Source organism: Fringilla coelebs (genome assembly GCF_963513975.1).
Source record: "Fringilla coelebs genome assembly, chromosome: 8".
Classification (NCBI taxonomy): Eukaryota; Metazoa; Chordata; class Aves; order Passeriformes; family Fringillidae; genus Fringilla; species Fringilla coelebs.
The window spans coordinates 30,578,038-30,722,216 of record NC_140066.1 but is presented as its reverse complement, the minus strand read 5'-3'; the positions used below and the strand labels follow the sequence as shown (position 1 = coordinate 30,722,216).

The 144,179-nt window shown below is 40.8% G+C and overlaps 3 protein-coding genes across 3 annotated transcripts; 1 reads left to right on the top strand and 2 right to left on the bottom strand.

Moving 5' to 3' along the window:
• The first annotated feature begins 28,898 nt into the window (after positions 1-28,898).
• Positions 28,899-81,232, top strand: PDZD8 (PDZ domain containing 8). The gene is made up of 5 exons (XM_084210000.1): positions 28,899-29,907; positions 45,962-46,084; positions 50,090-50,192; positions 75,451-75,613; positions 76,660-81,232. The coding sequence occupies exons 1-5, from the start codon at positions 29,012-29,014 to the stop codon at positions 78,852-78,854; spliced, it is 3,480 nt and encodes a 1,159-aa protein (XP_084066126.1). The 5' UTR covers positions 28,899-29,011; the 3' UTR covers positions 78,855-81,232.
• A 2,466-nt stretch (positions 81,233-83,698) lies between these two features.
• On the bottom strand, positions 83,699-109,845 carry SLC18A2 (solute carrier family 18 member A2; the record flags this gene model as incomplete). The annotated part of the gene is made up of 15 exons (XM_084209925.1): positions 83,699-83,836; positions 85,670-85,803; positions 86,357-86,476; positions 87,538-87,601; positions 88,010-88,061; positions 88,311-88,389; positions 91,151-91,246; positions 94,820-94,880; positions 94,955-94,998; positions 95,103-95,192; positions 95,602-95,694; positions 98,149-98,232; positions 100,330-100,388; positions 107,642-107,993; positions 109,725-109,845. The coding sequence occupies 15 exons, from the start codon at positions 109,843-109,845 to the stop codon at positions 83,726-83,728; spliced, it is 1,560 nt and encodes a 519-aa protein (XP_084066051.1). The 3' UTR covers positions 83,699-83,725.
• Positions 109,846-136,910: 27,065 nt separating this feature from the next.
• On the bottom strand, positions 136,911-141,233 carry KCNK18 (potassium two pore domain channel subfamily K member 18; the record flags this gene model as incomplete). Its single annotated transcript, XM_084210173.1, has 3 exons — positions 136,911-137,716; positions 139,950-140,105; positions 141,137-141,233. 3 exons carry the CDS (start codon positions 141,231-141,233, stop codon positions 136,911-136,913), a joined length of 1,059 nt encoding a protein of 352 aa, XP_084066299.1.
• Between the last annotated feature and the right edge of the window lie 2,946 nt (positions 141,234-144,179).

Below are 144,179 nucleotides of genomic sequence, written 5' to 3'. Positions count from 1 at the left end.
CTCTCCTGGCTCTAGGTACATGCAAGAAGCAGTTCCAGCCTGGGACTATCCAGAGTTCAGAGCTCATGCTGGGAAAGGACAGTGTCCTTGTTTTTCAGGATGCCTGCAAGGCTGAGTTTGTGAGCAGGGATGACGGCAATAATGCCTTTGGGAGAATCTTGGCACATTGGGACTGGCTGTTTTTCTGATGGAGAGCTGAGATAGCAGGAGAAACCTTTATCCTCTGGCTGAGCAAGAACATCTTGAATCTGTTTATATGTGTATGAAAAAAATTAATCAAACCTCCACAGGCGAGATTCCTCAAGGATGATAAACACTCGGCTAGCTTAGGAATCTGCACAAGCAGTATGGGTTAACCTGGAGAGCTTTTTAACTCCAGAGAACACTTGAGGAGCAAGGCTATGGGGCACATGTAGAGAAATATCACCAGGAGAGGTCCAGCATTTTCTGTGCACAAGCAGGTACTGGGCCACTCCACCCACTTGGGTGTCTTTCTGTTATTAACAAAGCCAACAAATATTAATCCCCTCCTTGCTTTTATTTGGTGTCCCAGAGGTCAGAACCTGATCTCTGCCAGGATGAGTAAGGATCCTGGCTCAGTGGCAGATAATCTCTGAGTTTCAGTTTAAGGAAGATTAAAAAGAAATCAAACACAGCAATCAAATACTGGTTTCTCTGGGAGATGGTGGGGGTGAGAGTGAGCCCAGCCTCTGCATGATTGAGAAAGTTGATGGTTGAATGTAAAAGTGGTTTGGTTTAGCCTGCGAGGTAAAACCGAGGTCCCTGCTCGGTTTTGTTCCCCATCCCACCTTCCCTGCAGCCCAAGATCTGAGGAAAGCCTCAAGTGAGACAAGTAGCTGGTCAGATCTCAGGTTGCTTGAATCATTCACTCATCATTCCTACACAGCAAGATGCAGATGATAGTTACCTCCGGGGGGGTGGATTCAAATCCACTTCTCCTGAGAGATTTGAACCTGCCATCTCCCACACCCTGGCTGAGTGCCTTAAATATTTGGTAGAGTATCTGGATATCCTCTACAGAGCTGTAAACCTAGGCCAAAAATAGTTTCCAGCTGCAACTCTATGGCAGATTTGACCTAAGACTATTTGGGAAGGGGTGGGGGATGGTGTCAAGTATTTTATTCACAGAAGAAAAATAATTGCCCTCCCCTATTAAGAAGACTGAAAGAAAGAAGCTCTATTGCTACAGGAAATGAGCAATGAGATCTTTCAGACAAGGTTGGGAGGCTACACTAATAAACACCACCTTTCCCCAAGCTGCAGTTTGAAAAAATTTAGAGCTCTTCTCCCTTTCTCCTATTCTGTATAGCCAAACACCTCTGTTTGGGGTTTCAGGATGTCCTAGAGTCACAGCATATTCTCATCATTTGCACTAATAATGACACACATTTTATGGCTGTGACCCCTGGGAGTGCAAGTGGATGTCTCAGATACACAATGTCTTTCCAGAAAAAAATAAACACCAAGCACTCCACATTCAAATTATAGAACCATAGAATTATTCAGGTCAGAGAAGACCTCTAAGATCATTGAATCTGGTCCTAGGATTTAAAAGGCATTTGAAGTCAGGCTTCTAGAATCATATTTAGTCTTATAAATAAATAATCATATTTTCACATGTGCCACATTCAGCTTTTCTTTGATTACATGGGTACAGCTGGAATGCCAACATTTTGGAAAACCAGCAAAATTAGGGGCTTGAATGCAGACAGATTTGCAAAGGCAGTAAGGAACACAATTTCTATGGAGAAAAGGTTTAGTAGTTCCACAAGCACAACTTTTAGGTATCCATTAGGAAAATCTCAGCTTTGCTGGAAACACCTCTGGATTCCTGAGATTTCATCCATTTGGCAGCCAGGCACCAAGTTCTGTCGTCTGACCCGAAAAGAAGTCTACTGAGTTCTGTATAACTTATGTAGCCTTTCTTTGGAAAATAAATAAATCACTCAACTGGAAATACTCAAAAAAAGCTGGGCATATGTCCAGATACAGTATGCCTAGCTTAGTGGCAAAAAAAGTTACGGCACACATCCTGCATTGTCAAGAACACTGAATGTTTTGGCTGCCCTAATAGAAAAACAATAATTCAATCATGTATTATAAAGGAATTTCCTGCAGAAGTTTGGCCCCACTCAATCATCCTATTAGATTTATCCTTAATGTGGAAGAACAGCACATTAGATTCATTACATACATTAGGCCAGCTACGTTCATTTCCAGATGGGTTTCCGTAGAGTGGTCAAAATGCCTAAAAAAAAAAGGCATTTTGAAGATGCCTTTGTATGTAATTCCTAAAGCATGATAATAACTCAGCAGTCTTACACCACTGTATGCCCAGTAATTCCTCCTTGCAATGGAAGGACACATTTAAGACAACTAGCTGTGAGTGTTTTATAAATCAATAATGACAGGCCCACAGGGCTGGGATCATTGTTTTATTTTGCTGGCAGGGGCCCACAAGACTGGGATATTATGCAAAGAAGAGAGGAGGATGTGTGAGGAGATAGTTATGCTAATATCCAGCACTTCCCCCCTCCCTCTCTCCTCCCTGGAGTAAGTGTCTTAACATTACACGGGGTGATTTGTCCTTGGCAGTTCCAAATTACCTACACCTGTTGGCTCTGGCACACTAAATAAATACCCCATTAAAGATTCCTCTATTCACCAAGAATGAGGAAAATGCAGTTCAAAGTGCCCTGCTGAAGCCCTACAAGCCTCACTGAAGTGTTTTAGCTACCTTTCAGATGAGAGGAGCAAGATCAGTATCAACACTTTTGAAAATAGGGCTGAAGAGTGATTTTTGTGCAATTTTAGAGGTTCAGCTTTCCCAGAGCCTTGCAGCCTTGGTCCTGGCTGGGGTCTGGGATGGTGCTGCTGGAAAACAGCCCTGTGCTCCCATCAGAGCCTGTAAGGGACTGTGTCTATGATGGAACAAAGACAAAAAGTAAGGGAGGTGTGTCACTTCTGGAGACAATGATCTCTTCTCATGCAACACTGGCTAGAATCCTTTTCTTTAAAGCTTCTCAAGGACCAGAACCTCTTGTAGCTGTTCAACTGGTCCTACTTTGTGTGACTTTTTCCCAGCTGCCAAAACACAGCTCTCAGCACACTCTTGGTGTTGACAGGATACCTTTGACTTTCTCAGGGCACTTTAGATGCTTCTCCCTCACATTCTCCTTCATCTCACAAATGTGCCATGTGTGAGATCTCTTCTTCTCCCTGGATCAGAGACCTGGATGCTGCTGGTCAGCCAAAGGACGAGTGATCCCTTCCCATTGGGGTCAGAGGAAGAGCAGAACTTTGAGGGGCAGATCTTGTGAGTGTCTCTCCATGAGAAAAGCAGAACTGCCTCTTCATGAGTTTATTGTGGGAGGTGGGTGTTGCTGTTCTGGTGTACAACTCCTTCTCTGCTGAGCACACTGCACACACTGCAGCTGTGCAGCCATGGGCTGAGGTACTATTTCAGTAAAAAAATCACCCCTGAACTGAAATTGTATAAAACTGCTCCAAAAACACTCATTACTTTAGTAATAAAGGGTGCTTATCTAAAAGACTTCATTCTTTGCTCTATGCTTTTGCACATGCAGGGTGCCCAGCCCATCCCAGGACACAGTTGTGGTTATGAAGCATCACAGGGCAGCTGGCCCCTCACCTGCCCTGGGCTGGGTGCTGTCTGGGGCCACTGCTCTGCCAGGGTTACCAGAGACCTGGAAGTTCCACAGCAGGAGTTTTGACTGAGGCAGAGATGGAGAGCTGTTAATTACACACAGCAAATGACTGCAAACCATCACTCTGCCTGTACTTGATGCTGGGAAAGGTTTTACTATTCTTGGATCTGCCACAAAAACATTTCAGGTTGTTACAATGCCTCTCCCTGCAAAGGAGCAGAAGGCTCCAGTATTTCAGCTGTGCCAGTGCAAACAGTTTCCTCACCACCTTCCCTCAAGTGTCTCCTAATGATACCCCTGGACCTTGTGCTACACTCCATTACACATATGTAAAATACATCTCCCTTCTATGCATGTGTAAATACACAGGCTCTGCATTCATGCATGTAATACAGGTATCAGCTTTCCTAAGTCCACAAGATCTGGAGCTTGACTGGTGCACAAGCATGTCCTCTGCCTACTTAGAAATTGTATCAACAAGATGTGTGTGCCAAGACTTTTCAGGAAGGAATCTGAGCTGGGTGACCAGCCAGAAATTTCAGTAAGTGCCCATAAAGCACTGGGACCTGCACTGGAGCTGCATCCTGGGGCAGGCAGGATGCTCTGTGGTGGCACACCCAGAGTTTTTAAGGAATACCTCCTGCACCCTGCTGGGACAATTTGCCAATAATATAATTTTACATATGTTTGAACTGCTTTTGTGGTCTTAAAAAATGTTAAAAGCACACGTATTTGTAAAAACTCTGGGTTGCCTGATGTGCTGGAAGCTTGCTAGGTGCCTATAATGTTTCAAACTGAATCCTTTCCCTGTTCATCTCTTGCCAGGTTTTCTGTGGTCCCGAGGGGTAAAATTCTCATCTGTCAGTTCCAAATTACTGAAACCATAAAGTTGAGAATATTACAATTCTCAAAATCTCAAAAATGATAAATGGAGGGTCTATTTAGAATATTTTTCTATGTGATTCCCTGCTGTGATGAATCCAGTCCCCACTCTTCAAGCCCTGAGTCCTTTGTTCTGCGCTGATGGAAATAGTTTCATACAATTTCCCACGTCCCACAGGAACAGTTCACTGTGGCCATTACAATAATTAATCTTTTCTCTGAACTTGCAATGTCCCTAATACTAGATCTATGTTTGTTGTCAAATTCCATTTGTAAATTTGTAACTTTGCCATTTTCTTCACCTTTCCTGACAGTCAACACCTTTCTTCCTCAGTGTTTGTGATATTCAGAGCAAAAAAGGGGAAATTGAGATACAGGTCAACTAGACAGTGTTTCTGTATATCAGTTCACTTTTATTGTTTATTAAAAATGGAGAAAACCAGATTAAAAAAGTGAAATTGAAATCATTATTAAGCACACTGTTAAAATAAAGTAGTAATTTGTTGCTCTTGCTACAGGGAAGCTTGGCATATTTTTCTTTCTAGTGCATTTTCCAGCCTTATTTTTCTCCATCACTTAACATCCATTTCAGGAGAGCAAAGCCTCTCCCTGAGCAAAGCTCTGCAGACAAACTGGGATCACAGGCTGCATTCTGATTTCCTGTATGTTAGAGAAAATACAGAATGATGCCAATTTGTTCAGGGGGGATGACTTTGGATTTATACCACTGTATCTGAGATCATAATTCTTCTCCTTGTGAGTAATTGGGGTCACGTGTCTTCCCTTTTAACCTCACCACTGCAATGCCTGCGCCTCATGCTGCAGGGTGAGTAGCCTGAACCATCCCAGATGACTGAGTCATGAACATTTTTTCTAGATGAATACATGAGAGTTTATATGAGAGCAAGTAATTGCTCTTCATATGTGCCTGGGATATTATTTCATTAACCAAACTACTCCCTGTTCATGCAGAAGCCCTAAAGATCAAGCAGCTGCTAGTGCCAAATTAAGTTTTCCTTGGGGTTAGAGCACAAAGCCAAAACTTTTGGGTCCTTTTTCATTACCTTCCTCAATTTGTGACTTTAGACAAACTCCCTGGGATCTCTGTACATCAGTTACCCATCTATAAAGTTGAATGAAAGCTTAATTTACAAGGGAAAAGAGATGTGAAAGTTAAGCATGAGGGGCCAAATTCTGTCCTCTTACTCATACTGGAACAGTCCCAGGCTCTGTGTTCCTTGACTGTTTGGCTCCATGACATCACCAAGGAAAGCTGCACTTGGTGTCATTCACGTGTTTGCCCCAGCTCTCCAGGCAGGTAAAACACTCAGGTAAAACACAATTTCACAGGCTGAAATGCTCCAGTGAAAGCTGCCCTATAAATTCAAAGTGTTCTTGTGACTCAGGTTCACTCTTTGTTTGGGTACAGATTCAACATCTCACTTATGAGACAGGTTGTTATTACAACACTCTTTCCTACCTCCTAACACCTACTTAGAGAGAAATCACCTCTTACTGGTCTCATGTTCAGGGCACAGAAATCTCTTTAAACTTTCCTTGACATGAAGGAAACCATTAAAATCAACCTCAACCCCTCTTCCCCTGAGGGATTGCTGTCTTGTTACACCAAACCACTCCAGGTAAAGCCTTCAGCATGCCTTTAACTCTGCTTTTCTTAGGAAGGACCTCAGCTTCTGAGACTGAAGAGACTTCTCTGAAGCCATGAGCAAACAGCATGGGAAAGCAAGGGCAATGGGCAAAAGAGAAGTTCTGTTCCCAAAGGAGGGGTTTTAATGTGGCTGAAGAAGGGAATTAAGATTTCAGATCGAGGCTTTAGCACCATGTTAGGTAAGTGGCACCTTTTAGCATAAAATCACTGTATGGGGAGTAAGCAGAATATTATCAGCTATGTTTATATAATCATATTATATGTTCTTATATTCATTCCATGCATGCATGAGTGGCTATATAACCTATAGGGCACTAGAGGTCTGTTTTGCCATGTTTTCTCCCCATGGTAGTAACTTTTCTTCCCTATATGTAATGTTTATGCTATAGTCATCCAGGTCAGTGATAAAAACCTGTTATTTTCAAAATCCCACAGCTGTAATGGTGGCAGGTTGCTTTAGTACCAGGATGGGGTCAAACAGAATGACCCTGAGCCCAGCAGACACCCAGCCAACACCCCCTCACACACACACTGGACACTCCTTACCTTGCTTTTCACAAGCCCAAGAGTCCAAACCCATCTGTGCTCCAGAGATCTATTAGTGCACACACTAAAGAGCATATTTATGATACCACAAATATTTAAGCATGGTCTCTGCAAGTGGGAGGAGAAACTGCTCTCTCCAAGAGCTTTTGGCCATAGGATTTCCCTTTCTTGCCAGCCTCCATGTGTCCCCCTGAAGCGATGGGAGGCCTCAGATAATCATCTGACATCTTCCACAGCGCTCATAAAAAGAGCTAGTAAGCACTCCTTACATATTATCATATGCATTTGAGTTTCCACAGGACAAAGCAGCACTTCCAGGAAAGGAGGGAGAAGCCTGCAGCGGGTGCTAAGGCATTCAGGGAGCCTGGAGCAGGGAAGGAAGGATCCTGCCAACGTGTCTCACAGAGCTCTGGCCAGCTCCTTCCCTCTTTGCTTTCTTGTTGGGAAAATTCAAGTTTTCTAGCCTAATATATAGTGAGACCGTGAAATGGAGCTGATGAAAATGGGTCAGTGTCAGAGGATTGTGTCTGAGCCCTCCTGAAAGCCTACTATGCCAAACAGACTCGTTTCTTACAGAAGCCCGCTGCCTTCCTAGAGTCCAGATTAAAGATGTGAAGAGAAAGCTTTCTGCCCTGGCATGAGTGTTGGATTTCTGTCCATTACTGATTTTTCAGGTAGGAGGTGACAAATTTGTGACAAGAATTTCAAGCGCAATCAAGAGAGGCTTCAGGGGCTTGGGACAAGAAGTTGAGGGATCAGGAGCACAGGCAGCGCCCTCCTCCATCTTCCCAGTTGCAGAGAATGATGAGGGAAGCAACAGGAAGAGCCAGCAGATCAATAGCTGGCTCCAAGCCTGATGTTATCGGCAGAATTTTGGGGTTTTTGATCATGGGTCAGTTTACACGACACCGAGCTGGATGGCAACAGATGGGGTACACCTGTGTCAAAATGGGAAAGGATCCTGGCTCAGGAATCAGCAGGGCTCATTGAGACAGCTTAAAACTAGAAAAAAGACAGCTTAAAACATTTGAAGGGGGAAGGGATAAACCCAGGCTTGCTAGAGAGAAGCCTGGGGGCAAAATTTGAAGGGCAGGGTGCTGGTGAGGTCCTTTGGTCTGCTCCTCAGTGAAAAAGGGGTGGAGATCTGTGCAGCAGCAGAGACATGAGGGTTATTGAAATGTTAGAAACCATGGAAGTATCTGAGAACTGTCAGGCAGGAATTAGGACTTCATCCTGGAAAAGGTGGCAGGAGTGTGCAGGGGAGAACTTCCTGACACAGCTGGAGAGGGGGCCAGCCAGGAAAGGCACCCTCTGAACCTCTGTTTGTGAACAGAGAAGGACTGGGGGGGATGTGATGGTTGGAGGCTGCCTGGGGCACAGGGATCATGGATTGATAGAAATGTTCATTCAGAGAAGAGAGGAGAAGGATCCACAGAACTGCTGTGTTGGTCATCTGGAGAGAAAACTTTGGTCCTCTTTAGGAGACTGATTTGTGGGGTCCCTTGGAAGAAGAGCAGAAGGGCAAAGGAGTTCAGGAAGGCTGGGCATTCTTCAGGAAGGAAACCTTCAAGGCTGAGGAGCATCTTGTTCCCATGTGCTCAGAGATGAGCTGGTGAGGAACCACTGGCACAGGCTGCCCAGGAGAGCGGTGGAGTCACCAACCTTGGAGATATTTCAAAGTCCAGTAGATGTGGTGCTTAGGGACAGGGTTTTGTGGTGGCTTTGGCAGTGATGGGTTAATGGTTTGACACAGGGATCTTAAAGGTGCTTCCAACCTAAGACATTCTATAATTCCATGATTCTAAAAGATTAATTAAAGTTGATATTCAAACCAGTATCCTGGTTTGGACTATACTGCTTTACAGAATGGTCGAATAGAGAGCCAAACTGAGCCTCTGCAAAATGGAAATGATCCTTGTCCCAAGGTTTATATTTCCAGCTGAAAGGAAGGGATCAGGTTTTCTCCCTCAGGCTGAGCAGATTCTTACTCTGCAAGTAATTGTACTGAAACCAGTGGTAGTGCAATAGAGTTGAAAGATGTCCTGGCATGGTGTGGAGGCCCCTAGCTTTGATTCCAAACATCCATTCACCTTGTTTGCTTACGTATTAAAAAGTTTTAAATGCCCTAAAGGCATTGCAGTACATTGGGACTGAGATGCCATGGCTGAGCTTTGCTGCCTGCTTGGCTCTCCACAAAGAAGGGTCAGAAAGGATGGAGTAAATTTGTACAAAAAGCCATTCTGATTGTGGTTTTTTTTGCTATTCCTCCTCCTTCCAGCCAAATTCCCAGTCACACTGGTAGGGTGAGCATACTTCACTGGATACCCTGACTTAAATAAAGTAGCTTTTCCACTAGCAGATGAAAAGGGTGGATCCCATGGGCATGGTCCTGCTTCTTCTTTTCCTGAACAAAGCCAATCAATTAGGTGAAGTACCTGCTCTGTGCCCCCTCTGTGCTGTTACATGTATTTCTTTCATTTCCAATGACATTAATACAATTCTGCCCACGGTGCTATTTCCCCACAGCATTAATATGGATCTTCACATAAGGAAACAGGAGGAAAAAGAGGGAGCTCCTGAAGACCTCCTTGGCTTATCCTTTAGCTCTCACTACAGGAGGCTGGAAAATCTCAGAGAGGAATTTTTTTACTCTGGCAAAATGCCAGACTGATTAAATCAAAATGAGCCTCCCAGCATAAATCTGAGGAGTTCCTCAGGTTTCCACTGAGGTCAGTGGGCTGGTGATGGGGAGAGCCCTGGAGCCACAGCTCCATGAGATAACTGGGTGTTGGTCACCACTATCTTTATCTGCTTATGTCACTGCAGGCACTCAGCAAGCTGATGTAATTCACACTGGACCAAGCTCGTGGCTTGGATGCTGAGGCTGTAAGGCCATGGTCTGCTCTCAAGAGCTTGTGATGGGCTCAGAAACCCTGCAGCTCCAAAATCTGTGCCTTTGCAATTACCTGAATCACCCCAAACAACACCCAAACATCACAAACTCGGTCACAAGGGGAAGGTACTCCCAAAAGCATTGAGAACACTTCCAGGTGGTAAGGAGGAGCTCAAAGGCAATAATTTTGGGTTGCCTATACCAACTTAATTTACCCTCCATCCCTTTAGCTGCCTGGTCCTGTTCTCCTTTCTCCTCCCAGGCTGTCACCCAGTTTTTAAGTGGTTTGGGGATCCTTGAGTGCCTAAAGGGGATAAATCCTGGAAGAGTCCAATTATTAATCTCTGGAAGTCTCTACTGAGTATATAATTTCTCTTTCAATTTTCTTTCTTAGAAATAGATTAATAGTTTAATTCCCTTGTGTTTCAGCTCGAGGCAGAAAAATCTAACAGGAGTTTTCAGCTTGAATGATGAAAAATTTTGTGAGGCTATACTGAATGGCAAATGAGACCTTTTCCTGGGAAGTTCTGAGCAACCTTGGCATGAGATGGGACTCAGGCAGTGCAGGGTGGACTCACAAAATGTTCAGAAGAGCACTCCAGTGGTTGTGACACACCCCCCAGAGCACCCCACTGCACTGCACATAGAGTATGTGATCTGCCCAGAGGTCTCAGGGAGGCAAGGCTGATTCCTTGTTTCATTGTCTTTGATGTGATTGTTCCAGAATCTCCTTAACTTGCCTTTCATTGCCATGAAAACCTTTCTTCTCATCCAAATCTTGATGTCATCTTCTCTCTTCCCTCCCCAGAGCCCCATTTCATCTGTTCCTCTCAGATTGCCTCTCCTCTGGTCTGTGGGCATGCCAGAAGAGCAGAGCAAAGATATCACAGCACAGAATATTGTTGTCCTCTGATCTCTGCTCTCTCCTTTATTGCAGGGCTTCAGAGGCAGACCCACCCCTCACTTGATGTCCATGCAGGTGTCCAACACACTGGGGTGGCTCTGTATAGAACTCATCTTTAATGATCTGGCAGGTGCTTTGTCACTCACTACTGTTTATTAAAATTTATAATATTGGGATCAGTCTTTTATCTCCAGGAAAATAAACAGATCTGTCCTGCTCCCACAGAGGAGGCAGGGAATGAGGCTGGTGCTGAGTTGGCATTTAGCACCAGCTCCAGGAAAGTGTGGGGCAGGGTCCCAGCAACCTCCCCTGCCAGGCATCCCCCAGCTCATGAGCTGAATGGAGCTGCTTCTGCTCCAAGCAGCCCTGACATGGCACCATCACTCCAAATCTGCAGTGTTTTCCCCTGGATCCCAAGATTTCCTCCCTTACTAGAAGTTGTCTGTCAATGCAAGGAAAGAGTCTGTGCCTGTGCTTCTTCACAGTTACAAAGAAAGAGGCATGCTATGCTGACTTAGGAAAATGGTCTGTCAAGTTCTTATAAACAATAATAAGAAGTAAAATAATGTTTCATTTTCTCCAAATTAGGAGGGTATTTGTTTTGCACTCATAAAAATCTGCTGGTCCTCTGAAATGGATCAGTAGTGACATCCAGTGGCCACAAACTGAGACAGACAGCAATTTTGGGATGTAACAGCTTGAGTAGGATTTCCCCTGTTTAAATGTCTCCTAAAAGTGTTGAGTATCCAAAAAAAAAAAGTTTGTAGACTATATAAGTGCCACTATGAAGAATATATTTTATATACATATATATATAAATATTATATATATATATATACATATATATATATAAATATTATATATATATATATATACACACACACACACACACACATACATACATACCTACATATACATATATATACACATACACACATATCCACCCAGGTCTTGTACTAGGAGCCACTCTTCTGCTCTGACCCACACAACATTCCCTCCATGGATATTGGCCTTCAGAATAATTAATTCACTCACTAAGGTATTTTGGAGTTAAAAGTAAAGTATGGATGAACTTGGGGTGTCTATGCAGGTTGTCAGCTTGTTAAATCAGTTTTTTTCCAAGGGCTTTTTGGCTCTCAGATGGTTTCTACTCTTCTCCTTGGCTTCTTAGGCATTTTCTGGCAATGCTGTCTAAACAAAGGGGCTTTCTGCACTTGGCTGAGTCATACAGACATCGTGGTTTCTGTATGATGAGTGAAGGATCTGCTATCAATACTTTTTAAAAAAGAAATGTGTATGAAATACAGCGCAGGTCCCTATTAAAACCTTCACAGCCCCATTTCCCGAGGTTTAGAGGGCCACTAGATCCAGGTAGTCCAAGCCCAACTTGGCAATCCTACATCATGAGTGATTTGTTTCTACATCATGATTGCTTTTTTTATCCTTACCATGTTATCATATTCCAACCCACAATGTGTTAAATACACAAAGGGAATATTTCAAGCATCCAAATGGCTCCCTGGCCTTGAAGAAGCAGACACAGGGACTGTCCAGGATTGTAGCCACTCTGCTTCACTCCTTGCTGAGCCAGGGCTGCAGACTCCTCATGGGGGACATGGACCAGGCCACCAAGGAGTGCATCAGATGGCTTGGATGTGTTGGGGAACTTGGGAACACCTTGATTCTCTTTCTTGGTGTGTCAGAAAAATACTGACCAGCCCAGTGTGAGCCAGACACAGACTGTTTTTTACCAACTGTGCGCTAGGAAATGCTCAACTCTCCCTCAGAGACAATAGGCTTTTCTTTAGTGAAGTGCTGATGCTGTGACTCCAGAAAGGAAATCCTCAGTAAAACACTGTTCCTTACTTGACCAGACTTGCAATTTAAGATCTTAAATTTACACCTTCTCTGGCAGCCCAGTGCCTCTTACTCAGTTCTGATCTGAAGCCACTGCTGTGGTTCAGTTCAGGGTTGGGGGAGATAATCAAGTTACTGCTGGCTGGAGAGTTACTGTGTGTTCCTTGAGGCTGGGGGTTCCACCACATGCATTCTTCTAGACTCTCACAAACACTCAGCAAAAATGTATTATCTTAAATCTTCTTCTGCTGACATTTAAATGAACACATTTTTCCTCAAATATGAGACAGGCCAAGAACATCTGGCTCCACTGAAGCTCAGTCAGTAACTCATTACACTGCAAGAGCTCACTCATTTTTGAGCCCTGGGCTTTGGTAACACTCTTGCCTGGTTTATGGCTCTGGTGTACTTGATTTGTGCTTGAGCCAGGGTTTTATATTTAGGCACTTGAGCAACAAGTTTTGCATAGAGATCCAAACCTTTAATTCACAGTTGTGGAGAGGGCTGCAGTAAAACCCTGCTCACTCTTCATTGCTTACATTTAGAATACTGATGCTGCAAGGAATGAGAGTTGAGTCTAAAAACACATGTACTGAAACTAAAAAGCAGAGGCACATAAGCCATTTCAGATCCTGCTGGGGTTTTATCTGAGATAGCAGCCTGATAAAACATCCTGCTTGTCTGTTCAGGGTGGTTGTTTAAGGACGTCATGATGATGACTGACATTTCTGCCGTGTCACTTTTTGTTTCACTCTTGTCAGGATGACTCTTATTTCTCTCCTGCTTCCATTTCTTGTAATGTTTGTTTACCAAAGCTTAAAAGATGCTAAGGCTCCAAATAGGACCCAGATGGCAGCAAGCTCCTATCATTCACATGCAACTATTTATACTCATCTTGTACTTACAATCATTCATAGTAACTTTAAATTCTGATCCTTCAAGAAAATTTTGGGATGACTTTCCAAAATATTACTTCAGCAGTATAATTAGCACAAAAAGAACAATTCCATCATTATTGAGATTTGATTCCTGCTAAGGAAACAGATGGGGAAAGTAAGCAGTGCCTGAATCCATAGAGATCTGAGCTACTCCCTGAGTAACCCCCCTGTCATGGGGTGTGAAACATCCTCTAAGCTGGGAGAGAGTGAGCAGATTACCAGATATCAGAATCACATCCAAGAAAAATATCAGGCTGCAAGGCAGGAGTTAAAAATGGAAAGCTTTATGTCATTGGTGCCAGGTGGGTGACAGAGCAGAGTGGTTGAAAAAAAGAAAGAAGTGAGTAGGTGACAGTATTGGTCTCCAGCAGAGTCTTTATGAGGCAGTGTAAGTCTAGCAGGAGTTAACAGAGTGTAATAGGATTAAACTTGGCTGAATTCAGAGCAAACAGCAAGATTTGCTTTCTCAGAAGTTTGAGATGTGGCGGTTTGGCACTTCAGTAAGACATGAAACCTTCAAAGGGGTGGTTGGAGTATATTTTGTCACTATTATTATTAATATTTCCAAAAATCCCTGGCAGCCATAAGGTCCTCAGGCGACCCACGTGCAGAAGAGGGAATATGTGTGGAGGGTGGCTGCAGGCTGAAAGGAAAACCAGCTGTGGACTGGCCATGTGGTGCTGCCCTGTCTTGGAGTGTGGTGTGGGTCTGCTGGGGTGCCCTGGTCTCTCTCCAAGACTTGAGATCACCAGCACTACCACAGGGAGGGGTTCATGACAGCTACCTGCTGCTGGGGATAGTGAGCTTAAGGATTTAATCCTTACTAGGTGTGGAAGAGGGAGCAGCTCCATTTGCACATTTGCTGTGTCTCCATGTTGTTTTATTTTTAATTCTTGTAGCAAGAAATAAAGGTGGAATTCCTTGGGCTTCCTGGAAAATAAGTTTTGTTAGAGGAAAACAGAGTTTTATTTCCTAACTATGTCCCTCACCCCATCCCACACTCTCCTGCCTCCCCAAAATGAAGAATGTTATGGCATTGTCCAAGTCCATTAACAAGGCCTGTTCTGCTTTTTTTTTTTTTCTACAGGATTTCTTCATCCCTGAGCTGGAATGGTCTCTCACTTTACACTGTGGAAATGCAAACAATGTATGAGGACACACCTCATGGAGCAGATACTGCACTGACCCTAAGGCTGTCCTGCATCCCATGGAGAGGGACCAGCCCAGCTCCCAGTGAAGACATAAGAGAAATACAGAGAAAGATACCAAAATCTTTATTAAATTATGCTCAAAAATTATTGTGCATCTGTCCAGAGAACTCTCAGCATTGAGACAGCCAGGAAATCAGTCACTTCTGTGGTGGTGGTGGCACCACCAAAAAAGTGGATCCCCCAAGGGGAGTGGATTCAATGAGTGGATTCAAGGCTGGTTTTAAGGGGACCTCTCTCAGGATCTGGATGCACATGATTGTGATGTTTGCTGTCTTTTATTTTCTCTCAGCTGTTTTCTTTGGACCTCTCTACCAGGTTGTGGATTGTCTATAGCTGAGGTACCACAACTGCATGGTGAGAAATGTACTCATGGTCTTCAAAATTTGTTAAGAAATGAGGGTTGTGCTCCCTGGTGAAGGCAGCAGTTTTATCATTAGCCAGAGACAAAAACAAAATGAGCCATCAATGCTGCATATTTTTATGAGTGAGTTCAGGCCTCTTTGTGCTGATTCTACCACAATGGGGGCTCAGTCTGGGGGCAAAAAGGGAAGAAACTGAAAATCTTCTTCATTGCAATGATTGCTTGAATATGTCTACACAACTGCAAAGCTCCTCTCTTAACATCAATAAGTAGAACTGACAAGATATAATGGCATATTATTGCCTGCAGAGGAAGGCTCTGCACTTAGCTTTTCCAGGATTCCTCTGCTGCTGGATTTAGTATCACATTACAGGAAGCCTGACTAGACAAACCTTGGCAAGATCTAATGGCCTCATACTCTTTGCTGTTGTTTTACATACTGCTCTGCAGATGCTGATCTGTTTTGGAGAAAGCATAGGCTGGTTCTGCATCTTTTGCTATTCAAAAAGAACAAAGTTTCAGAGCTCCATGTCCCAGAAGACCTATGAGGATGAAGCTTTGGACCATATTTTATCTCTTCAAGCCAAGAGTATCTTCAGGAGGAAGTGTTCAAAGGATAATATATTTTTATTGTGCTGGTCAGGCTTTTAATGCCACAGGAAATCTGAGGGGTGCAGCTATGAGTCTCCATGTGTTTAACTCCTGAGGCATTTAATGAATTGAAATATTATATTTCACACTTAGTGAAAAAAAAACTTCAACCAAATTAAAAAAAAAATTTAAAAAGAAAATCGCAAACCTCTAGTATCTGTAATATAAGACAGAGGATCCCCCTCCTTTCTTTCCCACATGAAAATCTACTTAATTTAATTATAACCATTCTCTATTTGCTTTTCCTTCCACACAGCTGTGCTAGTCTACAGCACCTATTTAGCAATAGCCTGTTTGAGTCTATATGTTCAGCAAAATCTTGCAAGTTACTCCTTGGCATCTTAATTGCATTTCCAAATAACTTGTTTTTCAAGTTCTCCACCTGCTAGTTCATCACAGCACACAGGAACACACACACTATTTGCCAGACCCATGCAGGACCTGGTTTCCTTGGATGAGCTAAATCAGAATGAACCAAGGCAAACACAGAAAAGGCACTGGAAGTTTTCTTCCCAGATGAAAATAAGGAAAAAGAAATGCATGTGATTTATTGAGCATGAAATTTTCAGATGAAGGGGATCAGACACTGCAAATTCTCATCATCTATCATGAATTCTGGACTAGAGAAGCACTGAGTACACCGGGGTATTGCTCAAACTCTGAGCAGCTGGCTCTTGTGTAAGCAACGGGCTGTGGAAAAGAGGTGTGTTTGCACCAAGACATGCACTCCTCAGAAAAGCTGTGAACCAGAACTCTTCACAGCTACCAAGAATCATTTTTATACTGTTTACCTAAACCCAGCTCTCCTAAATACTTCTGTGTTAGAAAAGGACACTTTGTATTGTTGGTAAATGGCAAAATGAGGAAGTGTGAAAGATGAATCACCAAACCGCAGAGAGAGAAAATGTAGTGAGAGCAACCACAGCACCCTCAGTGCCCCCTGTTCCTCCCACAGCACCTAAAGCAGTTCCCTGCAGCCCTGGCCTCCAACAGGAGCTAAATTAGCTCACTAGTGCAGATAATGGTGAGGGATATTTATTCCAGCTGCCCCAGATGTGTCTACATGTCCAACTCATCTAACCAGCCTGTAATTTTAGTGAGCACATTTATCCTGATCTTGCACATGTGACTTCAGGGCTTGAAGACCTAAGCTTCAGGTGACTAAATACCTTCTGAAGATAATGAAGCAACTTGGCTGATGTCTGTGGTGAGAAGGAAGGAATCCTGGCATTGTTCTCTCAAGGTCTGGTATCCAAATCATTAAAATATCCTCCTTAAATGTTGGGATGGGGCAGATTCAGAGCAAAATCACTTGACAGCTGGGCATATTGAGCCCAGGCACAGAATAACACAGAAAGAAAATGTTGAGCCGGAATTGTGAGCAAGGAGGGAAGACAGGACTGTGCTGGTGAATTGTAATTAAAACCTAGTTCTGTAGGTAACACTTGTGCCAAAAAAAAACCAAAACAACAACAAAATGAAATACAAAATGTAAAAAAATTACAGATTGTTACTGCTAACTCTACTAAATGTAAAAAGTGTAGAAAACAAAAGGGGGAAATCAATGAGAAGGACAGCAGTAACTTGCTATTAAATCTTCATTGCATCTGTGTGACTTCCTCTTCACCTAAATTTGAACCTGTGCTTGCTCCTAATGTCACCTATCTTGTGTCAAGTGAAAAATGTCCCCCAGTAAATGCACATGAAGAGAAGACATGAAAAAGAAAGTTACTGTGGGAAGAGTCATGCTGATGAGGGTAACTGTAGAAATCAAATAACAACTTGGCCTTGTGGAAAAGCAATTTGATTTTTATTGTTCTGAGAGAGTTTCACAAATTACTTGGCATACACTTTGAAAATGTCCTTGATGGTGCCCTTCTGAGAGCAAGAAAGCAGTGAGCTCACATTACAGCATCAGATATGCTGAGCAACTGGTGTGGAGGAAGCACTGATGGCCACAAATCTCCTGTGTAAAATCAAACACAGACAATTACCTCGCTTATGAACCATGGTGGTGTAACAGCTTCAGCCAGCAGCCTGTCCAGCTGCTCCCTGGCACAGGTCCTGAACAGACCTTGCAGTTGGTCCTGAATCTTCAGCTACTTCCCAGCCAGGAGCTGTACTGACTGCATTAAGCATTCACAGAGCTGCTGATGGCTGCCCTTTTCCTAGAGATATGGGCAGCTCAGCCAAATTGCCATCAACAAAGCCTCTCCCAGGCTTTCCCAGCAAAACAGCATGAGTGGAGGGAGAATATAGTTCTGAAGAAGGACAACTTCCCAGATAATTGCCATTAGGAATAGAGCTGAATTAGCTGAAGAAATCTGTGCTCCTGTCCTAATAGAAGAGAGAGGAACACTCAAATAAACCAGCTCTGCCCAGCCCAGGCAATTCTGTTGCACACATGCATATCTGTGAATCCCTGTGAAATATTTCTGGTGTCTCTTGAAAAGATTTAGAATGGGACAGAATTCAATCCTTTTACCTACCCTTCTGCACACCCTGTTCTTGACAGGCCTGTTGTTAAACCCCCACTCATTTTTTTTCCTGCCATCCTTCTCAACACAAAATTTTTACATGTTTACCTGCGATTCCCTTCCCCTGCCTTTCACATCCTTTGTGCCCAAGCTGCTCCAGAGATGGACCAGAGCCCTGTGTACATAATATAGTGGATAATGGATGACTACACTCCCATGCTCCCTGGTTTGTGCTCCCTCCAAAACAGATCATTTCTGCATGGTACAAGCAGTATTGCCAGACTGTGTTTTAAGCATTTAAGCTGATGAAGCAAAGATTAGCCTCTCAAAAGTCTATTAACAAACTTAGGAGGGTTGTTGTTTTACCCAGTATGCGTATTTGTATATAATTAATGAAGTCTGAGGCTTGCAGTACATGCCTCTATCACTCCTGTATCACTGCTGTGTACAGCAGTGTATAAATTATTGCTATTATTGGTCCTTGCTTGTTGTCTCTTAAGAAGCTACAGTGGGAAGGAAGATCTTTCTGGTTTTTTTCAGAAATTAAGCCCCAGTACCACTCAGCACAGGGCTAAGCTCAGCCCTTTTCTACCTGTTTTACCTGCCTGAAATCTACATTCCCATCTCGAACTGTAGGGTTGAGGAAGTCTGGGAAAACAGTAGGATTACTCTGAGATAACAAAGAAAAATGCAGGGTACAAGGAGGGCTGGGAATCCATGCTTGCCTTAACTCAGTCTTTATGGTGGAATCAGAAGGGGGTGAAGCTCTGGGGACACTGGTCCAAAGGAGCAAGAAAATGCAAGAAAAACTCACACACTGCTTCATTTCTCAGAAAAATAGTAGCATTCTTCCTGCTCCTCCTCCAGAAACAGCCATTTGGGATCCCTGAGATAAACCCAACTGTTTCTGTTGTTCTTCCTCTCTTAATCAAGCTCTGTTCCCACAGCAGCTCCCCCACTGCAGCACCTGACACAGCTCACAGGGCTTTGAGGAGCTTTCCAGCTTCTTCCTCCTCTTCCTCCTCTTCCTCCTCCTCCTCCTCCTCCTCACCACCCTTCCTCCTAACTCTGCTTCCCTCAGCCCCACTCCCTGGCATGATGAGCCTCCCCAAATTCTTGTTTTCTACCATTCTGGTGGACTGTCTGCCATAACCTGCTCAAATTTTCCTTTTTAAATTCTTTCTATTCCCACAGCTCTTCTGACTCCTCTCAGAGGAGAGAAAGCTCTGACAGGTTGATTTGTCAGACCAGCTGCCTGTTGATAAATAATGATGCAGTATTTAGTGGAAATTAACTGATTGCAGGGGAAAGCAAGCCTGTGGTGATCTGCAGAAAAACAAGGCAGGGATCATCCTTTCAAGCCTCAGCAAAGGAGTTTTGCTGGATGATTAGCTCACAGCAACATCTGCAATGGAAGCAGTTAATAGCTGTATTTAAAAAAACCCATGAATATAAGACTAAGAGCATTTAAAAATACCTGTTCTTGATGTTGCTACGGAGACCTTTATTGTAGTCACTGTATGTGATGTGCATTGATTATATTCCTCAAAGGTAACATTGCTCTCTCAGACTACTAGAAACTGACAATACTCCCACTTGTAGGAGGTGGTGGGAGTACACAGGCTGTGGAACTAAACAGCACTTGAGAGGAGCTTTACTCAGTTTTTCAACCCTTAAAAATCTGTAGATGCGCAGTTTCAGCACTCCATTAACAGTTTCTTGCCTTTGCAGATATCTCTTGTTTAATACATTTTGCCTTTTTTAAAGCAGAAGGGCTTAGGATCATTGTAATTGGGGTGATAAATGCAGCAATCCTATTATAAAAATAAGGGTTATCATTCACAGGGCTGGCAGTGCATGAATTTGGAGCACCCTCCATAAAATCTGAGTAGTTTCAACACATAGCATTCAAATAACAACTGCATTGACTGCATTAAAGTTTTTATTTGTCTTTAAGCTGAGCTGATCAGGTCAGTACCAATGGCAGTAAATGCATTGCTGGTACTCATGTAGTTACCTGGGCTGCTCTTTCCAAAAGATTTGAGAAAATGTTGCTGATCAAAAGCAGTCAAGTCAAAATCTTGGCCAAAAAACCTCCAAGTTTTTATTACCATATTCTAAGCTTTACCCATTCCAATAAAAATAACATTATTTGGAAATACAGCCCTCACAGAACTTCAGTTTCACTTTTTAGATGACAGTTTTCATCTTCCTAGTTGGTTTTTTTTTTTTTAATTTTAATGTTGATTTGGATTAAATAACCTTGCGGGGATGACAAATTTTAGCAGAAATTATTCAGGAACCCAAGCTTCTTTAAGGCTTATTTTAGAGAAGTTTTAAATTTCATCTTGAAAATATTTGCTTCAGTTTTTCCATTTGTTAGATGTAGAGCTCAATAAGTAAATTCAAATTGAAGTGTATAGACTGCATTTCAGGCAGCTGTGGTTTTGGAGACATGCTTCTTAAATTAGTGAAATAACTGAAAAGTTGTAGGCTGGTAGTGGGAGGAAATGCCAATTTGCTGTGATGCTGAGGAAAACAAACAGGTTCCTCACTTGTTTGAGCCTGCAGACTGGAATTTCACCTCCTCACTCAGTTCAGCATCCTCAGCATCACTGAGTGCCCAGGAAAAGAGAGTGGAAATCGAACAGATCCAAAACTGTACACACACTTATGAGCTTTGTCTTCTGGCCTAATGATGCTAAAGGAGTACAGTTTGTCCAAAAAAAAAGGAGAAATTGTTCTTCAGTTAAGAGGGATTTTTGCCTTGTCAGAAGTTTGGAAGTGAACATGAAGATCCTTGTTTGAAATTGCATTTTTGTCTGAGATTTCCATCTATTTTTACTGATAATCCAAATTTTAGATCAACCTCCCCAGTCTGATTTTCCTTACTCTTTTTCTTACTTATTGTTGCTACTTCCTTTGTGTAGGCAGATCACTTAGCCCATTCCTCTGCAATGTCTTATGCACAAAAAAAAAAAAGTGTTAAAAAAAGTGTTAAAAATGTATGGCCTAGAATCTGTGTCAAAGGATAAGGCCAGATTTCACTGTTACTACAGAGATAATACAGTTTTCCAACTTCCAAAATGTTTATGACCTTACAAATTGCTTCAGTTCTCTCAAATGTATCACTTCCTGAGTGTGAAATGTGAGGTTGTGTTTCTGGGTGAATTTAAATTTGGCCAATGTTTGTCTTGCTCTGAACAGTAGCAGCACAGACAGAGTATTATGAAACCAGACTATTAAATAAAGTCTAAAGGGAGAATGGCAGGAATTGTAATGTTATACTTTCTCAGCTGAAATGTGTTATTAATGGTATTTACAAAGATTTCAAAAATATAGCTATTTGTCTTACATAGTTAAACAAAGTAACTCATGTTATTACAAATATGTAGCCCAAATTGATATGTATATGTATTAAAATACAAACATATGTACATATATTAGAATTATAGTTCAGATATGGTTGCAATGGTCATAATTTGTTATTAAACATGGCCTTTGGGACAGCTTCTGGGAAAATCTACTTGAGTTTGTGCAGAAATATGCTGTGAAGGGAATGAAACTATGTGTATATAGATTAGCCTTGAGAGCCCACAGGAATATTTTCATTCTCTGAATACAAAAGCATCAAAACAGGCAGGGGAAGACTGTAGTAAAAACTTGTTAGTAGGATGAAACAAAAGCAAGAATATGTAAATAAATATTTCCATTTACCTTTCCTGAGCTTCTCACTGGTACAAAAGGTATTTCCCCCCCCCAGATTTATTTGCATCAAAATGCCTCGTCTACTTTTGAGTACTTGGGGCAGGTTATATTCATTTTAGTTTATACTGCTGGGTTGATGGGAGGAAGGGCTGACGAAACAGGAGGGCAGATGGAAGGATCTCTTCAGGCATTAGTGCCTGGTTCAGCTCCACAAACATGCTTACAGATGCTGAGATGGATAGCTTTATGTGCAGCCCTGTGAAGGTACTCAGGAGTCCCAGGAATGCCAGGGGAACAGGATACAGTCATGCCTGCCCACTGCACTTACACCAAACACACCCTCCTCATGAAATACATGAGCTGATCATAATTTCCTTTTCTTGTTTTGTTTTGTTTAATGGCTCAAGACCTCATATGAAACTCAGCAGCAATCAGAGACGCTAAGGTGAAGAATGGAGAAATCCCAGAATTTTCCTTTTCTGGGAAAACTTCAATACAAGCTAAAATTTCTGAGATACTCCCTCCAGCTTGAAGAGCTGGAGCAGGTTCCCCAAATCTCCTGTTCCCCTACCTCGTTTCTCTTTCCAGCTGAGCCAGTATCAGGATCCATGGGGCTGTGAGCAGCTACAGGAATCCAAGACCTGCCAGAGCTTGTCACCGATCCCAGGGCTGGAGCTGTTGGAATTGGATTAATGAGCCTTTGCACAATTAATCTCTCTCCCCAGGACATGAACTTGGGCTGGGATTGTGGCAGGGCCAGATGGTTCTTTCCCACTGCCCCTGCTGCAGCCCTTTGCCCTCCCTGCTGCAGGACATAGAGGGTCTGATAAAGGGTCTGACATAGAGGCTGACGAAGGAATAAAGGGTCGGATACAGAGGCTGATGAAGGGTTGGACACAGAGGCTGATGAAAGAATAAAGGGTCAGATACAGAGGATGATGAAGGGTTGAACATACAGGCTGATGAAGGGTCAGACATCCAGGCTGATGAAGAGTCCCTCTCTGTGCCACAGGACTGCAGTCCAGCCACGTGTGCAGCTCTGACCTTTCTGCAGGGGTGATCACCTCCAGCAGCAGGGAGGGAAGGAGGGAGGGAAGAAGCTCCTTGCCATGGCCTGATTTGGCTGAGCTTATCTGGAGGCTAACAAGACACAGCAGATGCTCTGTGACTGGCGGCTGCCAGACACGACCAGCTACCTGTGGACTGATGCAGAGAATTACACTTTTAATGAAGGGCAAGTGAGGCACAAAGCCTCCCAGGGACCCTCATCTCAAACCCCACATTCATCCCTGAAGTGTGTATTAACCCTTTAGCCAGTGAATCCCTGTGCAAACCAAAATTGCTTTTTAATGCAGTTTCCTGAAGCCTCTCCATCAGCCAGAGGCTGCTTTGGACTAATCCAGGAAATGAGCCAAGCATTAAAAAAAACTAATGTGAGGTTATGGAACATCAAAAACATATTGACCATAGTGTAATTATACTTGAAATGGATTAGGGGAAGTAGCTAAAACAATCTCCACTCTGAAAAAGATAATTTGGGAGTTTGCAAGGGGGCCTTGGGGAGGGTGCCTGCAATTCTGAGTAGGGATGTGAATGTGCTTCAGATCATGAAAGGAAAAGGTACCCGAGTGAACACTAAATGACAAACGTGATAATCACTGTCCCAAACATATCACTTTGCAGAGCTTAAGCAAGCTGGTATTTACATGAATACCACAAGTCAGCAAAGTAAATGCAGGAAAAGTGAAATACATGTGACAAGTCTCACCCGCATCTGTGAATTAAGAAACAGTTTCTGGACTTGTAACAGCAGACAGGGAATAAAGGAAATCTTAAGTTTGCCTTGCATACTGGTAATACTAAAAACCTGAATTTGTTATATATTTACAATTAAAATAGCTGGTTTAATTTTTTTTTTTTTAATCTTGGAAAAGTTATCTGAGAGCTACAGTTCCTAAGTGGAGTATCTTCCTTCATGATATAATAAAAACCAGAGTCTGTGTAAGATAGTAACAGAATTCCTAATTAAATACCATCATACTTTAAGCTTGAGTATGATGAGCCTCTTGAAGTAAGTATCCAAAGCATCTTTACATCCAAAATGTTAAGCTCTTGATTAAACAAGCAGAACATACTTTAAAAGATAATTAAAGATGAGCTTCAGTGAAAATACTGGGTTTGTATTTGGGCCAAACTAAATCTTGGATGCAAAACCCTCACTAGGTTTTTTTTTTGTTGTTTTAACATGTTCTGATCCAAAGTGGTTGGGCTCTAAGCCACTGTTACCAAACAACACAAGTGTCATACTTGTTTCAGGTAAGATTGATAAATGACAGCATCCTTGTTGTGAGACAGATTATACCAGACTTGAAAATTTGGACACAGAATTAAAAACCTCTTCTTTTTCAGAAGTGTCAGTTTGGGATATCCTCATTTTTACTCAGGCAATGGAGCTGTTTTGGTTTTTCCTCCTGCTGCACACAAAATTCATAATTTCAAAGTAAATTCTGTAGTTTCTCATTATCTCTGAACACTGAAGGTTGGGTATCTCAGGTAGGATCCACCAAAAAGCAATATCTAATATGCATCTCCATCTTGAAAAAAGAAAAGTCTTCCAGTGAGACATTTCAAGGATAGGAATAAAACCTTCCAAAATTCTCAGTTGCCATCCTTAAAATAACTGGAAGTTGGGGGATGCATGTGTCATATTTTTCAGTAGGATAAATGGATGCATTAACTCAAGAGAGCCAATGATATTTTCCGGCTGACAAAATCTTGGTGGTTCTCTGCAGCATTAACACAGCCTAAATGTGATTGAGTCACCCAAACTGGATTTTTTTCCCACAAAATTCTGAGGGGAGGAATTTAGGTTATAATAGTGAAATGTACTTGAGAGATTTGGAAATTAATAGGGAGCCCCAAGCAATGCATTCTCCTCTGGACAAGGAACGGGCTCACAGGGGACAAATTTGAACAAATCTCCTCAGGGACCAGCCAGAAACAGGGTGAGCTCTTTCAGCCAGCTCTGGGAGCAGACTCACAGTGCAACCTGCCCCTTCAAAGGCAGAATTAAAACAAAAGTAGGAATTTAGATGGCATCAAAGGAAATCTCACCTGAAGTCCCAGTGTTTTTAAAGAGGTTTGTACCTAGAAAATGCAGAATTGCCTGATATTAAGGTAACACTGTTCTTGGCAGAGTTCAGAACCAGAACTGGAAGCAATACTGATGACTGTGTTTCCTTTTTTTTGGGTTTTAACATATCTTCAGCATTGGAGCAGACCAGCTGCTCTCTGTGCAGCATATCCTGTCTGAATTTGTAGATGCCCGAGGACAGTCAAAAGGCAAAGACACCCGCCAGCTGTCTGTCACAGTGTAACTTCCAGCAATCTTTGTGTTTAATAGCCTTCAATGGATTGTTTTTCCTCATGAATTTACCTAATCACTTTCTAAATCCTGTTTCATGCACCACCACGAGAATGATAATCTAATTTTGGTCTCTAAGAGATGTAATACAAAAACAATAGGAGGCCTAGGAAAGAATGAAATCATTTTGCCAACAGATATTACAAAAGAAGGCAACAATTCCAGTCCAGTGATGAAGAAAATTAATAAAACCACTCATTACAAAACATCCTGCTTTGAAAAACAATCTATTTAGACTACTTCACAGTTCTGAAAAGAATAAAACCCACCCATCTGTAATTGCCTTTCCAAGATGTGATGTGGATGTTTCTATGCTTGGTTCCACAACATGAACTTTAAAGTGCACAGCTTTGCCTGCTCCTGCTGCCTGGGGTTACAGAAAATGCTCCTAAAAGCCCAGTGATCCTTGGATCAGGCAGGAGTGAGATGAATTGAGACAAATGTTCCCAAGGCACCACTACTCCTTGCTTAGAACAGGACAGTTGCCTCAAACACATCCCTTCTGTGAATTTATGCTACTTGTTCTGTATTATCAATTATGGAACTCTACATATTTTGCAATCTTTGTGCGCTATCATTGTTGAAATCTACCACAAAGTGTTGAAATTTATTTTGAAGCTCTACACATAGTGATTTGCTGCCATCAGGTACTAAATTGATTTACAAATGAAAAGAGTATTTTTTTTTAATTTTACCTGTTTTCTTTATCTTACCTGTTTAAATACAGGTAAAATACCCCTTTTAATAAACTATTTCCTAGTACTTCTAAAAAATATCAGTATAAATATAGGCCTTTTTATTTTGCATGTCTTGAGCCCCATTTAATAATTTCCAGCTATTCAAAGAGTTAGCAATTGAGTACATTCTACACAGTTTTACAAAGCTCTGTGTAACCTGGGTGAAATTGGTGAGACTACATAAACCTCTCTATTTATCTAGACTTTTAGAAAATGCAAATAAGACCTTCCAAATGGAAGCCAAAGTAAAATATGTTCTTAAAATATGTCCCCTTTTTAGATAGTATTAAAATGAATCTTCATTTTCTCCTCTACCTGACAAATTTAAATATCTTTTTCTTTTATTCCAATCCAATGTTATATAACATTTTTGCACAATCGTTTTGTATTCACGTTAACACATTTGCTATTTCCCTCCATTCTCCCATTCTCATTGAAAACGCTAAAACACGCCCGACTCTTGCTTCAGAACGTGGCTTTTAAGATAACACAGCTCCTGTTGAAAATGTTCCCGGGGAAGGAGAAAAGCCATTACTGAGCTGAACATTTCAGAGGCTCTTAAGCTGCCATCAGGTGCACAGAATGTGCCAAATTCCCTATTCTGCTTGTCTAACAGAAGAAAATACTCAATTGAGACATCTGCAACATGACTTTTTTTTTTTTATCCTCCTGCTGTTCCTCCTGACCCAAAAGCAAGGCTGCTATTGCCTTTTTGAATAGATTAGTCCTTATCTGAAAAGCCATTTAGTTGCAAATCCCAAACCTTTCCATTATTACCACGTTTGGCTGTGTTAGCCACTGGTGAAGGCCGGTAACAGAGCAGCTCAAATGTTGGACTAATGACCTCTCTGGCATTTCTAAAGAAGTGCTCTGTTAAACACCCAGGCATTTCAACTTTCAGTCACAAGATCTATAAAAAATTCATACTCTGAATCTCTAGTTTCAAACCACAGCACTACATCATTAAGAGCTTTTCAATCCTCCCACCCCACACACTTTACGAAGGGGGATGGGGAAGAGAGCTTTTATCTTCTTGGTAATAAAATTTCACATTTTCTTCTCCTCTTGTTTGCATTTTTAAGCAGTTCTGGAGGTTGGGGAAAAGAACAACCAACAACGTGAGCATGAGTTTTCTTTTATTCTATTTAAGTATAACATAATCAAAGGACTTTTAGCTAGGTATTTAGTGTAAAAAACAAGCTAAATCATTAAAGTAACTTTTGTCTCAATTGTTGCTGCCTTTCAGAAATCATAAAACTTCCATTCCAAGACTGAAAGAAAGGACTACCCCTGACAAGGGGAAACACCTGTAAAAACAGTGTACAGCTGTACATTCTCTAGTAATATAGACAGCTGTGATCTGGCTTTTAAATGAGTTTGCTGGACTAGAACACCAGGAGTTTCTTTTGGATATATGTTTATGTTTTTCTAGTAAAAATATGGGTAGTTCCTATGACAATTCTGTAAGCCAGATTTGAATGGCTCTCCGAGTTAACCTCTCACAATGCCCAAAATTACCCTTTCTGAAGAGTCACATGCTTTCCCTGCATGCTGTAGCCCTGCCTCATATCACATTTCTTCTTTCTCTCCTCGCTCACTGATTTTAAAGCAGTGCTTTAATGTCCATCCTCCCTGTAATGTCCAGTGTCCCCAGTTTGCTGGGCTGTCACTGGCTGTGCCTCCTGCACAGCCCACATCTGTCACCTCCCTGCAAGGGTTCCGAGCAGCCTGGGCAGTGAGGTCCCTCTTCTCCTCTCCTCTGTGATCTCATCGAAGCCAGTTCGTCCTAAAAGAAACCTCTGTCCTTGGTTGTCCTACCCACAGGACAACAGCAGTGAACTCGCACACATCAGAGGCTGAAATATCGTGCAAACCTCTCAGCTTTCTTTTCTTCATGCTCCCTTTCTCCACAGGTTTGGTAGGGTTTTTTTGCCTCATCTACTCAATGACGACTTTTAAGCACAAGTAGATAGCTGGAGGGGACGGAAACAGATTTATATCTCATCACCAATAATAGCAGAGCTGGATAAAATGTCATCTAGGCAGGATTTTTTTGGCTTTTTTTTTTTTTTTTTTAATGCGCTAAAAGCATCTCCCATCAGCAGGAAACAAGGAGGTTTCTAGGAAGTCACGCAACGCCCACGAAAACAGACTTTATGTCATCGCCCCTCTCCGGAGCAATCTCACCGAAACAATCCCCACCCACCCGCCGATTTTTGAAGATGATCAATGTCCTTTTTCCGTCACCGCCCCTCGGTGCTCCTCAGGCGACCAAGTGCCACCGACACCGGTCACCTTCTCACGGGCAGCGCGTCCGCCGGCCGTGCCCTGCCCGCCTCCCCTGCCCGCACCGCCACAGCGGGCACGGCTTTACGGGGCACGGCCACAGCGGGACACGGCCACACGGGACGCGGCCACAGCGGGCACGGTCGCCGGGACTCGGCAGCCTCGGGAGCGCGCCCGGAGCGGGTGTTGGGACTGTGCCCGCGGAGCAAATCAGGGGAGCGCGCACCGGGGGGGTCTCGAGACCGCGCTCTGGTACAGGGTCTCGGGACGGTGCGCCGGGAGCGGGTACGAGGAGCGCGCCCCGGGAGAGGATTCCCCGGGAGCGCGCCCTGAGAACGGGTCTCGAGAGCGAGCTTGGGGAGCGTGCCCTGTGACGGGTCTCGGGAGCGAGCTTGGGGAGCGCGCCCTGAGAACGGGTCTCGGGAGCGCGCGCCGCCCCTCACGGCCGCGGGTGACCCCCTCCGCGCGCGCCCCCTCCCCGCCCACGCAGCTCCCCCCGCGCGCACGCGCCCGCCGCGCCGTGACGCCACGGCGGCGCCCGGCGCCATGACGTAACCCACGGGGCTCGCCAATCGGAGCGCGAGGAGGGCGAGGCCCGCGCCGCTGGTTGGCTGCTGCCGCCGCGCCGCCCCGCCCCGCGGCCGGCGGTGGGGGGGACCCGGATGAGGCGGCCCCTGGCGGCCGCGGCCGTTAAACGCCGGTGGGGCGCGGGCGCGACCCCCGCGATGGCGGCGGCGCGGTGAGGGCGGCGCGCCCGGGGCAGCGCGGAGGCCCGAGGATGCCGCTGCTGTACGTGATCCTGCTCTCGGCGCTGGCCGGCTGCTGCCTCACGCTCCTGCTCCAGCTCGTGCTCGTCTACAGGAGGAAGCCCGAGCCCCCCAGGGCGGACGGAGCCTACGGCGGCATCGTCTACTCCCGCGTGGCGCCCGAGCACGGCCTCAGGGAATACCTGCAGAGCGCGGAGCCGGCCAGCGGCCCGGCGTCCCCGGAGCTAGCCCCCAGCCCGGCCCCGGCCTCCGCGCCCGCCGCCGCCCCGAGCCCCGATCCCGGCTCCAAGCAGCAGCAGCCGCCGCAGCAGCCGCAGCCGGAGCCCCCTCCAGCCCCCTCCTCCCGCGAGGAGACGTGCCACTTCCTCAATGCCATCTTCCTCTTCCTCTTCAGGGAGCTCAGGGACACTGCCCTGGTCAGGGACTGGGTCATCAAGAAGATCAAGGTGGAGTTCGAGGAGCTGCTCCAGGCCAAGATGACAGGGAAGGTGCTGGAGGGGCTCAGCCTCAGGGAGGTCTCTCTCGGCGATGTCCTGCCTGTCTTCAAGTCCGTGAAGCTCATCCGGCCGGTGGCCTGCAATGAGGAGGGTTGTCCCGAGGAGCTGGGCTTTGAGGTAGACCTGGAATACAATGGTGGCTTCCACCTGGCCATCGATGCCGACCTGGTGTTCGGCAAGTCGGCCTACCTGTTCGTGAAGATCTCCCGAGTGATGGGGAGGCTGAAGCTGGTCTTCACGCGCCTGCCCTTCACTCACTGGTCCTTCTCTTTTATGGACGACCCCGTGATACTCTTTGAGGTGAAGTCTCAGTTTGAAGGGAGGCCCATGCCTCAGCTCACTTCCATCATAGTGAACCAGTTCAAGAAAGTAATTAAGCGCAAGCACACCTTACCCAATTATAAAATCAGGTGAGTTGGCCTGCGTCCTCAGCGTTATTTTGGGGGGTGTGCAGCAGAATTGCTGTTTTGCTCTTAAGGGGTGTTTAGCACGGTACATTGCTTGTCTGCTGGCAGCAGCTTTCCTGAAAGGAAGGGTCATTTTCCATTTATAACAGGTGAAGAAGCCTTGCGCAGTTAGGTTGTTCCATGCCCTTATCTGGGTGTTACTAAGTGGCAGAATTAATACTTATGAAAAGTTAGGGGATCTTGTCAGGTGTGTGACAATAGGACCACGATGTCCCTCTTTGGAAGAGGTAGGAGGATGGCTCCATGAAGAGTGTGTGCGTTTGGGGTGTCCTCCCAAGCTCCTGCTGCTGGTGAGCCACCAGGGCAAGTCTTGTGGCTGCTGCTTACCTCTAGAGGTGAGGTGATTGTTACTTAATATAAGAAAGGGTAGTTCACTGTCTAAGGAATATTTTTGAGATCCCATGATATGGGCCTTTCTTTTCTGGTCTGCTTAATTCCCTCAATTCCTAATTTTGGGGGAAGTCTGAAAGTTGATAAGAGAACTATCACCACTGCTGTGGTAACTAAAACTTCGAAGGACTTTCTGAGTTTTTGTTTGTATTGGTTTTTTTTTTGTATTATAGAATGTTTTCTTTTACAAATTCCACCACTGCAGCACATACTGCATTATATAGTGAATATAATGAAACGTGCACTGATACTTCTGTAGCAGAAGTGGCAAGAGACATATTCACTTTGTTTCCATCTGTTGATATTGAAATAGAATGTCTTACCACTGCTCAGGTACTGTGTTTCCTTTCTGTTGTGTCTTACCGCTCTTAGGGTACCAGTTTCCTTTCTCTTTTGTTTGTTCTTTTTAGCTTTTGTTATGTGTTAAGTAAGGATTTTAGGTTTGTTTACAACATTCTTCTGCAATAAGCCTTTTCCCCTGAAATTCATGAGAGATGAGTAACTGAAAATGCCTGTTTGAATTTTGAAGTGGAATTAGCTTTGTAGTGGTGTAGTTTTTGAGGACTTTTCAGCTGGTTCCCCTGCAAATGAATTTATAAGTGCTCTCATGAAAGTGGATTTTTAAAATGTCCAAGATTTGGATAGCCCTGACAGGGCAGTAAGTAGTTTTTTTTCAGTCATGTAGTGGTTCTTTCAAGTTTTGAGGTACTGATCTGCTCTCCAGAAGAGAGCAATCCCTGGCCAGCAGGGAAGCTGTCACGGCAAGTTTGCTTCCATTCTGGTACTGTTTTGGAAAGAGTGAAGCTGTAAAGTGGAGAGGAGCCTGAAGGAGAGGTTGGGATTGCACAGTCGTGGTGCAAAGTCAGCACTCTCAGCACACCTAGACAAAACAAATGAACTTTGCACTCCTAGACAAGTTTTTACGGTTCCTGTGCAACCTGTGTTGGATGGTGTGCTCCTCCCCTCCAGGAGATGAAGACAGACATCTTCACTTTGCCTCTGAGATATGCACGTGGACAGTGAGGTGTTCTCATCATTTAGTTGGAGACAGTCAGTTTTCCACGTGTTTATCAAACTTTCTGCCACTATAAAGAGTGAATGAGGCATGTGTGATGAGGGATTGGAAGGGCAAATAAAGAAAGAAGCAGTGTGCAGAGCCTAAAACAGAAATGAGAAGTGTGATGATAGAAGGTAACTGACACTCAGAATGATATATGAAGCATAAATAATTCTAAAACTAAGAAGAATTAACAGTTAACTTAAAATGTTCTCTGTGGTTAAAGGAGTTGAGAATCCATGAATGCTTCAGAGGAAAAAGCAGTATCATACCTGATTTTCCCACTAGATAGTGGGCTGGTAGCCTACTGTGCTCAGTGAAAGTGTCCAACTCTGCTCTGGTGCTTTTGACCTTTACATTTTATGCCATGTACTGAAGGTATCATTCCAAACCCCGTGTTGTGAACGGGACACTAAGGCTCAATGTACATTAATGGAATTATCCTCAGGAAGGAAGGTTGGCTCATTGGTGTCCCAGCTGTCCATACCATGGCATTTACAGCTTCAGGTGGGAACCTTGAGCTGTCCACAGGGGCCCAAGGTTTTGTGGAACTCAAACTAAAACTACAAGTTCTTCCTCAGTGTGTCCAAGCTGAGTTTAGGCAGGTGAATTCCCAAACTTGGTAACAGCTGAGCAGTAACAGTACACTCTTAGGTGGTGGCAGAGCCTTTCAGGTGTTACTGAAAGGTTTGGAAAATCAAGTCCCTTGCTGATAAGATGCAAAAGTGGGGGTTTAAATTGTAAGATTACATTGGATTTGGGATTATGGTATGCTAATACATTTCTTAGCAAAGAATATCTAGGAGAAAGTCAGGAGCTGCTTAATAACCTCTTACCTAAAGCTTAAAAGTTTCTCATCTACATGAAATGTGATTATTCTCTCCCAGTTTTTTACCTATTGCCTATATGTCCTTAAGTGAATAGTATTTGCTTCCATGTGTAGTTCAAAACCTTTTAGATGTCTCCCTACTCTTGCTCAAGTAACTTTGTAAATAAAACTTTGAATGACAGTGATGACAGCTTTGTAAACAAAAGCACTTGGAGTGTGAGGAATTCTCTGTTCATCTGGTCAAAAGGGGCATTTTGCTACTCTGTTGGCTTCCACATTGAAGCCCAACAAAGAGTTTGATCTTGTTTCAAAATGTTAATTAGTATATAAAAATATTCCATTTTCCTTGTCTTTTGTATTAGGCAACTTGTAGGTTATTACTGGGTGGTGAAGGGCATATGAAGAGAACTTTTGCCAGTAGTTGATTTTGAACATGTTATAACTAAGTTTGTGTTACAGATCCTGGCCTCCTCTGTTATTTAGTTACAAAATATTGTATTTAAAAAATGTATATTCATATGTGCACTGTCTGTTGCTACAGCCAAATTACTACACAAGTACTTTGTATTCTTTCCAGTTAGGTACAAAATTTATGCAGCACAGCAGTGATGAGTAAGATCATATTTGGTATCATCCATTTCTACAGGCTTTGTGTGATCTGCATAACTGTACCTTGAAAGCAGGAAAAAGCATCTTGCATTCCTGCTGCACTCCAAAGAGTCTATAGGGAGAGACAGTGAAGCCTAGTTAGTGCATTTAAAGTTTGTCTAGCATTTTATACACATTTTTCTCCATAAAAGCAATTGTCTACTAATTGAAAAAGAAGGGTTGTGCTTTATGTTTAAACTAATAAGTAGTAATTTGTGTTTTACTCTAATAGCATGTAATCACTTTTCTCTGTCTCTTTAATAAATGTGTTTGTGTCTGGCAAAATACCCTTTTTTGTAGCTGCTCTGCTATTGAATGGGAATTGCTATCTTGTGTAGTAGAATATGAGGAAATGCCTGGATGTAAGGCTGTTGGTAAAATCCAGTGAATGTAGGCTGGGTGTTATGGTTTGGGGTTTTTTTTTTGTCATCATTGATAAAGGACTGATGCAACTCTGTTGATAGCAGCAATAGTTAAATGTTTGTATTCAATATTAATGTATTTGCTGCTTTATAATAGAAATGCAAGCAGCTTTTCTGCATTTTGGTCAGAACAGTGTCTTGTTCAGATGTGGGAAAAACCTAATGCACCTTGTTTTCATGTTGGTTTCTTTTAATAGACCAGGGCAGTGAATGCTATCAGCACAAAGTGGAGTTTATCTTGTTACCTGAGTCCAGCCTTTGGTTTTTCATTGTATGCACTCAAGCAGTTCTTTAATGCTATAGACACTGTTCATGTTGGTTTTGACTTTATCATGTCCTTTTACCAGTGGCTATTAAAGTGTTTAATAGGATTTAGAGGCACAGAGTAAGGACTGTTTCAGGTGTCTGTCTCCTTGCTTGATGCTGTTGCAGTAGTCATGGGTTCATCTGTGTTAGTTCTCTAATGAGCTCTACCTTGCTCATTAACCTTTTATTAAGTTGCTTATGGTGACAGCCTTGCTGTGCCCTCTCTCACCTCAGGCTTATCAGTACACTGATTATGCTGTGTCCAGCATGTTCTTAATACTTGGGTGTATTTTTTCTCTTTTGCACAGCTCTTGCTCTTGCTTTTAGATTTTGGAGAGGTTTGGGTTTTGGGTTTCTTCTAGGAAATAAAAATGCACTTTGCCATAATGAAGGTACAAAGCCTGTTGTGTATATGTAAAGTGCTTCTTCTGCCAGAATTTAACTTCCTGGTGTTTCTTAAGCAATGATTTTCATTGTAAGTATTCTCTTAAAGCATTGCTCCTACCACTTCTGTATTGGGTATTTAGATGACCTCCTCTGGCCACTGTCAACATGAATTGTCCTTACAACTGATCATTTGCAATATATTTAGTCATGGTAAATAGTTTTATGCTTTATTTGGAAGCTGAGGCTATATAGAATTTCTCTGGGAAGAACAATTAGGCAAGCCTATTTTTATTTACCATTATAGAATGCAATTTGAGAATTACATAGTAGTTTAGTTTCTTATTTTTTGGCAAAACTTAAGCCTAGAAGTAATGTAAATAGCTATTGATTTGAAATGTGTTTTACAATAGAAATTACTTCATAATGAGGAAATTGAGGTATTGGAGAAAGCATGAAATTAAAAAAAAACATGTATTATTCATATGATGAGGCAGGAGTACCAGAAATAATCACATTTTGGGGCTGTGATCATGTCTTTGCTTCAGAGACCTTTCTCTGTAGCTGCTGCAAAGGGAGGGTTTTTCAGTGAATTTCTACAGTAGTTAATAGGAATCTCTCACTAGTTAAATCTGTGAGACACTCCTGTTAAAAGTTCCCATTCCTACTGCTGCTGATAGGAAAGAAGTCTGGTTTGTTTGTTGGTTCTGTTTATTAGGGTTTTAATGCCATGCCTATTTTAGGTACAAAAGCATTAAAAACCCTGCAGGGTCTGGGTCCTTTTCTGCTCTGCAAAAATTGATGGCAAAGCAGCACTGTGATTTTCAGACTGTCCCAGAGATACTGCCTTGAATGATGCCAGCACAGACTGTTCTGGTCATGGCAAAGTGGAGATAATTTCACTCAGTAGATCTGTCTGTAGTCAGTAGTTCCATGCTTGGAAGATCATCTTAATAGTACAGAAGCAGTTTGTCTTACAGGATTTGGATAAATGGGTCTGTAGGCAACCTGAGACACAATGAACAAAACCAAACCTCAGGACAGCAAATATTTTTATTTTTTTTCCCTCCAAAGGTGCTACATATAGAAGGAAGATTTTGGTAGTGCAGAGCTTTTTTTTTTTTGGGGGGGGGGGGAGGGCTCCATTTTAGGCATACATAATTTCTGGAGGGTCACTAAGTACAAGTTTCTTAAGATTATATGAAATTATATGGTACAATGGCTATATGTAAATCTTATGTAGCTAGCAAGTTCAAATCCATTGGTTCTAAGGGTTTTGAAACATTTTTAGTCATCTTCCCCAGCTCCAGCACTTCATGAGTTTTCGCACTGGAAAGATTGAGTTCTGAAAGAATGCCAGTTTGAAACTTGTTCATAGTAAAGTCGGAAGTAAGGAGTGACTAGCTACATACCAGGCATTTCCCAGCATACAGGTGGCATTCTTTTCAGCTTAAGAGTGAGCCTTTTTCTATGGTTAGTCAACAAATCTTCTATTTCCTATTCTTACCTACAAGGCTGAGGAACTAACACATCACTGACTTGAGATGGATTAGTGCAAAAATTGTGAGACCAGAGATATGGGGCAGAGAGAAAATCTCAGTTGGAGGGAGTGAGGGATGAAGGTACAGGATAAAGGAATGTGTTTTGGTCATTAGCATCTGCCTTTACTGCAGATGGAAGTCCAACAGGCATAATTGGTCTAACATGAAAATAGGACCTCCTTCAGCTTTTCTTCTTTACTTTCTTGTACAATATATGATACACTGTGCAATAATAATGTGAAGAAAATTACCTCATTTAATCTTTCACTAGTTTGTGTTAGAAGTTACTTGATCTTAGTCCTGCAGTGAGCTTTCATGTGGATAGTGAATAAAGACTCTGAAAATCTGCTGAGATATATGTAATATTTGATGGTGTTTTGCGTGCACCAGCATTGAGACCACATTTCTGTTCATCTGTACTCTGCCCTTGAACTGACCATGCTGCTCAGTGAACACAAATATGGATCTTTTTATTCAGTTGTGCTAATCTGTGTGGTTTTCAATGCATTTAAATAAATATCAAATAATCAGTAGTAGTGTTTATTTTTTTAAGGGTAGCTTATTTCAAAATATAGATCATATCAGAATCAATCACTTTACTGAACTGTGGCACTTGAGAAATGTGTGGATTCTAAGAAATGTGTGGACAGGTTCTGAGCCTGTCTGCTGGAGCAGCGAGGTGTGTTCAGGCTCTGGAATTGGGCTGTTCTGAGCCACCTTCTACAGGCTGTATTATGATTTTTAGACTCTGTGACAGTATGATTAGTGTTCCCCACTTGTCACGTGGAACTGAACACTGGGTATTTCTGAAGGAGCTCAATTCAAGGAAAAAGACACAGAATTCAACTGTGAAGATCTGTAGCTAATACAGCTCTCAGTAGTTCATAGGATGTAAAAATGTAGGAGGCTTTTTTGTCAAACCTATGTATATTAAATGTATGAAACAGTTAATCTTTTATTGGCAAATGGCACTTGATCAGAAAGCTCTTAAAAGCAGCCTGGGTAAGGACAGTGGGTAGAGCAGTGCAGCGCTGGTGAAGCTCAGCCTCAAGCTGCTGCACTCACTATTGGAGCTGATCCTTTCGTGTCCTGGCTTTCTGTGGGAAACTGCTTATTCTGCATTCCTGCAGAAATGGCCTGAAGTTACCCAGTATGCTCCTGTGTTTGCAGTTCATGTTCACACTTGTTTGAGTTAGAACTGTTGCAACATTTGGGTATTCTTGATATTATTTTTTCTTTAGGGTATAGTAAAAGACTTTAAATGTAACACTTCTTCTAGAATTAATAAGTTTTATTTTCTAAACTGAGTATGCAGAGAAATTAGCAACTCACATAGATAGGTTACATTAATAGATAATTTGTGTTACCCCAGTCTGTTAAAATTCCTGAATTGTGGAACTACAGAAAACTTTGTGTGATGATCTCAAACCATCCTTTCACCAGAAAACAAGCAATGATCCAATGTGATGGTGAAGATTCCTCCCAAAGGAAGATTCCTGCCCAAAGCCCTTTGGGTACATCTGATTCCCTAAGCACTACCCTTGTGGAGCCCTTCCTGAGTTAAGTCTTCTCAGGACTGTTTCCTGTAGGACCCAGCTGGAGGCTGGCAGTGTTTTGGACCTGTCTGTGGCTAAACACACCTCTGCCAACTGCCAGGAGATGCTGGGCGAAGCAGAGAATAAAAGAAAGAGGGGGAAAACATTAGGTTTTGTGAGGTAAAAAACCCACAGAAATTATGTTCGATGCTCAGCTGGGCTCTGGAGAGCTGCTTGCTTAGATATTTTTTTTTTCCCTACTAGCTGCTCTAATTCATTTTAACCTTAAAGCTATTGAGTGCAACTTACCTTTATAACATCTTAATTCTGCTGTTCAGTGCTGCTGGAGCTCAGCAGAATGTGAGCAGCAGTATCACCTCCATTAAAGCTCCTTCATGAGGAATTTACTACACCAGTACAGTTCACACATTTTTGAAGGCTTCCCAGATGCCATAAAGCTCTGTCTGAAATAGACTGTATTACAGTGATCAGCCACTGATAATTAATTAGACTGTTACACACTCTCAAAGGCAGTAATTAATTGCCAGATATGACGAGCATAAAATTAAATTAGGATAATCACTTGGGAATTAATTTTTTGGCAGTTTTTTTGTTGCTCTGGCTGAAAAACTTACAGGGACACTTTGAGATGTAAATTCAAAATTATTATTTCTTTCTTTCTGTCTTCTAGAAATTGTCTGATGATATGTAATGGAAATCATAACACTCACATACTTTGTTCCTGACTTTCTTTACTGAGACCTAGTGCTAACCAGGATATTTTCCTGTGTCAGTGTCAATGGCAACATTGCTATGAAAAATGCTCACTCAGAAGGAAATGTGTACAAATATTAAAAATTATTTTTGTAATGGCATTAAGTACAAGTTTATGTACTGTTTGCTAGTGAAGTGAAGATAGTAATACTGGTAGTAACTATTACTGCATGTGAAAAATACTTTAAATTATGCTTAAACTTGTGAAAAATATCCTGTCACGTGTTTTAAGTATAATATCTTAAAGGTAACCCATTGAGTAGTAAAAATTAAAATGGACTTTTTCATGAATGTCACTTGTGTAGTAAATGGTTTAAACCATTATTAAACTATTATTCCTGTTTGCCTGAGCTCAAATAGGAAGAGTAGAAATGCAAGATCCCAGTATGGTGGTGGAACGGCACCAGGCTTCCTGGTGGTGTTTGGATCACCTCTGAATGATCTGTCTTGGTGAATAGTTACTAAGTAATTAACCAGGGGAAATGACTATAGCAACTTCAACAGTTGTGTGGTTTTTGTTGGTTTAGTGTTTTTTTAAAGAATAACCATATACTTGCTAACAAAACTTGATGCAATATGTTAGAAGAAACAAAACAAGCCTCATGTTTCCAAGCAAAGAGCCCAGTGAATTAGAAAGGGAGGTGGGGTGGGAACAGCAGTGTTAGGCAGTGGTATTGTTCTAAAACAATTCTGCAAAAACTCAAATGGTTTTTTCTATTCCTCTGTTCCTCTGAATGAAGGGCAAATTACAGAAAGTATCCAAATTCATAATTTGAGCAGCTGCTTCTACCAAATGTAATCACAAGTCTTAAGTGTAACGTGCCATGAGTGATGCAGGGTTTGGAAAGTACAGGAATCCTTCCTGTGTAATTAACCTGACAAACCCTTTTTGTATTTGATTGTCATCAGTGGTGCCACAGGTCATGTCCAGACTGAGCTTCTGTGTTACTTGATCCTGTTTACAGTGTGGGTCTATTAATAAAATGCTGTGACTTGCCTGCAGTGTCATCTTTGCTTGGGGGACAGCTGGCAAGTGCATGGCCATGGTGTGTCCCCATTTGTGCCCTCCCCACCACTGCAGTCCTTGAGCTCTCTGCAAACCAGCTTCAGGGTGAGCTGGCAGTCATCACAGCTTTGAAAATGCTACTGCTAAGCCTGAGCTCTTAGGCTGTGAATTGGAGCATCTTCTCTCTTGTCAGAAGTGAATTGATAAATGTAGATTGAGGAGAAGCTTCTGCAGTTTGAGCATTATTAAAGCTAACTGGAGGAGTGAGGATAAACCTTGGGAAGCTCTCCTGCCTTGAATTTACAGCAGATACAGATACTTTTTCACTTTTGGTTTACAGCTGTCAGGGACTGCTTTCAACAGTGAGACAGTTGTTTTCTGTCTAAGCAGCCTAAGAGATGTCACTTTATTTCACAGGGGTATAGGCTAGGGTTTACAGCAGAGGATTAAAACTCTCAGAGCTTAGACTTCTCATAGAACATCAGCATCTTTTTGCTCTAACCAGGATTGCAGACAGGTGATGTTTGTTGACTTCAGACTTCCTTATGGGAGAGCATTCTGCTTAAGTGAGCAAAAGCAGATGTTTGCCTCAGTCACTGGGACCAACCTCTAATCTAGCTGGCTGAAGGTAGAGTTTTGGGGTGGCTTGGGTTTTATTTGCTTTTGTGTGTGTGTGCTCTTTATTTTTTGGGGTTTTTTCCTGCTGCTATTTTCCTTGAATGCCTAAAAGCTGGTTGCTAAACCACACATACTTTTCTTGCAGCTCCACATGAACATAAGCATATTCTGTATTTTCTGTCCCATTTGGAGCAAAGCCACAACAATTTTTGCTTTTTGGTTAGACAGGGAAAATTTGTCTTCATCCTGTCAGAACTACAGCAGGATTTTCATCCCTTAATTTGAATCAACAGGACCTGGAAACTTTGGGATCAAACAGATATTGACTACATTGAGTTAACAAAGCTGCTTCAGTATTTTTGGAATTTAGAATTTGGGAAGTGTTCCTGAAATACAAAAGAATATGAACATGGTCAAGTTGATCTTGTTTGTGGTGATTAGAAATAAATTTTGGTTAGATTTTTTTTATCTGTGGCTATTCCAATGCAGGCAGTAAAAGCATATCATTAAGACTGTCCATGTTGTATTTGCAACTTCTGTCATATAAGCAAGAAAATTTATATGATCTTTTTAAAAGAAGCTACTAGTCTGTTTGCATTTATTCTTTTATTTGTTCTTGTGGAAGTCAAGAGCAAATTGAAGTTTGAGAGATGTCTTGTCTCAAATGTATGATTCAAGATATACCTCAGAATTACTGAGAAGAAAGAGGACTATTTTAAGAATCTGGAAATGTGTAAAACTTCTTTGAAGAAAAACCAAGACTAGTAAAATCCTTTTTTTTTTTCCTTTTGAGGTCTTGGTTAAAAAAAAAAAGGGACTGTTCATATATTGAGACCTTGTGTGTATGAACCTCCTACATGTGTGTGGCAGAATATCCTGTAAGACAGTGGGTGGATTACTAGATCTGATTTGCACTTTACCATAAAACTTCCTAGAAAATAAACACCATCTTATTGCAGTGGTTTTTTCAGGCTACTTGTAAGCCAGATTTTCATGGCTGTGAGTAAAGCTGAAATAAGTCTTATTTGTTACAGAAATCTACTTTAATTTGAATTGTTCAAGTCCCTGAGTGTAAATACTGATAGCATTCAACAGCAGCATTATTCCTTGAGAAATTAATGCAAGCTGGAGAATTGCTTCTGTAAAATCTATAACAAAATCTATAGAGAAACCATTACTGCTACTATTTTTTTCTTCAAAATAAGGATAAACCTCATCTTTTTATCTTCAGTGTGAAGAATAATATAAGCTGTTTACATTACAATACCTGGCACGTACAAATGTTAGTAGATAAGCATTTTTAAGATATTAAGGTGATCATGTCTTTTTAGGAGTGGATTGTAATATTTTAGAATTTTTGTAGAAGTAAAACTTCATCTTAAATTACATGCACTGTAAGAATTAGAGGACTTCTTTATTTCTTAAAATATCTGCTCTCAATCCCTCTTTGAAGTTTACATGCTTTACTGGTGCCTGACTTGTGTTTCTGTGACTCAGGTGAAAAACAATCTAAAAATGACTCAATTCTGTTGCATAATTAGTTGAACCTTTTGATTAATCCCCAAACTGAAAATAAGTCCAGCAGTTGTTCTTTCAACAGTATTTTAGATAAAAGAATCTTCACATGCGGTAGCGTTTGCAAAATTGAAATCTTCTAAACCCAGTCTCTCTTTAGATTTTGATAGAATTTTGCTTAACATTCTAGATGAAAATTAAGACTTGCAATGCATTTGAAGTTGCTTTATGCTGAAGATGCTTGCACTTTTGGTTGATTGATTCTTCTGAGGTTAAAAATCTTTCTTTGCTCTTTATTAAAATTCAAATGTTCTGTTAATGTAACTTCAAAATTCCCAAACCTGAAAATGTTTTATCTTTATGTCAATAGAGTAGTGCTGGGATTCATATCATTCAAGTGTTTAATGTGGTCTTAAACTCATATTCAATACTTTTAAACACTGTTTTAGATACCAAACTTCCTTTATAAAACCAGGGAATAATTTAAAACATTTCCTATAACTTATTTTAGAAAAATAGCCTCACTTCTTAGCAAAAGCTTCACAAAATCCCACCTCCTCCTGCCCTTAGAAATGAAACCATAAGACTTTCTACTTCTCCAAGCAGGAGATGGAATACTGACAGCATTTGAATTTTGTTTCTGGCTCTATTTAGCTCTGAACAATTGTTTGGTTTTTTTTACTGTGATTCTGGATATTCTTAACTGAAGCAATGAGCAGACACAGAAGCATATGGTTATCATACCAGATAAATCAATTTTTTTTAGTTCTCAGTAGATTTCCTCATACAAGTAAAAATATCATTAAGTAGGTACTGAAGTGAGCAGTTAATTTGGCGATTAGGTTAATTAAATTAAGGTGTAAAAGACTTCTGTCCTCTTTTCTGTTAAAAGTTGGCTAAAGGACCACAAAATAATCATCACAGAATAGTGAATTTAAATTAAAGGGAATGTAGGTCAGACATCTTTAAAATTAAATCACCAAATCGAGACTTGTTCCGAGTAGATGAGTTCTGCCTCCCAGAGCTGCCAGCTGGAAAAGAGAATTCTGCCCATTCCAGGGCTGAAAGCACTCGAAGAGAAGGGAAGAAGCTTCATGTGCTTGGGGTTTTTCTGGATACACTTTTGATCTAGACTTTAAGGGAGGTGGTGGTGAGAGGGAATGAGTCACTGAAGAGCGAATGAGCCACTGAAGTGACTCTGAAGTCTGGCATGAAGGGACTGTAGAAGTCCTTCAAGTCAAGGAGACACTGTCTGCTGGAAACATTTTTGCTGTGCTTTGTGTATGGAAGAGCTTAGTATTGTGCTATTTTAGTGTCTACCTTTAATCCTATATATATAATTCAGTAACTTTATCTTAATTACTTTTACTATAATCATCTGACTAATTCCTCATGTGAAGGAGGAATTTTTGCTGCTTGTATCTTGTTATATTTGTTAAGAAACACTTGCTACATCACAGCTTCTTTTGAATGTTGTTTCTGTAGGGTTGGGTTTTTTCATTTGCTGGATGATTGATGGATATTCCTCTTCATATTAATGCTGTTTTAGGTAGCTTTTTCTTAAGACTGTGCTGTCTGAATTTCAGACCTTTGGACGAGTAAGATGAGTTTGTGAAAGGACTCTGGTAATTTAAAAAAAGTCATGATAAGCATTTCATATAAAGCACTTTTAAAGACTTTCTGCAGAGAGATCGTCCATTGCTGGCCTGCTGCAGTCCTGCCAAACAGAAGGAGAGGGCTCTGTAAGAAGGTGTGCCCTGCTTTTAAAAGGTGGGGGAGTCCACAGGCTTTTCCTACCATGGGGGAAAAAGATGGGAGAGCCTGTGATGCCTGACCTGTTGGGAGCATGGATTTCCTGTGTGTGGTTTTACCATACAAGGTAATGGTCCTACCCTTTTACCAGCAGTCCCCATCTGGGTCTGTATTAGTTCACCAACTCCCAGTGGGAAAGTCTTTCCAAATAAATAGTGTTGTCTTCTACTTAAATATTCTGACAACAGTTCAATTCCCTAGTATGTGATTGAAATCTACAGGAAATAGTAATTTGTACAGTGTTTAATTTTGGAAAAGCACAAACTCTCTGTAAATTAAATATGATATAAATTTGGAAGGCTCCAGAGCAGCACTAAAACATTAAAAATGCATTTAATGTGAGATATTCAGCTCTTTGTACATTGCTAGTGTTGATGGAAATAGGTGATGTGTTCCTATTTTTTGCTAATGATTTTGCAAATTAGTTGTGATAAGAATGTGAACAAGCGCTTGTTGAAAATTAAACATGATGTTGAGACTGCCTTTTAATCCTGTATTTGTAGAAAATTTAAGTAGTGCTGCACTATATAAGACACTTAGCAGCACTGCTGAGTGTCTTATATATTCATGTATATAACTGTATTGGTCTTTTAGAATTAATTCCTCTTTAATTCATTGTTGTATACATTTTTAAAAAAGGATTTTGAAAATAGAAATCAAATATACAATAAAACTTGTCTTAATCTACCAAGGAAAATAGCTTTTTCTGGGGATTGTTTCATTATTCTGTGCTGCAGCAAAGGCTTACAGTGTATTATACTAATAACACTTGGTTCTGAAGTCACTTGAGGATGATGTTTTTAGTTTGAATGTGTAGGTGGATATGTCTGCATCCTTACTGGAATGTTTCAGTCTGTTATTTGGCTTTTCTGTTCTTACTTTTAGCATATAAAATAGGTTTGTCCAAGTTTGTGTTCTTGTAGATGTCCTGCAGGATGTGTGCATACGTCAGTGAAAGACCTTAGAAATGCCAACACTTTTGGTGTGGTATTTACAGAAATTGGGAGAGCTAATGGTAGCCTACTGAATCCTCTTCCTTTGTCTTTTTTCCCTGCCAGAAATCTTGTTTCAGTAAGTCACTGAAGCTCAGAATGGTCGTTGTTAGGTTGATGCTCCCATGGAAAACTATCTTTATAATAGAATTGGAAGAAAGAGTCTTGGCAGTTGCTGGTACTAACTGAAAAGCAATTTATTAGTGCTTAAAAATCCTCAAACCTACAACTACCTATTCACTCAAAACTTATTATTATTTTCCAGTGTGCTTGCCTAACTTATCCTTTTCTGCCTAACAAAATCTTAGCTAAGTCTGAGGGGGGAAATCATTCCTAACAGGAACAGGGTACCGTTCCTTGTGCTTAAAGTGAGAAACATGAGGTAGGTCAGGGTGGAGAGGTGACCAAGCCCTGAACTGGGACGAAGTTTTGCAGAATTGAAACAGTGGGGTCATCTTGGTGGTTTTTTCCCTACCCTTGTGATGCTTGCTATTACTTTAGTCATTCAAGAGCTATAAAGGAAGATTATGAATAAAGTACCAGATCAGTCAGTACTTGAACAAGGCATATTTTGAGTTGTTTGTGGTATACTCATAAAACTAAACCATGGCCAGAGTGATTTAATAGCCTCATATTTTTCATGCATAAGACTTTAAAAAAAAAGTATTTAAAACTAAGTATTTTTATGCGACATATTTCAAAATGGTTTTCTTTATGAAGGAGTTAATGAGGGAGAAACTTGGAACCAAATTAAAGTTAGAAGTTGAATTGGATTTCAGGAAAATAGCTGGAGTGTTGAGTTGTGTTTATTCAAAAGAGAACAAAAGAAATTACTTTCTCATGGCTCTGTACGAGGCTGTTGCTCGTACAGAACCAAAGTGTCTGGAATCAGAGCATGGAGCTCCCTCCCAAAGTGTGTGCTGACAGTTAAAGGATGCTTAATTATTTATTTGAGTTTCTGAAACTCTTCAGTTCAGCTCCATGTGACTGTTTCCTGAACATATTGTGATCTCCGAATGTGACAAGCAGATGCCTCTGATGGTTGAGCAAACAGTGCTTATGAAAGAGATCTTTCTCATGAAATGGCAGAGCCATCCTGCAGGCTCTGCTGCTCCTTTCCTGCTATTTGTGAGTCTCCAGACAAATAATTGCTGGGAGGCTGCATCAGACACAGAGGATGGAAACCAAGGCACAAGGCAGTGCTGGGAAATGAGAGCAATAAATAAAGACAGAAAGAAGGAATACCCTGAAAGAGGTTTTTGCATTTTTTTCAAAAACTTGAGCACAGATGCTGTGATATCATTCTTTGTGCAGGGTTGTGGCCCTTACTGTTGGGGTTGCCTGTGTGTGTCAGCCATGTGATGGGGCTGCAGCTGTGCAGCCTCTCCCCCTCCTTCCCTCCCTCAGATCAGGGCTGTGCCCGACACCAGAGCACTATCATTTAAAAACCAAGTTGGTATTTATAACTCAGCATTTTCTAATCAAAGAGGGAGAATTATGTGGTGAGATAGCTGATGTTCTGCACAGTTATCTTGAACATGAACTGCTTTTCCTGTGAATCACATGCTGCAGTGAGGGAAATAAAGCTCAAGGCCAAATGTTTAGAATACCTGTATCTTTATTTTTATTCAAGAAGATTGGCTAAGAAGAGCCACTTCAAGTTTTTTTACAAAGTGAGAGAAGAATCAATCTGTGTAACTTAAGTGAACTGTTCATTAGGGTGTACCAACAGAACTGTCATATAAAGTTAAACTTTAGGATCACGGCACATTTTCATCTTTCAGTGCTGTGATGTTTATGCAGATTAACTTAAAGACCTGGTAAGATATTTACTGCAGTAGGACTCTTGTGTAAATCATGTTTGCAATTGTAAAAATACCAATGTGATTTTTACCAGCTTCCCACTTTCTAGAAATTATCTGTGCTAGTAAATGTAACTCAGTCTATTCCCATGAAGCAATTCTTGTTTGTATTGCCCAGTCTGCTGCATTCAAAAAGCTTTAGTAGCTTCTACTCATTCCTGTTGACCAATGAATACGTAGGAATGGCAGTATTTCTCTTTTTAAAGAATGTTAAAGATTCATTGTTGTCCTGTTACCTTTTTTTATACTTTTCTGTGTTCATGTTGTGTAATGTGAATTAAGAGAAGTTTCTTCTTTGTTTTTCAGGTTCAAGCCATTTTTTCCGTGTCAATTATTGCCAGCTGATGAGTATGAAGATCGAGACCTCTGTATACAGGATTTTCTATTGACAGAAGGTCGACTGAGGGTCACATTAATTGAATGTACAAGGTATATTTTTGTGCACTTTTGCTCATTCTTGACTAAGCAAGGAGCTGTGTTTCCTCACTTTTTAGTAATTATAGTTGTAGGGCAATTCTGATTTGCAAACTGGCAGCTTTGGTGTTATGATTGCACTCTAACCATAAAATGTATTTTGCTTGAAGTAAAAGTGAACAAATGAAAGTTGCAGTTACTTTCTTGAGGCACTTTGGGTTTGTGTGGGGGCAAGCCTTTGCCTTTCTGAATTTTGCCTGGTTACAAGCTGATCTGTATTTGCTTGGTTTGCTTTTCTTCCATAGCAAATTATGGGTCTCTTTCCAGGACAATATGAATGTTGTAATTATAGTACTGTATTATGTAACCAAAGGGAAATAATCGTTTCACTCAGTCTTACTTAGATAAATCCAAATCGCTTTTATAAGGCATTATTTACTGTCTTGGTCTTGAGTAAATAATGGAAAGAAATAAAATCTATTTCCTCCATTCATTGAAGAGAATATTATTCTCTTCAAAGCTGAAGAAGAGGTGTGTGAGCTCTTGGTTTGTTGGGGTTTTTTTGTCAGGCCTCTTGGTTTATGTTAGATCTTATCCAAGAAGTGCCAAGGCTTTGATCTAGTCATGTGCGGTTTACTCTTTATGAACTAAACTGCTCTGCAGAGAGACTCTTTTTTAAACTTGTTCTTTTCATTGCTTGTATTCCCATATCAGCTCCTCTTTGCACTTTTTTTTCTGTAGCACTGTACAGCATTTGAGCTGTATTTGCTGTACTAATGTAGTTTATCAATGGTCAGGATTTCCTGAAGATAGTCTTCTGCTTCTAAGGATTCTGTGGTGGCAGCAATGGTTATGGTTTTTGTGGTAAAATTCCTGCTTACCTGTCTCTCTATCTTTGTGGTGTTTTCTGTGGATGATCCAAGGATACTAAATAACTGTCTGCATTCCTTGACCACCAGGAGCATTCCCCCTTTTGACTGTACTGAGTAAGAAAACCCCAATCTCTCTTCAAAGCTACTCTCCAATTCCAGCCCAGTGGTGCATTTGTTTTTATTATGAGGACCAAAATGACCACCTTGCACTGTGTACAGTTGTTCTTGGTTTGGGAAGTAATCTTTAAATGTTGTCTTTCCTGAATCTGAAACACTGTGCAGCATCAGCTCTTGAGTTTTCTTTGCACTGAGAGCTCAGATTGCTCAGTCTGACATCATTCTGAACTCTCAGTGTTCTCAGCTGTCACAGATGCTTATCAGATGGCTGGGAGAGGATGCAGTTGCTGATTTGTCATGTCTGACATAATCCAAGTGTTTTATGCAGCTTGGAATTTTTCAACACACACTTGGAAATTGTCTCCACAGACACTTCTCAGTCAAGACGTCTGACTGTTGGACCCACAGTAATTCCTCAGATCTTCCAGTTCTCTATTCTTTTTTTTTGAACTAGCAGCTACAACTGCTGTCCATAGAGTCCCTCGGGGAGTAAATTTGCATCTGAAGATATTGATGAGGTAGAAAGAGAAACAGAGAATTCTGATATCAAGAGAAGAAACATACACTATATACACAAAAGTAACAGTGAGCAGATTTCCCTTTTTCATCAGCCCTCTGTGAGAGGTGTGAAGGTTGGCTGGGCCAATTCCCAGTGCAGCACTGTGTGCTGACATCCAGGGCTTTTGCACTTATATCTGCCAGAGGAACCTAAACATTTTTCATTCTCTCATTCTCATTCCAGAATGAAGGATCACTTTAATTTCTGTGTGGTTTTCAGTTTTGCTCAGTGCCCCAGAAGGTTTTATATTTTCTCAGTACAGTAGATGATCTCTGACTTCTCTACAGAATTTGGAAGTAGAATTCTTCCATCTAGTCAGGTAATTGAGTTCTGCTGCTTCTCCATTTAAGTCTGGAGATAGTAATGAAACTATAGTGGTAAAATGTTTAGCAAACTTTTTCTGTATTATAAATGGCTTGTTTAATTAAATTATACTCTTCATATGACCAAATACTTGCACTTTTCACACTTCTTTTCTAATTGCAGGCTTGACCATAGCAATTTTCTGCTGTCAAGCTGTTGAAAAAAAATTAAATTTGCTCATAAATTAAAGAAAGGATGGGAATATTAGTGTAAAGAAATAATAAGGAATACATCTGGCAAGTCTTAATCTGGCCTGTACAAAAAACTCAAGTTTTCAAAAAGTGCAGTGTCCTCAAAGAACTTAATTGTTCCAAAAATGCTGTTATCTGTCATTGTCAGAAAACTTTTATGAAAAAGGGAAAAACAAAGCAACATTCTGGTAAATTTTGGCTTTGTGTCTTTTTAATCAAGAAACACTGTGAAAAAAGTAACAAAGGTATATTAGGCAAGGATACACTTCCAAAACTATGCCATGAAGTGGGCACTTTTTAATCTGGAGGATATAGATATCTCTTTAATATTAGTCATAAATAATAATATCAGTCTTTATGTGCAGATGTCTTTGCATAGGGTACAGCTTCTTTCTGTGCATATTAATGGAGTTACTGTTCAAATAAAAATTTTCTTATTCTAGCAGAAGTTAAAATTTTGCCTTTGTCGTTCTGAAATTGGAAATTGAGCTGCAAACCTCCAGCATGAAGAGCTCTTTAAAATTTAAATGTGTAGTTTGGCTGCCTTTTGATGTGCTTGTTCACCCTACACCAGGTTAGCAGGTGCTGTTAAGCTGCTATAAGCTGAAATCTCAGCATGGCTCTTGGTTTTGCTTGTGGCTTATGTTGCAGTTCTGGCTAAAAATTGTTCTATTCCTGTTTTGAGCTATCTCATGTGATTGTTTTTCTAGCCAGTACAGCAAAATAGCTCCTGGGGTGATATTTTAGAGGAGGGCCAGGAGTGCCCCTGAAAAATTCCCTAAGAGTGTGTCTTCATGAGCAGAAGCAAGCTTGAGAGCTGTCACAGTCAGAGAGGTGTTTACCCTTGGGTTGTCTTAATTTTACCAACTCTGATTATTGGTGGAAGTTGTCTTCAGTAGCTTTACTTAATTTTCAAAGGATGTTTACTACAAATCTCCACATCTGAAAGATTAAACTTTCTGATTATAAATATTTAACCTAGAAACATTATTTAACTATGTCAAGAGAAACAGAGAAAATTGACATGTTTTTCTGACAGTTTTTGTCTGTATCATCTAAAGAGTTGTAGAACACATCACAATCACAAGATACTTGGGATGAAAGCTTAGAAACTGTTCTTGTCAAATGTGTATAGAAAGTTTAGGGGGGAATTAAAATCTAACAGCTCTTTTGAATGAGTAAGGTCTGTTTGAAGTTTTTATTCCAAAATATTTATCTGCTTCCAGCTACTGTGAGATAAGCTGTGAACAACTTGATTACTGATCTATAGCCTAAAGTTGATAGTCTGGGCTTTTTTTCTTTCCTAGTACCCATATCTGTCTGAAAAGCTTTGTAGCCTTCTGGAATAGGGTATCATGCATGAAAAACTACTCTTTGTTATAAAAGTTACAAAAATCATAGATAAGAGAATCCCTGTTTAGTGAAGTACATATATAAGCAGTAGTAAACTGACTTTAATCTACAGTAGCACTCTCTTAAACCAACAAGAGCTTCACCACGTTGTGATGTTTAGGATTCAAGGGGAAGACTCTGGTGACTATTGTTGCTCTTCTTAAAATAAAACAAAAGGCCTTTATGGGAAAATGCCAATTGAACACTTCATTTAAAAACAAACCAACCAATGCCACCCCCGCCGAAAAAAAAAAGAACAAAACTGCAGGAAAAAAGTCAATTCAAAAAAACCCCTTAGCCAAAAATTCTGTTATATTTTATATTTGGAGTTCTTCCACTAGAGGGTGGCAGCGTCTTTCCTTTGGTGTAAGGCTGTGAGGCTGTGCCTGTGCAATCTGTTCTCTCTTGACTTCTATGTATACACATTGGTAATAATAGTAAATAGATGAAGAATAGGGAATTGAATGTGATATCTAGGATATATATAATGGTGTTACAGTTCTTACCATAGGCTTTTCTATTTCAGGTTACTGGTGTTTGGATCCTATGAAAGAGAAACCAATGTTCATTGCACAATGGAGCTGAGCAGTAGTGTTTGGGAAGAAAAATCAAGAAGTTCTATTAAAACGGTAAAAAAAAAAAGGGTGTCATCTTTGCATATTGCACTTTGTCCTATGCACTTGATACATTGTCTAGAAAGTGTGTCTTTAGGCAATCAGATGGGTGACATAGAAAAAGCCAGACCCAAAACATACCAGACCAGTTATTTACTTTTAGTCCACTGACAAATTACCATGTTTGGATAACATCATGTTCAGTTCTCACAACTGTGCTTGAAACTGTACCTGGTTTGAATATACTGCCAGCTGTCCAGCTGCATTAAAACAAATAGTGGAAAGCATACATTTTTATAGTCTTGTTCTATTTGGGTGGGGCAGTGTTTAGAAAGCAGTGAGTAAGATTCACCTGTCTTTGCCTGGCCAGTATTGTAAGGTAATGTTTTACTAATTATTGCACTTGATAACAGGAGTTTAGCAGCATACAGATTACCTGCCTATTTTTTGTGAGAGTGAGAATGACCTTTTTCTATTTCTTCGAAGAAGAGGTGTGATGTATGAAATAGTTTTACATTAGAGGGATATTGTGTTAGTAATCAAATTGAATTTGGCTTGTGCTGAGCTTTAAGTAGTGTGCTTATTGAAGAAAAGCCCCCAAAGCTTTAAAAAGACTGTGTGCTAACAGTTGGTTTCATGTAGAGAAGTCACTGGAAAAAAAATCCTTGCCCTGAATTTTACCCTCTGCTGAGTGCCACTAACTTAAGCCTTTGCCTTTGTTACATCTGACTGGAGTTGTGTTTGGAGACCAGCATTGTTTTCCACTGGAGCAGCAAGAATACAGAATTTCAACATCTCGTTCAGTTTTCCACCATTAAATTCCACTTTGCATGGGTCTATAGTCCTTGTAACAAATGCTTTGATACTTGTTTTCAGCTCATGTATATTATGTTTTGCCAAAAAGGGGCAAACAGCCCCTTTTTGAGTGATAGCTGTGTATGAAAACATGCACAGATCTGCAGGGTTGATGCTCTGGCAGTGAAGGTGGCAATGCATTGATTTACCAGTACACTCCTCTAGACAAATTAGCATGTGATTATTTTTAGAGTTTGAGAAGCAGTGTTACATTGTTTTACACTAACAACAGAAGAGGAAAAACGCTCTGCAGACGCTGTGGCACTGAAGTGTTGGTGACAGCAGATGGCAGCAGGAGTAAAGGAGTGACGGTGAATGGCTTCTTTTGAAACTATGGAAAAGTACTCATGGGGAGGCTCTCAAAAACTCATCTTCAGTGTCAGTATCTAAAGTGAAATGGCAGGTTTTTAAATGAAATGGCGGTTTTAAAAAATGTTCTAAGTTTTTGTAAATTTGGCCCTCAGTGTACTGAGGGTTTTTTGTGCATCTGTGGTGCACTTCATTCAGTGGGTTCAAGCACTGCCAGAGCAGAGACTCCTTAGTTTGGGTTGCTGCATCTCGAGCTCAGCTGGCACTGGAGAATTCACTGTGCCCAACCACTCTGAACTTGAGGCCCCTGGAATGGTGGCCTGGTTTAAAGATGCTGCTTTTGAAATCTCAATATGGAAACTGAAAATTAGCAATTTGCAGAACTTCTTTTTGGTTCTCAATTTGTATTCAACAGATGTAGCAAAATCATGGAAATCTCTTTTCCTTAGGAAATCCAGTTAAATTTGCAAGCTAAGTTACAAAATGTTAGAACATCTCACTGAGTGGTGAGAGTATTTTCAAAGGTCTTCAACAAAAAAGTTTACTTCTATCCTTAGTTGTGATTATTAGCCCTAATGCAATATTAACCATGAGGCAGCTGATGGCGATATTTAATATCTTTTTTATATTAAATCTTGATTGCAATGCTCACATGTGCAATACTTACTCTAGATGAAGTTAGAATGAATAACAACTTCAGAAACTGCAAAAGAGAAATAGCAGACAAAGTTGAAGTGAAAAGTTAAAGGTACATTCTCTTTTAACAGTCTAATTTATACAAGCCTCACAAAGGGATGACAATACATCCCCTGATTCAGACTATGTTCTACAATGTTCCCGAGGAAAATTCTCATAACTTTCTATACTTCCTGACATTTTCATTCTTTTTATTGTGTTAGTAGTAGCGATAAAAGATTAGACAGGTTTAATACTTTGTAATGAATTTTGGCAAGACTTTAATCTGATCCCAGAATTTATGGAACGTTAGTAGATGTCACAATTGATTTTGAAAAAAGATGCTGTGTTATTGAATATATCTGGAGCATTATTGAGGTGTCTGTTACAATACAAAGGTGTCTCAGGCTTATGTTTGTCAAATCTGAAACAAGAGTGAGTCTTCAGAGAGTCATTTGGCACATTCCCATGTGAAACATGTACACATCCTTAAACACCTTAATTAGTAGTACATGCTGCTGGAATTAAGGTTAATCAGTGCATTGCTATGTAAAAGTGATGCTAGGATGCAGTAATTAGCATTAGCAGCATTGGATTGGCAGACAGGTGTTCTCTGGTTAAATAATGAGATATCTGTAAATAATGACATACATGCTTGTAGATATGAAGTGGAGGCTGTGTCATAAATGTGGATGGGTGTGTCCACTGGACTGGAAGTCAGCAGTACCAGGTTAATTTCTACAAACAAAAAGAATTGTTCTATTTTCCCTTGGAGCACATCTGTTTGGGGTAAACCTTGGGCCCCCTCTACCCTTGGTGAGACTCTTTACCAGTACCAGCACTTCCTGTGTTGTGAAAGAGCAACATGATTTTTCAGCAAAAATCAAAATTTATTTATTTATAAAAGGAAAATAGTCTGCTTTCTGTACAACTGGCAGAAGGATGGACACAGAGATAGATGAACTTGAAGTATGAGTAGCAGAGACCTGAGGTAGCTTTGTAAGTAGCCTGTACATTGACTGCTCTCTAGATGCTGGTGCTTTTCTCTGCATCCACCTCTGTAGAGAAGAAGGACTCAAAAGTGCAGTTATATTGAAGTGAGAATCTTGTTTCTTATGAACTGCTCTGGAAATCTTTGTAGTCATGTTTCTTTTATCTACATACTGATTTTTCTGATAAAGATTAAGTAGTTTTCTAGAAATTGTAGAAACTATTGCAAAGAGATTGGTATCTTCTGATAATCTTATACGTATGTATACTGTACATGGTTTGTGCTTTTTATTGGTTGTAACAGTCCAAAGTAATGTGCAGAGGTTCTCCACTGCGTACCAAAAATATATCTGTTCCAAATTTTCTTTAAAGTCTTCTTTTCTATAAATTCAGGAGCACAAGAAAACCATTATTGATCATGAAATAAGTTACATAACCCAAGAAAAATTGGAGGAAACACCTTTACACTCTGGTGTCAACTATGTTGTCTGAGGTAATACTGCAAGAATAGCCATGGGTTCACATCTCTCCACAATTTCTTATTTCTTACAGGCAGTAAGTGTTGGGGCTTTTTTATTGTTGGTAGGGTTTTTCATTATGATGTTTTGAAATCCCTTCTATAAATATTAACTTTAGCAATACTGAAACTGGAATTCATATGCTGCAAAGTAAAAATTTTCCATCTAAAATGCCACGTATGGTGGCCCATAGGATTCACTCTTGCAGCAGTTGTCTCAGAAGCACACAAATATCTCCTGAAGTAATCTAATAATAGAAGGAATTAAAGAATTAAGATTAGCATCCCAGTGGTTTTTTATGGATACTGCTTGATGTTTTCTCCAGTTCATTCTGAACATTGTGATCAGCACTGGAGTAACTCAAGGGGAGGACCTATAACACCATCTTTCAACCTTGCACTATAGAAAAAAAGAGCAATATTTCTCAGCTTTTCATAAAACTAAATTTCCTTTATCAGGGATTAAGGGAAACTTCAAGGTATTCCAGTACCATAACATATGAATCTAAAATGAAAAATAATGTAAATCAAATCCAGCACCTTCTGAAATGAGTTGCCTGAAGGTACTAAACTATAATGTCAAAATTTAAAGCAACTGTGAAATGTTAATTTGTGAATACATGGAGTTAAATGCCTCACAGTTGGCATTTCACTGTGCTTATTTAACAGCCTGCCATTTCAGCATTTAATCCTATCAAAAGAAAGAAGGAGGATTAAAGCAAGAAAAGCTTTTTGAAAATGTCACTTTTTATGAAAATTCATGATCTTGTAAAACTTGGTAATATTTGTAAATACAATGGGGAATAGTTCTGAGATTTGTGCCTTACATAATATTCTGTAATCTGTCTTTCAAATAAACTTGAAGGCCATCAGGATATTTTCAGTCTCATCCTAAACATTTAAGCTTTTTGACTTGGAGTTTCAGAAAGCTTTACTGTGATTTAATGAGCAACCTTCTGTGAAAATGCACTGTAGTTCTTTATTACTTAGAAACTGTTGAAGATGAACATTAAAAAAACCCCACCAAAACCCCACTGACAGAGGGGTTTATTTCAGTGTACATTCAGATAGTTCTTTAGAGCCCAATGCCATGATTTCAGTCACAGCCTGATGTGGAACTTCTTACCTGCTCACCAGAAGCTGGCCTGTGCTGCATCCTGGCCATGAGCACCCTTGTTGGGTCAGGCAGAAAGTAGAGATTGCTCCACTCTGGCATTTGGCAGCAGACAGTCCTGAATGCAGCATGTGCATCCAAGGCTGGGGCTTCCCTTCCCTGCGCCTTTTTCTCCCTATGTCCAGATTTGACACTGTTATTTTCCCTGGAGTGCTACAGACATTGACTGCAACAAATCTGACTTGCTGGTCTCAAATTGAAAATGGTAGATGGAAAGATTAATGGATAAAATAACTTGAGTTAGAAGAAGCTGTGCTGAGCTCTCTGTGTTCTTGCACTTCCCCATCCCAGCTCTTACTCTGAGAGTTGCCAGTAAGGCTGATTCATGCTCCTTGGATTTAGGAGTTCTGCAACCAACTACTTGTCTTGTATAGTGAAATAAGTTTGATTTGAAACCACCTAACTCCAGTTGGAATCTCCATTAGATTTTGTAGCCAAGTTGTGTTGCAGATGCCTCTGGTGATACTGTCTATCCAGCTGAGGTTTTCCAAGCTGATATTTTGCAAGGTGTTGACCTCTGAAAACGTGGCAGTGACCTCCTGATTCATCAGTCATGAAAGAGGCTCCAGTTTTTTAGTTGGTTATGTTGGGTGAATTGTCCTTAGTGAGACTTTCTGTATGACTGTTCTTGGACAAAAGCTGCATGAAACTTCAGGCGTACTCAGGATTAGTTCTGTTCTCTTTTTACAGAGCTGATCTGAAAATAAACCCATTTTTGCTGTGTTTTACTCATGGAATAGCCAACCTGTAGTACAGATTCTATGAGTTACCTTTCAGTTGACTATCTTAGGTATCATCCTGGTAGTACCTAGTTTGACTGTCAGTTGTAAGCTTTTCTTGTCATACTTTTTTAATGTACTGGTTCATATTTAAAGATATGTAGCTATTTGCAGTAAATTATACCTTTTCCTTAGAAGTGCTTGTAAAAGTGAGGACTGTTTCAGAGTGTCACCAGATGTGGTGCTGGTGACTATTTTTTTTCCCCTTATTCTTCTTGCCTGTTCTGTAACAGGTCCAAATACTGAATGCAGTAAAGAGTTTTAAGTAGGTTTTACAGCAGTTGTCTTTCTCGTTTGCAAAGAAATTGATTTACAGTGATAGCTGATCTTGCTAAATAAATAGATGGCTGATGCATGAAAGCTAACTTGGTTTGTATAAACAGTATGGCTTATTGTGAGAGATAAGTGTTCTATTGACCAGAGTACACAAAGTGGTTCCTGGGTAATTCAGTATTTCTGGAATGGCTTTTTCAATTATTTTGTTACATCCTATTGCGAAGTTGAATGGCCAGATGAGCCGGCAGCTTGGAGGCTGCCTCACATGACTGAAGTGGAAGGGGAGGGATTTACTTAAGCACAGATATCTACAGCCATCTTTGGAAAAATAAGCTGGTTCTATTCTCATTGGTTTGTAATCTGTTTTTCTCTTCAGCCCCATAGTTTACTTTAAAAATATATTTTCTCTGACAACTTTATAATAGTTAGCCTTTTCCTAATGTAGGGCTGGGATCTGTTCTTACTAAGGAGGTAGTAACTGGATTGGAGCTAATTTACTCATGTGTATGGATTTTAGTGATGTTGCAATGTTTCCCTACCAAATCAAGACCTCATCAAGTTGGGTAGGTTGACACCTGTTTTCCTTCCTTTAGTGAACAGTTATGTCCCCCAAAATAATGAAGAAAGGGAGTCTGTGCTTGAACTGAACAGAATTACTGAACAGAAACATTTTCCAGAGAGAAAGCCTGGGAGTAGGTAAAAACTGGAAAAGGGAAAAGGGAAAGGGGGTCCATGGCTGTGAGTAAAAATCTTAAGAAATAGCAGGGTATTGGCACTTGGTGCTCACAAACTCTCCTAAACCAGTTATCTCCCACCCAAAATCTGTGTGAGATGTGAGTAGGTTTGACATGACTAGAGTTGCAGAGTTGTTCTTTTCTGACTGCAGGTTGCTCAGTAAGAACCTGTCTGAGCGTTACTGCCACAAGCAGTTCATCTTCTGGAAGTTCATCTTGCAGTTAAGGAAGAGAAAATTACATTGGAGTTTCTGCAGGTTGTCGAAGTATAGGCAAGTGCTTGTAGTTGTCACAGAACAGCTGATGTTTAACTTCCACCCTTCAGGAACCTGATATTGTCCTTGCTTCCAAGTAGAAATATCTCCCCTGTTTATAGACTTGGAGTGCATTAATAACTACTGGGAAGACCATACAAGAAATCTCAGCTGCTTGGTTCTGGTTCTTATTTTTTTGTTTACACTGGCTGAATTAACAATTACATTAGCTTAAACAAAAGCATCATCAGGTTGCGTACCAGGAAGAAATTTAGAATGAAGATTTAAAAAAATATCCTTTATTATTAACTATAATTATTTATATTAATTATTTAAATAATGAACCTACCATTCTTTAATGTAGGTATCTGATGCCCTTCACTGGGATAGAAATGAATTTCCATACACCACAAATAGTTAGTTGATGTCTAGTCATTTTAAATGTTATGGTTCAAGTATCAAAATACAGGCATAAAATGTACTGAGTGACTGCAAAGAAAGCCTTTAATTTTGTGGGAGGAATTCCTTATTCTGAGTACAGTCTAATATATTGTAACTATTTTTATGAAGTCAAATGCTTTAAGTAGTTCAGATTCTTGAACTCAAGGTAATGCAGTGTTGTTACATGTGTCACATCTTGCCTTCCTAGAATGTAATTATTTAACTGAACGTTATCTCAAATCAACTGTTTATCTTCTTTCTTTCTTTCTCCCTCTTCAGTCACAAGCTGAACCAGAAATTAGGTGCTTGTCTCAATGTTACAAGTCTCTTCTAGGTTTGGTGGAGCTCAACACTTGGAGCCACACAGAGTGAATGAGAAGAGTGGTGTATTTATATTGTTATCATTTTCAATGGTTATGCATTAGCAGTTGCTGTGGTTGTTCTGTCTGTAGAATAGCAGGAGTGCAATCTCACTTTGTAGGCAAAAGTGAATATCAAGATAATTATCAGTGCAAGATAAGGGATTCTTATTGGTCACCAAGCATCTTAAAAATGGTTTCCATAATTAAAAAAAAATTATAAGCAAAAATTTCCCCAGAGAAGTGCAGTGCATGTTCTCCCAGAGCTCTGCAATGATGGCAGAGAGCAATAAGAGAATAACGTGAGTGGGCAGTGCAGCAATTGTCCTGGAAAAGCCTTGGGGATCAAACCTGGAATTGCCAATTCCTGTCATACAAATGAAATGACTAAAAGGTCACCTGGTGTATTAAGGTTAGAGGGAACAGAGTGATGCTCTGCAAAGGCTACCTGCAGATCAGAAGTGATCAGGAGTAAATAATCATTAGAAAATGGAGCATTTCCCTTAATGCAATCTGGTTAAAGCCTGTCATTTAGGAACTATGAGTGTCTTCACAGATACTTTAACCAAAAGTTATTATATTCAGATCTACACTGATGTCATCTCTTTCCATTTTTAGATGCTTACTTTGGAACAAATGTCATGTCCATGCACCTTCAGATCCATTTGATATTAATCAAAGCTTTAGATTTTCCTTGGCGGAAGGAAAGAAAACAAGCCTAATTCCTTAGAAACCTGAGGCAGATATGCAGAAATATTTTTTGTGTGTTTTGTTTATTGGCTTTTTATTAATTATGAAAGCCATCTAAAAGCATATCTATTATAAATATGCATATGCACTTTTAAAGTATAAGTTGTACATATAAGTACATGCACTTATATATATGTATAATGAAAAATATCAGTTGCTCTTCTTCAGTTGAATATATATGGAAGTTTGATGGATAACAAGTTGACCATGCATTAGAAAAAAATGTAGATACTTGCAAATACAATAAGTGACCCTTGAGAAACTGGAATTGACTCACTTGAAGTTCATCAGCAGAGTCAAGAAATAGCAAAGTTGATATTTAGAGAGCAGTTGCAGAAATCTGTTTCTAGGTTCCACAGTAGTTAAATCACACATCTGTGGAAATATATCAGAAATAGTCTGTACAGCAGCTTGTAAACTAAAAACAATCACTTCACATAACAATGTGAGCTACATGTGAAGGGAGAATAGGATTACAGTGTCCAGAACTTCTAACGCAAACAAACATGTGGCTCATCTCCTCTGTAAATCTCCCCATTTCAAAGCAGGGATTTCCACTGGTATAAATCAGATGCACATTTACAGTAGGATTTCATTGGACTAGTTAAGTGTACAACAAGTAACTTGCTTAAGTCACAAACTGCTGTTCAGTCACATGGTATTTCTGTGAAATGTGGAGTCTCAATTCTGTTTGAGCTGTACAGTCTGTTCTTGGGGACTATGAAACACACCAATATCACAATTAGTCTATTTCTGGATTCAAGGCTTGTGTACAGACTGTAGATCAAGTTCTCTCTATGGACATGTACATATAAATAAATGAAAGAAAGTTGGGAAACCAGATGTGCAATTTGCAAGTAAAGTGGACAGTGGGGTGCATAGGCTGCCCTGCTAGAGCTGGTACAGCCTTGGGGCTGAGGGCAGTCCTAGAGGCCGTGCTGGGCTCTGCTCCTGGAACACTCACATTAGCATTAGCAGCAGCTCTGCTGCCAAGCTTCCTCCTCAGGGAATGCACTCGGTGTGTTCCAGGAGCAGGAGCACTTCCTAATGCAAATCCAAGCACAGGAGGTGGGGACCATGGGGAGTTCTGCCTCAAGAGCACACGGCTGGCCTGAACTAAGAGGCTGTGCCTGTGCACAGCAGTGAGGAAGAGCAATCAGGGACTGCCAGCTTGGTGCAGGAGACCATGTGCAGGGATAAATACCTGCACCAGTTCTGCTGCACAGAGAGCAGAGGAAGTAGGACAAGAATTACACTACCAGCAAAGCCAGCTCATGGGAGGAGAGTCACTGTGAATATTTAGCTAGTGCGGAATCTTTCACGTGCCTGATTAATGTGTGTTATTTACAGGTTTGAGAAACTCCCAGGACATATGTGGCTGTATGATCAGAAACATTCAGCAGAAAAATGGGCTTGATTCCAAGCATTTCTTAATAATTATATATGGTCCAAAAGAAGATTAAAATGGTATCTGGAAGAAGTATCTGTTTGAGTGGAGTCAGTAATTTAGAATGGAAAGGATCTCTGGAAGTAATCTAGTCCCAGCTCCAGCAAGGTCAGTGCCAAGCTGGCTCAGACCCTCTTCCTGAGCACAGCCAGGCAGCGCTCATTGATAAAAAAGTCTTTTTTTCTTCACTTTTGGTAAATAGTACATGACAGACTATGCTGTTACCCAGGGAGGGCAGGACAGCAGAGCTATCTCATTTCAGCTAGTTAAATAAAATAATTCACAAAAATACTAATTTAGTCTTCAGACTAGTCTAAGAACATACCTGTAGGGATGGCTTCAGATGGAGTAAACTTTCTTTGCATAGCAGACAGTCCAGGCTGAAGGCAGTTTTAGCCTAAAAACTCTTAATTAAATTGCATCAAGATTACATCTGAGGTACAGACCTGCTGGAGAGAGAAAGTAATATTAAATGTCTTCATTTAGTTTACATTGGTCGTTTTGCCAAAACATGGGAACATCTGTGATGGTTTTTTACTCCTTGCAAAACAATATTTGAGAAAAGAATTCATTTTTTTAAACAAATTTTTTGCCCATCTTGATAAACATTTTTATTTCCGCTGGAGTTGTTGAAGCTTTCGCTGTTGGAAGAGAATCTGAAATAGGGAGTATTCTAAAAATGTTTGTAATAACTCAGAGCAAACTCTTGGCTGCTGTTGTGAGCAGAGGCATTCACATTTTTGCCAACTGATGTGTAGAAGTGGATGAGGAACCAAAAGTCTTGGTTGCATATGATTGAGGTAACCAAGAGTTGGAATTAATTCCCGAGCTTTAAAAATAGCTGCTAGGAGGAACAGATTTTATGTAAGGTCATTAAAGCAATATTCCCTCATATCTAGTAATTGTAATGAAAATAAAATAGATTTACCAGAAAATTAAGAACCTGATTCTCACTAAGAAGAAAGATTGTACTTCTGCAGAGATTAGTTTTGTTTCTGAATTTGTTTTAACAGATGGAAGTAGTAACTTATAAAGACACTGGAAATGTGTCCTGGACACAATACACACTTCTTTGTACATTCAGAAATAATTTAGTGGAGCAAAGGGTTCTTTTTTGAATTTGCCAAATCCTCAACCTGGTGTATAACACTTCAAATGCTGAGGTAGGTATTTTAAATCTGCAATAGAAAAGACTCGAGGAATGCTGCTGTGGCTGCAGGAAGAACAGCGTAGGGAAAGATGCTGCGTGGGTCTTGACAGATATAGTCCTGGGACTCCTTTTCAGCAAAGCAGTGGTAGAATGGGAGAGGTACAAGCAAATTCCTTTCTCTTTCTTCTCTTCTGTCCATATCAAAAATAAGTCTCTGACATTGAACCTTGGCACTCTTTCTTATTTTTTATTTTTGGATTTTACTGGGAAGTAACTTTACCAACCAGCTTCTGAAAGAGATTCTTCTTCCTTATGAAAGCTAGATTCTTTTATTCTTGCAATGTGCTTTCCTGATGATTGGTGTCTAGCAGTTCTACAGATTACTAGGTAAGTTTCAAGTGTTCTGTATTGACAAATGCAAACTGCAGGAGTATAAATTTCTACTTCAATAGAACAGATTGAAATTTTTTTAAAGTGGAATTTCTCTTGAGGCAGCAGCATAAAACCAAACTAGGAGAGCAGTGATTAATTTGTTGTTACTGAAAAGTTAAAATTTTGCAAATAAGTCATGAACTTGAAGTGTCCAATCATCTTTTTATCAATCTATAGGTATTGTGCATTTCTACATAGCATTTATTAAGGAGGGAATAGCACTTGAGTGTGCTGAATGAGCAGGCAGCCAGTAACTGTCAGTTGGTCAGAAATACTTTAAAGCAATGCCTAAGAGAGAGAGTGTGGCTGATATGCAGAATGTGCACTGGAGATGCAGACAAGCTTTTTTTGAGTTTGTATCACTTCACCTCTTCCCCAGCATATCTTTTGTTCCATTTTTTGAATATTGCTCCCATTTGTCTTGGATACTCTGTAATGTGAATGCTGGCTAGTGGTCTTATCTAGTGTAAAGATTTTTTTAAAATTGGTTATTGTTAGTAGTGCAATTTTTTGTCATTTAAGAATTTCAAAAAATCATATTTTAGCCATGCTGCCCTAAGATTGATATGTCAACTGAGTGAGTGTCACTGAAATCTGCAGGCATAACTTTGATATCCATTTCAAAGTATCTCATTGCTCATTGGAAAAGTCTCTTCTTTGTATTAATTTAATTATGTCTCTTTTTTTGATATTTCTGAGTTTCTGTATACCTGTAGAATGTTTTGGGCTTTTTTTAAGAAAGCACAGTTATTTGTAAAATAGAGTTTGATCTTCTGTTGGAAAAAAGTTGTTTACCCAGGCAGAGACTTCAACCAAGAAGGTGGCCTAGTTTGGCTCTAGTCCTGGTTAGTGTTGTTGGCTCTGTGTCCTCAGAGCTTTGCTACTTGTATGAGTTTTTTAAGTTGTATTTATTTCTCATGCATTGTATGGTGTTGACAAATTCTTTGTTCAATTTTCAATTAAATGAGTGAGTTGTGAATTCTTTGGGGAAGGTGATTGGCCGCAGTCCCACACAAGCTGGGTTTGTGGTGGTGGAGGAGAGAAGAGGGAAAGAGAAATAAAAAGATGTGTTATGAAACTTGGTGAGTGCTTTGCAGAGAGCTGCAGCAGGCCCAGGTGAAAAGCTCAGGCTTTCTGTGGGGGGAGTTGGCTCCACCTGCTCAGGGGCACCTCCCCAGCAGGGCAGGAGGGTCCTGCTGCCATGGGCATCCAGGGTGCTGCTGTGGGACCACCCTGTCCCTCTCCACTCACCTTGGGGCATGGGTGATGTTGCCACTATTGCCACTTGTCCCCAACAGGGCTGGGTCTGCCCCTGTGACCACAGCTCTGGCAGCTGCTATGAAGAAGGGCCTGCAAAAATACCAGATATTCTCCATGGTAGCAAGCACTTCACTTTCTGTGTAATAAAACCATAGCTCTTTCAATAATTATTAATTAATAATTTTAGTAATTATTAAGAGCTCACTAGGTGATGTTATCATTATATTCATATTATGATTCTTGCATGTCATTTTTAACCTTCGACTGCTTTCTATGCAAAATACTTTTTCAGCTTAGAAATGTGTCCTTGTATGAAAATGGCAAAAAAAATCAATGATGTTTCTGCTGAAAGCATCTAAATTACAGTTAATTTTGATGTTTGGCTGACTTAACAGGGTAGATTTACCTGAGGCTTAATTACTTTGCAATGTTCTTGATCAAATGGTATAAAAGTATGTAAGTCACAGGCTGGATATTTGGACTTCAGGAGTTCATGAAGAAGGGCAACCTGTTCATCATGAATACACATGTTTATGCATTATGATTTTCTTTTGGTAGAAAGAAAATAAATTTTTTACTCCTAAGTAAAAAAATAAAGCATTGATAGTTTTGCTTTCTTAGCCCCCAAGTTGTCTTTTTTTTCCTTTTTCATGTGAAAAAGGCAATTCCTTTCTTAATATATTGTAATATATGCATGGATGTCTCTACTGAAATGTAACACTGTACACAAATAATTGAAAATTATCAATTTGAAGTTAAATCCATTGGTTTCTTTAATGGTGGTTTAATTAGGTTTTATTAATCAGAGGTCATGGGAATGCGAAAATTAGAAGTGTATTGCTGTCATAGTGCAGCCATGGATTTACAAACTGCTACTTAATTCCCAGTCCAGATCTGATTTTTTTTTCCATCTCCAATCTCCTTTCCCTTTTCATCTCTATATTTTACAGTCTTTTTACCCCTTTATTTTTTTCCCCTTAAACCCTGATTGAATATCATTTTTCGGGTAGGTGTTTTTAGTATGTCGTAGAGGTTATAAAAAATGTTGAACTCTAGTGGGAGGAAAGTGGTTGTATAACATTGGGAGCAAGCTGATGATTAAGTTTGTAATTTTGTATCTTGAAGCTTTGCTATTGGGAATTTTGTAGGATTTACTCTTCTTTTTACTGTGAGGCATTTCATCATTCATCACATTGCACATTGTTTTTTTCTATGGAGTCCTAATGTTTTAAGCCTGTCGTTTTTAAATGAACTATTTTTACAAGTACCACTTGAAAAGAGAAACCTCAGACTTTTGAATACTTAGTGTTGAATGTGCCATTTATGAAGGATGCCTTTTTTGGGCTGTTTCACCGATGCCCTTACTGTGGTGATCAAAAAAGTGTAGTACTGTAGTCTGAACCCAGTATTCAAATTACTTCACAAGTTTTCATCACCTTCTTGGATGCAATTTCTGTTTTTCTTTTATAAGAAGGGTCATTGAAGTTATTAAGTAAGCTGAATTATTCCTACCTTCTTCAGTATGACTTTTTTTTTAAGTTAGATTTGTTTCTCAAGCCTCGTACGATATTGACTAATCCTTTGTTCAATTTTCAATTTAATGAGTCACTTCTGAATTCTGTGGAAGAGGTAATTGGTCACAGTCCCAAGCAAGCTGGGTTTCTGGTGACAGAAGAGAGAAGGGGGAAAAAAGGAAGTAGAAAGATGTTACTTTATGAAATCCTGTGGCTATTTTTCATATATATTTCACCAACTATCAATAGAATATGTTGCTAATTTAAAAATAATAGAGCATGAAACCAGAGTGTATGAAGTTATAGTGTGTGCTGAAGTAAAAGAAGTTTTTAAGCTTGACATAATTTCCTATTCATTTTTTCACTTACCTTACAAAAGGGAGAGGAGGAAATGGTATCTATTACTTCCCTGAGCCAGAAGATACTGAAAAAAAGAAAGGTCAAAAGGAATGAACTTTTACTTCCACTCAGGGTAGTGTTCTGCCTCTCTTGTAACTTTTCTTGGGTTTACTCTTAATCAGCTGTTTCTGGAAGAATATTTCTTTTTAGCTCTTTTACATGCTTTAGGCTTTAGTGTTAGAGAGGTCTAAAATTGGTTTCCGGAGAAGATGTAGTTACACAAATTGTTTTCTTGTCATTCAGATAGCTGACTATAGGGAAAGGAAATCCTACTTTTTATTAGGCACTTATGGTCACGTTGGTTGTGTGGAGAGAGCACTGCAGACAAAGATCCCTTCTATGAAAAGTTCAGATGTTTGGATTTTCGTGAAGCGTTTTTAGAAGCTCGGTTGCAAAGCTGGCTGGTATGTACATTCCAATTTACAGCTAACATTCTGTTTCTAAAGCATTCTTTGAGTCTATTGGGAACTGATCTTTATGTGTATTAAAAAATAATCTGGATTATTTTTCAAGTGCAGAGGAGATAGAGCTGAGTATTGATTTTTTTTGCAAAGTGAATTGTCAGTATTTGAGTTGATGTAAAGATATTTTCAGTTTAATAGTTGTGGCAATTTTTATAAGTGGTGGTCGTCGGTAACAGAATGAAAATCTGGTTTCTAGGTGTGCTGTTGTCTTGGTGCTGCTAATTAGATGTGACATTGAGCTGCTGTTTCACTGCCTGCCAGTGACTTGTGCCCTATAACCATAAATAAATTGATTTGATGTGATGTGTTCAACAAAATAACCAGAAATAGATGTATGGTCGTGGAAACCTTTACTGGTTGTATATTTGTGTGTTTATACTGCAGTGTTTTGTCCAGAATTTAATTGAAAACAACTCAGTGTGGTTTGGCTTCCTTTCTAGGTACAGAAAAAATTATTATATACTAAACCTTGGCCTTCTTGCAGCAATTATTCAGAATAAGTTAAATATAAATCCTCATTTCTTCTGGCCATGGTAACACAGAATTTCAGAAAAGGGTTGGTCTGGTTTTACTGGGCAAAGGGTGGGGCTGGGGCTTGTGTGCAGCAGGAACTTCATTTTGATACAGATGGGTCTTTTATTTAATCTCTGAAGAGCTGTTAAGATCACGAATCATTTTACTACATCTGCTTTAGTTCCTTTGGGCTTAGCTCGTTCAGTGGGAATGTGGGAGTCTGAACACTCTGTGGGTCACACAGGATATTATTCAGGCTTGTGCTTTGCTTTAATAGCCATCTAGCCATTAATGCTGATGAGAAATGTACCAGTTGCCAAGAAAATAGTGTTTCTGCAGTGCAGAAGAAACAAACTGTTACTTTTAAGTTCTATGATATTTCAAATTGTATGATTACGGAGCTTCTAGGTGCCTGTGAGGTCCCTTTTGCTTTGGCTGTGTTATTGATAAGAGTGTAATTTGTATTACCTGTAGTCTTGATGCTTTGTTTGTGAGAGTGTAGCTTTTCTGTCAGAAAAGTAACTTCTAAGCTTTTAAAATGTGACTTTTAAGCCCATTATTGAAATCAGAGTTACTACTTTTTAGTGCATATAAATTATATTGTATATCTTATTTCCATGGAAACTAGCATCTGTAATGCATATTATTGTAATCACAGTGGATAATGATTTTTCATATTTTTAGTTTTGATGGCAATATCCGTGTCAGTATTCAGGTATTTAATGCGGCTGGGTCTGATACTGAAAATTGCCAAGCAGTTTCTCTGTGTGGAGAAAACTCTTCACTGTGTCTGTTAGTTCCACTATAAAGAACTTCACCTGATAGTCCAATATTTTGAGTTTATTGCAGGGAGATTAATAGTAGCTGTCATATCACCATTAATTAGATACTTCCAAGATACATATAAATAATTACTGGTTTAGAGGGTTTACTTTTAATGCATAGACTTGAATGTTTTCAGGTTTTTTTGCTTCCATCTCACAGGTTCTCATCAATTTCCTTTATCTGTAATTTGCAATGCAGTGATTGGTAAAGTTTTTATTGGTTTGATGTCACACATGGTATTATTAATGAACTTAGTAACATTATTTCAGTATTTCTCATTAGACTACCTGAGTTTTGCACAAAATATTTGTGATGACCAAGTAATGCTTAACCAATATTGGAGGAAGCCTTTTTCCTATCAAAGGCTTATATGGCTGTATAACATTAGAGAAAAAAAAATTGATCTTTGCTATTTCTTCAGAGCCAAAGGAAATCATCAAAGTTGAATTTAATAAAGACTAAAAGGATGTCAGTGAGTAAGAGCACTTAAAGACGAGCTATGTTGGTGTTTGTGCTAAATTGCTCTGCAAAGAGCTCCACCTAAAACTGAAGGCCTTTATTTTACCTGCTTTTGACACTTCAAAGTTAAATGCAGGTTTTCTACTGCCTTGTCTTTATCTCCTCCATTCAAGTCCTGTAATTGCTGTAAGAATGTCCCAGCAATTCGTGATAATTGCTAAACAGTTTGCTTTTTACATGTCGTGTAACCTGCTTCACCATGCAATTGGAAGGTGCAATTTTTTAGGAGTAGTTTAGCCAAAGAGTACCTGCAATGTGTCACAAATATTTGGGAAAATAAGATACAGCTCCTCATTCTGTTCAGTAACAAGCCTGTTCTGGATTTTGCTGATGTCTAAAGTTTTCAGTGCTCATCAGGCAGATATGCAGATGTTTCATTCTCCTACGATGAATTGTCACATTTCTTTTGAGACAAGTAGTTTATGATGGTGAAGTTAGACATGTGCATAACATTTGCCATATTGTGGTGTTAATGAATTGCTATTTTAAATATGATCTTGGCCCAATATGTAACTCATTCAAAATGAAATTATCGTCATATTTTTAAACTTGTATTTTTTGGGTTTTACTAGTTATCTCGTAGAACAGAAAATTAGTCCCACTGGCTTGCCATTTAGGATGACTAGTAAGAAAATATCAAGACCTTTGTCCATGAGTGCACTTCTTCCTAAAAGTAAAACAAACCAAACAGGAGAAATGCAGTGTTTGTCTGAGATCATTGTGTCTCCCCGTGCACAGACCACAGTTCAAAAGGCTGCAAAGATTAACAGCAAAAGCAGAACATCCCACTTCCCTTTTTTCATTGTTTTAGAGTCATCAAAAACCTGGTTTTCCTAATATTCCACAAAACAGTTGGTGCCTAGTCATTCAGTGACACTCAAGGAGACACCAAGGTGTAACCAGTCCTACAGAGCTGCTCTAGCTGATAGGGTATGGAATGCAAATATATGTCAAAAATGCAGAAGTTGCAAAATGGGCAGTGTTGAATCAAAGGAAAGGATCTGAAGAACTTATTTTCTGATATTGCACTAGATATTTTCTGATATTTGTACTAGAAAAATTGTTTGTGAATAATTAATCTCAAGATGATTTTGAGTGTTGGCTGATTCCTTTGTTGCACTGATGAAAATTGTTTTCAGGACAGAATGTGTTGTTCAGAGGTTTTGGAGAGAAAGGTGAGCAGTGTGAAAAGTTAACTTTTTTAGGGGATTAAGCAAGTGGAAGTCTGCTCAGGACAGCTGTGAGTACCGAAAAACCCTTCTGACCCATGGGATTTTAGCACACAGAGCTGCAGTGGAGGAAAGCAGAACACCAGGTTAAGTAAAAATCCAATTAATTAAAAATGTCTAAAATTTGATCAGCCTGGTCCAGAAACCCACTGCAAACACTCCAGTGAATGTTGGGTACAAGTAAGGAAATGTTTAGCTGTCAAATAAGTGGCACAGAACAGAAAAAGAAATTACAAAAATGGGGTTGAAATTTTATTTTTATTGGTGCTATCTCCTTATCATAAAAGTCCATTTTAGTAGCTTTTCCAAACTTATTTTGGTTTTGCATGTTAAGTTTTTAACAGTATTATCAAATTACTTCTTTCAGGCAAAATGGGCATAAGAGGATCTTTATAGCAGTTGCTCAGATATGACTGTAAAAGGAATTGTGCAAAAACAATTATTAGGATTGCTGTTCAACAGGAATTTTTTTATAAGCAGCTGATAGTTTCCTTTTGATTTCTTTTTGGAAGTTCTAGTCACACACACACACACACACACATATATATATGTATTTAAATGTTTAGGTGTACTAATAAATTTAGTTATTTCACCCCCCCTTTCACCTACCATTCTGTATAACTAGAAGAAATACCTACTCATTCAACATATTTGTCTGATATGTTTTGTCAAAATATTTTTAAAATGGAGGGGACAAATCAAATTGTTTATTAAAATTAACTGAATTAATGTAAACCTGGGAATGGTAGAAAAATGCATTTAAATTTCCACTTGAATAATACTAAAGATGCGTATATCTTTGGCATGGAGGAAGGATCACATAGCAAGGAAGAGTATGTTAATTATTGTTATAGAAGTCTTGATACAAATTGTGGAACAGTAGCAAGTTTAGATTTAGGATTTAGATTCTGTTATGGAAAAAATTGAAGCAGATTTTTATTCAAGCTTTTTTTTTTGTTAATTATTTGAAAAAAAATAATTTCACAAATCATTAAACTAATTTCCAAGTTTGTAAATGTGTTTTTTAGTATATTTTGGTCTCTAGAATGGCATATTGCTTCTAGCTGTAGTGTATACTGATGTCTTAAGTAGCCAATGCATTATCTTTTACATTACATTACCATCAGTCTTTTTCTAATGAGTGATTTGTAGTTAATGCCTCTTTCTAGTGGGGAGGAGAAGAATTTAAGTCAATTTTCTATATAGATTTAATTTGATTGCAGAGATTGTTTCCTTCCTTTTCATTGTTTGTTGTACTGTATAGTGTAGTTATTCTATAAATATTACTACAGCTTTTTATTTTATTTAAACCTTCTGTCAGTGTGTTTCAACGTTTCTGAACCCACTAAAGGAAATACCCAGGTTAAATCTGGAGATGGAGGCACATCCACATGTGTGCATCATTGCACCTGTGTGTGTGTAAGACATAACAGTGACTACAGTGTAGAACTGATAATTAGGGCTTGCTTTATTGACTGCTGAGCTATTAAGCATCCCAAGAACAGGGGTAGCTCTTGAATACTCAGAAACATTTATCTTACTGTAACTGGAAGTTTTCTCAGTGCCTGGGAAATGAAAGTGTTTCTGTCATCATGGATTCCTTAGTCCAGGTTTACATCAGAGCACGTCTGGGGTTACCGTGCCCCGTGGACAGGAGGGCTGGAAAAGACTTGTGCTACGCTGCCACAAGCTCTCGTTTTAGGCTTCAGGGCTTTGACACAAGGAGAAGAAAAACATCTATTCCTTTTCTAAACCACAGATTTAGAAAGTCCCACAAGAAAATTATTTTATTTCCTTTGTGTCCAGTGTTTCTAAGGAGCAAATCATGAGTTTAGCGATACGCGTTTCCTTTCAGTGCCTCCTCTCCCCTGTAAATAATGTCAGTCTCTTTGCTGTGCAGGTCATACATAATAACTGTATTCAGTAATAGGCTTGAAAAAAGCAATAATACTAGAGTCAATGTTTTAAGGATGTTTGCCAAAAACGTTTTTTCAATAGTACGAAGAACTGAGGCTTCTGAAGAGAAGAAACAGCTTCCCAGTTTTGGACTTTATTGTTTTGGGGGGTTTTGACATGAAATATTCCTTCCTCTGCAGGGTTGTCTGGGAGAATGTAATACTTTACAGACATATTCACAGACATTCTCACTTTTTTCCTCAAAAGGCATTTAACTATACCTTGCAAGAATACCTAAGATATCACCTTTAACAACGCTGATGGTTTTGCCAAAAAGAAATATTTTTCTCCATAGTACAGCACTGACATGGGTTCAGTTTCTGCTACATAGAGTGTGTTACATACCCCTGATGGGGAATATGAACAATTTGGAAAAACAGTATTCTTTTAGTTGTTGTAGAGTCAGTAAAATAGGATTTCTTATTTGTGCTTGGGTGATGAAGCTTTTCTTAGAAATTATTCAAAAGAAAGTGACAGGCTTACGAAATTCTAGTAAAGATTTATGATGTTAATGCTTACAAATAGTTAAACAAATTTGGACTATTAGAAATTATTTTGCAGTGTAAAATTCAACTTTCAAAAACAACTATTTCCTTTTTAGTTCCTGAAAATAAGCAGTTAAGTTTAAAAGCAAAAGTCTTCTGCTCCAATTATCCTGCTATGGCTTAATTTTGTAATTTTCTATTTTTGTATACACCTAAGAATTTTAAAGTTTAGCTGAATGATATTGCACTGCTGGTAAGAAATTGTCATACACACTTTCCTAGATGTTGTAATCTCTGTATTTATTAATGGACATTATTATGTCTTGTCTTAGTCTGAATGAAAGTGCTGTATCTAATGTTAACTTAGATTCTACTTATGAGACTACAGTATTACTGGTCACATTCTTACCTCTGAATCAAATAAAAATCTAACTTCATATATAGTTCTGGAATAAATAGTAAATGAGAGGGCATCATATTTGCCTGTTGCCTGTAAAAGGGATGTTTATTTATCATCCCATTGTATTTATAAATTATTTCAGAGCGATAATTTCATGAAGCATTTGAAGATTAAAACTGCATCATGTTTTGACACTCATGTAAATATTTGGCCATTTAAATGATACTAGCAAGCTTTAAACTTCTGATTAATCACTGTGGAGCTGTGGAGCTCAGTACTGGTATGTTTGAAAAGGTTTGGAAAAATTTCTTTTCACTGACATTCAACTGCTGGGCTTTCAGAACAGCAGGGCTGAGGCAAGGAAAGGCTGTGAGACACAAGATGTTTTTCTCCTGCATTGTGTTTCCAGAGCACACATCCAGTATTGAACTGAAAGTGGCAGTGAGATTGTGCTGTGAAATTGATGCTTGTGGACTTCGTGCTGTAAAAGCCAAGTGTTCACAGCTCCACATCAAAATGTTCTATTAATTCTAAAGTAAATGGACATCTTGTGTTCTCTTGTTTTATTGTTGGGTTTGGGGGATTTTTTTAATAATAAAACACTAAGGAAATTACTACCTTTTTTTTTTTCTCTCCAGGATGGTCATTCCTGTTTTGTTGCATGTTAATCTCAACAAGTATTTAATAGATAGTCTGGGGATTGCTTGCCCTTTTTTTTTTAAGATACATTTTCTAAGCTCTGTGATACAGTGTATCTCTAGCTATATCAATATAAAATACATTGAAAGTATGCCTGTCACTGACAACAAAGTACTAATATCTGCTTTGTTTGCTCCTTATTTAAATAACTACTAAGGTTTGCAGGAACTAGTAAAACAGAGCTATTAATAAGATCAAATTAAAATAAACTTGTTTTAATATGATATAGCTAATTGGTTAAAATTTCCCTTTCTCCTGGGCGCAGCTGTTAGTTTTTCTCCCTTGCAGCAAGGTTTCTTGATAATAAATGTCCTTTCATTATTAGCAATTTTCTTCCAACCTCTGTGTCATTTAGCTGATTTTCATCCTCCTCGTGTTCAGTGTTCCAATAGGTCTTTGGCTCTTCACATTTATTATCAAGTCTTAATTTGAGGGGGAGACAGAAAGGCATTAAGTAGCTGTGCTGGGTATACAAAGATGTTTGGGTTTGTGAGTGAACTTGTTGGGTTGGGGAATGTTTAAGAGCTCCAAATGGTCTTCACCTGCATTCGTCTTAGCCTGAGATAGTGTGGTGTTTCTTGCAGGTGCCAGAAAGAATAATCAAGGAAACCATTCATCTGGTTTGGGTTGATAAATAAAACCACTTTACTTCATGAGAAAGTTTGTGACTGTGCCAAAGTTAATAAAAAGTTGAGATGAACTTTGCTTGTTATGTTCAAAGGCACTCTCCTTCCAAAAACAGCTTTCCATCAGATACTGCTGGAATATGGGAAGTCTCCTTGCCATCAGTGAGTCATACATGTTGTAATCTGCAGGCTGTGTCCCTGCATGGGAGCCAAATGTTCAGATACCTACATATCTTGGGTCCCAGCTGTCCCTCATTTCTTTCATGTGGTCTCTCCCTGGAGGAGGAGGGAAGGGTGAAATGCTGGGGATCACCTCAGGAGTTTCTAGTCTTTGCACTACAGAATATTTTCACTGTTAAGTCATCCACTTGTGTAGTTCTGCTCAAAGGAGTCCTTGGATTCAAAGGAAACTCGAGCGTCATAGTCTGTACTGACAAGCACTTTTAAAAAGAGCTTTTGGTAACTTCTTTATTCCTTTTTACTGTCTAATTTTCCCTTTCTCCATATCTGCTCATTTTTCCATAATTGCAAGTACCAACCGTGGTTAGAGGTCATTCCTGCCTTTCTTTAAAAAGTCAGATGTTGCAACGCCAGCTCTTCCTCCTGACATTCTCTTTGAGACAAGACTTGTAACTTTCTGGAGAAATCTTATCACTGTGGGCCATTTTTTGAGTGGATGAGAAAATACCAACTGTAAGAGGAAGGAGTAGGTTTGCCTGAGGTAACTCCTGTGACAGGGTTGTGGTGGCCACCTTCCTTCAGTAGTTGGGTGTTTTTCTGCTCTGCTCAGAGACTGAGGGGACAAGAGTTGTCTCATGTTGAGAACAAACTCACAGCAATGTCTCTTCTGCTGCCATGCAAAGCTAACAGGACGTCCACCCTGGATGTGCCTTGGCTCTCAAACATCCTGTCGTGCTGAAGAGCTCCAGTTCAGGGCTTTGAGCTGCAGAACTAATGTAAGATTTCAGAATAAACTATATGCAGTCAAAATAAATGACTTCCTAAGGAGTATAATTAAATGGCCAGAATAAAAGGGTGTTAAAAGGAAAACCATCTTGAGGTTTTTGTTGGGTTTTTTTTTTCCTTTCACTGTTCTAAGCATCCATTTCTTTCCTGGAATTCTCTCACTAAACAGCTTTCTACTTCAGTGCACTAACAGAAATTAGGGGGAAAAGTGGTTATAATTTGTTTTTCAGCCCTTTGTAATTTTCATGTTTGTCAGCATTCCTTAAATGCGAGTTTACTTCCTGATCTTCATTATGATAGTTCCTCTTCTATTCAAACGCAATGATTTGGAAGTATTTTTTTGAGCTTAATCACTTAGAGCGAGACTTACAAAGGAACCATCATAGGAAAACTGAGATTTGAGTACTTGGACTCTGAGCAAAGCTCAGAAATAATGGTTTCCTCATTGTTTGATAAGAATGTGCAGTTATATTATTGTGATCTTTGGATGTTGTTTTTGTTGCAGCTTTGCGTGCTGCCAAAGCAAATTCATGTCGTTTGTGTTTTTGACAGTTAAAATATTCAATTAGTGTTGTTTGAAATTGCAGTAATTGTTCATGTTGTTTCCATACAGCACATTGCAACATTTGTGAATTGCTAGCTTAAAGCTATATTGCATATAAATAAAGGGCTAAAGCAGAAGAGCAATTCTTTTTTTAAAAAAAAAGTTTGTCTTCTTCCACAGACATTTCTAATACTTCTTTGTTTCTTAACACTTAGTAGTTTATTGTTTAAATTTTTTGAAATTCAATTATGTAACAGTAGTTTTGGTGTAAATGAGGACGGCATTTAAACAAACAAATGAACAAATATCAATCTGAAAACTCCATGAGGGTTGTTTCTGTAGGCAACTATTTATTTGTTTCATTCTGGAATAACCTTTAAGTCTTGGAACTGCAATTAAGCTTATATTGGTCTTGTTATTCTTACATACATTACTGGGTATTAACAATAGAAGTTTGAGAAAAAGGAGTAGGTGCCTGTGGGAAATGCAGAAAATAGCAGCAAAGCTTTGAAAGTTAATACAAGTCTGCTTCTTCAAACTCAGTGCTGTTCTATAGCAAACTGCAGAGAAGCACAGCCTTTTTATTTGTGTAAAGAACTAAACTACAATTAAAAAAGAACCAAGATGCAGGGCTTTTAAGATTATGGAGAAGGAGTGACAGCTATGCAGCCAAGGAGAGAGCCATGGACTGAGTAAAGGGGCACATCCTCCAAAGAGGAGGCTCAGCTCCAGACAGTTCAAACATCCAAAATTGAATAGCAACAAAGTAAATGCAGAAAGCTGCAGGAGAAGGCTGTCTACCTGAACTCAGTAAGTTGAAACCAAATATAAAATTTCCTGTGGAGGTTTCTGCACTGTCGGCCTCTCTCTTCTTGGGAATCAAAAAAACAAATTAAATTTCTATCCTTGAAGCTGAAACATATGAGTTCTCCTTTCAAATAGGATATCTGTTGATGGAATGATTGTAGACAGTCATTTGAAATAGTCTAAAAGGAATGTGCTTTAAGGGAAAAAAAATGATACTGTTAAATTCATTAAGGGCTGCTTTTATTAGGAAAAAAGTTGCCAAAGATCTCAGACACTGAGGTCTGTAAATAATTGATAACTGCCTAGGTCTGTCTCATGAAAGTCAGCTACAGGGATTGCACTTCAGTTATCCTTTTTTTTCCCCCATTTGTTTGTTTTTAAAAAGGTATTTGAGTTATTTGAGTTAAAATTTATTTGAGTTAAAATTTAAATTGTATTTATTTTGCAAGATAGGTATGAGGAAAGGGTTTGCCTCTTTGAAGAAACTTTTTAGGCTATTGTTAATTGAGATTTGTTCTAAATATACTTTAGCAAGCTGTAAGTACATAAGAGTTTTGTCACTCCAAACACCCTTTTGCACAGACTACTGGAAAGCTGCTCGTAGTGTTAGGTTTTATAACACAAATGTGATACCTAAGCTGATGGTGCAGTGCTCCTAAAAATGGATAATGAGATTGTATTTAATAGTAGTATTTTATTTAGGACTGGGACCTTCTGTGAATATATCCAAAGATGTAAAATTAGTTGGCAGACAGTTAATCAATTAGGTGAAGTCAATGGATGTCCTAATGCATTTTTAAAATAACAATTTGGTTTTAATACTAAAATGGTATAATTTTATTTAATTTTTATTTAAATTATTGTTAGTAGTCATGAATCCTTGCAGTCAGCTTTACTGAGATACTTTTGACTCCTTTCTCTGCAGGCAGAACTCGTGAAAGGGAATCTGCAAAGCGTCGGGCTCACGCTGCGCCTTGTGCAGTCCAAGGAGGAGGATGCAGGGCACGTTGTCATCGAAACTGTGACTCCAAACTCACCTGCTGCAGCTGCTGATCTGCAGAGAGGAGACAGACTGCTGGCCATTGGCAGTGAGTGATATGTCAGCTTTCACAATGAGGGTCGTCTTGTCGTGTATGCAGTTCAGCCAATCTCCCTTTCTTAATAGTTACACTTGTGCTTGGCACTCAGAAGCTAACATTAATGTATTTATGGTCACTTAAGGTCTTTGTTTGCTTGATTTATTTCCTTGCATATTTATTTACTCCTTCTTAGGTAAAAGGCAAAAGAAGCTTGAATAAACATTTGGCGACAACGTTAAAACCAGAACAAACAACAAAACAGAACAATAAAAAACCAAGCCAAAAAATTAATGTGACTGGGCTAGCAGGAAGTTTAACCTTTTACAGAGTTTTACAGACCAGAGCTTAAAATCTACAATGAGTTCTTTTGCTTAGGTACTGCCTAAATAAATCCCAATTGCAATACTCCAGTAATTTAAAAGGGTTTTCAGTTCCTTTGAATAGATAGCTGATGATTGCTTTAGAACAAAGGAAGAGTCATTTTTATGTCATCCCCTGCATGACTGTATTTGGACTGTGTGCTCATTAAGATACTTTAGCTTGCATGTAATTTGGAGATACATCAAATGGCTCTGAAAGTTCTGCTCAGGAAGATGGTTGAGCTCACTCCAGCCACACTGATAATGTACCATTATGCCCATATTTCACTAACATATTGGAAGTATTTTCATTTTAGACCGCTTCTGTTATAATTATAACTGTGTTTAAAGGTACCTATCTTTTTTGAGTCCTTTGTTAAAAAAAATGTATACTGCTGCAAAGTCCAAACTTACAATAAGAGCAAGGTTAAAACTTACCATATCAAATCAACATTACTGTGTAAGATTACAATATTATTATGAGCTGCAAACTAGAGTGTTTATATATTTATTTTTTCCAGCTTCATATTTATATGAATAAAATGGAGATAATCCATCTTTTACATTTCAATTAAGCTCTTCTGTCATAATTGACTTCCTTTGTTACTGAGCAACAATGTGTTTGTTGACTATTTTTGGTCACTTTGATTATTACCATAATTAGAACTTAATAATGTTTGTCTTTTTTTTTAATAGGTGTTAAAATTACATCAACTGTCCAAGTGTTGAAGCTGATTAGACAAGCTGGGGAGAGAGTTTTAGTCTTTTATGAAAGGCCTGTTGGGCATAATCAGCATGGCTCAGCACTGCAGGATGGATTTGGTCAATTGGAGGACACAGCTTTCTTGGCACAGGCAGAAGATGACCAGAGTAGTTTAGCAGCTGATACTGATAGCAGAGATTTTGATTCAGAATTTGAAGAGTTAGCTTGTGATACACCTGACCAAAAAGAAGATCTGCCAACATCTCAGAGTCCCAAACGGTCAGTAGTAATTCTTGCTGCTGCTAAACCTCTTGGAACTATATCACCCATCCTGAATCGAAAACTGCATTTAGGAAATTACCAGGCAGCATCAAAAACACAACAGAAAGATGGGGCTAAAGTGGCAACACCTAAAACTGTTGAGGTTTCAGATGCACCACAGCCGTCAGGTAAACAGTCACAAGGATCTAGTACTAAACCTCCTGTGCCACCTAGGCCACAAATTAAGCCTGCTTTATCTACTAGTGATAGCCAAACTGTGTTAGAAACTGGAAATGTATGTTCTGATAAACCAGAGAGGCCACCTCCCCCTGCAAATAATGGAGAAAAATCTACAGAGAAGCTAATTAAAATTAGTGATCAGATAGAAGACCCAGCAGTATCAAAAGTAGTAACAGCACCAAAGCAAGATACATTAAAAGATGGACTTACAGAAAATGCACGTAGCTGCAAAGATAGTGATGATCATCGAACGTGGGAGTCACCAGAAATTCCTTATAAAATCCGTCAGGGCCGATGGCCGATGACGAGAACGTCCTCCTGTCTATTTGAAGTAGAAAAATACCACAAGTACCTTAATGTTGCACTGTGGTGCAGAGACCCTTTCAAAGCAGGTGGTTTTATCTGCTTGGGATATGCAAGCATAAAACTTGAAGAAATTGCTTTAGATTGTCTAGCTACGTCCTCGATGGAATTTGTTAGAAAATTTCAACTGCGTGCTCCTACACCTAAAGCAGCAGTCACCAGAACAGCATTGCGGAGTTTGACAACCCATAAAGGTTTCAATGAAAAATTTTGTTATGGTGACGTAACTTTACAATTCAAATATTTAAAAGAAGGTGAAATTGATGACTCGAGCGCATTTCTGGAGAAAGAGAGAGAGAGTCACTTAGAAGAAGAAGCTCATGCCCTTCAGAAAGAGGATGCTTTCTCGGGACAAGTTCTCACAGAGAACAAGCATAACTTTCAAGATACTCAGTTTCAGAATCCAACTTGGTGCGATTACTGCAAAAAGAAAGTATGGACTAAAGCAGCTTCGCAGTGCATGTTCTGTGCTTACGTTTGCCATAAAAAATGTCAAGAAAAATGTTTAACTGAGACGCCCTTTTGTGTAGGAGCTGAAAGGCGGCTCGATCGAACTGGGGGCAGCAGCAGAGCCGAGGGCCAGGAGGCTCCTGCGGCCGCATCCTCTCGGGTGGATTCCGAGGCCAAGTCCTCTAACAGAACTACAGGGCTGACCAGGCACATCATCAACACGAGCACCCGGCTGCTGAACCTGCGGCAGGTGCCCAAAGCCCGGCTGGCCGAGCAGGGCCCGGACGTGGCCGAGCCTTCGCCCAAGCACACCCCGAACACGTCCGACAACGAGAGCAGCGACACCGAGCTCAGCGGGCCCAGCAGCCCCTCCAAGCGCGCCGCGGGCGCCGGCATCAAGCTGGTGCGCAAGGAGGGCGGCCTGGACGACAGCGTCTTCATCGCCGTGAAGGAGATTGGCCGTGACCTCTACAGAAGTTTACCCACAGAGGAGCGCTTTCAGAAATTGGAGTTTATGTTGGATAAGCTGCAGAATGAAATAGACCAAGAGCTGGAAAACAATAACTCGCTGGTTAAAGAAGAAAAAGAGACGACCGACGTGAGGAAAAAAGCCCTGATTTCTGCTGCACTGGCTAAGTCGGGTGAGAGACTGCAGGCCCTCACGCTGCTGATGATCCACTACAGGGCAGGCATTGAGGATCTAGAGTCCCTGGAGAACATGTTCTTAGAGAAGCAATCCAAAAAACTGACTAAAGATTTTGAGGAACCCAGTATAGCAGAAGAAGTGGATAGCGAAGATGGCAGTCTGACAGAGGCTCCGACATTGAACATCATATCAGAAGAACCTGTTGATCCACCTCAATCAGTAGACTGATATTTACATATTTAGTCTTTGAAGGAATGGACTAAAAGAATACTTTGCACTTAAATCCAAACACACACAAATTAAATTAAAACACTGGTATAATGTGCGTGTCCTGCTTCTCCACAGTTAATTGCTAATAGTGGTTCTTCTCCAGCTACAGCACCATCATTTTGTTAAAGTAGCTGGTTAAAATTACACTTTGGGGTTTATATTGGAAGTTTATTTTTAATAACTTATTTTGATTTTTTTCTAATTATGTAACCTTACCATTTCACATCAATGTGTGTGGTTTCCTCAATGCATTACTTGACCCCACTTCCCCTCTCTGTATTTTTTTGTTTTGTTTTGTTTTCTTAGCTAGTATTTTCAATGGGAAACAGGCAGGGTTTTCAAGATGTTTAGTATCCATTGTATGATGAGAGCATTATAAGCTTGTTGCATGCCTAAACTGATGACTGACTCAGAAGTCACCAAGGGGCCAGGCTTAAGTGTTGATCACAGTTTTATTGTATGTCTTCTAGGTAGTTGTATATTTTTTGCCAAACATATCATGAAAGCAAACAAAAGGTCTTTCATTTTGTCTGTTATTGATACTTACTGAAGTTACCATTGCATATCATTTGTTTTCAATGTTTTTGTTAAATACAAGAACTTTTTGTAGTTTGTATTTAACACGAAATGTAGTAATGCTATGCTAAAAAAAATCCTCCTTAGAACTTGGGACTATTGTTAGATGTCAAAGTATAAACTGGTATCTCATAATAATTTAATTGGAATATTTTCAAGGTAAGAGGCTCGTTGCCTTCCGAAATCATATGTTTGTGATGTTGTATTATCTGATAGCCTGATAAAGGAAAGTTGTTCTTCACAAGAGTTGGAGGTTTCATTGCCTTCTGTGTAAAAGCATGTAATAATGGTGTAAGTAATATAAAGAAATTAATATTTTGCTGCAGACTATCATTTTGGAAAGCTTAAGGTGCAAAATACAAAGTAACTAATGTTCTCTCAACACTTTTGAGTAATCATAGCATGGTAAGTTGCATTCAGCTTCTCAGACAGAAGAGAGTCTGAGCAGAAGGATCACCTTTGTCAGCAAAATGTCTTATAGTGTATATAACATGTTTTATTTGAGTCAATTTGTGAGTCCAGTAGAGGTGAGGAAGAAATTCAGCCAGCTGCTTTTGAAAAGAACTGTCTGATCTTGTGCTATGTGTAAACTGTGGATCTTAGCATCACCTGGCTAAGGCCATCAATCTTATTTATTTCCTGTAGACATTGTTTCATCTTCTGTGTATAGAAATTTTGTATAAAATATCATCTTTATTTTAGGTACTGTGCTAGGTACTCGTATCATTATCACTGGTATTGCTGGTAGTAGAAAAAAAGCCTTTGTGGGAGTGGAGTTTGAGATGGTAAAAAAAACTCCTTTAGTTTTTGAGGTCATCTGTAATGTACCTCTCCTTTAAATTTGCTTCTTGGTTTAGTTTGCGATGGGCAAAATTAAGAAGCAGTGGTTTTCATCATGGGACAGTGCGCTTGTGCTTCTAAGCAAAATGGTTACTGCCAGTCATGCAACTACTTGCACTTTTTAGTGAGTTCTGGGCAGTTGATTCTACTTAGTTGATGTATGGAAAACTATCCATGCTAAAACAGGCATGTGACACACTTCTGAAATTAAGCTTCAGCAAATAATCGCACAAAATGAGCTTCCCTTCTTGTCTGAAAGTTATTTAACCTGTACTTGCTTGAGATGCATATTAAGACTTCCCCACTCCATTTTCTCAGCAGCTTACCATTGGTGGTGATCTGCATTCAATGCCATCAGTGTTTGCTCTTACAGACTACTACAGAGGTTTTCAAATATATCCAAGTGCTTCATTTAAGCCCTGGTGCACATGAAGGAGCTGTGAAAACAATGCAAATACTGATTTCAAAATACACATTCATGGTTTTAAATTGACTCCTGTAACACAGTGGGTAAGAAAAGCTGGGTATCGTTTTCCTCACATAAGTGTTGCTAATGATGATGATTGTAAGAGGTAAATTAAATGTAGTGCAATATTTTTAAATATACTGAATGGAAAAAGGGCAAAATAGTTGTATTTTAGTGATAAGGAAAACATGAATTCCTGTCTGGCATTATTTACAATAAGCAGTGAATCTCCAGGGGGAAATTGTAATACTACATTCCTGATGTAATCTTTGCTTCATGCTTGACTGTAAATAGCTGAAAATAAAGAATACCACAGAAAACAAGAATATCTTGACTTAATGATATCTGAATAGGTGGCAGCTACACACATTTGCAGAAGACCTGCCTAATATGATTTTGTTGGCTATTATTTTATCATGAAAATAAGCTTTAATAAAATAGTTTTGCTAAATTATCAACTTTCTTGCATTGTGTCCATGTTTTTTAAACACTTCTATTGCAGTAGCTTATCATCTAAAGCCACCACTTAAAGGAACAATCTTCAGGGGAGAAGCACATTTTGCATTATGTAAAACTACTGCTAAGTGAATTATTTGGGGTGAGAAATTTGAAATAAAGCATCTGTAGAAGTTAACAGCTGCAGAGGCCGAATAAATAGTGGGAGCAAATGAATAAAGTGTCTTTATCTATGACACCTGAATGACACAGATCAAAATATAAAAAATTGGAAAAATCCACATTTTTACAGGACAGAAGGGGAATTTTTGTGTATTTTCTGAGTAAAATTTCTTCCTGACTGTCCCCAAAAAAGGTTTGGTTACTCATTACTCAAAAAAAATCCTAAACAACTGCTAAGTTTTTATTTGGGAGTGGGGAGAAAGGTGGCACAGAGATTACAGACATGAATGTCTGTGTGGATTTTAATTAAAGCAAGAGAACGGGAGCCACTGCACTGCATTGATCTGCTCAGCAAATCCTGGGAAGATGCTGCTCCCTCAGGCCCAGCAGAAACTGGCACCAGGAATGTGATCCATTTCTCTCTCTTTGGTTCTCATACTCAGGTTGCAGATTAATGCAAACTCCTCCTTAGTTTTGATGTGCTCGAAAATTCAAAACAAAGCCATGAAGTAAGCCTTTTTGTGCTTTTAAATAAAAATGTGAGTTGCTATGTTTGAATCATATATTAGTGAATTCAAGAAATACCCTGGTTGATCAGCTGGCAAAAGGATGAACATGCCCTGTAATAATTCAAAATGCTTGCATTGGTATTTCAGTCTCAAATTTGATCAGATTACCAATTTGATGTTGACCAAAAGACTTCAGTGAAGTTAAGCAGAATAACATCTCTTGGAACAAAGTTTCAGTGTGCAAATGACAGTAAAATCTGAGCCTAATGTAAAAAGCCACTGATCTGCACAATTATTACTTACTTGGTGTTGGTGAGGAATTCATCATGTGACAGAACCTTGGTTTCTGAAGGAGCTCTGAGAAATTCTTTCCTGCCAGCTTTCCCCACACTGGTAAAGCACACTGCATAAGGCAAATCATGAGGGGGGTTGTTCTTTTTAAATTCCTTTTTTCACTTTATTACAATAGATCGTGAACTTCTGTCAGATAACTTTATTTTGATGCGTTCTGAATGCATAATTATTGACAGAGCAATACTTGAAGTTTGATCCACTATATTTTTCATATTTTTTGACCATATTATATACGCTTTACAAAACTATATGTAAACATATTATCTATGCTGTAGTACATAAAACATCTGCAATTACATGAGAGAAGGCACATAAAGATTTTCATTTTACAAATGAAATGATACACCATGGTGGAGAAGGACAGGGGGATTGTTTTTGAAATGCTTTCTTTCCAAATCTTGTTTTTTCTAAGTGCAGACAGGGATTGCCTAATACAATACTTCAGCTGTATTGGGCTGTCTCCCCAAATGTTATGAGAGATTGGCAAAAAACTGGCTGTTTCTTCCATTTTTTTAAGCAAAGAATGTATTTGAACTCATTTAAAAAAATAACTGTACATTGAATTTTTGGATGTATACATAAATGCGTGTAAAAGAGTTGTTTGAACTTCTCCAGTTAGCAGCTCACTTTCAGTACATGCTAAGACTAAATACAGTAATACTGCAGCTGTTCCTAACCACTCACTGAAGAGAAATAAACTAAAATAAAGTTGAAATATGTTACAGTGCACGTTCACACCCGCTTGTTTACCTGGTGCTGTGTGTTGGGAGGCTTCACATTGCACAACTGCTTGATTAAGCTTTGTTAGATACCAATAACAGCAATACACTCATCTCTTTAGCAAGGTTTTCCTCAACACTGGTGGTTTAGGGAGAAGGGTCAGTCTTTAAACTGGCAGAGAAGTTGTGCCTCTTATTTAGTTTTTTGTATATATTATTAGGACCTGAAGTTGATGAAAAAAGTGATGGTGCTGTCCACATTCTGAATTCCAGCTCCTCTCAATGCACTTACAAGGGTGTCACTTAAAAGGATGCAAATTGGATGGGTTTTCTTTGAGAGTTTCTTTTTAAAATTTCCAATTAAATAAGAAAGACTCAAGTTTGACAGCAACCTATGACTTCAAATAAAATACGAAATATTGTCAATGAGGTGACTTAAAAACCAAATAGATAAAATTCACATTTTATACAGATTTATACTACACATTTAATAAAAAATAGAGTGTAATATTCCATAAAATTAAATACACAAAGAGTAACACTATACAAACGGTCTATAAAAGCTCTTTCCCCCCATAAGGCGGTTTGCAGTCTGCTTTATAGTCACGGGCAATAAATAATATACCTTTGGTTTTCTTGACCATGTCACTATTAAATGTACAGTACAGCTAAAACCTATTTCTGGATGAGATGTTTCACATGAACCACAGCATTTTGTACACCTAAATATGTTATATGGCTTTTCTGTTATTCATCACTTTCATATTCCTCCTCTTCTTCACCTATGGGGTAGGACTGGATGTTGTTCTGGGTGTACATTTTTGTTTTCACAGGACAGTTGTGATCCATGAGTATTGCCTGGAAGAAAACAGAGGGTGAGTATTTTTGCTTAGCATCCTGCTGGGGCTGGGGCTGCATGCACCACTCAGGGATTCACCTCTCCTCCCTTGGGGCAGAGCCCAAACTGATTGTAATTAGGGTAACCTGAGTCCACAGGTCTGTGTGAGGAGGGTCTTGGTGCTAAAGACAGCTCTGAAAAATTTCTATTTCCAGTATTTCAGCCCAGGTGTTATTGAAAAACATCTACCTGCTCTGCAGAGACAGTAGTTTACCCCTCCCAGAATTAGTAGAATTAGTTTCCATCTGTTAAAAACTGGATGAATGGCCAAGAGCAGTCCTACTGCTTCAAGCCAATTCTCTTTTACTGCTTTTTTCCCCTCTTTCCATGGAGATCCAGAACAGCAAAACTGAGGATGATGCCAGGAGTGGGGTCCCAACGCTGCTTTGACACCCACAGCAAGCTAAAAGTGGTAATCACGGTAAGGGTCAGATAAAATAATAAATTTTCTGTGCTGAAATTTCCCAAGGAGTTTTGGAGCAGCTGTGTAGTGTTCTTTCTGCTGAGTGTAATTAAGTTTGGGGGTTAATAATTATGCAAAGACCACAATTTTGAGACCCTCCTTTTGACTGTCCTCCAACCTGAAAAATTGGTGCATCATTTTACAGCCATGGGCCCCTTTGGAAACAGGAGCTATTTTGCATTTAAAGGTATATTAGAGGTGGCAAGTGCTGGAAGGTGTTGGAGCCTTGGGGGGAGATCCTGTCCCTCCAGGGCTGTGATGTTACAAATGAAACAGGGACCACAGAAGTACCTGATATGTTTTACACTGCCAGGAAAGAGCAGGTGATTTTTTTTTCCTTTCTGTTCCTCAGCCTTATTTAATGTACAAAAACCAAAACAAACGAAACCAGTGCATTCAGCAAAGGTCATGACAAGGGATTAACTGGGATTCTGCAGTCCAAATATGAGCCAAACAGAAGGTCTCTGGCCTCACACACACCATTATTGCTGCAAGATTCAATTTTCCACCTTCTGCCAGTACAAAGTGAGCATCAGGTGCTGTCCTTACCTTGCAGAGAGGTGCCACTGCAGAATAACACCATGGCCATGCAAAATTAGGTTTTTTTCACCCAAATCAACAACCAGCAACTACATTTTGGGCCCAGATAAGTCTTTTTCAGGAAGAGCAAGGATGGGTGCTGAGTGGGCTAAAGCTACATATGGTGACACTGTTCTTACACACCCTACAGTGGCTGGGGAGCACTGAATGCTCCAGATCATTAAGTCTTTGGGAAATTTATATTTAAAAAAAAAAAAAGAGAGGAGCCCAGTGGTACATAATGGACAAGAGAAGCCACTAGTTTGTAGGGACACATGAACTGTATGAAGGAAGGAGAAGGAGGAAAAAAGATGATTCAAAATATACTGTGGGATATTTTTTCTCTATTTTTTTCCCAGAGGACTGTGGGAAAAAACCAGGTTGAGGCACACCAAGGAATAATTTGGTGAATTGGCCAATAGAGTTCTGGCTCCTCAAGGAAAAGAGAAATGAATTCTATTCTGACTCCATCACTGGTGCAGAGGAATGTCTGCAGGACCCTGCTGCATAAAAATCAAATTTGTGACTTTGTAACATCTAATTAATAAAGGGTTTGCGTTTATACATCTGGGACATGGAAGGAAGGGGGAGTTTATTCCAAAGTTAATGCCTGGGGGTGAAATGTGGGGACACTGTGCTGGTCCCATTTGGAGGAAGTTAGAGGCAAAGATGCAAATGTAAGTTATTTGTTTCACTGAAAAAAAAAACCAAAAAAAAAAGAGAAAAAAAACAGAAACCAAGTTACACTTACCATTTTCTCCTCTTTGGCAGGTGGACTTCGAAGGAAAAAGCACAGGGGAGCAAAGATGATATCCACAATTCCTATAATTGTCATAAGCCATGGGAATCCAATGGCCTTGGCAATGGCACCACCAGCAGAGGGACCTTGCACAGATAAAAACCCTTTTCTGGAGATATTGCTCACACAAAATTTGCAGCAGTATATTTTGTATATAAGAAATTTGTATACAAACCCCCCACCTTACAAACAGATTTGAGGAATGTAAAGACATGTTTGTAATTATATCATAAAACTTTCCTGGCTCCATAGCCCGCATTCCTTGGGCAGATCAGAGATGTTCCTGAGGGCGTCTGTGTCAGGCTCTCAGGGAGGCAGGAGGTCAGTGGGGAGCGATTCCCCCCTCACACCCCTGGAGCACAGCTGTGCTGGGAGGTTTAAATGTTCCAAAGCCTCTTTGCTCAGCATCTCCCATTTGTGCTCAGTGCCTTCAGACCCTTCAGGCTCATGAAGTGAGCACAAACTACAGCAGGGGAGGGCAACAGATGCCAAACACAATTCCCCCCGCTCTGATTTCTTACAGAAAATAAGAACCTCTCCTCATAAAATCTGCAAGCACCACTGGGATTCACAGCTGGCATTGTGGCAGACTGCCCTTTCCTTAACTGTGCTTTCCAGGCAGGGGGAGGCTGGACTCACCTATGGCAAAGCCCATGCAGAAGGCAACGTCAGCTATGGCATACACGCTGCCATAGACTGACACGTGGCGCAGATCCACCAGGTAGCCCATGATTGGCATCATGGAGGAGTCCACCATCCCTGCAAAACACATTCCAGGAAGATGCTGCCTTTTCTTCCCCTCCTTTTTACCCTCTTTGGTGAATTATGTGCTGAGAAGGGGCGCAAAAGCAGCTAAGAGGATGCTTGTTGATAACAAAGCAAAAGCAGCTAAGAGGATGCTTGTTGATAACTAAGCAAGATTTGTGTAGAAACGGTCAGTGTTAGCTTTGCTTTTTATGGTGTTTGCTGTGTCTGGGGTCACTGTGGACATGGATACAGGTGTACACGTGGCACCTGCCAGAGGACAGTAGAGATGTGGGTTTAGGGTGTATCCACACTTCCCACCAAGTGTCTGAGCAAAGCTCCAACCTCACATTCCCTGCCAAGTAATCAGGGGAAAGTTATCTGGTGTGAACTGACCCCAGCATTAGCCCCCAGTCAACCAAACTGATTTACAGTGTTTTTATCATGTCTTTTGAGACACACCCTCATTTCTGGCAAGAAACAGCACAGACAGCTCACAAAACTGCTGAGACACTTGGGGTCTGAATTTGTTCCTGAAGCTTCTTTCCTTGTGTGGAGATGCCCCAGGACATTTGCTGAGCCCCAAGCACTGAAAAGCAAGGCAGGGTCCCCACTGCAGCCTGCCTGCACAGCCCAGTGCAAGGAAAAGTTCACACAAGTCACTTGAAGAATACATGTGTGTGATCCTGGCAATTCCCCTTTATGTACAAACAATTTGAGCCTTTTTTTTTTTTTTTCCAGTGGAAATGACTATATAAATCCTTTTCCTCTGCAGGAAACGCTGTGGGTTTGGGGCAGTGCACGGCTGCATTTCTAAAAACAACATTTAGATTCATGGACAGGCTGAAAGGTCTCCTGGACAGGCCTGGGGGTCCAGCTGGTCTAAAGCAGCCTGGTTCAAACTCCCTAAGCACTGCCCCTCAATCCTTCTTGCTCTGCCTGCCAGTTCAGGCTACAGCTCAGGCTGCACCACTGTTAGATCAGACTGGCAAAAAAACTGATTTTCTGTTTAATTTCATATCAAATTATTTTTACAGAAACAACAGACTGTGAGAACTCATTGCAAATGTTCTTACCTATGGCAAATCCAACTCCAAAAGTTGGTGCTATGAGCCCGTAAATGTTTTTAGCAAACGGTACCTACAAAGGAAATTTCAGGGAGTTAATGATGTCACACTGCTAATGAGGTTAGCTTCTCTTTCTGAGATAAATTCTCCAAGTAGTTATGGCCCACTTTGTAGAGATCTGAGAGTCTGATCCTCCTTCTGAGCTGTCATTTCAGACAGCTGTGCCATTAAACCACTGACACACTGACTATTACAAACTGCTGAGTGACAGCTCAACAGAGGAGCTTGCTCCTCTCAGAGTCATCATTTCTAAAAATAATTGAAGCACTGAAATAGGAAAGCACTCAAAAATCTGATCTGGAACCTATTAACCACACATTGTTTAATAACATGACATAGAACTCTCGTGGGAAAAGCAGAGATTTGAAGATGAGCACACAACCATTCACATGATTTAAAAGATGTGTGATTGTCTACTTACACATAAAATACTTATTCCCACGATTAGCATCCCGAGCAAAGCACACAGCCACCTACCAAAGAAGAAACATCACTCAGAGATGGTGATAATGAGATATTAGAGCTGATCCTGAATGTTTCAAAGCCATGTCTGAAGGGCTGAGTTAAACAGCAAAAGTAGCAATGTGTTAAAAAAAAAATGCAATTTTGCCCCTATAGAACAAGCTTTAATAATTTCCACCATCAATAAACTGCCCTGGGAAACATTGGAAATGGTACATGAAGAGACTGGAAGGTGATTAGTGTTTTTAAATTAAGCATACCTTCCAATTTTGTGTGCAAGTATCCCAAAAAGATTGGTCCCAATGAGATAAGAGATGCTAGCTGGAAGAAAAGCGACGCCTGAAAAATATGAATGAGATGTTTTATCAGCAAGGATTTCAGGGAAGTGTTAGAAGAAACTAATAAATGCCAGACACTGCAATTTTGATCTGGACGCATCTAATAGAGCCCAAAGAATCAAATATCCGGTTTGTTGCAGCCTTCCCCTGAAATCTAAGGACATCATCTGTGAAATGCAGCACTAGCCTGATGCCTTTGAAAAGAGTTCTTCAGCATTAGAGACAAGAACTGCTCTGGGAGAGGGGACAGGACAACAAAGAGCAAAAAGTTTCTATCTGACTGCAGTAAGCTTTGGGATAGGTGAGGGAGAGCAGCTGTGCTGCAGCTCAGGGCTCGTGGAGCTCAGCCTGTGCCAGCCCAGGGGCTCAGGGTGGGTGAATCCCCCCAGGAGGGGCCAGCAGGGCTGCTGTCCTCTGCAGGTGACAGTCCCCTCTGAGCCTGGGAGTGCCACTAAGCTTCCTGTCACAGGCAGGTCTGTAGTGCTGTGATATGGCCCCTGGTCAAGAACACACTCAAGCATGTATCAATAATGTAAGGATAAAAAACCTTTAAAAATAGTATTGAAATTATTTAGCCAATGTATTTTTTTTAAACACATACTGGTTTAAATAAAATAAAATTAAAAGAAAACTGTAATAGCTTGTAGATTAGGACACCTCGGTAAATTCTGTCTCTCTCATTTCCCACCTCCACTTGGAAAAACACATTTGTGGCACCAGAAATGCTTTCCTATCCCTGAGGTTGCCACAGCAGTGGCTGTATCTAGAGCAGAGCTGTTGTCTGGTGACATCTCTGGTTTAAAATCCAGTGATTACAGTCTGTACTGGAGGATTCATCCTCTCCTAACACAGAAGTCCCAGGGCAGGAGCCAGCCAGAGATTCAGGAAGCAGCCGTGGTGTCAGGGTACACAATCCAAGCCCTGCCTCACGTGTGTGTGCTCCTCATCTTTCACCAGGCCAACAGAGCTTTTCTCATTTCCTGCCTATCCATCTCCCTTCCCATCTCCCTGACATATTCATAAGAGAAAAATCAGGAGGTAATTTTTAGCACAGCAATATCCTGTGATTAAAAACCTTGTGGGTTTACAGTGGTGGTGCTGGGGAAATATTTAATTTCAGCCTGTGTAACCACAGCTACTTCAGTACTGCTTGGAGCTGTCTGGTTATACCAAATGGTCACACAGAGCAGACCTTGACAGCTGTAAAAGAGAAATTATACTGCAAAGTCTTGTTAAACAAGACTTGCACAGGCTGCTCTGTAAGCTGTGGTATACTGGGGCAGAACCATGATTTTCTAAATGGGCTTTATGCACAGTAATATTCATTGGTCAAATCAAGTTTATACCTTCTTCAGATCATGCTTCAAACAGCTGGCTTCCAATTGCATAAGATAATAATTTGCTTAAAACCCTGCAGTTCAATTTACCATTTAAGAGGCTTAAAAATTTTAATTCATGCTGTCAAATCAGACCAAGTGAAATGAAGTCAATTACTTGTATCATTAAGGGGTTAAATTAGTCTTAATTTAAAATTGATCTTTTCCTTCTAGTAAACTCTGTTCAATAAAGAGATTTGTAAATCTCATTTCTATGTAATATGAAACTGGTGAGGGAGGCAGATAGGCAATATTTATTTTTCCTTTTTGAGGTTCAAAATACCTAAGTTTGCTTGTTCATTCTGCTCTGTTACAGGCTAGAAGTTATTGCCAGGTTCAGCAGCACATTAAGAACTGCATCTGTGGCCACTCTAGATCTCAATTGCATTCATCAGAACTAAGATTTGTGCTTTCTATAGGGTGCAATGTGTACATTAACACAGAGCAGGGATATCAGCTCAACATCATTTTCATGAAGGATTTTTCTTTTTCTTTCAAGCCATACACTGATATTAAAAAATACCCTCATTAAATTAATCAGAGATGGATGAAGGCTGGGCATCCCCCACTTAAACAGATTCACATCAGCCCCTCACACAGTTTGTCACTCTCTAGAATTTAATCCACTTCCTGCTGTTTGTTTCCTGCTCTTGCTCACCTCAAGGAGAGAGCAGCTGCCCCACTTCCCTCTGGAGTGCAAATGGATACAAGGATCCATGTTTGCCCAGGGGCTTGGCTTCCCAAGGCTTTGTCCCTGCTAAAACTCGTAACGAGGTCCAAGCTGGGGCTCCCCCTGATTTCTGGTGAAAGGAATGATTGAGAAACCACTGAGGGAAGCCAAATACATCAATCCCAAGGGAAAGTGCAGGAGTGGTGTGGAAGGAGGCTGTGCTGCCAGGAGCCTGCTGTGCTCCCAGCACAGAGCACCTCTGCCCATCTCTGAGCCTCCTGCCTGGGGAAATCCAGCTGGGGACTCAGGGGGATTCCCTACAGGGAAAAAACAGATGATTCTGCTCTGCAGGGCTGGCTCTGCAGCTCCACAGGCACCTTGCAACTGCCCTGGCCAACACCCACTGCCAGAGCAGGGCTGGGATTCCCAGTGGAGCTGGACCAACCCCAGTCCTGAGGCTGCCTGCAACTGTTTTTCCTTGAAAAATAGCTCAAACAGTTCAGTAGTTGAGTGTGTCCCATTGCAAGAGCCTCTACTGCAATAACATCACCCCACTGTATAATTTTTTTCTTACATACCAGTGTTTGTAATTGTGCAGGTTTAACACTGACACTTTACTTAAATTACCTCCCTGAAGCAAATAATCTTTAACAGGACCAGAACCCAGACATTCAATAGACAAAACATAGAGATGCAAAAAATGCACTGTACTTTACCAAGCTGCCATTTTTTTGAGCACATGGTCTCCATCATCCAGATGGGTAAAGCTGGTTCAAGCATAGCAATAGCCATGTTTGCAAAACAGATTGAGCCTTAAAGAAAGAAGGGGAGGGGGGAAAAAAATAGTAGTAATTATTTCTTTTGACTGTAAACAAAACACCATGCAAAGAATGGATGCTTTGACACAAAATATTGCACTTTTTACAGCCCTATTTGTCATATCTCAGATGGTGATTAACATTAAATAGAACACGGTGTAAAATCACTGAAGGCTAACTTTTCATATGTTTCTATTCTCCTAGAAATTCTACAATAAAGGTTAAGCTATTTCATAACGTGAAAGTTTGCAGTGAGCTTGATGACATTTGGAAAGTTCACGAGGTCTGTTGTACAAATGATTAGCTAAAACTACAATCACTTGGTCTTTACCTGCTCTCCTGGGGCAATACCAGAGCCCTGTTGTGTAAGAGGCTCAGGCTCTGACCCTGTGCCTCTGTCACCTGAGAGCTCATGCCTACCTCACATGACAGGATGTGGAGGTCTTGATCCTGGAAATACCAAGGAAAAAGCACAGGGATGTCTGCTCCCTACAAATGGGGATTTTGGTACCAGCACAGGGATGTCTGCTCCCCACAAATGGGGATTTTGGTGCAAGCACAGGGATGTCTGCTCCCCACAAATAGGGATTTTGGTACCAGCACAGGGATGTCTGCTCCCCACAAATGGGGATTTGGTCCAAGCACAGGGATGTCTGCTCCCCTCAAATGGGGATTTTGGTACCAGCACAGGGATGTCTGCTCCCCCAAATGGGGATTTTCTCTGGACATCCTACAGGCAGCAGTGACCCACCCTGTGCAGCAAACCTGGCTTTGGCTTTGGGCTTGCACAGCCCTATGAATTTCAATTTTACAAATCTCCTTTGAATCCCTGGCCCTTCAATAACCCAGGCACAAAGGATAACAAGTGGTGGAAGTGCTGATTCAGTCTGGCCTGCCAGCTCAGCCCTGCCCTGCACCAGTGCCTGCAGAGCCAGCTCGGGTGGGTTTGGGTCATGCTCATCTCTGCTCAGTGCTGCACTTCAGCTCCAGTGCAGGGATTAAGAAACCCCCCGGTGTTTCTTTGGATTCGAGATGCCTTTCACACTTACTCTAAAGACCCCCGGGCACTCAAGGCTTAATGCAGGGCAACAGGACATGTCCCCTCTGCTAATCCCTTTAAAATGGCTTTTGGGAATCACTGCTGGAAGTGGCAACCTCAGACTCATGTTCCCTTTCTTCCTAATATTTACAATCTCTGAATTTCAGGACAATATTCTAGACTCTTCCAATCATTTACTATACAAATTTTACCTTAAAATAAAAAAAAATCTATATTTTTCAGAGGTCAGAGAAACATTATTTCTCTCTGAGGGAGTTCCTCATCACAAGGCTCAAAACCAAATGAGCACTGATGTCATTCTTTGCTCAAAGCTGTCAGAATGTGTTAGACTGTGTATCCACAATTCCCAAAATGAACTTGCTGGCTAGCTGGCTCTCTCCCTTCCCCAGGCAAGGAGCAACAGCTCAGCACTGCTTCGCCCTAAAGACAAAAGCCAACCTTTCCACTTGGGTGCAAGCTCCCAGAGTGGCTCTGTAAGGAGCCCCAGTTAAACTCCTTGGGGCTCTCCCAAGCCAAAATCAGCCAGGCTCAAACAGCTCCCTTGATGCTGAGAAAAACATTTCAGTCTGCACAAAGTGCATCCAGAGGAAGCAGGACTAACTGAGACAGCTTAAATAACAAAGGGTTTGCTATTTAATTAAATATTCTATTTAATTAAATATTCTATTCTATTCAGTCTATTCTATTCTGAAGAAAGCTCACACAGGAAGGAGAAACAGGTGTGCTTGCACATGGTTGGGGCACCTACTTCTCTTCAGGCCAGGAAGCACCACCAGAGCTTGCCAAAGCACTCAGGGATATGGTGATAAAGGTGCTTCAGACCTGGAGAACGTGCCCCAAGAGAAAAGTGAGAGCCTGAGCTGTACTCTGCAATTTCAGGGCAAAGCCCAAGAGCCTGCTACCTCAGCAAAGCTTCCCCAAAAGAAAATAAATTATTTTTTTCCTCAGTCTTGCCTGCAGCTGCCCTAACTTTAAAGTGCCATGTGTCAAGGGCGTGAATCCTACATCTTTTCTTCCTTGAATGAGATTAAATGTCCTGTGTTGGCCCAAAGGTGGGAAATTGCAGCCTTCCAGCTGAATCCCAGCTCCACAGCCAAGAACCCCCCCAGCTTTTGGCAGAGTGCCACAGACATCATTTTACTGTGAAAGAGCAGGCACCCAGTGGAAAGCTGTCCCACACATTCCCAAGGACCTGTGTGCTCATGGGGCTGTCTGTCTCAGCTCTGGTTTTTGGATCTGATCCTTTAAACCAACTTGTCTGTCCATGCAGCTTTGTCAGGCAGCAGCACTGACTTTCCTGTAATTCCTGTCAGTGAGGTTTGGCTTCAGGAATGGCACTGACTTCACTCCCTGAGCTCCCACCAGCAGGGAAAAAGCATGTCAGGGACATTTCTTCTGCCTGTGAAGCATCCCCTCTGACACAAAGCAGGGCATTTGGCATTCAGCTCTGACAAAACCAAATTTGGTCTGCAAGGCAAATAAAGCAAGGAGAAGAGGCTGAGGTCAGAGAACATCAGCATCATCTGCACTGTCAAAGCACTGGGCAGGCTCTGTCCTGGGAGGCAGAGACCCCAGGTGCTCCCCTTAATCCCACTGATAATCCATGGGGATGTCTCATATTTTATGGACTTTAACTGCTGTAGAAGAAGTTACTGAATCAGCTGACATAAGAACTGTCTTTGCTATACTTTTCCCTCAAATACCTTTATTCAGTATATTTATTATTTTTTTTCATGCTCCAAGAATTCCTCAGGCAAAAGGGTTTGTACAACTTAAGTCACAGCTGGACCAAGTCACAGAGTTAAGGTTATGATAATTCCCTGAAATCAGCAAGAAACAGAAAACTTCCAGAAAGGCCTGGAAGAATTGCTCTGTTAGACAAGCAAGTTAGGATGAAGAAACACAACTGTGAAAATAATTATCTGTTTCCAGGTGTTTTGTCAACATTAGAAAGGGCCAGGCTTAATTACAGACTCCAGAATAAACATTCAACAATGTGCAATGCAAAAAGGCAAACTTCTCTTGAGACAGAAAGGCTCCTCAGAAAAAAAGATACGTACACTACCAAACACCATTCACCATTCCACCAGACCTTTTCTGAAATACAACAATTCACAACCAAGGGACCAAACTCACTCCCTCTTCAAAGAGAAACAAAGCTCAGTGTTGTTCCCTGTGCCTGCCCCTGATGTGCTGGCAATCCCTCACTCTGAAGGCTTGCCCCAAGTCATTTGCCTCACAGGAAGTTTCCTGGCCACATCTCCTTGCCCCAGCAGGCACCTGCAAGTCATTAGTGGCCTCTCAGTTGGAAAGACACGTTTATTTCAAATTTCCTGCCTATTGTGCTTCTGCTGGTACATTCATCCTGTGTTACCAACCCATTCTTAGATCTTTGCATAAAGTAAGCCAGTAAATAAATGCTGTTAAAGCAGCTCAGCCCAAGGCACGCCAAGAGGCCAGGAATGACATCAAGGACTGGTTTAAAGAAGAAAGAAAAGGTCTGGTACCTGCTGCAATAATGATGTAAGGGTCCTTCAGAAGTGTCAGTAAAGGAGTCCCCTTCTGACTCTGCGAAACAAAAGCTTGGGATTAGGAAAGGCAAAGTGACACCCATTCCTGCAGTGTTTGACCTTGATACTCACTTCTGCCTGTGTTCTGGAGGGCTGCAGAACGAGTAACTGAACAGCTGTGAAAAGAAATCCATGCTGTGACTCTGGTCCAGGGAGGGGGATGGATGGCAGGGACAGGAAAGGGATGTGCCTCAGGGCACTGGCTCAGGTACCTACTGACCTCCATCAAACAGAGCCAGGGCTGCCAGCACCAGGAAAGGAGAGCTCTTCCCCACAAACTCATACATGACACTCCCAAAAGGGGGGCCCACTGCCAAGGAAAGGAAAGGACACACTTGTGAAAACTCTGACCCTGCACAAAACCCCTGCGAGCGTTCGGGCACCCTGCTACGGGCACAGAGCCACCAAAAATCAGTTTGAAAATCCCCACAAAGATCATTGATCGTGGCAATAACCAGGTTCCCCATTCCCCAAAACCACCCTGCAATGCAAACAAAACCCAAACATCTCAGACATTACTCCTTGACATGTGAATCCACACAGGGAATGCCTGCTGTGGGAAAAGCTGTTCTGCACGTGCACCATGAATCCAGTCTGGAGACTGAACGATGCCACAGCACCCAGTGAGACCCTTCTGCTGCTTCCAGAGATCCCAAGAACAAGATTTGGGATGGCTGGGGGATGGGTTCTTCTGCCAGCAGAGCCTCCAGCTCACTGACCTAACACTCCCATAGCCAGGCCTCCAAGTGCAATTCCCATGGCGTTGCCTCTCTCTTCATCATCCGTATAAACAGTGGCAAGCAATCCCATCCCTACAATTAAAAATAAATAAATAAATAAAGGGGCATAAGAAAATAAATAAATAAATAAAACTGAATGAATAAGATATAAGAAAAAAAAGCACAGCACAAAATTAGGCATCTGTGTGCTACAGTTTGTGGTCAGCATTTGCCACACCTACTAAACATTATACAGAAATTACCACGTGTTTGGGTTTTTGTTTTGTGTGTGTGTGTGTGTATATATATATATATATATATATATATATATATATATATATATATATATATATATAGTGTGTGTATATATATACTTTGTGTATATATATTTTTGTGTATATATATTTTTGTGTGTATATATATATATGTATTCTCCCCATAGAATCAAGTTCCAAGCAAAAATGGTTCTGGCAGCACTCATGGTCCCCAAGACCATGTTCCATTGTGCAGTATTAGTCAGGTAATTTAGTGATGCCCTTATTTATTAGATTCTTTATTCATCTCTTTGTCACAGAGCTTTTTGATGATGCTTTCCCATGAGCAGAATCAAAGCTTCTGACAAGTATTCACCATCATTTATTCATACTCAGAGTGCACAAAGGTCTGGTGGCCACTTTGCTCCAATTGTGGACAGTGCTCTGGGCATGAGGTATTATGCAGAGCTGATTGCTTTGTAAATGAGTATTTCAAGTTCAGCATCAAAAAATTAAAGGATCCTTTTGACCTTTATCTTCACATGCCTTATTTCTGCACTTGATGATGAGCCTTCATTTCACAAAGGGAAGCATGAAGCCTCATTTGCTTGTCTTTTAGAGGAGCACTCAGACACTGCAGACGTAAATGCTGCAGAAGAGTCCTTATAGAAATTAATAATTCTGTTTTCAAATCAAGATTTACATAGGACTCAGTAAATAAGTTCTGCAGCTACACAGAGAAGGAAAACAATACATTGCATGGTTGATCATTCAGTAAATACCATCCATCATCAAAAGAGCAGAGGCCCTGAGTGGATTACCGTGTTTATCGAAAAGAGTGGATGACACCAAATTGTTTGCATGAACAGCTGGAGAGCTGCATTAGAATTCACAGTGAATGTGGGATTTGGGGAAATATTCTGGAAGAAAAGAGGGAGGGGGAAATGCAAAGACAATAACACAAAAGTTCTACACACAGATAGGAATGATTGCAGACACAAATGCAGGGGAGTAAATGACAGCCAGCAATGGCACACAAAACTTCCTTTGCTGTGAGACAAGGGGTGAGACTCTCACTGCTGGTGGCCCTGTAAGGAGCCAGAGCTGGGTCTGGGTCTGGCACAGCACAGGGAGAAATCTGGGGCTGCTTGGAGACCATGCAGAGAATGGCAATGCTCAGAGGGAGAGCAAGGGCTCAGAATAACATCTGTGAGGGACAACTGCAGGGCTGCAATTTCAAACCAGAGAGCATAAAACTGATGTGAGAGGTGATAACAGCCTTGCAATACGAAAGAGAGCCAGGAAGATAAAGAAAGGAAACTGATCTCTGTGTTCTCTGCAGGATGGCAAGCAGAAATGAGTTCACATGGCAGTGAGGAGCCTTTAGATGAGACATCAGGAACAAATCCTTCCTGACCATAAAGGTACTTAAGCACTGAGCTGGATGCTGAGGGCAGCTCTGGAGGCTTCTGAGGTCAGGCCTGTCAAGTGTGCATGAGGAATGACAGGCATTGAGTTGATCCTGCCTTTAGGAAAGGGGGACTAGATGATCCCTTGGCCATTTCTGCTCTTTTGTGTTCATTGGCTGAGAAAAAACAAGTCTGATGCTCACCTAAGAGCCCAGAGCTGAAGGTGCCCCCTTGCACAGGGACTGAGTTACAGCTGAATAATAATTTTGATTCTGGCATGTCTTCCCTTGGGAAACCTTGACTTGCAGCCCTAACTGATGTCAGTTCCTGCCACTGCAGGAAATTTTTCCAAAATTGGAATATTCAGCATGAACAAAACATATTTTCTCCAGCCTCAGCCCCAAAAGTGCTCAAATAATTTGGGCTGAAAACTCATACTCCATTTTATTTACTTATTTAAAAATGAGACACTTTTTTTGGAACTCTGGTACCTAAAGTGGCAGCCAGCATGGTAAACCCTAGAAAACAACATTTTATAACAGAAATTTCCGTAACAGACAGAGCTGCTGCTCTAACTGTAATAAGTACCAACATAAGTTCCCAGTGACCTTTAAAATGGCTAAAAATGAATTTCAAATGGTGAAGACACAGGTGCAGAAATCCCAGGGAGAGTGCAGTTCATTTTGTGCTCTACCTTACTGCAACCCAAATACCAAGGAAGTCTTAAAAGACATTTGCTTTTGAGCTACTTCATATGAAAGAGACAGAAAAAAAAAAAGAAATTGATTCAATTGAATATTTTTGTATTAATTATTGAATGTGCTGATAAAATTCAACTTAAAAAAGACTGAAAGTGATCTGCATTTTCCTCTATCATCCCTTACCTGCCACAGAAGAACATGAGGAACCCACTCCTTGAAGGGACCTGGCAATAAACAGTAGTGCATAGCTTCCAGAGAAGGCAAACACTGCAGGGAAAAAAAAAATAAAAAGCAGAGGTAATTTTTAAAATTAAGTTAACTATAACTAGGTTAAAAAGTTAGATTTCTTGAAACTATCACAAAAACTTCCTACAATTTAGTCAAGTGTTTACAGTGACTTGTGCCACTTTCAATGCTAACTGCATTATTTTCTCTTATTGCATTTAGATGTGTCAGTGTTGGATCGCTCTCAGGTGTCTGAGCCTCCAGGTGACACACAATGCAAGAGCCCAAGCAGTTTTAACTAATTACTCAGGATTTGATTACCTCTGCTCTGGCTCAGCTGCACACAAGAGGAGTAATAAGAGTTTTCTCTCCAGCCTCACCTCTCCACGCTGCTTCATTTAAGGCTGCCCAGTCTGGGGTGCCAGGCAGGCTGTAACACACACTCACCAGTGCTCCCTCCAACCAGTGGGTGGAGAGAGATTCTCCCCTGGTGCTGCCAGCCCTGTGCCAGATGTGTGGAGCACAGCTGGCTGAAGGTGCAGGGAAGCCAGATCCCCCAATTCAAACCCTGCAGCCAGCTCCCTCTCCTGCCACTAGCAGAGAAACCGCACTGGAGGATGTGCCACTCTTTCTTTCCCCATGAGATTTAACTCTCAGCCACTCCCTGCCCTTTGGGACAGAGCCCCCCTGGATGCTGCACTCAGCCTGGAAGAATTGCTCTGTTAGATAAGCAAGATGAAGAAACAGAAGTGTGAAAATAATTATCTGTTCCCAGGTATTTTGTCACCATTCCCCACCCACCACGCTGAAAACAAGAGTTTCTCAGGAACCCAACCACATCTCTGCTTGTAGAGCCCACGTTGTCAGTGTCATTAATTCTACAGTGAGTTTATAAAGCTTTTTTTCAGCTCCCATCTTTTGGCCACCTAAGGAATTTTGCTGGGCAGGTTATAGCTGCAGGAAGGAGTCATGCACCAACTAAACGTGGGATCCACGTGCACTCCCCCCACCTGCTCTGTGGTTGTGCCTCTTAGGGATTTTCACCACATTTTACACAAATCCCTTCTGTGTGGGCACATAAAAATAGAGGAAAAAAGGATTTCAGCAGATCAGCAGTTCTCTCCTCTGCCATGAGTTAGGCTCCCTACTCTTATCTACATCCCAACCAGGATTTATCTAACATGTTCCTGAAACACAGAGTTGTCAGTGGCTCTAAGACCAGGTCATCTTCTCGAGCACTTCAGTCCCCTTGATGATACAGTTTTAACATCATAGAATCACAGAATGCTTTGGGTTAGAAGAGACCTTAAAGATCACCTGGCTCAATCCCCTGCCGTGCACAGGGACACTTTCCTCTAGACCAGGCTGCTCCAAGCCCTGCTCAACCTGCCTTGAGCACTTCCAGGGATGAGCCATCCACACCTCCACTGGGAAACCTCTCATTATTCTTTCTTTCATGTACAGACAGCATGGAAAACAGTTTGTCCCCTTCCTTTTTTTTGTCACAGGCTGTCATACATCTTACATCTGCCTTCTGAGGCAAAAACAGTCCTTTCACTGATCCTCACAGGCTTCTAATGAACCTGGATGTTCTCTGTACTCTGTCTGGCCACAGCTTTAAATGTCAGGCCAAAGCCAAACATAAACCAGCAGCTGAAGCCTTATCAATGCCATTAGAGCAGGCAAATTATCTCAGCTGACTGGCAGGCTGTGCTGCTGTTTGCACATCCCACAGAGATGTTTAGCAACACTGATCCTGTTGACTCATACCCTGCTCATGAGCCACTGCAGCCTCAAAATCTTTCTGATAAACCCCCGTGGTATCTGCTTGTCCAGAGCCTTGCAAGGCAGCTCTCCCATGGCTGTTTAAACCTGCCTGAGCACTGCTCCAGATCAGAAACACCTGAAAGGCTCAGCTAAGGAGCAGACCTGCTGAGCTGGGGGCAAGGGCTGTGACTTCTGATCAAATTCCCTTGTTCAATCTCATCAGCACCACCATCAACGTGGAGCTCACTCCCTTCCACTTTCCTTGGGAATCAGTCCCCAGACATGAACCAGAAGAATTCCTAATGATAATTATTATGGACCATTTATTTAAAAGTTGTGCCTGGGCCAGACCGAGTAAGATGTGACACTTACTGATTGTCGAAACAAACATGATGCAGAAGCCAGCAAACAGTGGGATCTGGTACCCTATTCTGGAAAACAAAATGAATATTTACATTTCTGAGGTTTTGAGTTAGTCTTACACAAGTTCACACACCCCACAAACCCAACCTGTAGCTCCTTGGCAGACTTTGAATTATTTATTGTGGGCCATATATTTCCACATGACAAACTTCTTTTCATCTGATACATCTGACACTTTGTATTTGAAATCCCTGGAAAAAATCCTTCTCATGATTGCCCTGATTGCCCTGTTCTCATTCTGCCTTAACTGTTCCCAATAAAACCCCTCTGGGGCTCCATGAGGTTGCCAAAGATATGCCAAGGGAAGATTTCCCTGAGTGTGCTGAATTTTGAAACACCCCAGTCGTGTTTCAGTGCTCATCTGTTTCCATCCTCATCAGACAATGATTATAATGAGACATAGTCAAGCCAATGGCTTTTTTACTGGAAAAATTTGTCATCAGCTTTTCTGGGAGTTTTGCCTCAGGAGCACTGGAAGAGTCCCAAAGAGCCTGAGAATAATACTTTTGCTTTCCATGGGTTTAGGAGTAGAAATGGAGCTGATCAAAGCTTTCTTCATCAGCCCATTTCTTCATTAGGACTCTTAACAGCCTGTAGAAATGCCTGGTTGCTCCAAGTACTTTCAAGTTTCCAGGAAATAAAAAACTTCCTGGCTGGGAAGCAATTACATTTTTTGAGCAGATAAAACTGAAAATTCAACTACAAAAAGAAAAAAAAAAAATCACAACATATTATTTTTCACACCAATAAAAATCTACCCCAGAATCCAAACCTAGGTAGCTCTGAAGACAGTGTGCACATTCTATCCAACACACTTTGTTCACAGCTTCATTTTTTGGTAGGATTGTGCATCTCAAATGTATTTGCCAGAGCATTATTTAATGGCCAAATTCTACAACATGAATCCTGCTTTTCAGAGGAGTACTTTCAAAGGATTTCAGCTTCCAATGATTTGACACTATTGCACATTTAAATGGGCAGCATTGGCCAAAACAGGTCAATCAAATAATTGAAGGGTTAATAATGAATGGCTCTTTTAATAACAGTAGTCATGACATAAACAAACCAAAATAATTATTCTGAGCTTTGTTTTTGTATTAATATTTCTATACAGTCAAGGACCTTTGATAATGGAAAACTCTCTAGAGTGCAGAGCTCAATGTTCATTGTTTGTCTCATTCCTGTGAATGAAATAAATTGAGCTTTCATGTGGCATTTTGCCTTAAATCACATTAAAATATGATCAAAACAGTGCATAGATTGTCCTAGTTGAAATCCTTAAGTGGGTGTTGTAAATATCCAGCAGAGACTGGTCACTCATGTGCTACTCACCTGAACTGGTGTCTCCAAAGCAAATTAAATCCCTTCCACAAACTTCCCCTGTGGCCTTAGGATAAAAACTTTGACCTCCCAGCACCTTCACACATGAAATATTAAAGAGCAATACTTTTTTTTGTCTGGTTTATTTAAAGTGAATGATTTTTTCTAAGCCAGCCTTTCCCTTGCTGTGTGTGCAACAGGTATTAGTGGGATGCTGGTCCCCACTGGTGTTTCTATGTACAAGAGGAAATAAAAAATTACCTCTTGACAAACTCTTACCTGCCTCAGAGCTGAAGGATGGGCACTGTGAGGGAAAATTCTGATCTCACTACAGGAATCAAGCAATTCATAGACCTGACACAGGGCCTGTGAGACAGCAGTTTGCTTCTGCTACAAGTACACTGAAATAATATTCTTGCATGAAGAGAAATGCCATCCAAATTGGCTCTCATTACCTCAGAGACAAGAGCTGTGTGGTCTTCCACAAACATCCACAAATGAAACACAGAGCAGTGCTCTCATACTAAATAAAGAAGATTTTGACTCTTCCAGTGGGCTTCCTACACCTGGGAACTTTCTGGTGGCTGAAGGCAGGAAGGAAATGAGCATTTTGGCAGCCACTTCAATGCTCAGTGTAACACTGTTCAAGCACTGTTCTTAATTTCTGCAGTTGCAGATGTGATTCTTCCTTTTCCTTGGACAAACAGGGCCACAGCAAGGTGGAAAGTGACACACAGCAGAGGGTGGGAGCTAAACGAGTCCTTCTAATACTCTGGAAGGATAACACTGCCCAGAGCATCCCCCAAAATGTGGAGATGCACAATTCTGGAGTGCTGCCCCTGCAGGGAAGTGCTGAACCCCCAGAAGCCATGCTTGGGCTTTCCCAGGGGACAGTCCTGCCCATGTCCAGCTGACATTTCCTTGGAAATGCAGATGTCCTTTCCTGGGCAATCTCAGCACACCCTGCCTGAAACAGCAGCACTGATGAGGTGGTAGCTGTGCTGCCACAAATGCCAAACCTGCAGCTGCATTCCCTGGTCTGTTCTACGGGTGTTGAGAGCACAGACTGGGAGGTTTTGCTGAGCAAGTGCAAATAATAAATATATATTATATATAATATGTATTTAAAAAAAAATATATATAAAAATAATCATAAAAAGGAGAGGCACCACCTGCAACAGCCAATTCAGTGATTCTGCCCCTTGGTGCTGGGCCATTCATGCTCTTGCCAGGTGAAAAGTGAATATGCAGCTTGTCCCCAGCCATGACACAGCACCCTCCATCACAATTACCTCTGCATTTTGTTCCTCTGCATGTACCAAAGAATATTACAGCCTGTCTTCTCTCTTCTCTTTACTATGGCTAAACATATAATTTTCTTGGGCATTCCTTTCAAAACCCTCCAAGCAATTCTGAAGTAGAGTCCAGCACGTCTCACCAAAGCTACTTGCAGCTAAAAGTGCTTATTTCTGATCTCTGGAAAAGTCTGAGTCACTAGTTGAAGGAGGGAAAGGAAAGGCTGCCACTGCTGGAGAATGATACCCAGGTGAGCTCCATTTCAGCCACTTGTAGGGCTCTCAGGAAATTATTTATGCCCATTAACAAGATTGCTCCAGACTAAGACAACAGATTGTTGGTCCTGTGCAACAGCACAATAAAGGTTACATTGACCAGGTGAGCAGCTGTGAGTTATTAGAGCCTAATTACCAATTACAGTGCTGCAAATCCACTGATTCCAGCCTTGCTGTTACACAGCTCCACGTGAGCCCCCCTTGCCAGCTCTGTCCTGGCTGGAATTTTGGCTCTCCTCTTTACTGCCAGTGAAGGCTGGGGAGGATTTATGGCAGGAATATGTTCCATGAGGTTCTGAACCAATGAACCACTGAATAAGTGTGGAGTTCAAAGAGAACATGTAGGGTCAGCAGGGACAGGGTGTGTGGTCCCTGTGCTGCCACCCCCATGCTGGAGCACAGGGAAGGCAGAGGGACAGAGTGACCTGAACAGACAGAACAGCTCACTTCAATCTCTTGCCAAAACCTGAAAAGAAAGCTCACATAGGAACTGAACTGTAAATATGTAGTTAGAAATGTTATTTATTCCTCTACTTCCTTCTCTGTGTGTGTCTTGGGCATGAACACATTGTGGTCCTAGCTACTCTCTCTCTCTCATGCTAAGGAGTTCAAAGCTGTAGCCAGGATGGTGTCAAAATCACGGTGATGATGAAAATAGCTAATAATTTTTGATAGTTTTTGAGGCTGATATGAATAAGGACAAGGTTAAAACTAGAAAATTTTTTGAGACTAATGAAAAAAATGAGGGGACGCATGGCAGAGGTATTAGCTGGCTCTGGTGGTTGGCACAGCTGGGCTCACAGAGCTTGGTGAGAGACTGATCAAAGCAGTGGAGTCAATCAGAGAAGCACAGGATGGTTTGGCTTGGAGGGGAACTTAGACCCCTTCTCCTTCCAACCCCCGTCCATGGGCAGGGACACTTGGACCAGGGTGCTCAGAGCCCGCTCCAAGCTGGCCCTGGGCATTCCAGGGATGGGACACCACAGCTCCTCTGGGCACCCGTGCCAGTGCAGCTGGGTAAGGCAGGTGGTTCCACAGGACAGCCTTTTGCCCACTCTTTTCACAGGACAGCTTCAGGCAGAGCCTTCATTCTCCCCCTGCCAGTGCATCCTCCTCACAAAGAGCCCTGGGTCAGATGCTGCACTTTGTGGATGGTTCCTTTCAAATTTCACCACCAGGAAAAACATAACGTGCTTCTGACACACAAAACCTCATCAGCTCTGCCCTGAAACTGTGCCAGGGTGGGAAGTGAACTGCTCACTTCCTATGGCAAAGCCATCAGCAGTGTTTGCTCTGCCAGGACTTTGTTAGGGCAGAGGGAACTGGTATTGTTTCAGGAACTGCAAACCTTTTCTCTGAGCCAGGTGTGTCTGGTGATCCATGAAAAGAGCTGGGCTTTAAATAAGAAATGTTTTTTGCAGAGCATACTCCTTGAATGAAACCAATTCTGAAATTTGTTTTTGAAAATTTACACTTTCAGTAATTATAAAAGAAAGGAACACAGGCCTCCAAAACTTTCAGAAAACCTAAAAAACGGTGATTATTTGCACAGACTCATACTGTGCAAATACTGTCAGGTTATCTGGAAATGGAATCACCAGTAGAACATCCTGTTTCTGGCTGTACAAACTCAAAGCCAGCACCTGGTGAAAATCAGCACTTGACTAAAACTCTAAACCACTCTTAAACAGCTGTATTTAACTGAAAAATAAAAATCACTGTACACAGTGTGCTACTCATTTGAAAAAGAAACTTACTGGGCATCTTAACCAACTGTGCACACTGATCTTGAAACAAGCAATCATTTCTCCTTAAGCTTTGATATTTTGCTGGAATTCTGTAGAAGTAATAAAGGCAAAAATCTTAACAGTAACCAAACAGCTTATCAGTGGTAAGGAAGAGTCTTTCTATTGATAACCCAGATATTTTCTGTTTGATTTATACAATCACACATCCTAGCTGATCATATACACTGTTATTAGAAATTGTCAGCTTGAGTGGGGGGAGGTATCCAATAATTTCTACAGTTAGTTGATAAATGTGTTAACTGATATTTCCCACTAAACATTTCTCAGAAAAAAAGCAGATACCAGTACCAAGGTACAAATAATGCACAAAAGAAAACCAGTGAACCCTAAATTTAATTTAGGACCACTTTGCCATTAAGACACTCACTTCAGCTGTATCAGGGGAGAGTTTGTCATGTGGGATGATGGGATGAAATGCTCCTTGTTTTTCCCTCTCCCACTCCTGTGAGCAAACCTGCCCCTGTGCCTGCATCACACACCCTGCCCCAGGCAAAAACCCAGGGGATGTTTCCAGGAGGAAACCTCACTAAAGCTGACACTGGTGTGGTGCCAAGCCTGCCCCTAACAGGAAAGGGGGATGCTCCAGGAACATCTCCTGCCTCATGGCCAAATCAGGGATGCATCACACACGTCCCAGGAGCTGGCTCCAGGGGACAGCTGTGACCACACACCTTCCTCCTGTGTTGGCAGGCTCTGGAAAGGGTGGTGCTGACACAAAAAGAGCAAACATCAATAGGGCAACCATTGAGGTAGTTAGGGAAACCTAGAAGCACTATTATAACAACATAATTTGATGTTTTGTTACTTTACCTGCAGAGGAGCTGTGGCATCCTCACAAAACAATGCAGGTAAAAAAAAAATCCTTCTCAACTTGCAGCAATATTTGTGCAAAAGTAATTTTGTGGTGGTGTACCTCCATCTGTGTAGGTGATGTGTATTGGTGATAAGGGGAAATGAGAGAGAAATGAAACTGTCTTTCTCATTTAAAGCTTTTGTGTTTAGATCAGTTCCACAGATCAAACACAGGTTTTGAATACATAACACTGTGAGTCCAAATGCTGCTTAGCTCTCAGCTGGATGCTTTTTATTAGATTGAAAGGAAACACTCAGACTATATATATATATTTAAAATATATATATGGTTTAATAGTGTATATATAATCTACAAATATATATTGTGTGTGTATATATATACTCTATAAATATATATTTGGTGTGTGCATATATACATATATAATGTGTATATATATATATATATATATAGTGTGTATATATATATAAATTTATATATATATTTTGTGTGGGTGTGTATGTATGTATGTGTGTATATATGTGTATATATATATATATGTGTATATATATATATATGTATATATATATATAGGGGTGTATATATATATATATATATATATATATATACTATAAAGCCTAAACAAGGTAGTTTTGGCTTCAAAACCTTAAGTATCTGTCATTGGAGTGTCTTGGTTGCTTTAAACATTGTCACCTGTGATAGACATTGACTGCTTAAACAAAAGTGTTCTACAAGTACAAATTTCTGCTACATGTTGTTTTCTGAGAGGAATAATTCTCTATGAAAACAGCTTACACACGAAATATGCAGATCAGTGACCCAACTAAATTCAGTTTGGAGTTTATTTCCTGCAGAGATTGATCTCATGGTCTGTTTGGGAGGACTGAAGCTGCTTCTGTGGGGAGCTGTTACACCAAATGCTAACAGTGACATCAAATTTATTATTAACATCAAAAATTTAAATGCTACTATATATATGCTTTTTAATAGTACATTAACATTAATTTTTTATGTTAACATCATCAGCACCTGGATTTGGAGAGGGGCGTTAAGTCATTGATATTGGTGTTTATAAGCTTGATCCTGGCCCAAATAAATTTTCTGCTAAGTTCTATTTAATCATATTTGGTTCAAGACATCACATATTTGCAAGAATTTAGAGGGAGCAATTAGGAGGCTGGGCAGAGTCGTGTACTGATGGGAATGTGGGACCCACTGAAGCTGGTGATGAACACAGCTTCAGCAAAGTTGGATATTTGTTCACTCTTCCCTGAAGTCCTCACAAATTTCCCACTCAGACAACTCCAAACCAGCACACAGCAAGAGCTGCTCATCTCAGTGAGAGCAGGGAAGGGATCTGAGCCCTGCCTACAGTTTCAAGATCTTGTTTGCCTAATGTGTGTATTGACAATTCACAATCTCTGTGAATACTACATTGCAGGGTCTTCTGGCCTCCTATAACTATAAGGGAGATATTTCAACACCATCTCAGCAAAGGTTTCTATAAAAAGCCAAGGTCTCAGGAGCTGGAGGAAAAGTGTGAGATACTAATGGTTGATGTGCAGCTACTTTGGAAAGTGTGTCAGCACTTAGAAGGGTTCACCAAACGTATTTCACTAGAATATTCCTCCAGAACAAGCAAGAAGGCAGCAATGCAGGAAAGAGAAGTAAGAATAATCTGTTTGAAACACTGACCCGGGCTAAAAGCCCAGTGTGGGACCCTCAGTGGTGGAGCAGCAGCAGTGCCATACCTGTTTGTCAGAGGCCCTATGAAGGGGTTGGTCAGCAGCTGCACCGTTGCTTTTGAAGCAAACAAGAGGCCAACCCTGACGTTCTCATTCAGCAGCTCCTTGTCATCCTTGGGGCAGTCAGAGGGGGAGGGAGTCACTCTGACCACCATTGGCTCTGTCTGGGTCTGATGCAGCTCTGCAGGCTGTGTCTTGTCAGATTCGTTTCCCGTGACCATGGTGGAATTGTCGTAGTAGGAGAAGATGGTCTGAAAATTGTCCATGGTTGCTGAGGGGAGGTTGGGTTTAGCAGTCTGGATTTCTGTGGCATTTTTCTGGTGTTCGATGCTGTAAAGGTAACTGGGAATTATTGGCACTGGAAAAACAAATAGAATACATTGGCATCTTACTGTCAGGTTATTTGGAAATGGAATCACCAAGCTGCTCGCTGTGCCTTTGATCAGGAAATACAAGGCTTTCCTACAGGGCATGTTCACAAAAACAGAACTGAAAGAGAAATTTGCTCATGGGAAAAAGCACACCCGTAACTCAGAAGTGCAGTTTAAAACAAAAAGTTCATTTACATTGATCTTTATTTTTTGCTGGTTTTCATAAGATTCCCATAAGGTTTTCTATAAATACATCATTAAGCAAAATATCACAAGTATCAAACCCCATGTCTGAAGCCTCTCTGTTGCACGTGGCTCCACAAGTTCTTTTATTAGGCTGCAAAATCATGAATAATGAGAAGAGCATTGGAATGATTATTAAACCAAAACATAAAAGATACAATATAAAACATTTCTAAAATAAACCACCAAAATATTGGTAGGTACCAGACATAAGAAGGAAAAAAGTGACAGACCTGTATCAAGGAATCAGAATAATATGTCGATATTTGCATGTCCCATTATTTTAAAATTTACATTGAAAAGATCGTCCAAAAGGAACAATGTTTACATGTTTTAGGATCTTGGCTGCAATTTAATTGCATTAATAGGCATCTCAGATATTAGGAATTCAGAGTTTGTAAAAACAGATGTCAGGTTCATTCATTTTAATACAAGTGAGAGAATCACCCCTTCCCATCTTGCATTTCATCCTGAAAAAGCCCAGCCTCTCAAATCTGCAAACTATAATAATTTCTAGGGCCTCTAGCATACATATTACTAAACAAGCAATTAAATATTACTAATGTTATAAGGAAGGATATTAATGTAAAAAATTCCAAAATCAACTGCTAAAAATAGATACATTTTTAACTAAATTATACCTTGTGGCATCAACTTGTAAGCTGAAACCCCTTCAAGAAATTCAGGAGTCAGATTCAGAAGCTGAGTCTGAAGCATCACCTGAGAGCTTCCAGGAGAACATTCATCTGTGTTTGTGTGTACATCCATGAGCCACTGGTTCCTCTGGACCATTTTCTTTCAATTCACATAAACATTTGAATATGAGGAGTTCTAAATCTACCAGTGAAAAATATTCAATTGTTTTATTTGAGTAGATTTCTGAATCTTGACACTGTGCCACTGAAGCCATTAAAAGTTGGATCTTAGACTTTGATCAAAACTTTCATCATTTTATTAAACAAACTCATGGAAGTGCTTTTCTTAAAAGTGACTTAGATAGGTTAATAAGAAAACTATCATTTTAAGACCAATGTGGGGGAAACAGAACTATCACAAGGAAACAGGCATCTCCAATGTTATCTAGCCTGTTGTTTCAGTTGCATGACCACAGGATGAAAAAAAGATGATGAGCTAAAAATACTGTTATCTGTCGTTCTACAAAGTATTAGTGATGTTTAGCAGGAAAAAGAAAGAAAATGAGAAAATAAAAAGAGGGAAAAAAAGGAGTTATTAAGACCTTTTTATACCATTCCTTATCTTTCAATTAACATGGAAATAAAGCAAGACTTTGATGTCCACGGTGGCGCGTTCGCAAAGCCTGGAATATAATTCATGGTTAAAAACGAAATGAATCAGTGTTTGAAAATGCTGGGTTTGAGAGCATTCATCAGGCATTCAGGGAGCACATCTGCTGCCGGAGACCATCGCTGGCAGAAGCCGGGGGAGGCAAAGAAGCCCGAGCCCGTTTCACCTACCGACCACGGTGAGCAGCATGTTGTCCAGCAGCAGCGCGATGAAGACGATGAGCAGGATGAGTTTGCGGGACTGGCGGCTCTCCCGCAGCCAGCGGAGCAGCCCGAGCTCTGCCCAAGCCATGCTCCGGCCCGGCTGCGGACACACGGAGGCCGGCGGGGCCCGGGGACGGGCGGGGACCGGCGGGGACACGGGCGGGACCGGCGGGGACACGGGCGGGACGGGCGGCAGCCGCGCTCCTGCAGCCGCGCTCCGCGCTGCGCTCCCGGCGCGACCCCGGCCGCGGCTCGGAGAGGAGGAGCGGCGGCAGCGGGAGGAGGAGGAGGAGGAGGAGGAGGAGGAGGAGAGGAGAGGAGAGGGGCGGCTCCTCTGGTCCCCGTGGGAGCCCGGGGAGCGCTGGCCAGCGGTGCGGGGCACGGGTGGAGTTCTCTACTCTGCCCTCCTCTCTCTGTCCCTTCACCGCAGGCAAGGATGCTCAGGGAAAGCCGGGGCGGGTCTGCGGAGCCGCGCCAGAACCTGTGTGCCCAGGGCACCTCTGGGTGCCCAGTGAAACCTCTGTGTGCCCAGGGAACCTCTGTGTGCCCAGGGAACCTCTGTGTGCCCAGCAGGATGTGCCAGAACTTCTGCATGCACAGGGAACCTTTGGGCGCCCAATGGGATGTGCCAGAGCCTCTGTGTGCCCAGGGAACCTCTGCTTGCCCAGTGAAACCTCTGTGTCCCAGCAGGATGTGCCAGAGCCAATGTGTGCCCAGTGAAACCTCTGTGTGCCCAGGGAGCCTCTGTGTGCCCAGGGAAACCTCTGTGTGCCAGCAGAATGTGCCAGAACTTCCGTGCACCCAGCAAAATCACTGCTCGGACACCAGAGCACATCAGTGCCGCCTTTGGCGAGCCACAAGGAACAGCTGCCTAAAATTAGGAATTTCATACAGTCATAGAATATCAGAAGGGACCCACCAGGATTATCGAGTCCAGCTCCCAGCCCTGTGCAGGACACCCCAAGAATCCCACTGTGTGCCCAAGAGCATTGTCCAAACATTTCCCAGCTCAGGCAGCTTTGGTGCTGTGCCCACTGTCCTGGGGAGCCTGAGTGCCCAACTGTTGCAGCAAGGTAGAAAAATCATAAAGAAAGGATTCATAAAATCAAGGCTGCTCTCCTGGAAGCAGTGGCTGGCCTTGTCAAAGCCAGCATTTTGCAAGTTCCCGTGTGAAAGCAAACCTGTTGTGAGCAATTTGTTAACATAACAAGCTATTCCTGGGGAAAAAAATAACTTGCACCTGTAGAAACTGTTTTACACAGTTAGATAGGAAAATGAAAATTATCTTTAACCAACAACTGTCCCTACAAGTAGACATGGAGGGTTTGAGTGACCAATCAATGCAAAATAACCACCTGTTACTAACCAATAAAGGGAATTGGCAAGAAAGCTGCTAACCAATTGGAGTCCCACACAAAGTATGCAAAACTGTATAAAAAGGAGTTATGTGAATAAAGAATGGCCTTTTTCCACCATGAAGAAAATGGAGTCCTGTGTGATTTATCCCCATACCCAACCCCTGGTCAAAAACCTCCTCTTAACACCCAACCTAACCCTCCCCTAACTCAGCTTCATGCCTTTCCTTGAGTCCTGTGACTGATGATGAGAGGGAAAAGATCAGTATTTGCCCCTCAGCTTCCCCTCATGAGGTTTTTAAAGACCACAATGAGGTCTCCTCTCAATTTTTTTCTGGTCTTCTCTTCACAGCATTCCAAGTATTTGACTCAGCCTTATCAATTTCCTCTCAATTTATATTAAAAAAGAGGTCAACCACAGTGAACTGGCCAAGAAACACATGCTAACAAAGGTTTCCACTTCTGTAAAACACACATGCTAACAAAGGTTTCCATTTCTGTAAAACTCTTGTCTTTCATTTCACACAGCACACTACTTTCTTTTAGTCACCAAATACTGAGCTTTGTGAACTGTTCACTTCACTTTTGGAAGAACCAAAAAGACAAGTCTCTTGAGGAGCTCAGTGGCCCCAGATCCAAATGTCCTGCTGAAGATAATGACATCCTCACCACGCAGGTCATTAATTTCTGCAGCTACATTGCCTGCAGTGCATTTTAATCTATTTAGTGGTTTCCATCTCCCATGGATGTGTTGTGATTGCACTGCTGATGCAGGTTTCTTAGGAAAGTGCTGAAACTTCTGCTGGTGCCTCTGTGGCAGCAGCCTTCTTGTGCTGAAAACACCCAGACTGAGAACAAAAGACATTTACACTGGAATTTTGCCAATGCCAGTTATAATAGGAGATAAATGTTTATGGTCTAAATTGCTCTCTTGGGTCTCAACCCATCTCTGGATGAAGTTTAACACATCTTGGAAATGGGAATAAATTTTCAGGACAGTGGGTTATTTGCCAAACACAGATTTTTCCAAAAAGAGTGAAAAGTGGGAGAGGATCTGCTGACAGCTCAGCACTCTTTTGTTTGCATGCAGGTAACTTTGATTTTATTTCAAAAGCCACCACATATTATTTCTATACAGAACCTATTATGCCAGCACATGGCAAGCATCACCCAAAGCTATTAATAGGTTATTGATTCTTGAATGATGGCTTATAATTGGTTTGGGGCTGTTAAACTTTTTAAACCAGCATCTTTAGCAGCTGGACCCATTTGAAGCTGAATTTCTAAAACAGGACTTCTGTATTTGGAAATAGAAAAATAGAATTGACTGGACTGAATTGAGGAGAAATGCTTCATCTTTCGAGTGTCAGATACTGAAGGCACTTGGTGAAAAAATGCCATTATTTAGTTGACAGCTTGCATGGATAGCAGTAGGAGGAGGGCAGCACCAGCTCTGGTCAGCAGCAGAAGCAGCATTAATATGGAATGCACGTCAGTGGAATGTCAATAGCAATATTGTACCAGGAAAATGTGGGCCAGGGTATTTTTTATTCCCAACAGTTCACAGGACAGTGAATCAAACAATGCTGTTGCTTTGTCACCTGTCAAAAAGCAGATGTGGAGAGAAATAAGATGTTTTTCTCACCATTCCTAAAGAAGGACATGACTGTAGAAGCAGTCTGTTTCTATCTCTTGGTCTCAGGGGGGACCTTCCCTTCCTCCTGCCTCCTCTCTCAGCCTTTTCCTTTGGCACTTTTCTCCTCCTCATCTCTCTTGCTGTGGTGCTACAACACACTGACAATATCTGCTCACTTTGCTGGAGTTTTACATCACTCCCTTTGTCCTGGTTTCTCTTGCCTCCAGCTAATTGATTGTTTGATAAAATATGCTGAAACATAAATGCAGAATCGTGCCTGTGCCAGCATGGGCAGACAGAAGAGCACTCAAAAACACCCATTTGCATGTGCAGGTGCCTGTTGGTACCTGGATATTTTTGCTTTCCCCATCCAGCTGATGGGATTGTGGTTAGCCCAGGCAGGGAGCAGGGCAGAGCCTGCCAGGTTTGCTGCTCTGCAGGTGTGAACTGCATTCAGGCAAAAAAATATTCCTTCACTAGCACCCATTTGTCTTTACCCAGCCATCTCTCTGTCTACTGAAGAACAAGCAGAAAAGGAATAGCCACAGCCAAATCAGCTCTTGATGATGATAAGGTTTTACTATTCTGTAATTTTTAATTAAGATTAGTCAAAAAAAGAGAGAAGAAATGCCAGGGAGTTGTTTCTTCCTGTTGTTATTTTTGCTTTCAACAGAAAAGTGGAGCAAAAGTGCTCAAAAATGCTTTCATGCTTTGAAAAATGCTGGTCAGCTACATTTTATTTGCTTTGACTTCTTTAACTATACACATGCTTATTAGACCCATATTTAATAATGTGATCACCATATTAATTTTAATAAGAAATTAATATGAAATAAACTTCTAATAAGAAAATTTTAAAATAAATAAACTCTGAAATTAGTTCCAAAAGCATTTATTTATTTAGAAAAAAAAACTTTTCAGGACTTACAAATACTTCCCATCCCTGGGAGTGTTCAAGGCCAGGTTGGATGGGGCTTGGAGCAATCCTGTCTAGTGGAATGAGATGATCTTTAAGACCTTTTCCAACCAAAAGCATTCTATGATTCCATTGCAAGCACCAGGGAGGAGTGGAATTTTGCTCATTTGCCTACAGGTTCCTTAAATGTTGAAATTTAGGAAAAAATTTAGGAAAAAAAACCCTCCTGATCCTCACAGTCCAGTCTGAGAAAGTCATTACCTTGCTGGCTTCTTTGGGAAAAGTAATCCCTTTTAAAGCTGTCTCTTTTTAAGATTCCACATTTCTTTTTAGTGCTTGGAGTTTTAATTTGCAATACTTCATAATTAACTTCGCTTGCTGCATGAATTAATCATTTGCAGCTCTTGCTGCTGGGGAAAAATTCCTGCTATAAATAATTCTTACCATTTAAGTTGGAAGCCATACCTGGCAGCTTATGTTTTACTAATATCAAGTAATACACTTAGCCAGCTTTTTCATCCCTTGCAGCCCTTTCCCAGACTTTTTTCCCCCCCTCTGTGCCCAACAGTCATGCTGCTAATTACTCTGCAGTGAGACTGGGTGGTAGTTAGTTCCACTGAATAATGCATCTCCTCTTCTCCAGGCACAGAGGGTGTGCATTGTGTCTTAATCTGCAGAAATTATAACCTACAGAAAGTGTATGTGAATGTGTATTTCTGTATATACAACTACTCACTGTGGCGTGTAATGTTCGGAGGAGAGAGGAAAAAAAAAAGCAGAAATTTTGCTTTTAAGAGAATCACTGATCAATTCATCACTAATGCTAAACATTAAAAGAGATTGAACAACTCCTGTGTCTCTGCTAAAAAGGAGTAAAATATCACTTGTTGCCCTTTGAATAGAAACAACAAGGTTAATTTTAATGTCAGAATACAGGGCAGACACTTCCCCATCCACCAAGAAACTGTGCAGGAGGTTCTTAGAGATGTAGGAAAGCTGTGGTGGAAGAGTAGATGAAAATATGAACATAAATAGGTGATTCTTTGCTGTGATGCTTTTGGAAGACCATATATGCACATATGTGCCATGGACAAAATCCTGGACTTCTACACATAATGGCATATTTATATGCACTAAATAATTTAACCTCTTCAAAAGCAAAGTTTTTTAAGTCAGGGTACTTATTCTAAAATATTGTTCACACATAGTCTTGACCCAAAATAGTAGTAGCAATCTGAGATGGTGTTCCTTCAGGTTTGCTTTGTACAATTCACACTGAAAACAAACCAAAAAATACAATATTGTGAGGGTTTCTAGGAAGGTCTGAAATTTTCATTGCATTTGAAATTTAGGAAATTTTATTCTACCGTAAAATGTCTTTAAAATTTATTTTTTAAAATATTTTGCTATGCACATTTGAAAAAAGCCTTTGACAATTCTGGACTTGGGGAACTGCTTGAATAGAAAAACACCACTTAGCCCTGTCTAAACCCCTGAAGAAAACACATCACCTGGGACACTTAAATGAGTTACAGCATGAAAAGGATGTTTAGGTATAGATGGGAAAATATTTGTCTACATATACACATGGTAGCTAAAGGAATGACAGAATAAACACCACGAAGGCTTCAGCAGTGTCAATGGTTTCCTGGTATTCCAGGTGTATCCTCAGCTTTTGGACTTCCTTGGGAATTTAACCTCAAGAACCAGCAGAGGAAGGAGAGGCAGTGCTCCTCCATCCCAAATATCATTTCTCTGCTGGCTTCTTGCACCCAGAATATTTTTCATTCCTGAGAGCAAACATTGCCAAGAGCTGCATGGGGCAGAGGATTTGATGTTTCTGTCCTCATGAGCTGTCCAGGAGAACCATCACCCTGCAAGGTGGCCAGGGAAGCTGCTTCTGGCATTTCCATGGCAGGCTTTGTCTGAGTCCTCTGGTGTTACTGACCACAGGTTAGTGATGGAGAGATCTGCCTCTGACACGTTTCATCTGACAAGAAAAAGAGGCTCTGCCAAGCACATTAAAAGCTGGAAAATAACTGGGCTAAATAACACCTTGTTGTATCTGCTCTTTCCAAGCTGGTTTTCCCCTTGGAGTGAACACAGCCCTGAGGCCACTCTTAGCTCTGTGATCAATGGGAAGAAATGCTGGTCGCAGTTTTACAAATCTAATTATTCCCTTCAGAAATCTGTCTGAAACTAAAAAGCCTCTGACAAAAAAAAAAAAAAAAATAAAAAAAAAGTCCTTCTTATCCCTGGAGCTCAGAGGAATTCAGTCATTGCATGTGAATTGTGTTTATATTGACTGCTTACATGTCTTTTGAAACTGGTGTCTTCTAGGTGGCTCTGCAAGAAAACACAGTCCCCTCCAGGCACGAGCTGTGAACTCCTTTTACAAGGAAAAATGTTTAGCACTAAGGATGCAGGCTGAGTTTGTGTTTACAGACACAGGTACTGAAAGGGATGTGTGTGCCTAAGATGGTTATTCAGGTGATGGTGCAGAACCCACACACCCTGGGAATTCTTCTGGAGAAAAACATTCCTTGTTCTTTAACACATTTTTAATGCAGTTGGCTTTAAGAATGTTAAACCAAGCTGTAGTTTTGTCTGTTTAAAGGGCAAGTTAAGTGTGAATAAAATAAAACAAGATTCATCTGCCATTTTAAAGAATGATGATGTCACCATAGAGCCCCTCAAATACACAATCATCAGCGAAAGGGGCTTCAAAAAGTTGCCTCGCTTAATTAACATTGAAGTGCAAATCCCATCCATCATGAGAAGTGAATCCACTCTGAAATCCTTGAACTGCCTGCCAGACCTACATCTAAACGTATTATCCTGGAATAAATCCTGTGGAAAATTCATAATGAAAAACAAGCCCACCACCCTGAGCAGGTGTGACCTGCAGGCTGCTGAATGCTGTGATTGCTTCCCAGAGATTATCATTTTAGCAACACCTGGGCTGAATGTGCTCTGCTGATGCAGCAGCCTCATGGGTCCTAATGAAATAATTATGGGATAAGAGCACAAAGAAACGTTCAGAGCTTGCAAGAAAACAAACAACTGTAATGCAGGAACAAAGATACCAGATCAGCTGGGGGACAAAAAGCTTTTGTATGGCCTTATTTATATTGCTGGCATAAATGAAATCTCTTCAGAGCTTTATGCAATATGTTAGATATAAGTGCAGTCAATGAGAAATGTTAACTGCCTGCTCTGGAGAAAATCACATTAGTTTTACAGGACAAAGCTTTACATGAAATATCCTGGTCTTACAGGAAAGAGGGGAAGGCAGAAGGAGAGGTTTCTGCCACCCACTTACATCTGCAAGGAGGAGCAATTCCAGACAAACCTAAGAAGTCAATGAGCTTTTCTTTTGGTAGAGGTCAAGGTAATTAGTGAAATCTACCAAGAAATAAATATATCCAAAATAAAAATGCACGAGAGCCTCTAAAATATCTGAAGGTTAAAAATGGACATTGAACAGTTCTGAATCCTCGCAAAATACAGATCTGAGACTGCTCTGAGCAATGCAGGAGAACATCAGTGAGATGTGGGGTGCATGAGCTGTACCTCTCAGCCATGCAGGGTCTCCTCAGACACCCAGAACCATCCATGGAGTTGTTCCCTCATGCACTGCTAATGGGTGAAATTCAAACAAGATTTCTACCCCAGTACTCTGACAGACCTGACAGTTACCCACGTGTTTAATCCCTGACTTCAAGATGTGACTTTGCAGGACTGGATCTCAAATGTCTCAGCAATAATTATAAATACTAAGTATTAAAAAAAGCTTTTCTTTATTGTATAACTTTTAATTAGAAATTATATTTCTCTGAAATATCTGTTCTAGAGTCAATGAAGAGACAAACACTAAATTTATATCCTGCATGAGTTTGTTGAATTCTTAACACAGAAAACCATTATTTGCAATCTAAAATGACTGAGGTCCTTTGCTTCAACAAACCAGTCATAATCTCTTAGATACCAGCATACACAACTGGAAATGCTGCAGTAAATTTCTTCATCCAAATTCCTTTCTAATGATCTTAATTGATTTTCCTCCACGAATACAGTTTGTGGTTTTACACTGGTTTCCAACAGGAGATTTTTTTTTTTTTTTTTTTTGCCCCTTGGACTATACAATTTCACATGAGTCTAAACACACTTGGAAAAATAGGAAGCCCTGCCTGGGAGTATAAATTGCACTGCTGTGCTTAGTCACAAATGGCTGAGCACAATGAGATTTTACAATAAACCAGAAATGTCTGTGTTTTGTTGTGTCAATAAATGTTCCAGTGATGCTCTTAAAGACAATAAATTACTGGTAATGGAACACTATCCTCAGCATGTAGAAGTCATTTTCCACTTCCAGACATTCTCAGATTAGGTTTAAATTGCTATTAGAAAATCCTAAATGTGTTTGGTTGAAGAAAATCTTTTTAAAGCCTAGAAATAATCTGGCAGTGGCTGGTTAGAGCAGAGTTAGCAGGAGTATTCCTGGGGAGAACAGTTCACACATATGGAAGGGAACTTGGCCCCAAGAGATCCCTACCACTCACAGAGGGAACAATACACAGAGATTTCAGAGCCTGTAATTTTTTGCAGCTGCTCAGCTGAAGGGGAAACATGTCAGTGCTGAGGAAATCATTGTGGGGGACTGAGTTTACAACAGGGCTGGAGCTCCTGGGCTGCCCTTGGCAGAAATATCCCCATAATGGTTGCTCTCCAAAAGCCTTAGAGGTGGCAGAAGTAAAGGATGGACATGGGAAACAGGGCAGGGTAGGAGGAGAACAGGGGAAGGGAAGAATCAAAAGTGAAGGAAACAGCATAAAACTGGTGTACAACCATTTTTTGTGAGCTGGTTTCCCTGGGGATCCACTGAAATCCATGGTGTATTTATGAGCAGTGTTCATGTGCTGGTGGTGCCTGCAGCCCAGGCCTGAAGGTGCAAATCCTGGAGTTCTTACACACCCTCTTTTCTTCAGCATTGGCTTTAGCAATAGAAAATCCAAGCAGGACAACCCTCCCCTGTTTTTTCCTTATTAATGGCTGCAATAATGAAGCCCAGAAAAGTGTGTGTATTTATCAGTGTAACGACTGTGGACAACCTGCAAGACTGCCACACTCATCCTGGTGCTGCACTGAAAAATGAAGAGTTAACTAGAGATGCACAGCATCAGGAGGAACTTCTGCATTGGCTTTCTGAGGTTTTCCAGAAAGAAACCCACTTGGGATTGAAGGGGAATTTTCAGAGGGACTAATTATCTTCATGCTCTATGAGAAATATCACTGCTAAACTTAGCCTCTGCTGGACTGCACTGCACTATCTCCCACACTAATGACCCCAAAACATGGGGCAAATTATTCATTCCTGATCAATGCATTCAAATTAAAAATCTCATTTCCCTCAGCATAAAGCCTGCTTTATTTCATATTTTATTTTGCTTTGCAGAACCCTGAAATGAAAGGAGAATAAACTGGTGTTGTTAATGGATCTATTTCCATTAGCTACAGCAGGGTTTGCCCATAGATGTGATGTGTGGCCTGTGATATCTAAGTGAAAAATAAAGGTTACTATTTATTGAGAGAAGCCATCAAAACTGGCTGTGGTCCCTTCTGTTTTCTGTCAGGTTTTCAAGCTTTTGTGAGCCTGTGTAGTGTTAATCTGATAGATAATTTTGTGTAGTATGTGCAGGGGTCCATGAGCACAGACATGTAATGTCACACTGATGTACAAACACAGGTATTTATATGTAGGTGTGGACACAATATATTCATAAACTGAGCTCTGCAGTTTTATTTTCAATCCTATTTAAAAAAACCACTATATAATCAGACAGAGTGGAGAGGAACCTCGACTGCTGGTGCCTGGCATGTGGAAAGGGAGGAGTGCAGGTGTGAGCAAAATGCCACCAGCCTTCCCTCAGGTGAGAAAAGAGATCAGAGGAGAGTTTGGAGCAGCTCTCAGTGAGACTCCACTCCGTCACTGGGAGCCCTGGTCAGCACCAATCTTCCTGACAGGGTCCTGGGAGGGAGAGATTCAGGCCTTGGGTGTTGAAAAGTTTACTACAAATAACAGAGACAGTGCAGAATTAAAGATGCATTTGCTCAAACTGAGAAGCCAGGAACTGTAAAATCTAAGCTGAAGCCAGAGCTTTCCCTGACAGCATTAAAAAGGCTCAGTTTGGCAACAAGAGATTTTTTCCTTTAATACAGCAGAATGCAACACAATGGATAAGACCACAGAAGCCATGAAATCGAAAAATGTGATTTGCTGAACACTGCATTTAAAAAGCTACAGTACATCCATCTTTATCCAGAGAGCAGGACATGAGCAGGAGAGTATTTCTGCAAAGAGAGGGAAGGGATTCCTCTATGCATGACACCAGAGGTATTAAATTTTCACCCTATAACATTTTTGCCTTTCTGAAAAGGAAAGAGAACTTATGTAAAATCTGGATTCTGTGACATGGAGTATCTGCTTTGTCATACAATCCTGGCTTTATATAATAAATAAATATTTATATAATTAACACATTTTTATAATATATATTTATTTAAGATATAATTGTATAATTAATATATGTTTTATATAATATATAATTATATAAATAATATCTGTTTATTTGCATAATAAACATATTTATATAATAAACATAATCCTGGCTTTTTTTAAAGTTATGTAAAGTTTATATAGTTTATAGTGTCTAAGTTATGTAGTTATGTACTGCAGTTAATAGCATATCATTTATATATATAGTTTAGAGTTTTATAAAGTTTTACATCATTTTGTACCATTTTTCCTTCCTTTTTCCTGTGTAAACAAAGCAAATCACACATGAAATATTTGAGGGACAGCTTTTCCAAAGTCATAAATCCTCCTAGCTCCTCTGCTTTACGCGGCAGCTCACCACAACTGGTGTTTGGATCCAGGGCAGGTTGGTTAATCCTTGTTCAAACATTCTAGGGGAAGGAAGTCCCCCAGTTAGATATTCAGGTCTGACAAATGCTTAGCATCCCAGGTGTGAGATTTGAGTGGAGGTGCCCATCCTGCAGGGGCTGGCTGGAGGGGCCCAGCCTGCACCCCCCTGTGACGCTGCCTGGGCTCTCGATTAGATTAAACATTTCCAGGCAGCAGATTTCCCCTGCAGGAAGAGTCAGTCACTGTCAATATTTATAAAGCCCAATGAGACCTCCTCACTGGTGAAAAGTGTTTCATCATTATGAGTTTCCAGCTCTTCAGTGACATTTGATGAAATCATGTTAAAGGTAATTATGTTTGAGGGGCGCACGTCTAAGTTTTAATGAGCCTTTATTGTTATTCATTATCTGATTTCTTCATTTTCATTTTCCAAAGGTTTGTTTGCTTCATCCAGCTAAATTAAGGGAGAACCACGTTCACAGCCTCTTCCCTCCAACTTTCAGGTCCTTCACTGTGTTTTATGGCTCTGTGCTGGTGAATATTGGCACACAACTTCTTGATTTTTAGCTTCTAGGGACGCCCATCATATGTGAGAAGTTATGGACAAGAATAGCTTTATGAATAATAAACAGTCCCAGGTTTACAGGCTATGATTTTTTGGTTTTTATTAAAGGAAATTCTTACAAAAAGAAAGCTGGTTTTGCCTTTTCAAAAATGACTGAAGTTAGTGGGAAGAAATCCAGGCATTACAGATGCTTCACACAAGAATTTTATGCAGATTTAAAACAGAAATCCCATTTTGATCACATATTCTGGGTTGAAAGGGAAATGGACTGAGCATCACACTGACTTGTACTAAAGATGAATATCTTCTCTGGCTTAATTCATTATTTAAAGCCCTCTCATGGGAAAAAGGCTCTGGATTTTAACAGGAAGAGCATATCTTCATTCAGGTTTTCCTTCTCTTTCTGGGCCTTTTTCTGAGGAATCCAGGTAAGATAGATCCACTGAAATCTGCAAATTATAATTGTAATTATAATTATAATTACAATTATAATTATAATTATCTATCTAGATTGCCTGCAGTAAAGAAGGTGAAGAAGTGATGCCAGTTGACTTCTGTGTAATGATGTGCTTCCCAATAACTTTTCCTGATTTCTGATTTAAAATCCTTTTTAGGTATGCTTTTGAAATTCTACACTGAACAATCGACACAAGGAAAAGCTTCTGATAAGAAATATGAAGCACCGAAATATTAATGACCTTTTTAACCTCCTGGGCAGTTTTTCAACATTGCATATATGTGACTGATAAATTTTCTGAAATCAGTATTTTTAATTTCCTAAATTAAACAATGATTTTTTAAATGTAAACCTTTTTCCTGTTTTTGCTTAGATTGTCATGTAAGTATGTAGTGGCAGTTCCCTCATAACTTTAAGACACAGGCAAACTAAGGACCTGAGGATCAAGCTCCTGTAATCTTCAAGTGTTCTGGAAATTCAAAATTCAAATCTTGATATTTCTATATAGCCTTTTTTAAAATAAACTGGACATCTGAATTTTGGGCTGTTTGCAGTCTCAGTTTGAATCAAATTGTATCTTGAGCACCTCTAGAATTTCACTTGCAATTACATACTATGTTTTTCTTTCCATATGATTTCTCTTTGTCAAAAATAATCAGGTACTCCCACTTTGCAAAAAACTTGCCTCTGATTTAGCTCTGCTTAGAGCCTGCATCTACATGAAAGGAGATTTCAACAGGCTATCTCCATTGCCTCTATTTTCAAATCACAATATTTACACAGATTGTCTCTTCAAAAGAATAAATAAAAGAGAAAAAGCAAAGCAAGAAAAGGAAAATTCGAGGATAAAAGAAATAATTTGCAATCCTACTGAAGGCAAAGCATCGTGCTACATCTTTGTTTTTCAGATAACCCAAACCAACTTCAAAGTTAGGCTCCAAAGGCAGGATCAATATCCATAGCAACTAATTGCATTTACTGCACCTGCTGGAAAGTGCAGTGGCTGTGTCCAGGAATACCAGAGTAACCAGGCTGCTGCAAAGAACAGAGCCAGGCTGAAGGGGTGCCCTGGGGCACCTCTCTGCCAGCTTCAGGATCCTCCCCTGCTGATGCTCAGACTTGTTCTTCATAAATATATTGTCCTTCCTCTTCTGCTGTTCTTGACACCAAAAATATTCTCTAAAGAAGAATGTAAAAAATCCATCATCCTGCCTCAGCCCATGAGCACAAAGATCCTGGCACACAGAAATTGCTGCCTGCCTGACCCTAGGCAGTGCCACCTCCCCCTTGTCCTCCTGCACAGGCAGCCCTGCCTGTGCTGTTTGCAGTAATTAGATGTTGCTCAGGGCAGGAATTACCTTTCCATTATTTAGTTATGCAGTGTGTACAAAAAGGACTTCCAGTCCCTGGCTGGGGCTGCAGGCTCCCTCCACACCAGGGCCAACAGGGGTTCATCAGTGCTGCTTGCAGCAGCCTCCCTCGGGCTGCTGAGCCCTGAGTGTGTGACACTGCTGCACCTAAGCACAAGCAGCACTTCCATCCACCATTCAGCAGGGCTGCCTTTGAAATGTTTACAAAAGCAGAACAATATCCTGGAGCTGGAACTGCTCCTTGTGGGTATTGCACGAGCAGAATGCTCCTTCTTGCTGTTTATCAAATATTGTAATCCAGCTGAATTTCTTTCTGAGACAATATTCCATTCAGGGTAAAAGGCTGATAATATTAGAAACCTTTTTGTGTGTGGTTTGTCCTGTTTGATTGCACAGATAACGTGTTTCTGTTTCTATTTGTCAGTTTTATATACACAACTTGTAGAGTCAGAAAGAGAGCAGGGTCTGAAATGTATAGCAAAGATCATTAAACAGTCACAAAGACATCTTTTACATTTTAACATTTCCTTTCTGGATCCTGTAAGCCTTGCCAAGAATTGCCTATGGATACATGATCTTACTTAAAGCACGCTGCTTTTGTGATAGGTGTTTCAAAGGTAACTCTGTGAAACAGATCTTGCTCTTTTTAAAATTTGTTTCTCCCCAAAAAAATTAATTGATAAATGTTACCAAATACTCACCAAAACAATTAGCTTGCTCTGATATAACCCTTGAGCCTTTTGTTACAGCTTTCCAGCCAGTCTTTTCTAATAAGAGAAGCAACATTCACTGGGCAGGCAGCAAAATGAATGTTTGGGCTCATTTTCTGTCCGTGCCCAGTCCCTCTCTCCCTCTGTGTGCGAGCAGCCCTTGCGGTGCCTCTGCTCTTACCTGACAGCAGCCCCTGCTCAGCCCCAGGTCACAGCCCCGGCTTGCACAAACGTGTGTCAGAGTCCTGAGGAAGCCCAGAGTAACAAATCTGTGTCGGGAAGGAGGATTCGGGTCGGTTTCCACCCCTCTGCAGAGCGGCCCGAGGGGCTCAGCGCTGATGCTGCCCTGTCCCTCTCAGAAGCCCTGGCTGGAAATCCGTGCGGATTCCTGACTGAAATGATGTGGGAATTGCCCTGGAGCGGGAAGAGGGCAGACAGGGAGGACAGGGGAAGGGCACGGAGGTTGCTGTATCTGCTCTGCATCCTCAGCCCCTGCCCTGTGCTCTCCTTCTAAAAACCCCCGCCGGGTGCAGCACTGGGGGACAGCAGAAGGGACAGAAAAAGGGACAGCAGAAGGGATCTGCACCTTTCTCCCTCCTCCTCTCAGGAAGGTACCCCAAGGTCCCACAGTGCCCTCCATGGCCCGGGAATGACACTTGGGAGCGTGTCACCGCTGGTCAGCATCTCCTTTCCCCGCGCAGCTCCACCAGCAATACCCGATGTGCTGGTTGCCATTCTCCTTCCCCCAGCTCTGCATTTCCTCCTGCACTCAGGGCAGGCAAAGTTCAGCATCCAGGCAGCATTTGGAGGGGTGGCAAGGTCGGTGCTGTTCTGGGATGGGGCTGTGGTGCAGGAGATGACATTTTGTGTGTTTGCATCAGACCTGCCTCGTGCAGTTACAATCAGCCACGCCAGCAGGACCACGGGCTGGAATGATTCAAGTCCCCGTGGCCTCCACCACTGGAACTTAAATTCCACTAAAATTAACAATAAGGGAAACTGGAGACATTTAAGCAGAAGTCTGGGCCGAGTATAAGCAAGGATGGAAGAGAACAAATAAAAGATTATCTGTCCTTTGAAACATCCCATCTTCCTGCCAATTCAAATATTGACTGGCTGCAGAATAGGAAAAATCACTGCTTGCAGTGGGATGGAAATGGCAGTTTGCTTCTGAGATAACTCAGGAAGCAAAAATTATGTTTGGAGGCTTCCAACAAAGACCAGGGTTCCAAAGCAGGAGAGAAGGCACTGTGTGCCTTGAGGGAGATATCTCAGGAAGATTTTTTCAGTCTGAAATCTGGGTGGAGACTGAAATCTCACATCCAGGATGCATTGTGGGCATTCAGTATTCATAGATTAGAATATCCTCACTTGGAAAGGACTCACAAGGGTCACCAAGTCCAGCTCCTGGCACTGCTCAGTGGTGACACCAGTTTAAAGAGTGGCTGTGAAGCATCCTCCTTGCTGGTTGTTTCCATGGACATGGTGGGAAATGCAGGGGGAATTGATCTGCCTGGAGAGAAAACTGGTGCATTCAGGGTATCCTTCAGCCAAATCCATTTTATTTCTCTGTTCCCAACCCTGAAACTGTAACAAACACCTTCCCACTGAGTTCCTGAAGTGGTTACCCATCTCACAGCACCAGCTGTGCATGGGCTGTGCTTGGTGATATGACTTTAGAGAGCTCCCCTGTCTTCCAACACACCCTGAAGTCAGCATTGTTCTGGCTGTGTTAGGGTTTGGTTTGACCATTATTTTAATTGTAGTGTGATGGATGGTGGTTTGGTTTGACTTTTTAAAATTTTGTGTGTGTATCCAGTGATTTTTTTTGTCAGTAAAAGACAATAAACTTGAAAATAAGTCTTTCTGTCTGAGATGTTCATTTTTCTAATGCTAGAAAGGCCTGTAGAGATCAATTATGGGAACAAAGAATTAGAATCTAGCTCCTCCTCTGGTATTAATTAAATCTTTTATCCTATGGTGAGCAAACAGCATATTAGGCTTTGCCACAGTCCTCAAAGATATTATTACCACACTTCAATGGATGAGGGCAAATAAAGCCAAGGGAGGCTGTCATTTCCTTTAGGTCATTTTTCCAAATTGATGCAAAATAAAAACCAGAGCATAAAATGCCCTGTTCTACATCAGTCTCTCTTGCCATCAGCCAGTGCTTCCCTCACTGGCATGCAGAGCAATGTGGGCAGTGCTTTCACCCTTCCTGAAGGAGCAAGGATTGCAAAGGTCTCTGTTTTTACTGCCTCCCTCACATCTGGGTTTGGGTGGGCCTGGCTTAGGAGCTGACACTTTGTCACCTCCTCTGTCCCTGCTTGGGGCAGTGATTTCCACTGCAGGAAACTCCTTTCACCTCCTGAGGAACAGGAGAGGAATTGGGGGAGCAGCAGCACGGCAGACCCAGCTGCTGGTTCTGGCTCTGCTGTGTGGCTCCAAGTCTTCTGTGCCTCTGTTTGCCCATTCACACGGCCAGGATTAAGAAATCTGAGATTTTTCAATATTTTTTTCTCTAAAAGGAACGTTAAAATAAGAACTGATCAAGGAGCATCTTAAAATCTGTGCTCTGTCAGTGACAATAATTGTGGAGCATCACATCAAATGATCTTTGTGACCCCTTTTGCTTTACACCCAAAACCAGATTGACTATTCTGTGTAAAGTATTTTGCTATCCTTTCCTTCCTAAACTTCATTCACATGCTCCTGCTTTTAGCCCCCAGCTGACAATCCCGCTGCTCCTAATGTTGCACAGAACCTTCTGAGGTTCTCTGGTCGCGGAGGCAGAGGAAGGCTGCAGAACAAGCGGGAGGATCCGGCTCCATCTCAGCCGTGCCATCTGCTGGCGCTGGGCTCCCGCAGGAACGAGGTCTGCTTGCACCATCTAGTGGCTTCAGGTCACCGAGCCAGAGGGATTTTCTATTCCCAGCACACATCCCCAGCAAGCCCGAGTAATAAAAATACAGATGAGGCGTTTGCAATTTCAGGTAGCTCTAAGTGAACTCATGGAATGCAAAAAGCACACCTACCTCCAGGAAAAAAATGAGAATTTTCTCTTAATCAGTTCTTTTGCCCCCCCACACAAGAATTTTATTTACCATTACCACCATTCAAAGCAGAGAAAAGCAGGATCCTTAAGAAACAAAATAAGGAAGAAAGTTCTTCCACAGCAGTACAAAAGAAGGCATCTGCCCAATCTCACTGCCAGGATCGATATTGTGGAGGTCAGACTGGGATCATTATCACACATCCTTCCTTTTGTAGCTGCTTAAGGACAGATTTGCTCTCCTCCAGAGAGAAGCAGAGCTGTGAAAGCAAAGCTACAGAGAGAGTGTCTCATCACTCCTATTGAGTGAATGGAAAGAAAGGCATCTGCAAAGCTGGAATGACAGGAGCTGCATTACTCAGGGATGGAGTCACATTAAAGGTTTTCCATTGAGGAAAATGAGAGTTTTGCAATTGTTGTCAGTCAATCTGAGTGTGGAAATTTGCCTGAGCTTAGCAAACAGCACCTTGTTCTCTCACCATGGAGATCCATGGGGCCAGAGGATGGAAAGCCTCCAGGAAGAGAGAGGCACTTGGCTGAGAAATTCCAGGTTCTGTTTAATGGATGCCTGAGGACTTCTTCAAATACAAGTGATTCATTCCTCAAGACAGCACAATATACACAGAGAGTAGAACACATCCACCACGAAACACATGACCTGTTAAACCACCTGCACAGAATTCTTTGTAAATCATATTCTTCACTCAGAATAGCCTTTGAGTCATGGCTGAGCAGAAGCACACTGTGACTTGGAAAGCTTTTCTAGGAATTTAAGCACTTGCTCCTTGCCATAAAATGTTTGTTTTTAGGGTCCTCCTGAAGAGTGTCCTCCAGCTTGCAGAGCCAACAGGAGCCTGTTTGCTTTAACAGGCTCTGGGCCTTTAAGAGAACGTGAGCTCGAGTGGACAATTTTGTGTGCATATTGCTTTCCTCTTGTAAATACAAATTTAACATCCCTTCACCCACTGTGTTCTCTGGGACTAAAAGTTAAATTTCTAAAGGCAAATAGTCCAGAGGGGTTTTCCCTGTGTTAGTCTTGCAGGAAGCAGCAGGGGTGTGTTCTCCAGACTGCAGGGACCCAGAGACCTCTCTGTAGAGCTAAAGGGATGAAAGGATGCTCCTTGCTTTGCTGTCTCCAGAGAGCCATACAGACCTGCAGAAGGGAAGAGAGGGCTGTCCAGGAGTTCATGTCCCTCCCAGGTTTGACAGCTATAACCTATCAGACCATTGCTCAGCTCTCTCAGACATTATAATCTGCTTTGCTTTGATTTTCTTTCTTTTTCATTAAATCATGTTGTTTCAAGCCCTTCTTGCTATGAAGTTCTCTTCCAGCTGAGCATCTTCCTTGTACAATATTCACAAATATTTCAGGGAGTGAGCCAGGAGGTCTCTGAATTGAAACATCTCCTGGAAGGGTCTATTAGTGTCTCAGTCTCTCCTCAATAATAACAAGCATTCAAGTGTGGTTGCTTTTCTGACTGATCACTTGTCTGCACCTGCTTCATCTTAGACCTAAGGCAACTCTTGCCTGTGAAGAAGAGATGTTCATGGACCCCTGAGTGCAGAATCTTTTACTATAAATCACTTAATCTGGGCAATATGACAATAGGACTGTAAGCACTCCTATGTATGTACTTCTCTGACACACATGCCTTCTAGTCCAGTCTCATAAAATGTGATGATGATTTGAAATTTTGCAAGTTTATCACATTTTTCTTTCCCCTCTCTGGAGAGGGGAAAAGTGATTTCCTCGATCTGTGCTTGTCAAATTATTGCTGTGCTGGGTTACACCACTTCTCCAGCTTTCCAGGCAGCTCTAAGCACCTTGAACAAGAGCTATCCATCATCATGAAAGATAAACTAATATCTGAAGGCTGACAGACTCGTGTTTCTTCCTTATTCAGAGCTATCCAAAAGATTAATGTAGAGAGATATTTATAAAGATATTTTTTAAGATATTTATGAAGATATTTACAAATACTAACACCCAAAGCCAGTGGATTGATCAGGCATTCCCTGATGGATTGGACAGGCCAAGTGTCCCCGAGCTGGACCACACCTGGTGGGGTGAAGTGGCACATCTGGAGCAGGACAGATGGGCAGTGCAGACACTTCCTGTGTCATGAAATTTCACGGTGTTGCAGGAGGCTTCTGCATTCACAGCTTCTATTTCACTGAGTTTCTTCTTTTTTGGAACACACCGCAGCTGCTCCGCAGATCTACTCAATCACCAGTGACACATATTTGTGCACATGCCATAAGGAGTTTCTCTTTCTTGCTCAGCCAGGACAGGCAGGAAGTGATAAGGGCTGCTTTAGTTACAGAGATGCACTCTGCAGCAGGCCTGCAGCTCGAAACTCTCAGATAAATGGGGATTTAAAGTCCTTATCTAAGATGCTCCAAGGAACCGACATAATAAAGATAATAAACTCCAGAAATAATAATTATTAACAGAATTCAAGGAGCCTGACCTCAACCCCATGTTGGGTTTATAATTTCATTATTTTTCCTGACTTTGACAGAGCTGCTTCCCTCTGAAACTGCTGGAAGTGTAATCAGAGTCAGGGACCAAATCTTTTGGTCTCCTTATTTATAACTGAGCTGCTCTGAAAGGTTGCATAGCCCCATGGTGATGCTATTCAGACTAAAAAGCAGGTGAGATTTTAGATCAAAGCAGCATTTCCCAAAGTCAGCCACTTCAAATCCTTCTGTGTGAAGTGGCAGGCTGGAGAATTTTACAGGAACACACTCCCTAATTGTTTTTTATGACACCCTTTTCCAAACACTGAAATGCTGAGAACAGTTTCTGTCATGGTTTCCCGCTCCCATCAAAAAAAGCTATAATTGAACAAATAAAATGCCTGAGTCTCAAAACACTGGACTTCAATTAAGCTCAAATCAAGGTGTTTATTGGAACATCATCCCTAAAATCTATTTTAAAGTCACCTGGAGGCTGAGTTTAATGACTACCTTAGTGGCTGTGTTTATAGTGTTGTCATTATTGATGCTGCTGCTTCCCTTTTAATGGAAAACAAGGCCAAAGGAGGGAATATATCCATGCTTCTCCAAGGAAGAAGTGAATCTCTGACCCATGGCTGGGTGAGCCTTGTCCCAGAGAACGTCACACCCAGGCTCTTCCTAAGGATCCAGGGACAAGCTGGGCCATTGATGGGAATTCTGAGACAGGGAGCTCTGTTCAAAACCAATGGCAAACATAGCCACAAAAACAAATGAATAATCACATGACTGCTTAATGTAGGCATAAGACACAGCTTAATGTTTGTCTGGCTTTGATCAAGAAGAAACTTGGATTTATTGAGAAATTTCCTTTTCTCCAGAGCCTGTAACCATGTCTTGATTTCAGGTCCATGCTGCTGACCTAGAAAAATATCTAGTCCCTTGAAGAGAAAAAAAAAAAGACAAATAATCAGCAATTTAGGCAGTTTTTGGTAGGAAAAAACCTTCCCATGCAAGGGCACTTTAGGCATGAAATGTCTCTTCTAAAACCAGGATCAAAGTGATTAATGACAAAACATCTTCTATTTGTCACTTCTTTCCAAACCTGATTTTTCTAAAGCACTGTGAGCTTTGCCATGGATATCAAGAACATCAAAATTCAGCCCTCTCCTTCTTAAATAGCATTTATAAGTGGCTTTTTTAGAAGGCAAACACATGTACCCATGCCAATCCTTAATCTCATTGAGCACAAAATGTGTTCATTTCCTTGGCAGAGAAAATTGCTGTAAAAACCATTTCTTGCAGGGAAGACAGAAGAGGGGTGCTGTTTGCTGTCAAATGTTAGTCCAAGCATTCACTATTTATAGACCCACTCAGAAAATCAGACTTCTTAGTGCAGCAAATTATGTCCTGCTCTTGAACTCCAAGGAAAATTCCTGAGCCTCCATTTGTTCTCTTATTTCCTCTTCCCAGGAAGTACAAAGCTATCCTGTCACAAGGCTATTTAAACTGTTTAAGAAATAATTGTTATCAAAAATGCCATATATTTCTTTGTCTGAAATAGATCATACCAGTGTTTGTTGTTCTCCTGGGGGATATGGAAAAGCTTGGAATGAGCCTTGGAGAGAGCCAGTCCTCCTTCACCAGCAGAGTGACCTGACATGGCTCTGTGTCAGAAGTTATAGTGACAGCATGGGAGGATCACAAAGAGCTTTCTCCTTCTTATTGACATGAATGGCTCAATTCACAGAGTCATTCAAAGGTGGAAATGTTAAAGCCTTTCCAAAAGCCCTCTCTTCACCATCAACATTTTGTGGTTCAGCCAAAAATTCCACCCTACGCTCAGATTTGCTTTGAAAACGCTTGCAGCTTTTGGCTGCCAGTTGTATCTGGAACACCATCCATTAAGCATCAGTGAAATCCAGGCAGTCAGGGCTCCCCTGAGAGTTTGGATGCTTGTGTGAGTGACAAACAGCCTCAAATCATGTGCCTTGTCAAGCTGGTGAGCAGAAGGTTTTATACATAACTGAATTCCCCAAACTCCCAAACTCCTTTGGCAGCAACATCTCCTATTACTTTCCACAAGAAAAGTATAAAGTGGGGAAAATATTAGAAAGTGAGTGTCTTGCAGCCACAGTGAGAACCCCAGCCTGCAGCTCTGGCACTGCTTCTCAAGCCTTTTGGCCACGTGTGACAGAAGGCAGCAAGCGGGTGGCTGTCCCCCACGGGGCACAGATCAGAGAGCACGATGACAGTCTGCAGTGCACAGCTGATCAAGGAGCTCTCTTCCAGCAGCACATCAAGTACACTGGCAATTTTATCTGCTGGTTTTGTGGTGTTCTCTCACTCCATTTTCCTGTTCACACAGGGATTTGTGGAAGCAGATAATGTAATGAATCACTGTTGGTAGCATCGTTACCCCGATTTCTCATCAGTGGATGCTTAACATGGAAATTCATTTTTCACTGTCGAATTTCTACTCTTTTCTTCTTGCTTCCCTTTCCCCTCTTGCCCATTGCTTTCCTTTTCCTTTCAACTTTTGTGCATCCTGAAGATGCACAGACATAAAGTTTTATGCACAAGATCAGTGTTGGAAGGATTCTGCCTCCAGCCAGACACTGAGCTTCATCAGTTTGAAAAAGCCTGAACTAACCTCAAAAGAACTACATTTTATCTACTCAGAGACTGAATTTTTAACTCAAAGGAAAAAAAAAAAAAGAAGAAGAAAAAAGCTCAGATTCACATGCAAAGCCATAAGCACACAAGCCAACTAACATTTGTTCAAGCACTTCCTAAAACTCTCTAATGAAAACCACGTGCAGACAATCACTTATTGGCACGTACAAGCAATACATTCATGGACTTCACTGCTCATGAAGGTTTGCACTTCGACCTCAGACTGCTATCCTAAAAATATTGGCTTCATATATGAGAGATCTGCTGTCTTCACGTAGCTATGATTTGCTATATGAGGGATGGAGAAAATTCCTCATAATTCTGCTGCTATCTGTGCCTGTGTACTTTAAAGAGACAATTGAAATTTATCCTGAGCAACTTCATCTCCCTTGCTCTGTGTGTAAATGCAGGCTGCCATGTCAGTTGGCTTGAAAATTATATTTTTGACTTATAAGTGGTGCATAAGGTGAGGAAGAAATGAAAATATAGCCCAGCGAAATACTTAAAGTTGGTCTTAGAATATAGCATGTCCTGGCAGAACATGCTGAATGCAGCCTGTGGTGTTGCTTAGTAATAGTAATAATAACAACAAAAAAAAATATTGTTGTTACTTACATGTAAGAATAATAAATTTTCAGAGTGTTTCATTTATGAGAGCCAGGTTAAATGATAAGAGCCATCCTTCTGGGTTCACAAAACCCTCTCATTGCATGCAACAGCCACACATGTCCATTTGATGATCCCTGTGGTCTGGAAATTAGGATCACAAGGTATGCTGGGAACCTGGAAGCCAAGAGGACTTCAGGGACTGCTCCCAGCTGGAGTCCCAGCCTTGCCTCTGCTGAGCCTGCCACCACACATGCAATTAGCATTCATTATATGGCAGTGTTTTTATGATGTGGGTGCATCTCCACCTGGAACAAGTTGAAAAAGCATAAAAGCCATCAAAGTGTTATCAGATGGTATCAACATGGAGCCCACTAAAATCTGGACTACATCTGAACTACTGGCACACAGATGACAGATCCTACATCCCATTAAGAATTTCTTGAGTCCTCAGACATACTGCTCGTGCAAAAGATGCTTGTGAACAAAATGTCATTCTTTGAATGACAAAGCAGAGGATGAGGGGAATGTTCCTGATGGTTTCATTAATGGCTTTTCAGTCCAGAGCCTGTACCTTCTGACACTGCTTTATCTCTCAGGGGGATGCCTTGCACAGACCCTCTGCCCTGCTGTGGCTGCTGGTGGTGAGACCCGTGCTGGAGCCCATCACCCACAACCACTGTGCTGGTTTAAGAAGGGCTCTCCAACCAAGCTGGCTGCACAAACCTTCCCAAGCCAGAGGAACCAGCCCCCACTGTATTTTCAGTCTCAAGCATCTCTTCACCATATTTATGTCTACACAGAAAATGGCTTTTTCCTCCGCCACTGCTGTAATTTTCTCCTTCTAACCCTTCCGCCCAAAGATCATTTTCCGCTCCTTCCCCTCATTCCCATGGTTTCCCTGTGATTCCCACACCAGGGATACCCTGCCCTCTGCTCCTGAGCGCTCGTGACAGCTGCCATCTTGGCCCAATCAAGAGTGATTGATCCAGCATCCTTCAGCATCAAGTGCATTTGATCTGTAAAGCTCTCCAGCTGGGGCTGTAATAACTCATATCCGCTGTGGGTTACACATCAAGCAGCTCTTTCCCCATCAGTCACGTCTTTCCTGATAGAAGAGTTCTTCAATGAAGCCCCTCACATCTTATCCACCATCTCATGCAGATCCTGATGGGGAAAATTTATGAAAAGCAATATTTTGTACTGCTTTGAAGCAAACAAAGCTGATCTCCATGTCAATTTTGTTGAATAAAAACTTCTGTGGGCAGAGGCTGTAAAGTCTCCCAGGATTTAGGCCATGATAAGAACAGTCAAATCATGAATATTTATGCACTAAATGACCCATTAGTCACTACTTTGTTTCATTTTCATTAGCTCTGTGGCCATATTTACTGTATTTACATTCAGACCCTGCTCTGCAGTGTGAACTGCTGCTGTCACTGTCAGCCCAAAGCTGCTGCTCTGCCATCTGGAAACTGCCTCCCAACTCTGAGAGTAAGAGAATCAGGCCCAGATATTCCTGTTTGTGAGGGATCACTGTTTCAGTGCACCTGAACAGAAGACATAAATACATTTTTATACCTGACAATGCAATGTGTGTCCAAGTCTCCACCCTCCTTTAGGCTCATGACACAAGCCAAATGACCACATTACTTTTACTCAGACTGGTTGCCTCTTGTCACAATTTTTGGTGATATGTTTTGCACAATCAGACAGGACTGGTTTGTCTACCTGGCCCCCCAAATATGAAACTAAATATCTATTCAGGCATTAGATTTGCTGAGTGGCTTTTTAGCTCTATAGCAATGTGTTTCTATGCATTACAGGCATGGAAATCAGGCCAGAACAGGATGGACAGAATACTTCCTGTCTTTGAGGGATAGCAGGTTGCAAAGGAAGAAAACAAGAACAGCAAAATCTGTAGAGAGAGTTCTCCTCATCTCCCAATTTAGAACTCAGTGATTATCAAGCCAGAATTGTTATATTTGGATTTAATTGTTTTTAATATTTTTCTTTCATGGTTTTGTCCCATCTCTCATTGATCTAATGGGAACTTTTAATTGCCACACCCTTCCATGACAAGGAATAGCTATGGCTTAATTATATCATATGTGAAGCACCATTTTCTCTTCTTTCTGTTTCTTTTCTTAAGCTTGTCACATGTGGGATTCATTTTTCAGCCCCAGCTCCCACAATGAGAGATGTTTGAAAATCATTCTGTCACCCTTGTTTCCCTTCTCTGAGCCCTTGTAATGTTACACATCTCTCCATCAGTCTCTCAACTCTTTCCAGACTAGAGAGCTCCTGTACATGTCCTGTATGGAAGTTGTTCCCTATCTTTGTTCATCCTTTACCCTGGGTTATAAACTTTTTTTCCAAATTTACATATCCTTTGGGAGGTGAAGGACCAGAGCTGTGCACAATATTCAACAGCCAGGTGCATTATTGGTTTATAGAGGATAATGGTTATGTGATTTGCTCCCTCTCCTTCTACAAAATCAATTTTTATCCCTCTTAACTGACAGGTTCTATAGGAAAGAAAGCTGTTTACTGCCATCCCTTGGCCATAACTAGAATGATTTGGTGCAGAATGTCTATTGTAAATCCAGCCAAAATTCCCTAAATTCATAAAGTAAAAGGGAAGGTATTAAGGTACCATGCCAATGAAAAATATATAGGGCATAAATTCAGGATTAACTGCTCTCTATAAATGAGATCCCACTGATATGACAGAAACAAATTAAATTACATACAGAACAGTTATTAAAAATGTTGACAGGTTTAGAATATCACAAGGAAAACCTTGATGGGCAGGAAGTGCAGTTATCTGATCCATGCAAGTCCCTCCATTGATTTCTGAGAACTCTGACATGGTACCAAAGCCCTACACTGATTTTAATCTGAAGACACAAAATTAAGTAATAAGAGTAATATACATGGAGGGACTTTCTACACAAGGCCAAAATCACAGCAAACATGACAGAGTTAAATGAAGGTTCTCCCAGATTCTGTAGTTTTATTTTTATTTTTATAAAACACTTTTCTATTTACCATCAATCATTATATATCTTGCATATCATCAATGCTTAATTGCATCTAATTATTAATAAGGATTGAGTACAAATTACCACATACATGGAGTGCAACAGACATAAGATGGCATGTAAACATTCTGAAAATCTCAGCTCCAACTGGTAAATTTGCTAATGGAGAATATTTTGCATTCTGTAAATAATCAAGCATTTTTTATTATCCAGAAATGTTCACGCTTAGTGGGCATGCATATCATCATAAGTTAAACGTGGTTAATTAAAGTTAGTGATTTCTTTTATATGAATTATATATTTTTATTCTAAATTATTGGTTTTAATGAGAAGTTATTATTGACCATTCGAATTATTAATAATATAAGCACAATCTTGAAGAAACAATGATATTCTCATCTTAATGTGCTCCACAATTCTCTAATTACAGGATCCTCCCCACATTCCAGGTGGGCTTTTCCTTCTGCAGGTGGGTCAGGGAGCTCCCAGAAGTGGAGCAGTCTGTGCAGAGTGAGAGGGGGGTGAGGAGTGGGGATCTCTGGGGCTGGGGTTCAGCACATGCTCCGGTGACAGCAACGACATGGAGCATCACTCCAGGGCTGCAGCCACTCCAGGACTGCTGTGTGCCTTCCCCAGACACCACCAAGGAGCAGAACCTGCCCTGAGCACCTCGGGAGCTGGGCACTGTGGGACACACATGGACTCCAGGCTGAGCACAGGCACCCTGAGCCATGATGGAGCAGGAGTGCTTCCAGCCCTGAAGATATGAGCAATTCTCTGACTGGTTTCTGGACAGGTGACAGAGATGGGGAAATGTGGTGTCCTTCCTTTCCATGGAACATTTCCCTGAGCTGTGCCAGGTGTGATGTTTGTCCCACACAGCAGCTGGGTTCACACCTTCCTCCCCAGCTCTCTCTGATGACAGATGGCAGCAGCAGGGTGTCACGGCTCAGGACAGACAGACAGACACAGCCAAGCTGGCTGCAGAGAAGATGGCAGGACAGGACCTTCCAGGAGGTCTGGGTCTTGCTTGGACAAGTACTGAAAACAAAATTCCTGAACTTCCTTGCAGTGGGAGAGGGGACAGAAAGGCTGCACAAAGTCAGAGCTTTGCAAAATATGTCAGGGAGAACTGGTAGGGAGAGCCTTCAGCTTCTTCATCAGGCAGCATCTGTGATTATTTAGGAGAAGGGACCCCTTTGGAAAGTACTCCCTGGAGATGCCTTCACCAAGTGCCTTCAGAAGTGTTCAGCCATTTCACAGTCATTTCTAAGAGGAAATCAGATTAAAATATAGCACCTGCCAGCCCAAGGCAGAAATGCACAGAAACAATTTCATCTCATTGAGTAGCCAGTGCTGACAAGTGAAGGAGAAATGACTGCTCTTATTTTGGATATATCTTCTTTGATGGCATATTTTTCTCTGCACAAAATGAAATCACCTTTTTATACAGAACAATTAAACGGTCTTGACCCAGCTTAAAAGCAATGAAGACAATTTCCATGCCAATTATAATGTAGAGGGAAAAAAACAAGAAAAACTTGGGATGTTCTAGCTTTGTATCTCCAAATCCAATAGTGGTCAAAGTGATAAAGCAGAAATAAAAGGCTTCCTGAAAATCCATATTTTTTTCCCACTTTGGAAGAATAGCAGCAGCACAGGAGATGTACACAAAGATAACGAGAACCATCAACACAATGGGCACATCTAATTTTTCTAACTCTTTTCCTATTTTGTCAAAATTCTCAATTACTCTGGACACCGTCTTTTCCCTGGCTAGTTCAGGACATGAACTCCATCTCTCCATGCTTTTAGTTCTTGCTGGTTGTGTGTTTTCATTCTCCCTGGCAATTAACATTTCAAAAAGTTCCACGTTGCGATATTTGACCGGTTTCACACCTGACTGATTTCTCAGCACTTCCATAATGGTCAGGGGCTCGTTGATGACTCTTTTAGACTGTGCCCTGCATTTCAGTCCATTCCTTTTGCTACATGTGGATCCAGAACAGAGTTTAGAGGCAAGAATTTTTGACTGCAGTCTCCTGAACTCGTTGTAGGACTTGGATAAGACAGTTGCAAGGATGTCTCCCATGTCTGTCAGGACCAGGAACATCAGGGGGATCCCAAATAAAGCATACAACATACAGAGATACTTCCCACTCCGTGTCACAGGATAGGTATTACCATAACCTTGAAAAAGAACAAGAAGGGGAAGAGAAAGAGAGAGATGTGATACATAAAATGGCAGCAGAAGATATGCCTTTTCCCTAAATCCAATTTGGCTATTTCTATTTGCTTCCTCTAACATATTGGATACTAAACTCAGGTTGTAAATCAATGCTTTTCCATTATAGTGGGAGAAAACTTTGGTATTATAGTAACTGTATTAAATTTTAACAACCATTTTTCTCTTCAACCTTCAGAAGACATTGAATATTCCTTCTCTCCCTTCAAAAACCCTGCTTTTTCCTATATGAGCTTCTAGGCCAAGTGCTTAGCCTGTCAGATTATCAGCCCATATGGTGAGGTATGGTTTCCCTTGTTTTCTTCATCCATGCATGTTTTCACTTGTGGCTGCCACAGCCTTTGGTCTGAACCCAGCCTCAGTCCCTGCTTTGCTGTGAGACACTGAAATACCATTTATTCTTGGTATTCTCTTCCCCACAGGCTAACTGGCAATGCTAATCTTTACTCTCAAAGCACTTGGGAAAGATTATTGTCATTATTGCACAGAGTGATCTTATTTATTATTTTTTAAATTGTTTTCTGAGCATTAAAAACATCTTTTGCATTTTCCAGGCTTAAAAGTTATTCTGAGCTTAAATTTAGCTACCCAGAAATCTATCCTAGTTGAGCCACTAGGCAGCCTCCCCAGACAGTAAAGAGATGGCAGTTCAGATCATCAAGCTTCAGACTAGATAACTCAATTCTCCCAGAAATTTGATTCTATCCCAAGGTAATCTATTAGTGCCTGATTCTACAAATAACAAACCCTCTGCAATGGAAATAGCCACCTATTCTATCTATTAGCAGCAAATATTCCAGGCTTTCTACTGTTCCTAAAACTTAGGTCAAAACTGAGGAAGATGCATTAATACTCAGTGCTGTGAAGGCAAAAAGTACTGGCAGCTTAGAAATAAATATGTTAGGTCAGTGTGTATGGGGACATTTGTCAAGTCCCATGTTAATGGAGGTGGGTAAATAAGCCCAGGGAAGACATTTCCCACAATATGCCTTTTCATCAGCTTGCTGAAGTCAAAGCTTTCTGATAAAACATCCCCTCTCAAAGGTTCTTGGCTGCTGTGTTTGTTCCAGGAAATACTCACAGGGCTGAGGATTTTGGTCTCATCCCCAGCGTGTCTCTGACCACCCAGACTTCTGTCTTGAACTGCAAGAAGCTGAGTTGGAGCAGTCACCCAAGAGATGAGAGTGTGAGGTTTGAGCTGTGACACAGCACACAAGGGCTCTGGGTGAACACATCAGCTCTCACACTGTTCCTTGTGTAGGATGAGCTCGTTTTAAGGTTCAGTTTTTCTCTTACAGTAGGATTCATCCCCATGCTAGGATCTTGAGCACATCCTACTGCAGTGGAGAAATGTCTTTGCAATTTGATACAATGCTGTGGGAATATTTCCCATCCAGCTTTGATTATGACAAATTTGGAGAGACAGTGCTTGTACTTGCCAGCATTTGAGAAAGATTAACAAAGGGATAAAAGTAGCTTTGGGAATGAGCATGAGGAGTTGTATTTAGCAATGCAGAGGGAGCCAAAATCAGAGCAGATGTTTCTATTTGATCTAGGTCCTCCTTTGAAATATGAAGTCAGACTGAAAGATTTCAAAGGTGTGACTTAAACACTATCATGTGCTGTTAACCCAGAGAAATGTGAACACGGTGCTTAATTACAGTACCACACATTAACAAACCTGAATTAGACATAAGTAACTGAGAATCAATTAAAAAATAATATATGCATTATGAATTACCTTTTCCAGAGAGGAAAACATTACCCAATAGGTCACACAACAGTAGGAAGGATAAGGTTTGACTGAAAAATGGAGATTTCTTTTTAGTTCAATAGCTCTGTGAACATCATATATGAATACATATTATAGCATATATGTAACGATGCAGTTAATTAGTGTGTACCATCACTAATTACTAATCTGTGACTTGTTTCTGTAACTCAGCTGTGTCTCTGCAGTCTGTGTTTGCAGAACTGCCTGCAGACTCATCAGCAATACTCAGGGGAAAAATTCAAGGGGATTTGGGCTTTGGGTTTAGAAAGGGTGGGTTTGTTTGTTTGTGTGTTTGTTTGTTTGTTTGCTTGCTTAGGGTGGTTTTAATTCTCTGGAAGAAAGGAATTAGAGTCAGCAACAACAGGAATTTATTCTGAAGGGTGTTACTTTACCTCTGTACTTACCCACAGTTGTGAATACTGTGCAGCAAAAAAAGAGAGACCCAAAGAAATTCCATCTTTCTTTTGGACTGATAAACCAGACTGGGTCAGCTGTGTTGAAAAGGTCACGGATGTCTTGGTTAAACTTCTCATTTTCTGTCACGTTAGCTGTCCCATTATCTGTCACAGTCACAGCAGGAGGCACAGTGAGTGTTTGCAGACTCAGGGAGCAGCCTGCCTGCTACTCCAGTGAAATATGCTGCAGCTGAGGATTTGCTCATATTCTCTTAAAAGATAAAAATATTCACCTTCTCACCATCCCCTTTCAAGCCCCTCACCCCCACCTCTGAAAAAATCAGGTGGGTTCAGTGGCTTTGGTGAATAAAAGTACAGGGAACAAATAAACATAAAGAAGGACAAGATGACTGAGTAACCAGCTTCCAGCCTGAATGCCCTGTTTCATTTTGGACTTCCCAGGAGATTAGTTTTCTTTTTACCCAAAGACACCAAGAAATGTGGGGTCAACAGCAGGGAACCAATCTGAACCTCTTGGATGCCACTGCCCAGTGCCCTGCTATGAATCCTGCAACCCTTCTTCCTCTTCCCTGTGGCTGAGCTTTGCTGGAAAGGATTTATATTATTGAATTGCCCAAAACTGATCACTGGGTCAGCACAGCCACCTGAGTGAAACTCAGGAGGATTTCTAAGCCTTCTTTTCTCCTCTACCCCCTCCAATCAGTATCACTGGGTCTGGGGTGCAGAACTGCACCCTTCTCCCTCTGAGTATCCCATCACCAGAGGGCTGGCAGGGAAGCTCAGAGCAGGGAAGAGGCAGCTGGAAAAACTTTCTGAGAGAGAGGATTCAGCCCCCAGCAAACTGAAGGAAATACCACAGGAATCTCAGCTGCTCCTTAAGGTAAAAGGTAACATGGGCAAAAGGGAGAACACAGGCATCTCAGGAAAAGTCTGTTCAGGCAGGAACAAAAGGACTGGGAAGCTTGCAGTCAAAAATCACAGCTAAGGGAAAAAACAGCTAAGGGAAAAAACAGCTAAGGGAAAAAATCATTAGCTAGGCAGAGGGAAAATCCTGTTCGCAGGGTGAGCTGCTAATGTTTTGAAGAATGTCTTAAAAAGCAAAAAAACCCATTCAAAAAGCAAGAGAATGAATAGCTCCCTGTGCAGTTAAGTCATTTTGAAATTCCAGTACATACCTGGGAACCTTCTGGTGAGGTTCATCAGCTTCTTCAGAAATGTTCTGTATTCTTCACTTACTGTGACCTTCCGGGTACTTTCAATGTGGGAAAACATGAGAGCCCCAAGAAAAGCATAGATGACAAGAGACACAATGAAGCAGGCATGAGGAAACACTGCCCAAAATATTTTTTTACATGTCGTTTTACCTCGCAGAGGCTGTGATGTTGTTGCCATCCTAGGCTCGTCTTTTTTTTTTTTTTAATATAAAATTTTGTGGAGAAGACAGAGCTTTTAGAAAGAAGGATGAGGATGTAAAAGCTTTTGCAGCCAAGAAAAGCTTCTCCTGTGAAAAGAAGGATTGTTCTGCCTCAGGCTTTCAGATCACATGTCCTTATAAGTGAAGATTGCACTACAGTCCCCACGGAAAAGCAGCACAACTGATCAAGCTCTAAAATACTTCTCAGTTGATGCCACGCCACTCTATCCCTGAATTATTATTGATCAGCCAGCACTGTAATGCACATGGACTACCAGCTCCTATCAGCTTCCACTGGAGCCAACTCGTGCTTAAAGTTCCTTCTCCTGAACAACAGCTTCCCATTGGTAGAGCAGAAACACTTCCAGCTGCCAGAAGGGAAAATGTGCACTGTAAGGGATGGAGTTCTTTAAAGATTTCTCCCAGAAACAAACAAGAAAATTTAAAATTAATCACAAGAAGGGGATGGCTCTAATTGTGACCCCTGGGCAGACCTGGGTAGAACAATTAATTTCCCTTTCAGAGAGCTTACAGAATCTCTCTATACCACTCAATCTTTGTAGAGAGGGTCTTTTGAATTTTAAATTCTTTTTCTCCCAAGGAAAAAAAAATTAGTCAAGAAGGTTTCGCCTAGTTCTTACTTGAATAAAATCTTCCTATAAAAATAGAAGTCTCAACTATGAAATTCCCACTGATCTTAGTAAGTCAGAACTGCAAGATTCAGTTCTGGGTTAGTGATCTTTGCAAACTATACCCAACTTTAAAAATAAAGCCTTTCTTTTCATCCTTTGCTCTAAAACACAAAGGAGCAACAACATCCTTTGCTCTAAAACATTTGTTGGAGCAACAAGCAGTATCACTGCTCTTTGCAATTTTTGTAGTGGTAGTAAGGGGAGTTGGGCTTTACAAAAAGAGGCGTTAAATATTTCATCTCCAGGCATCTTTCTTTAAAAATGGAAACAATCTTGTGCAGCCAAGACCTACTGAGCTGTATGTATGGAGCAAGTCCACACACCCACACAGAAATCCTATATGCTTACAGTGATTTCTTCTAGGTCAAACTCTCAGTAAATTTGATCAGAAGATAGTTTATGTTCACCAGGATGCAAGTCTCCACTATTTAAAAAAAGAGACTTTTAGGGCTAAGACAAAAATAAACCTGTGTGCTTGCTGTTTTTCTTGTTATCTGCCTTGTTGGGTCAGTCTTGCTTTTTGGCAACAGATTTATAAATCCTCTTATTGCAGTCAATCTCTGTTTTATTTTTTCCCTCACTGACCTGAAACACAGGGTTAGAAACTGCTAAAGTTCATAATTAGTCAAAAGCAAGAGACCTTCCTGAGAGGTCTGTACATAGGTCTGGTGTCCTTTATGCTGGGAATTGCTACAACAGGCACTGAAACGTTGGAAAGCTCTTTATTACTGTCCAAATGTATGGGCTGCACACACCTGCAGGAGTCAACGTGGCTCTGCTACACTGCTCTCAACAGCACAGCTAAAAACTGGGAAAATTTCAAAAGCAACAAGGATGAATGATGGACAGCTTTCAGACAAAGAATGACTGAGCAGTCATTGGCCAGGGGGGAAAAAATTGTGACTGAGGAACTATCTTCAGTCTTCCAGATGTTCTGGAGAGAGCAGGTGAGGGATCAGCTCTCTGTAGCCTCTTCTGGAAGCAGAATTGAGCAAACCATCAAAAGGAGCAAGTAGAAATCTGCTTCAAAACAAAACAGGATTGTTTCCTCACACAGCTAGAAAGGTCTTTGCCAAAGGTCGTTGGGTTTCCATACATGAAAGAGAATGGAGAGATGTTTAGAAGAACAGTCACTAGTGCTGACTGCAAACGACACAGGACTCAACAACCCTCCTGAACTGAAAATAGCTTGCAGCTGTAAAAATAAGACAGGGTACTGAGCAATGAGCCCCTGTCTGAGGCAAAATATACACACTGATGTTCTAAAAAAGGTTTTCACTGACCAGTATGGTAATTCTGATATAGTTTGTCCTGCACAGAGTTTCATCTGCAACTCAGATATAAATATATTTTCCAGAAAGTGCTTTAAAATCTTCTCAGCCTCCTCCTACACCGGGTACTGCAAAGTATTTAGCAATTCCCTGGAGCTTCTCAGCCATTTGTAGCATCAGGCTCTGAGCCTGTGACAACAAGAAAATTTAATAAAAACAAAATCAGAAATGATTTTTACATTATTTGCTTAATCTAAACCATTTCCCACTATTGCTGTATTACATATTTGAACTTAGTTGCTTAAAAGCAAATCCCACTAACCACAAGTTATTCCAAATTGAGTTACTGGTACTTGTATTGAGAGAGATTTTTGCAATACACATTTCCTATCCACATTAATGGACAGCAAACCTGCAATTGTCCCAACTTCCATTTCTTTGATTAGGGCAAATGTGAGTGCTCTGTAAGGTGCTGCTTGAAAGGGAAGTTTTTGACCACAGCTGCAAGGTTAAATAATTCCAGTAAAAATATACTTATCATGAAATTGCTATTTTATCTGATATTTCTGAATTACATTAAGCCTAGAAGGTCCTTGTTTGGGCAGAGAGAAACGTTTTTCAATAATCAGTAAAACTCTCTCTGCTGTGTTGCCAAAGACCTGCTGTGTTACCTGCTCTGTGAAACACCACTGGATTCACCCTTCTGTACTGACAAAGAGTGTAATGTCATCCTTCTGAAGAGAAAATGAAAGTGACCTGAAGGATGACAGTGCTTTTTAAAAATGAATGGCAATGGATTAAATGGTTTGCTTTTATTTACACCTGGCATTGATTCTGATGG

Coding starts and splice junctions, on each gene's coding strand:
- PDZD8 (XM_084210000.1), top strand. CDS start 29,012: ATGCCGCTGCTGTACGTGATCCTGCTCTCGGCGCTGGCCGGCTGCTGC. Junction 29,908..45,961: donor TTACCCAATTATAAAATCAG/GTGAGTTGGCCT, acceptor TTTGTTTTTCAG/GTTCAAGCCATTTTTTCCGT. Junction 50,193..75,450: donor CAAGAAGTTCTATTAAAACG/GTAAAAAAAAAA, acceptor CTTTCTCTGCAG/GCAGAACTCGTGAAAGGGAA.